At 39.5% G+C, this 121,896-nt stretch overlaps 2 protein-coding genes and 1 long non-coding RNA gene across 6 annotated transcripts; 1 reads left to right on the top strand and 2 right to left on the bottom strand.

Moving 5' to 3' along the window:
* Positions 1 to 676: 676 nt before the first annotated feature.
* On the bottom strand, positions 677 to 4,616 carry LOC121061981. Its single transcript, XR_005815360.1, has 2 exons — positions 4,290 to 4,616; positions 677 to 1,386 (listed from the first exon to the last, which is right to left on the bottom strand). It is a non-coding gene; the product is annotated as an uncharacterized LOC121061981 (long non-coding RNA).
* Positions 4,617 to 5,255: 639 nt separating this feature from the next.
* Positions 5,256 to 30,685, bottom strand: DNAJC15 (DnaJ heat shock protein family (Hsp40) member C15). Of its 2 annotated transcripts, XM_040541479.1 has the most exons (7): positions 30,530 to 30,614; positions 25,426 to 25,522; positions 22,829 to 22,880; positions 20,822 to 20,895; positions 13,870 to 13,946; positions 8,648 to 8,718; positions 5,256 to 5,513 (listed from the first exon to the last, which is right to left on the bottom strand). In XM_040541479.1, the coding sequence occupies exons 3-7, from the start codon at positions 22,869 to 22,871 to the stop codon at positions 5,443 to 5,445; spliced, it is 336 nt and encodes a 111-aa protein (XP_040397413.1). In that variant the 5' UTR covers positions 22,872 to 22,880; positions 25,426 to 25,522; positions 30,530 to 30,614; the 3' UTR covers positions 5,256 to 5,442. The 2 variants fall into 2 exon arrangements, with proteins under 2 accessions (XP_040397413.1, XP_040397405.1); XM_040541471.1 differs by lacking the exon at positions 25,426 to 25,522 and having other exon boundaries at positions 30,530 to 30,685.
* A 9,383-nt stretch (positions 30,686 to 40,068) lies between these two features.
* On the top strand, positions 40,069 to 90,314 carry EPSTI1 (epithelial stromal interaction 1). Of its 3 annotated transcripts, none has more exons than XM_040541447.1 (11): positions 40,069 to 40,342; positions 50,522 to 50,666; positions 52,471 to 52,554; positions 56,384 to 56,457; positions 57,075 to 57,158; positions 62,869 to 62,942; positions 72,983 to 73,076; positions 79,953 to 80,026; positions 81,541 to 81,646; positions 87,292 to 87,332; positions 89,699 to 90,314. In XM_040541447.1, exons 1-10 carry the CDS (start codon positions 40,175 to 40,177, stop codon positions 87,310 to 87,312), a joined length of 924 nt encoding a protein of 307 aa, XP_040397381.1. In that variant the 5' UTR covers positions 40,069 to 40,174; the 3' UTR covers positions 87,313 to 87,332; positions 89,699 to 90,314. The 3 variants fall into 3 exon arrangements, with proteins under 3 accessions (XP_040397381.1, XP_040397389.1, XP_040397394.1); XM_040541455.1 differs by having other exon boundaries at positions 40,071 to 40,362; positions 50,608 to 50,666; XM_040541460.1 differs by having other exon boundaries at positions 40,076 to 40,342; positions 50,608 to 50,666.
* Positions 90,315 to 121,896: the final 31,582 nt, after the last annotated feature.

Raw genomic sequence — 121,896 nt, 5'->3', positions numbered from 1 at the left:
TAATAGCACAGTAGGTGGTTTTTAATGTCATATCAAGCTGTACAGCAATTATTCTGTGTACTATGACTACCTCCTGAAGAATCTTAAGAATGTTAATGTGATGGGGTTACCACTGTCAAAGTGATATTCCTCATTCTAAATATAGTTTGGTTACTTCTTAGTATTAAATGAAGTATGCTTATTGCTATCTTGGCTAATAATTCAGGTTACTCATCAGAGAGGAGTTTCTCACCTCATGGTTCCTGGATCACCAACAGTCAGTAAGACTGATCTAAAATTCCCTCCCTAGTAGTATTCAGTGCCCTGAGCAAGTGAACAAACGTATAAAATGGGAGAAAGTACAAATAATATATTTACATGAAGTTTTAAGTATTTGCAAATTTAATTTTTTATTTGGGCAACAAAGCTCTACTTTTTTTGTTTTGTTTTCCAGAAACTTTGCTATTCTGTTTATTTAAAAGGGTTGGGAACATGCATCTGAAAAGGAAAAAAAAAAAAAAAAAAAAGCTTATAGAATTACAGTATTTGGGGGGAGGCAGAAACAGTGCCATAATTTCTTTGAAAGACTTAACCACATTAAGTATGTGCTCGTATCAGAGCAAAACTGGGTAGAAAGAAACTGAATAAAAAATATAAATTAGATATGTTTTGGGTGGTGACTTTTTTTTAAAAAAAAAAAAAAGGCTTCATCTTTATGCAACAATAATTGAGATTTGCAACTTACAATGCCATTTTTATTTTTATTTTTTGTCTTTAAAAAAAATGAGAGGTGTGGGAGGAATTGCATGTAGCAGGGAAGATGAAAGTTTTTCTCACTCTCAAATAACCTTAACCTGATTTGGAAAATGAATACAGTCAAAAAAAAAAAGAAAAATATTTTTAAAAGTGCACTACACTATTGGTGCACAATTCCTTAGAGGATCTTGAGAAACGGTATATGCATATACACATGTGTGTTTATACATACATGTACATATGCACACATTCTGTCACTTGACAGCAGTTGTTGAAATGACAAAGTTCAAAGTCCCAAGATTGTGCTGGCATCACTGATTCACACATAAGTATGTCTTGGCAACCTCCATGCCAAAAGCTGTGTTGATGACCAAAGGAAAATGTTAATTTTATCACCATTCAACTAAAAACTTCTGGAGGCTACAGATGGAAATTTACTGCCAGTCTACTGTGCTGCTTGTCAAGGATGGAAAGACAGACAAACTCACATGAGTGTGATTTAAATGAAAGATCCTAAAGCCCAATATGTAGAAAGTGATGCTCCTGAAGAAGTTAACAATACTTTTGATTGTGAACATCTTCGGTAAGAAGTGAGGCCTGGAGCTCACTACTCTGTTCCTTGGATCTTGCAGACTTTATGCTTTTTCTGTTCTGCAGAGAGACAACTTCAGTAATAAGTGGGACAAGCACCATCACCTCCCCTGCCCAGCCTAATCACCAGCTTCATCTGAGTACCAGGCCAGACACGAGGATTATCACACCAAGGCTGAAGGCACATTGCCTTTTGTAATGCCCTAACCACAGCTACTGGACCAGGTTTTTCAGGGAACTTAGACAACAGACACCACATCTGTGGATTAAGTGTGAGAAGAGCATTAAGATAAGCAAAGACCTGGCAAGATGGAAGCAGTCTGATATCTGTGCAGAAGCAAAAATTTAAGCATACAAGAGCACAAATTTTTACTTCTAAAATTCCAAAGAGATCAAACAAAGGTTCTGTGAATTGTACCCTTGTGCTTGTATGTCTCGATTCTACCCAAGTCCCATTTTAGGCCAGTAAAGGTTTGCAAATTGCACTCTTGCGGTCAGATGACCAGATTTCACCAAGTCTTTCTGTGAATTTATGTCTCCTGTGGCAAGGGCAAAGGAAAGAATGATATTTCAGATTAAACTCGCATGGATTAAGAGCAAAAACCAGGCAGATGAGCAATCTGTTCTTCATTAAGTAAAATGGGAATCACCTGCAACAATGACAAACGAATGCACTCAGTCCTGTCTCGCTTCTGAAGTGATTATCATGTGAGGAGAAAACTACCTGGGAATTCCCAAGCTAAGAATTTATAGATACATACTTCCTGAGCATTAAAACACACATTAAAGTTATTTTACTTGTTGCTGGAGTTACAGATGAAGAGAAATTTCCTCAGAATAAGTCAAATTCTATGCAGTTTTCTTACACAGATAACTTTTGCATCTGACAAAATAGTCTCAAGAGGCTGAATATTTTTAAGGTTAAATTCATGTAAGGCTATGCTACTAAAGAAGTAGTGTCTTGTTCTTCCTAGTCCAGCTGAGGATGAAAATACCAAGCACAGGTGCTGTTCTGCATGGCAGTCTGTGTGAGCATCCTCCGAGGACATTCCTTAGCCTGCACAATTTACAGTCAGCGACAAGAAATTGAACAGTATTTACATGATTTGCTTGACTACATCTTTCCTTTCACTGTCCTGTCTTCATCCTCCCAAACATCATTTGTTTGGTAAAACATAAGCTTTGCCAGTGACCCGACAAGGAAAAAATTAGTTGCTTCCATGGATATTTATGCTATTGCATGTGTGACGTTACAGTACGGGACATACAACTATTATGCTTTTACCACCACCATTCATTAGCTTCACTCATTGTATGGCATCTTCCAGAGACACTACCGGCCAAAGTTAATATGTCAAATTTCCTAATTTGTCTTTAATCTGCCTTGAAAAGAGGGAGAAAGCAGAACTAGAACTTGGATCTTTTCTTTTTAAATCAAGGAAGACAACCTCTCTCATAACTGAATACCAGAAAAAAAAAAAAAACCTGCTGCTTCCAAAATAATCAGATATGAATAATGAGATCAGGAAGAAAAGAATCAACACCACCATCTGATAAAAATAAACACTGTACTTCCTACAAAGATATGGGATGTTAATTTTTAAGAACATAACTAGATTAGCCATCTTCAGTGCGTTTGTTTAAATTGATACTTTAGCTATTTATACCTCATTTTACTCAGCAACAAGAAAAGGCAATCACATGAAAACAGCAGCTAGTCAGTTCAAAATCATTAGAAGGAACATTTTTGCTACCTACCATACTCAGCAACTTTGGTCTGGGGGCAATGACTCAGATCACCTATGCTCATTCATAAAATTAGGGACAATCCCACCTCTTTCTTCCCAAAAACCTGCAAAAAACTCCTCCCCCCTCCTCCCCCCCATACATACTGATATACTAGTGAAAGGAATAACTAATCTTAAATAAGCAATAATGAGTGGCTACTCTTTCAAGAAAAATCAGTTAGGGATACTGCATGGGAATAAAGCAGTCTCTTGTACTGGAGCATTAGTTAAATGACACAACTGTAGTACATAGTGTATGCCCATTACCATTCTCCCTGCAGCCTTTTTTGCTTTATCCAGTCAAGATACAATATGCATGTCCACTCCAATTATCAAAAAGTCTCTAAATCACCTCAATTTAGCATTTGCTGTCAGAGTCAACTTAAACTTTTTTTTATCTCTCCTTAATAAAAGAAAGGGAATTGTGATAAAATGGGAGGAACCTGATATATTAAAACCAAACCAAAACAACAACACAAAGTCATCGTATTCTTTCATCCTTTCAAGGAAATATCCAAATAATACAGCTATCCACCACTGGGCGGGTAAGCATTTTTATGTTCTGGTGTATAGTATGTAGCTGTATGCTTTAATTATTTAACTGCTCTTATCCACTTTCCTCTGGCTAAATATCAGAGGGAATGGGAGTATCTAAATTTTATATCTGTAGCACTTCAATGGGTTGTTTGTTGTACCTAAAATAATGAGTATGAATGGATACTAGGAAGTTTTTCAGTTTTATACTGAATCCACTAGACTGCTGTCTCATCTCATCTTTGTCCTCTAAAAGAGCTAATTCATCTGCAGCCAACTTACTGGTAGGAATTTGCAGCAGCCAATAGCATCTCAAATAGCACCTTCTCACAGCTGTCAATTAAAAATTGTTCTCTTTAGTCAGAGATTCATTGGCTTCAGTATTCCCAGAAACCAGCACTAAGTTGCTGCATAAGGAAGTATGTACAATACTTTGGGAAATGGAGCATAATGCAGAGATGTGAGAATTACTGGATACCTAACCCAGAAAGTCTACACAAAACAATAAGCAAAGCAACTGCCATCAGGCATCCAGACATGTTTGTTCCCTGCTGTATCAATCCTGCTCCAGGCTGATATGACTGGACTGACCTACACAACAAAGAGTAAAAATCCATCTGACTCCACACCATGCAGACCTACCTCCTTCGCTTCCACTGCCATGAAAACCCCCACAGTACCCCAGCTTCTACAGACTGAATGCCCCCTGCAAATTCAAATAAAACTATGTTCCAATAATTATTTGACATTTTCAAGCATTCTTTTTTAATATGCAAAAGAACTAACCAAAACATAGAGTCTTCCTTCATATCTAAGCCCCATACATAAAGCTAATGGAAAGTACAGTCTCTACTCCCATTGAATCACAGAATCATTAGGGTTGGACAAGACCTCCAAGATCATCTGGTCCAACCATCACCCTACCTCCGATGTCACCCACTAAACCATGTCCATAAGCACCACGTCCAACCTTTCCTTGAACACCCTCAAGGATGGTGACTCCACCACCTCCCCGGGCAACCCGTTCCAATGCCTGACTGCTCCTTCTGAGAAGAAATGTCTCCTCATTTTCAACCTAAACCTCCCCTGGTGCAACTTGAGGCCATTCCCTCTAGTCCTATCACTGGTTACCTGTGAGAGAAGGCTGACCCCCAGCTCCCCACACCTTCCTTTCAGGTGGCTACAGAGAGCAATGAGGTCTCCCCTGAGCCTCCTCTTCCCCATAGTAAACAACCCCAGTTCCATTACTCATCCCCTCCCCTGAGTTGCACCTCTGAAACTGCACTCATCAATAAACCCTACCATTTCACAGAGGAATGGATTCAGTTGTAAGGTAATGATGAAAACTTGCCGTATGGGGATTGTCACGCTTCCAGTGACCAAACACACTGTCATGGATTTTCTCACAACAGTTGTCTTCAACAATGAAGGAAAAGTCTATATTTAAGACCTTTTTAAATTTTAAGAAGGTCCAAGAGTTTCATATAAGTAACTACTTTGGAAGAAAAACACATTAAGAGAATTTTCAAAGCTTGGAATGTATCATAATTCAGTAAAAAATACACTAAATCTTAAACGTAACTGTAATAGAATTGTTTGCTTTTAAATAGTCTTACACCTTTAATTCTGACAATAAATATAAACATTCAGTGCAGTGTTAAGAAACCATGCAGAACAAGTAGATGTACTTGTAGCTGCGCACAATGAATCTATTGAATCTTCCACAGAAAGACGTGTAAAAGTTGATTTTCTTTTTTTTTTTTTTTGGATCTCCTTTGATGCAAGGCTTAGGATTTCAATTTTTGGCACTGGATTCCAGCAAGTCTTTTGCTTCATTTATTTTTGTTGCTAAGTAAGGTGATCCACCTGAGAAGAAAAAAGGTAAAGGATTACCATTTACACATCAGTATCAACTGCTTTACTTACAGAATCCCCTTATTACTTGCTTTTATTAGCTCCCCTTCCTAAGTAGATCCTTCTCATACAACTGATTAAAAAAATGACACTGATATGAAGAAAACTAATTGATAAGGAACATGAAGAATGTAATCAAAACTGAAGCCACTGAAGAATAAAGCTAAACAATTTCTCAGAAAGAAGTCCAAAATCTAAAATCATTTCACACTGGTGTGATTTAGACTTGCAGTGCAGTTTCGCTGCAAATGTATGCAAGGTCAGCTGTCTCGAACATTCATCTAAAGCTAATAGCTATTATGCCTACCCACCCCAAAAACTAAGAGGCAAAATTTTATAAATAATTTTGACAAAATCATTAAGCATATGCACACACACACACACCAAGCCTCTGCTATTCTAGATGCCCAGAATTACCAGGCAGAAACTGTCACATTAAAACTATTTAAACATGGTATGCCTTCTAACTTCTAGTCCTGAACACTGTCATTGCTTTACGCTCCATCTAACAATTTGATTACAGTTCAGCAATCTTTTTGTGTTTGTTTTTTTACTCTCCCCCTGAGTGCCAACCATCTGCCTACAGTCACTGAAAACAGCATTACAAGGTCTGTATCAGTAACTTACCATTTACTAGAATACACCTATATATTTTTTTTAATGTAAAAATGTGATTCCAGCAGTACTATTCAGCACATTGAACAGCCTTTTCCAAGGCATCTGTTCAATAATAATTTTTTCATTCATCATAAAAGACAGTGATAGAAGAAACAGAGAAGTAGTAGCAGTAAACGAGTAAACAAAAACAAAAAGCCATTCCTGCAGCAATCCAGATCATTATAAAGTCAGTTCATGGTCTAATAAAACAAGTGGAAAAAATAATGGAGTTCAAGTATATTGTTCATGTTTCGGTTTTGTTTGAATGTAGTCCTAATAGCTAAAACACATTTGAGCAAAGTGAGGCAGGGAAGGGTAGAGAATCGAAATATAAAAACTAAAAACTAAAACTAATAATAATAAAAGAATTGTCTTTCTACCCAGGATTTGCTACATTGGTTGAGTATTGCTTCTTTCAAAGAATAGACAAGAAGATAAACAGTAAAGACTATAAACTGCAGTAAACAAGTATCCAAAATATTTTTAACTTTGCCTTTTATCTTTGGTTTACTACATATCTACAGTGCAAGATCTTAAATTCCAATCTGCTAGAAGTGTTTTCACTACATTTACATCCTTGAGTGCCATATTAATTTTGTAGCCCTCCAATGAGAGAAAATTCAATCTCATGATTGCCTAAGTGTTTGTTTATAATTAAGGCAAGTCCAAAAGGCTTATCTCTTCCTCTGTTTCTGTCAGTAAGTATTCTTTCATAAAATTATTAACTGATAAAAAATAACATACAATATATAAACATAAAAACACTTTTAAACTGAACTAAGTAAAGGTTAATAAGCAACCACTTTAGTACTGCTCACTGGGGATGTTATTATGCAAACTTCTATATATTTCTTATTTATTTCTAATCATGTTCTCTTCAACGTTTTGAGTCTCAGATAACATGTAACTTTTAAAATCTGTATTTACTGCTCTTTCTTCAAACAACTCCAGCTGGTAAAACATTATTTTGGAATAACACTCTAATGCTGGATATTATTTTTAAAAGCACATCTGTGCTACCAGAGCCAGAAGAAATCAAGATACATACACGCGCGAACAAATCTCTCTGTGATGCCATACGTTCAAGATCACTCCAGGCCTTAGCTCTGCAGCTGAAGACATTAGCCAATGTTTTTCTTTTTGGCCATGCCAGAAGAGCTGCAGGGGCAGCAAGGAGGCACAAATCCCTTTAACTGGTGTTCCTACTGTGAAAATGCTCCATCCTAATAGCGCACAGGAGGCCTCACTACATCCATCGAAACCTGCATTGTGCCCAGCTGCAGGTGCATTATGCTGTAAGAGCCGTCGGTTAAAATGTATGATCTTTGTAATGGGAACTGCCTCCTTAGGGCTACTCAACACCCACATGGAGATTCATGGTTCTGGCTCAAGTCTCTCAATACTGCTACAATAAAACTTTGAAATTTATTATTAAAATCTTTTGACCTCCTGGGTACTCTAGCAGTTAAGAGGCATTTGACCATCATGATGTATTAAAAATGCAAAAGATAAACTAGAAAAGAAATTATATTTATGCAGCTTGTACATTACAAAAAAAGTGTAAAAAATGAAAGCATGACATCGAATAAGCAGGACAACTTCAGAATTAAATTGAGGGATGAAGACATCAAAGAAAAGCATTGACTAAACACTTCACATGGCCAGTGGTCAGTTATTTTTCCCATTTTCTTAAAATGGGGTGTAGGCAGGGAGCCCTGTAATTCTGTCAAAAAGATGTAAAAAAAAAACCCTCTGATTTCCCCTTTTGACTTCTGAAATACAGTGCAACTCTTCACCATCTGTTATTTTAAAGTCAAAACAGCAATGAACATATGGGCTTTCTTTCTCAACCAGCTGTAGTGTAGTTAAAGTTATAATAATAGCCTTTCTGTAAGATAAATTTACATTAAAAACCTGGCCAGTAAAGCAACAGTGCCCAGCTTTACGTTTTTTCCAAGTGAATTCAAGGAAACCTGAAATTCAAAAATGACATACTTAGTGCCTGCAGAACATTTCCCCACAGAAAGTTACTTTTGTACACGTGACTGGTCCATCCCATTTCAATACAGGAACAGGAGTTTAATATAAAAATGTTGTAGCTCATTTTTCCTTATTTTGCAGAAGGGTTTTTTTCTTTTTTTCTTCTTGTAAACCAGTGTGGAGCACTGTTACACAAGCTTATAGTTTTATCAGAAATAGCACAAGACAAGAAAACCTTAATGAAAGCTGAGCAACTTACTAAAGATGTAGTTCATAAAGTCTGGAAATCAGTCTAGTTTATCTGAGATACAATGCACAGAACCTTAAGTCTATAAATAAACTTCATACAGTGTGGTTGTTTATACAATCAGTAAACTGAAGAGATCTCATTTAAGCCTCTTCCTTTCCAGCTTTGATTAAAAAAAGAAAAAGAAAAAAGAATTACTTACCTTTATCAGGATGATTCAAAATCATGATTCTTCTATGGGCTGTTCTGATTTTGGCCCTGCCAGCAGATGGACTGCAAAAATAAATTGAAGTGCTTACTATAAATGCCACTGCATTCAGGCTATAAATTAACAGTTTATACTAGCTTCAAAAATAATTAAAACTTGAGATTTTCACCATCTTGTGGACGAAACATAAAATTGCATCTTTGAGGAAACTATTAACAAAAGACATGCAAGATACTGGGAAGGACATTTTAAAAAAAGCCTGTGTATTTGACACATACAAACATCCTTCATCCTTTTTCTTTTTTTTTTTTTCAAACTCAATACACCCACAGTGATTTAAAATACATAATTCAGGGGGAAATAAAAAAGCAGCTTTAGGTGTATCTAGTTGGTATTCTTATCATCAGATGCAGAAAAAATATTTTTTCCTCCTAGAAAAGAGGTATTTATATGACCAATGACAAAACAACAAATATTAAATATTATCATATTTTTTCTACTGTAAATATTTTTATAGTTGCTATAAATACTCTCTGTTGGAGCCTGGTGAAAAAATATATTTGTTATTTTTGCAAAGCTGTTCAATACGTTGCATTTAGGGACATGTTGATTTACAAGAGCTATATAATGCTGTTTCCTTCAATGACAGATACATAAAATATGTACTTCAACTAAATTAAATATGTACCTTACCAGACAAATAACCACTTATGGATGCAGTATGCCAGCACAGTAGACTCTGGTATGCAAAAGGACAGTTTAAATGGTTTAGTTTTTCGTAATTTGTTAGCATGCAGAAACGAAGCAATATTTTCCACTTCAGGTAGCTTCTTAATCTGTGATGATTCAATTAATCTTTTTGTAGATACAGTCTGAACGCAAGGTATCAGCCTAACTACGCTCCCGAGGTAAACAACCTCAAATTATTACTCTGTCACAGGGAAATTAGTGTATGTTACAAAAATAGTTCACAGAACTGTGTAAGAAAAGAACATTTCAGTGGAACAAAGTAATCCAGAAAGTAAGAATTAACCAGAGGGTGAAGCGCCTGGAACTACAAAAATGATTTATTATCACATAGCTAAAAATAAGATGCCCATATTTTTATTTGTGCATCTGTTGCTTAATATTGTAATAATAGTTTTATATCATAATAATATAAAGGGAAGTTGATATAGCACATTTAGAAATTCAAATGGCTAACTGGAAAAATTGCTGCTGCATATTATGGAAAATCATGCAGTTTTGTTCTAACAAGCAACTGAAAATGTGGTGTTTGTATCTCATAAACTAATGAAATTTGACATTGTCTTATTTGGCTATAAAGACTTATATGTAAAGGATTAATTGCTATCAGAAAAAAAAAAAAACTAATGTCAAAAATCTCATTTTCATTGAACTGGTACAACCTCACAACCTGAGTTAACCCAACACCACCTCCTAACCTCACAGACTTTCTCTGGCTGGAAAGTCTATCCCCAGGAACACTGGGAACACTTCTAAGGGCAGAGCTGACCTTCAGGGGCCATGGGTGGGCTGCAGGAAGGAGCTACCAGGAGCCCTTCATGCAATTCAGCAAGGACACAGATGCAGAGCCCGGCACCTGGCGGGGATGAGCCCCTCACAGCGCTATGGGCACTGCACAGCCAGGCTGGGGAGCAGCTCTGCTGAAAGGACAACACCTGGAGGACAACAAGGTCATGAGCCAGCAGCAAAGGAGGACAGCAGCCTCACGGCAGTATGGACAAGAGCATGGTCACTTGGTTGCCAGAAGTATCTCTTCCCATCTACTCAGCCAAGCACATGAAGCGTCCAAGAAGGCCAATGGAATCCTGGCTTGTATCAGGAATAGGGTAGCCAGCAGGAGCAGGGAGGTGATAGTCCCCCTGTACTCAGCTTTGGTGAGGCTGCACCTCGAGTACTGTGTTCAGTTTTGGGCCCCTCACTACAAGAAGGACATCGAGGTGCTCGAGAGTGTTCAGAGAAGGGCAACAAAACTGGTGAGGGGTCTGGAGCACAAGTCTTATGAGGAGCAGCTGAGGGAGCTGGGGGTGTTTAGTCTGGAGAAGAGGAGGCTCAGGGCACTCAGGGCACCTCATTGCACTCTACAGCTTCTTGAAAGGAGGTTGTGATGAGGAGGGGGTTGGCCTCTTCTCCCAGGTAATTAATGATAGGACTTGAGGAAACGGCCACAAATTGTGCCTGGAGAGATTTGGATTAGATATCAGGAAAAACTCTCTCTCTCACAGAGTGGTCAGGCACTGGAACAACCTGCCCAGGGACGTGGTGGAGTCACCCACCTCTCACGGTGTTCAAGAAGCATCTGGACAAGCTGCTAGGAGATATGATTTAGTAGCTTAGTGGGTAGTATTGGTGATAGGAGGACATTTGGACTAAATGATCTTTCCAAGATTTCCAAGGTTCTTTCCAACCTTGTGTTTCCATGATTCTGTCACATCCAGATGCTGCACCCCTGCACAGAGCAAATGTACAGCAACCAGAGCAGGTTCAGGAAAGGCCCCACCTTGCTCAGAGGCTAGAGCATTTGCCTTGTGAGAAGGGGCTGAGGGAATGGGGCTTGTTCAGCCTGGAAGAAGCAGCCCCTCAGTGCCTACACAGAGATAGGGAAGAGTATGGGTCCAGGCCCTCCACAGGGACTCAGGGTGGGAGGGTGAGAGAAAATGGGCAAAAAGTGAGATGAGAGGTTTGGACCAGACACGATACTTTCTGCTCAACCAGGACAGCCCAACAGTGACAGAGGTTGCCCAGAGCATCTTTGAAGACCCTCTGGGTAAAGAGCTGAGCAACCTTGTTTTGAGCAACAGAAAGGACTAGAGCCCTCCTGAGGTCTCTCCCAACTTGAGTGGCCTTACAATCATACAGTATACTTGTGTTTACAATGAAAAATAAAACACAAGGAAAAAAAAAAAAGAATCAAAACTACCAAACCTTAAATATTGTTTATTTAGTGCATGTTCTTTTATGTAACCTTAAAAAAAAAAAGCTGTTAAGTCATTCATGTTTTAAAAATCACAACAAACATTTTCAACTAATGCATAATTATTGTAATTCATTTTGTACATTAACAAACACTTTCTTTGGAAAGAAATATTTTGCATCTCGTTCCGTGGAAGAAATGGTATGATATAGATAATTTTATTAATTTTTATCTAGAATTTTAACTTACAATTTTCATCAGACGTTTTCTAACTTCAGAAATTCAGCAGCAGGGATTTGATAGTAGTAAGCCATTATACTTAAGACATCCATAGGCAAAATTATTTTATACTGGCAAATCTAATGCTTCGATAACACTCCTAACATTTTCACTTTCTATCTCATCTCAGACATTTCCCCATCTCTCCCACCAGCAGTTCCTCCTAGAGGGTATATAGCTGTTAAAAATTATTGCCATGTTGTACTGAATTTCAGTAATCTGTTCTGCTTAATAATAAAACTTGAAAATAGTTGGTATTTTTAATACAGTACTCTGTAGCTTTGGATACATTTACATAGTTTAAATATAAACAATGCACATACATGTTTCTGTCAAAAACCTTGCAATCTTAGAAAATGTCTATTGGAGTATAATATCTGGAACGTGTAAAGAGCCAATGTACTTGAAATGTAAAAGCTGCCATTGTATGTTCACCTTTATCATGCCTCTTTATTTACAGAGTGCCCACATACATACTGAGCACTTAAAATAATGAACAAAGTCTCTGCCCCCAAATTTAACATGACTTGGAAGTGAAGACACAGAAGACAAAAGCTACAAAAATAAGATCAATGCCCAGACAAAAATCTAGTTTATTCATAGCTTGGCAGTTTCCATAATACTTTAAAACACACTTCTTTTTTTTTTTTTTTTTAAATGGCACCTTTATACATGTAATACTGAGTTAAAAACTGGTCTACGAAGGTGTTTTCAAACAATGTGAAGGCTTCCTATAAAGGTATTAGCCATGCAGCTACACAATTAAAGGCTCAATTCTTTAAACATTAAGAACATTCCTTATATCTGATTAAGAATGGTATTTGCAAGCCTGAGCCCAAACACATCAAGCAGTGTCACTGTTCCCTGTGCAGACTCAAGCTATTAAAATAAAAAAATTAATAAGGGACTGACTTCAGATGTGAAGAAACTTCAGGCATGTACATGAGCAGTGTTCAGACTAAGCATTACCACTGTAAACAGACTTTAATGAGCTGCAGTGTGCTACTCTGCAACACGACTGAATCTGCCCTTATAAAGTAAGTGAAAATGTAAATACATTATCAAACATAAAGGTCAAAGGAAATATTTCTGAATAGCATTCATATAAATCTCCTGTTCAGTGTTCAAGCACAAAATATTTCAAATGTAGTTTTTTATTTTACAAATTCTTGAAATGAATGCTACATCTCCATGGTTTCCATTATGTTAGAAGTAAACACAAATAGCACACAAACAAGATTTTAAGTCTCAATTTTCACCACCTGAAATAATTTCTTCTGGAGATAATTAAAACCATCCTCTTTATTTTTCCTAATCTTAGAATTCAGAACCAATCTAAACCAGAAATAGGATATCTACTACCTAAGGTCAGATCTGCTCCTCTCATCTGGAGAGCCTTTAAACTCACCATTTGCTTTACAGAACCTGCTAAAACATGTGCTACCACTGGCCATCCATGTTTCTGAAAAAAAATCCACTTGAAAATCCATTGATTCCTCAGCCTGGAAATGACTTGCTATACCCACTCTAAATGACAAGTCTCTCAATGTACTTTTTGTTTGGAGTATGCTGTAACTCTTAATCCATACAAATTGAAGAGTCGGGAGAAGAAAAAAAAATACTGACAAAAAAAAGAGCAAAATTGATTTGTTTTCCTTATTTATCAATATAATCTACAATATTGCTCATATCAGGGTTTTTATTGGAAACCAAGCCATGTGATTGCACTAATTAGCACAGTATGTGCTATTCTGATTATTTTAAGAGCACTAATTCTCCAATGCAGTATGTTGTCATACCTTCAAGCCAAACGTAAGTCGCATGTTCCATCACTATTTATTTTTTGCTTTCTAGCTTAAGCAGAATATTAGAATGGTTTAAGCCATTAGATGTCTTTAAAAAAAAATATATGATTTTGGCCGGAGTATTCCACATTCTTGCAACATGCATTTTCTTCATTCACTCACCAAACAAAAACACATTAATGCAACACACCTACCTTACACCTAAAATAAGACTTGCTTCTCGCCTACTCATTTTCTGTTCAAATCCTCCTTTGTAGTAGGATGAAAGACTCTAAGAAGAAAAAAGACAAAACAAGCAATAATTAGTTTCATATACAAGGTGCCAGGACCTAAATCCTATTTATTTGACCCCGGTCAGAGCATAACATTCATCTATAATTTATTTTGAAGGCATGGAGTGAGTAGAAACCAGATAATATGAAAGGACTTCTCCTGGGTGTTAACACATACAAAAGCCAACTTAAATATAGCTATCTGTGTTTTTACAATCTTCTACTACTAATAGAAGATATTAATAGCTACAACCATTAAAATCCTGCCTTCAGGCAAAACAGTCCAGAATCAAAGTACATGCTAGTATAAAGTGGTACACTGCCTGTGTTTGGGGAGGCAGGTAAGGAAAAGGAGGAAAGTTGTTTAGAATAGCATTGGTTGCACTGAAATGGAAAATGGCAAGAGTCACAACATTCTGGCGTCCAAGGAATTATGGATGATCACTCTGAATTCCACATATTTCTACAAAGAAAGTAGGTATAAGCTATAATAAAACAATAAGAATGATAAATACAATAAACTGATGAAGAGTTAATTTTTTTATATGAATCAATGTTACTTAAAAAAATATATCAAAGAATTATTTGAAGAAACCCTGGAAAAAAAAAAAAACACAACAACAACAAAAAGATAAAAGGTTTAGAAAAGCACAGGAAATCACTGTGCTGGAGAACACTGGAAAGTAGCAGAGTACATGGGGAAACCCTGGCCAGGTTTTGCCTTTATATCCTTCCCTAGACATTGATGACTGATGAAGATTAGAAACAGAATTTGGGGTTAGTTTTTCATAAAAAAACTCACTAGCACATGTGACTTTAGCCACTGTTTTAAGACAAAAGTAAGAAAAAAAAAAAAGGAAAAGAACATTACAGAAGAGATAGAGATGAGAGTAAATCATTGCAACAATTAATTGTCATAGGGAATAGGTTGAAAGTATACTTGTCAACTGTAAATACATTTTTAAATAAATTTTTAAACAATTACTGAACCACAAGGATGGTTAGCAATGACTTCCTCAATGTAAATGTTTCTTACAGAAGAATTAGGGATAGCCCACTGCTATACAAATAACAGTCCCAGAGGCAACAGACATAGCTCCAAGACAGCCTGCCTCTGGGAATTGGCACACAGTGCCAATTGAATCTGCACTCAACAAGACTGAAGTTTTTTTTCCTCAGTGCAAAACCTATCATCTAGGGAAAAATAAGCTTCTTTTGCTGCTGTCAAAGGGAAGTCTGGCCTGAGAGCTGAGATTACTTTTTAAATGTTCCTTTTACCCCCAAGTAAACATGTGCCTAGCCCTTAATAAAACACTTTTCTCACTAGCTACACTAAATATATCCATTCATATCCAGCGAGAATTTTGCCTTACATTTATACATATTCTCTCTCAAGTAATTTCAAATGCATTAAAGCATCTGTCTATGATATCTAAATAAAGCCTTTAATTAAGGTTAGGAACAACATTCACCCAAAAGCATGGTTCAGAAATAATCACCTATTGCTACCGGTACAGAACGTCTCTGAAGGCAGCAATACCCTCGTGTAGCCAGGAAGTGTCACACAGCCACAGAAAAGATATATATATATATATATATATATATATATATATATTATTTTTTTGTCAACTTTTTTTGTGCTGCTATGATCTGTAGCAAATCTTACTTTTCTTCTTCCCACCCCACTCAAAACATACATGAAATTACCACCACTGTAACACTTTGGTTATCAAAACCAAAGCAACTGCAGGCATGCCGTGCCTACAACAAAAATCTGTTGATGAACCACTGCTACAGCTGTAGGGTAACACAAAGCAGGTCTGTCATAGTGCACAGCAACATTAGAGGTTACAGTACATAATACACGGGGAACACAAATGGTTTACATAATACACGGGGAACACAAATGGTTTCTCCAGTTCAAGAGGAAATTATTCTAATGATTTAATGGTCACCAGGTAACATCCTTGAGGAGGTAAAAGTGCCCAGAATTTTGCAAGGACATCGAAGAATTACTACAGCCATGAGAAAAGAAAAAAGCATGCTTTAATGCCCTGTGAAATATTTTCCAGAACTTCTTACAAAGAAACTTAAATACAGATGGATTTCTGAAAAGGTTAATTCTTCAACCCCAGCATAGAGCTCTAACACAATTGGACACTGATTCATGTAAAGAAAAGCAATATTTGAATTCTCTCTAATAAGCTCCTCTCTGTTCTTGGTAGATTTCATCTAAAATAGCTCATTTGAAATCAGGGAATAGAGAGAGAGATGACTATAGGCTTAAATTCAGAAATATTTTTTCAGGTTTTTAACGCACTTTTCCTTGACATTGTTCTAACCTCAGGAAGCCTTGATTTGGTTCACTTCCAAGAGAAATCAAAAAAGAAATTCTGTTGTCTGTGTCCTTTGGCACATAAACAAATAGGAACCTTCAAAAACACTGTGTGCAAGTGGGCATCAAGAAAAAGCATTTTCTTCTCAGAAATGAAGCACAGGGCAAGAATAATCATTTTGTTAAATTAAAGTATTGAACCTAAACAGAATTTAAAGCAAAAGGAAATTAGACATCAAAGCCACTGTTCCTCTTGGTTAGAATATGGGGAAGAAACATTAAGTCTCCATTTTAGGAAACATCTTGGCAAATTTCTAGTTCCCATATAAAACAACTTTTCCATGCTATTCAAATTAAAACTAAGAAAAAATGCTTTCTTTTCTAAGTAATGACTACAGTGAATGAAAAAATACTCAGATATTTTTCTGTTAAGAGAACTTTCTGATGTGTAGACAGTTCCAGACACTTTATTATTTATTAACTCTGGCTATTGCAGAAAAATTTTGTACTGGAAGAATCACTAAAATGAGCTCTCCATTTCTTCATCCTATTGGAGAGGGGCAGGGGAACTTCCATTTAATTTACTCATTTCCTTGCATATTGTTACTGTTTAGCAACTTATATAAGCAAATTCTGCTTACTGAACAAATGCTATTAATAGGTTGAGGGTGAAATAGAAGATGGCTGGACTTGTTCTGCAAACATGCATTCACTCTTGTAATTTTTCACAAAATCCAATTCATTTGGACTGTGACATCTTCAAGATACTTTTCCTGGAATAGCACAGAGAAAGCATAATGACTAGTTCCATGCAAGATAAATGATATTCAAAACTCCGTAACTGAAACCAGACATCACATCAAATTATATGAGGTAGTTGTTTTTTTTTCTGATAACTTTGTGTGTTGGTCCACCACCAACACAGTCCCCCACAGAAAAAGGTAATAAACACAGTGTGTGCGTGTGCTATTTAGAAGCTGTGTTTATAAAGTAACCTAAAATTTGCTGAGATCATCCTAGAGATTAACATAAAATGGGCTGCAAATTGTATTAGTCTCTGGAGGTTTTATTTTCAATCAAGGACAAGATGGATGATTACTACTCTTACTTCTTAATTCAGAACTCTATGCATCTGAGAAGAAATGGATCAAATAAAGGAAATTTCATATGAGGTGCTATAGAAGGGACCATTGTTTTCTGGACCACAATTTTCAGGGTTGGGGAATTTAAGGATTTTAACAAATTTGCCTAGAATTGCTGTTTCTATAGCTGAGTATTAAATATAATTGATTAAAAAAGGAAAAGCAGTGCTCTTGAAATATTTTTTTATTTACTCTTATAAGAAAATATTAACGTTATGATTAATAGCATTAAGGTCTCTCTGAGGAAGAAAAAACAATTGACTACTTAGCACCATGAACCTTCTATTTGCAATAGATTCAAGACGCTACCCAGAGAAACAAAACAGTGTCACTGGCATTAGTGATATGAGTAACAAAATAAGGTTCAAGCTAAAAATAAATAAATTTAAAAACAAAGTGTTTCTCTGGAAACCATCGTGATGGACTTGTTATAGAGGAGAAATAAAAATGTTCCCTCTTATGTCGTCTTCCCCTGAAAAACGATGGTAGGAAATGTCAGTACTAAATCACAGCAGCATTTACTCTTTACACTTAAAAAGTCTATATATTTAATTGCCATAAGTTAAAGCTAAATGAGAGGTAGGAATTCAGAATAAAATGTAACTATTTTTAGTTGCTTTTACTTGCTCCTTTTGGCTAGAAGATGAGTGGAATTGTTGACTCTACACGTTAGTTATTTAGGTAAATAGTGTCAGACACTCAAGATCCAACAAGCAGGCACTTTAAATGATCACTTCGTAACTGCTCAACTTGACCTCACGTAAGTAATTTATTAGCGAGCAGGAAGAAAGCGTAACACTGTGCAACTGCAGCTAACAAGAGCTGCAATTTCTATTGCGAACAGGAAAAAAAAAGTAACTGCAAACGTGGGGAGAAGAAGAGTAGGGGCTTACAGAAAGAACCAGCTAGCATTTCAACAGGCAGCTGCTTCACACACTTCCCCCCAAAACGAAGGCTATGAGGGACAGGGTTTGATTCTAGAAAACGAGAGTAACCACTGAAATATACAGTGACCAAGTTAGGAGCCTCCAAACACTTCAGGAAACCAGCAAAGTAGCACTAAGCCTAGACATGAAATGAATACCAGGTGCTTTTTCCAGTAAACACACAGAAGTACTAACTGCTTGATTTCCATTGTCAGCACAGTTTAGAGAGCAACAAGCTGTAAAGAGACATGATGAAAGTGCTAACCCATAGATTATATTCAGCAGCTTCAAATTCCCCAAAACAAAATCATGTGAAGCAACTAAAGAAGTTTGGACAGCAAACACTTACCTAGAATCTTTGTATATAGTATTTTCTCTTTCTATTGTTTTACAGAAAAATTACAAATAGGAAATGATTGTTAAGGGGAAAAAAAACTCAGAAAATATGCAATCCAATAAAGTTGTGCCTGTAGAGTAATAGAGAACAGATAACCTTGGCTTTGGAATTAGACAAGGGACTTAAATTTGAACTATGATTGTAGAAAAAAAAAAATTGCCATTACCCTCACAAGTATACAGTTAACAAATACATGCAGTTAATGGCAAACCAGAAAAGAGTTTTAGTATATCCAGCAGATCTCATGTTATATTGAAAACTTCTATTTTTATTATCAGCAATAGAAGAGAAGCACCCTACTGGAGATCAACATAAAACTCTGGGCTTTAAGGCAGGATGTGAAGGCAGAAACAGGACTCAACTCCAGAACCACTGAGAATTCAGAAGGTACTCTGGGTTGTTGGTGAATTCTGCAGGACTGTGAAAGTCATTAAGGTAAAAATGAAATAGACCTCTAGTGAGCCAGGCTCAGCCAACATACTGGTTCTGAGGGGTTCAGTTTCCTAGGAACAGGCACCTCTCTGTGCAGTAGCATGTCATATTTCAATGTATTAAAAAGAGTCACCGCCTGCATTCTTGCATGCAAATATCTGAATTTAGATTCACTAGTCCGTAGCTACAAGTGGATAGATGAAGTGCTGGACTAAAACTTCTGGAGAAGGAGAATGAAGACTGAAGCACTCCCTACTCTGAAGCTACATCCTTACTGCTTGCTAGTTCTAGTCACAGTGTATCTGCTTCACATGATAGCAATTTAATTCACAGTGCCTAAAGTCCCCTCTGCTGTTTTGGCAGGCAACATGGGAATCTCTCCAAAAATTACTTTAGAAAGGAAAAATGAAATTGGTGTCGGTCTCACGACAGCAATGCAATAGAGGGACAGAGAGCAAAAATTGATCCAGGCACACCATTTCTGGCTGATACACATCACAATTAAGAACAAGCGTGGAACTGCCCTAAGAGGACAGCCCACGTTTTGAGTGTCTTTCCCTCCCCCAGAAGCTTGCACTGATCGTCCTTGCACCTTCAGCACATCAACACGAAGGAGAGAAGGCAAACAAATCTGGCCTCTAGCTTCTGCCTATTCTTGACATGCAGTATATAGACAAGCTCCACGTTGCAACTGGCCTCACAAATACATGCAACGTTAAGGAACGCTTCAAAAATCCTGCATGTTTTTTTCAGAAAATAATCATCTGCAATAATTATTCACTCACGCTCACACATCAAAAGGTGAACGGTGGAATTATCCACTTCCATCTTGGACAAGTGTTCACAGACTGAACTTTGAAAGAATCAGTTGCTATAAGCAGTCACCTACCTCAGTAGAAATTACTTTAAACAAACTGGAATGGAACATATTTATTTATTTACCAGAGAACAGTGCAGTCATTGAAGCCAAAAAGAAAGCGCTCTGGAATATTTCCTGTATTTCCTCCTCTCACAACAGCCTACCTTTTGATTTGTCTTCTTCATTATTTTATTTTAAAACAAGTGGAGCAATAAAGAAAACAGGATCTTGGTTAAGAGCTCAAACGTTGTAGCTGGGGAACAACAAAAAAAAAAGACAACTCGTGTGCAAAGAGATAGAGCACCTTGTTTTCTTGTTCACACATGAGTTGCAAAGAAAGAAAACAAGCTCCTCCATCTCTTTGGCAACCTTTCCTGGAAGTTTATCTGTAAGAAAAATGACTGAATTTGTTCCTTTTTAGCTTCTTAAAATGAAACTGCAGGTCATTGCTTTGTAATTGCTAGGATTTAGCTATCTTCTCACAGCCCACTTCAACAACTTCTTATAAGACTTACTAGTAAAAAGTTCTGAAACACAGAATGTCACCAGAAAAATCAGAATTGCTTATGAAATCTCACAAACATTTTTTGATACAGTTTCATCTACTGAGACTTAAAATATACCCAATAAAATGCTAGAACATACAGAGTAAGGAGCACCCTCACCCTGGGGAAAAAAAAAAATCTAGCTGGCACTTACCATGTTCAAACATAAAATGGCTCCTTTCTAAATACGTAGAATTTAAAAATGATTTAGCTATTATGAAGTAACCTCTAAACTTACAGAAGTTGAAATCTTCCTTGCTGTCTCTGTAATTGCTTGCTCCAATGGCTTCCAAAGGTGGAATGCATAACGGCCTGGAAAAGATTGAAGTTAGATGAACTTATAATCAACATTCACACATATACACACAAATAGCCTCTGACATCTGCTCCTCAACTTACAGAAGAAAGAATTTTCATTAAAAAAAAAAAAATCAAAATCATTCTTCATTGTTAAGCTTTTCATTTCATTTATTTGTTGTACAGCACTGTTGCACTTTACTGCTTTTCAAGATATTCCCTCAACAGCTGGTTTTGGATCTTGCCCAGCAGAAGTCCTGTGATAAACCTGCAATGGTTTACATTTTTCAGTCTTTATATTGGGACTGGGGGCAGGAGAATGCTGATACACTGAATATAAAAACCCAGTCACAGAGCGCAAAGATCCGTTGTGCTTGCGCACAAAATGAATAGATTTAAATGCATTTCAATATGACAAATGAAGTTATCTGCCTTGTGAACTTTAAGAAAAAGCGAAATATGAAACATTAGCTTTCAATAAACATTATTTATTAAATACTGTTCAAAGGTTATGTCCTCCAAAGAAATCTATATACTACATGTTTCTTGGTATGATGTTGTATGCTTAATCACATATTTTAAGCACTGCATTTTTTATTTTGTTACAAAGAGAAGGCCGTTTGGGATTCATAGCCATTCAACTCCCAAATGGCAGTGAGCATCTATAGCTAAGAAAGACTACATCACACTAAATCAGAATGTATTCTCTGAAGCACAAAGAGGGTCTACCAACTAAAGAATCAAAATTTGTATTGCATTACTGGCAGGTTTTCCCTGTAGGTCCCCTTCCCCCAATTTATGTTTTGATTAATTATTCATTAGCAACATAACTTACTATTATACACAATGGAAAAGCATTGTATCAAATGTGTCTCTGCTTTACTCTTATAACATCTTGCTTTTATTCTTAAAATACAGGATGTCTCCATAGGTTATTTTAGCCATTTAAGTCTGTGCCTACACTAACATACAAGTTAAAACCACTGTTGGAGTATCATTGCTGAAATGCTGACATGTACAAATAACATACTACCTCACCTTCTTCTTAAAGCTTTCTTTTACCACTTCATTGCTAGCTGTCACTACTACTTCAGCTCAACCAGCAAAAGAAATTCTAAAAGCACTCCTCTTCTGCTTCTATACAAGCATATATAACAACAAACTGAACAGGTGTACATCACCAGAAATCCTGACTTTCCTTCCCCTAATTAAAATAAAACAGCTGTACCCACAAAACACCTGCTGAATTTTAGTGCAACTTGTTCATCTATGTGCATCTATTCTTGGTGTACGTATTTGCACATGTCTGAGCATGGCTGATTTTACATCCTGGAAGTAATGGATACCAACTTGTGTATTTCAATACCAGAACAGACCAGTTACGCCATCTGAATCAACCAGCATGTAAATCATGTTAAGCCAATGGCCCACATTCACACTGGAATACATTTTTCAGAAAAAACAAAGTCCAGATACAAGGAGTTCAGGTAACAAACAAGCTATTATAGGTACAGTTTGATCTGATAAAGCACTGTAGCCACTAAAGCCTTTTATTTTTCTCTATTTGAATTTGTCTAGCATCACCTTCACACCAGAAGATCCTGCTACGCACTTCTGTACTAAAGAACCTCTTCCTTGCAATATCCTTGTGTGTGTGCATGTATAATGTCATCATCTTACATTATATTTTGCAGAAAAAGAATATGCAGAACCTTTTCACTGCTGCCCATAAAATATGTTTCTCTAGCAGCGACTTTTTCAAAGAGAATTTGGGAAAATGTATCAGGGAATTTTGAAGGGACAGGAGCTACAACTGGGCACAATTCTCCATAGCACTCTCAGGCAACTTCCACTTCCCAAAATAAATATTCATAAAAACTCCATTAACCTGTTTGGAAACAGCAGCAGACGGGTAGCAGTTCCACAGTCTGCTAGAAATTCAGCTTACCTGCAAATGCAACGGTTGCAATGCCAAGTCCAACTGCTATCATAGATCTGGCCTAAAGCAGAAAAAACAGGAAACAAAATAAACTGCAAATTCAATTTCAAATACAGGCATCTTTAACAGCAAGTATTTCTTATGCCTGCCATATATAATTTATATGAAATATAAAAGAAGGTTCTGTATTCCACAGGCTACATCAGATTTTATACTTCAGCCCCACAAACCCAATGCTTCAGGTTTAACTTGCAACTATCCATTAGCATATCAGTGAATAAACACTAACAGCTTACTATATGCAATAATAAAAACATAAGGCAGACACTGCTCAGGATTACCTGAATTTTTTTTTGCGCAGACTAGTTCAACACAGTCTGAAATAATGTTTGCCATAACAGAAGGTGTTAGTTTATTACAAAAACATGGGGAGCAAAAAAAAAAGTCCCATCCCACAGCTGTAGCCACAAACAGGATTGTCTTCCATCTCTCACTCTGTGACTCATGGAAGCACCAGAGTCAACACATGGAGCCTGGACATTTCATTATTTACTGTCGACCACTGTCTGAACTTATAGTAAAAATATTTGTAAAGAGACTTAAGACAGTTTTCATTTTCAGCTTAAATTTGCTTCAAGTCTAACTGGACTCTTGGAACCAAACTCACCAAAAGACTTAACCATCTGATTCACTAGCAACTCCTACCTTTTGCTAGCTCAAAGGCCCCGGATAAGGTGTGTGTATTTTTTTACACAGTTTTTGAAGAAAGTCAAGCATCTTATGAAGGATATTGAACAAGAAGCTACTACACAATACTTAGTAAACCTGGAAGATGGGACTGACTCCTCAACCTTCTCCAGAACTCAGGAAGGGTAACGAGCATCACAACCACACGTCTGGTGTGTCAGGCTATCTATCCACATCTGAAAAGCCTATGTTTAACACTTGAAAAAAAAAAACTGAAATAATGTTATCTGTGGCATTACCTGTTTTACGATAGGTTAATAATGCCTTGAAGTTTATGCCAGAAATCATGAGAAATCAGATTAAGCCTGTTTAGTTAGAACTCAAAACATAAGTACAGTGAAAATGCTTTTATCACCAGATTGCCTCCTCTGTGTATGGCTTTCTGCTCCTATTACTTCTGCATTTATCCAAAAACTGGCTTATAAGATTTCTACCAACAAAGCTGAGAGCAGGACTGGAGGCCCAATTTTCAACATTAGTGTCCCAGTAACAGGATCTGGAACCATGTAGTCTTCGCTACTAAGACCCCCCAGGGCTAAAATTCTTTGTAGCCAATCCTATTTCTAGACAGAGGAGGGGAAGAGTTGGGAAATACAGGTTTTAAAGCCTTCAAGAATTGGATTATCAGGGGCTAGAACCCATCTAGAGCTCCAAAGTTAAGACTGGGGGAGTTTTATACAGAAGTGCTTAACATCCACCTGTCTATCCCATTTTATTTGTCTAACTCTCCATTTCAGTGTAGCCTTAAGTCTTGATATTAGCAATCATTTCTGAACTATAAGCATGTAAAAATAACGTAGTAGTTTAATGTCTGTTGTTCCTTTCAGTTGCACAAAATTTCCCTTCATCTTCAGACCATGAAAAAAATATAAGTATGCTGCCTTAAATGGTAGATGAAATAAAACGGTGAAGCACACAGTTCATCTCACTAAACTAAAATTCGTTTCATTTCTTCTCACAAATCGGTTTTCCCAGGCTCTCAATATACAAAAACCTTCCACGAAATTCTTCTAATCTCTGTTTAGAGACTAAGCAGCAACTGCCACGTTTCTGGAAATATCAAAACCCTATAGAAATCCTATATTGTTCTGTGGCCTGCGATCATTGATTTATATGCAGTACAGACTTTCCAGAATTCATTCAGAGTGACAGTGAGAATCTTTCACTAAGTGGTTACAGCCAATTAAGAGCCCAACAATGTGTGAAATAGATCATATTAGGAAAAAATATATATTTATTAACCTGTGCTTGTCAAAATTAAGTTATACTGGCTTTGCCACCAACAAGGTGGCTTATGTCAGCGATTTACAGCAAGGTACACTGCCACTGGTAAGAGACACCTCCTCGCAGGTAAAGGCAGAGCAGAAACCAGGCTAATAAATAAAACCTGGACCCTGTCAGCTCAGCGCAGACATTGCTTAAGTGTTTTTGCAGAGTGGTTTGGGAACACAGGGCAGAGATCCCTGAGGGCCTTTGATAGAGTCAGTCATGTCCACTGGCGTATATTATTGCAATCTCAGTGGAAAGCACTCACAGTTACTGGAAAGCGAGTGGAAAGCAGATTTAAAAGAAAAAAAAGTAAAAAAAAAAAAAAAAAAAGTGTGCCAGCAGCTCTAGTTTAAAAACTGTAAGGAAGATCAGCAGGAATCTGAAGACCAGCCAGAAAAGTAGCTAAAAGGAATTGGAAGATCAAGCCAGAGAGGCATGAAAGATTGTCCACATTTACAGGTGAGGTACCCAAAAAGCTGAGGAACGTTGGTTTAAAAACTGAATTTAAATCAATGGAAGAAAGATTGCATGGTTCATCTTTTACCGTCACAGCCTCTCTCATAAAATCAGAGGTAACTTCAAGTACTAACCAGTAAATCCTTTAAGTCCAGTCTGCTTCAGATTCCTTTTCCATGCTCACTTAACTCAGATCATTATTTAGAAGAGTAAATCAAGGCTACCCTGGTGCTTTGAAATAAAGAACACAAAATTTTATTCTTATAGTGAGTGCAAAGCTTTAATTAAATGCACCCTTTTCTCATCAATATTAAAGAAAACAATTCATTCTCAATGTGAAAGGGATCAGCTTATTTATGGCATGCTAAGACAACAAGCACCATGACTATTTTGGATCACATTGCTTGAAAATGCCTGCTATTTCAGACTCAAAGGCTCAAAAAAACCTACCACCAACAAAAAGCAACAACTCTGACTTTCAACTATGACAGAATTAGCTTTTTTTTCTTAAACTTGTTTATTTTTTGGGGAAATTTAAAATATGTGGGTTTTTATATGAAAGCATTCTTTTAAGATCCAAGAGGGAAAAATAAAGAAATAAAAGATTAAAAAGTAAAATCTGTCCCTTTCTTGATTCAATGAATCAGCTCCCAAAGGTAAGTCATCAACCCTGTGCTATTCTGCTGATCTCAGTATTTTAATTTTACTATGTAGTTCAGTTTTCAGTAACAAACCCTCTTCGATACAGATAATAAAACAAAGTTTTGCTAAATCTGCAAAACCTGGATTTTTTTTTTTTATTATTCTTTTGAGAATTATGTATTAGGAAATAGACACATTAGAAAGGCAACTGCAATACCTGACTTATCAGAGCATTGGCAAACAAAAATGGATAAAAGCATATTAACTAACATACAGTATATATGCAGAGGTATACATTATATGCTGTTAGCATAGAGATCTATGGCCTAGTTTTTTAGTACGCAATTTTCCAGAAACCTTAATTTTTAAGAAGAAACTGGGAAGAGTAAAACTGGGAAGAATAAGTTATTCTTTCTGCAAATTCCTAATCCACAGTGCCCTGCTAACTTAACTGTGCTCAAAAAGGTTACTTCTGTAACTCGTAGCATTACAACTTTTTCTTCTATGTAGTAGAAAAAAAAGTTAATTTAACAAACAAAGAGAATTTCAAATACATGCTTCTAAAATTTCAGCACAATACATCTGACTACAGGCTACCCAAACCAACTTCACAAATGTCAAAATATACCTGCTTAACAGGGTTTGGATTTTATACTCTGCTTCTTCTACTACTATCAGTGAAAACACCTTTCTTGGTTAAATGAAAAATATTTTGCTTTTCCTGCAATTAGCTTTCAGATACACAGCAAGAGCTCAATTCTTTTTTGGGCCACAGAAAGCTACAGTCTAATGGAATAAAAAGCACAGAGAAAATAATAATTTGTTCTGATGGGCTGGGCAGCAATTTATTAGTCTTTTTTCTCTTTAAACAGCTGTATGCTGCTAAGAAATAGGATTCACATGTATATTAACCAAGCATACAAAAATATTTCTGAATATTGTTTAATATTCAGAATAAATAAAAATGCCTGAAATAAATGATTGTATTTGGCATCGAAGGCAGAAGGTTTCTTCTACTCCTCAGAAGAGTAGCTACAGCTTATTAGAAGCCTGTTTCAGAGCAAACCACCTAATCAGCTCTATATGGAGCCGGATACATTGGGATTATATCATAAACTATCTGCAACAGATTTGATTTCATAACCTAATGCCTTGCATCCACTCTTACCTTCCTATGAAATTTAATTTCTTTTCCAATAGTAAATTAAAAGTAATTTCAGCTGGATACTCCTCTCCATACTCACCCAATTTTCATGTAATTTTTTTATCATCTATTTTACAGCATTTTTTTCTCTTTTCAGTTTAAAAAGAAAACGCTTGCATGCTCTCAGCTGATGGGGGACTTCAACCACCTGGCTGTGAGCTGGGGAAGTCCCACAGCAGGCTCTGAGCAATCCAGGAGACTCCTGGAGTGCGTTGAGGACAACTGCCTGCTCCAGGTATGAGACAAGCCAACTGGAGGAGAAGCATTACCGGACCTGGTGCTCACCAGTGGGGATGAACTCGTTGAAAAGGTTAAGACTGGAGGCAGTCTGAGCTGCAGTGACCATGCCCTGGCTGAGTTTGTGATTTCAAGAAATACAGTCCTGGCAAAGAGCAAAGTCAGGACCCTGAACTTCCAAAGACCAAAATTCCAGCTGTTTACAGACCTGGTGGATGGGATCCCCTGGAACACTGTCCTTAGAAACAAAGGAGCTGACAGCTCTTTAAGGATGTTTTCCTTAGAGTGCAAGAACTCTCCATCTCCTGTGTAAGAAAGCGGGCAGGGAGGGCAGGCAGCCGGGATGGCTGAGCAAGGACCTGCTGGTCAGACTGAGGCGCAAGAAGGAAACGCACAGGCAGGGGAAGCAGGGACATGTGGCCTGGGAAGAGCACAGGGATGCTGTCCGGGTGTGCAGGGATGGGGGCAGGAAAGCCAAGGCACGGATGGAACTGAGCTGGGAAAGCGATGCAAAGAATGACAGGAAGGGATTCTCTCAGTACGTTGGCCAGAAAAGAAAGGCCATGGAGAGCGTGTCCCCTCTGATAAACAAGAGAGAAGAACTGGTAAGGAAATACATGGAGAAGGCTGAGGTACTCAGCAACTTCTTGGCCTCAGTCTTCGCTGCCACTCAGGCTTCCCATGTCTCTCGAGTCCCTGAACCTCTGGGCAAGGTTTGGCTGGGGGAGCAAAGTACCTCCCACTGCAAACAAAGAGCAGGTTCGAGACCACCTGATGGAACTGAACAGGTACAAGTCTGTGGGGCCCGACGCTGTACATCCCAGGGTCCTGAGGGAACGGGCTGATGGAGTTGCCAAGCCTCTCTCCATCCTACTTGAAAAGTCCTGGCAGTCAGGTGAAGTCCCTGGTGAATGGAGAAAGGGAAACATCACTCCCATTTTTAAAAAGGGTAGAAAGGAAGACCTGGGCAACTACAGACCTGTGAGCCTCACCTCGGCGCCTGGGAAGATCATGGAACATTTCCTCCTGGAAGCAATGTCAAGGCACATGCAGGAGGACAAGGAGGGGATCCGAGACAGCCAGCATGGCTTCACTAAGGGCAAATCATGCCTGACCAACCTGGTTTCTTCTATGATGGAATGGGTGTATCAGTTGACAAGGGAAGACTAACCAGGGTCATTTACCTAGACTTCTGTAAGGCCTTTGACACAGTCCCACATGACATCCTGATCTCCACATTGGAGAGAGATGATTTGAAGGGCAGACCATTCAGTGCAGAAGGAATCGGCTTGAAGGCCGCACCCAGAGAGTGGTGGCCAACGGTTCCATGTCCAGGTGGAGACCAGTGACAACCAGTGTCCCTCAGGGGTCTGTCCTGGGAATGGTCCTGTTTAATATCTTAATCAATGTCGAGTTAGGAGAGGGTGCATGGGGCGGGGAAGGTGTTTTTAGTTTGCTTTTAGTTTCTCACTGTTCTAATCTGTTAGTAATAGGGAATAAATTATATTAATCTCTCTATGCTGAATCTATTTTGCCTGTGATGGTAATTGGCGAGTGATCCGCTTGCTGTTATCTCAAACCTTAAGCTCTTTTTCATCATATTTTCTCCCCCTGTTCGTTTGAGGAGGAGGAGTGAGCGCGCAGTGTGACGGAGTTTACGTAGCCATTAGTGTGAAACTGCCAAAAGACACTCTTAACCCTGGATGCAGTAATGAATAGACACACAATGCTATAGCTGATCTTGCTACACCTTTGAATTTAGTAAAAAAATTAAAAAAAATAAAAAAAAATTGCTTTGTCCTGCAACACCTTTGCATTTAATTATATACAACTTCACCTCCTTCTGAATTCCAGAATTCCGTAACTGGGAATCTAATAAGCATGTACCCTCTCTTCTTCCACTGCTTACATGAGGCCATGAAATAGGTTCCAGTCAAACTACAAATTAGCTCCCATTGCCAACCATTTGCTAACAGTTTACAACAAATATGGCTGAAAATGCATTTTATAATACATAGACAAGTTAAAGATGAGCTTCATGAAGAAGCACTTCAGGATAAATCTAGTCAAGACTGAAAGCATATGAGTTAGAGATGAAGCCATTTTAATTAATTTATATTCCCATCTTTTACCGAACAGTAGTCTCTAACTATCACAGAAACGGCATGTCTTTACCAATGTTATTCCTCAAAAAGTATGGATTATCAATTATAGTTAAATGTAAAAACGTATCTTAGCACCTGGAAGCTCAAGGGCGAGCTTTCTTCCCTTTTTTCTTCAAGGCTCTGACCATGGTACCGCATGGATTTTCATTTAGACTTTCTATAGTTCGTAGCCTTTGAACCTCAATGTGTGAACACCGCGGCTGGTCCCTATGGTACCAAGCTGGCTGACATGTTTTAGACTACACAAATCATAGAATATCCCAAGTTGGAAGGGACCCACAAGGATCATTGAGTCCAACTCCTGGCACCACACAGGTCTACCCAAAAATTTGGACCATATAACTATGAGCACAGTCCAAATGCTTCTTAAACTCTGACAGGCTTGGTGCTGTGACTGCATCCCTGGGGAGCCTGTTCCAGTGCGCAACAAAAGCCCACTCTGAAATATTTTGCACTTCTTCTGTAATGTCAGTTTAAGGTCCTTACCTTCAAAGCAGTTACAGGATCACTCTCCAGCTCCCACTAAAACCTAAGTGCTAATCCTACAAATCCCTGTGACAGAAGCCCAAAGACCACAACCCCAGCAGAAACCCATAAATGCTGAGGACACTGCATTCTCCACCAAAAGGCCTGTCTAAAGAATAAAATTCAAGGAGAAAATCCCAAAAGTCCAGAACCTGGTAATATAAAACCCTTCCACATAACCCGGAACACACCAAGAACACGACAAAACAACTCCCGCTGTAGACACTGTACTCCTAGACTGCTGTAACAAGGAACAGATAGTTTATAGAACCCATATATCATATATAGAGAACTATAATGTGAAAAATGGCATTAAAAAGTAAACTCGTAGAAGCAGACGCATGGACACAAGCATGTATTTACAGGCATTTAATAAGCGTGAAACCCAAGCCCCCCGGTGCGGGCAGAGCCCGTCCTTGTCCCCCCCACCCAGTGCCCGCCCCGCCCGCCCCGCAGCGCGCTCACCAGCCCCCGGCCCGGCTCAGTTTGGCCCTTGCCGGCACCCGTAGCGGCCCCGGTGTACTCGGCATAGCGCAGGGCCTCAGAGGAGGCCCCGGCTCCCTCCATGATGGCGTCGGTGACGGCACGCTACGGGCTGCCCGGAGGGACAAACCAGTTGAAACGCGAAGCTCCGCCCCGTGTCACTCTGCCCTGACAGAGGCAGGGGCCCCCCTGGCGGGGAGCGGGGCGGGCGGTACCACAGCGACTTGGCGGGGGTGTGTGGGATGGAGACTCGTCCTTCACCTCCTCGTCCCCGCTTCGTGGTCGCCCTCGCGTAGACTGCCGATTCTGCTAAAAGAGGCTGAGGGCTCGGCTTTACCGCTGAGGTTACCGTGAGGGCGCTCATCTCTCAGGTGGAAGTTGAGCCCCCCCCGCCTCACCGCAGGTGGTACGCACCGCACTGAGGAAGGGCGGTTGGGCGGGGCGCGGTGCTTTACCCCCTGAGGGGGCCTGGGGGGGGGGAGGGGTATTGTATGCGTCCCGATCTTCTTCTGTTGTCCTTCGGCCACTCTGAGGAGCTGGGGGGCTGTCAGACGGGTGGCTTCTTGTTCAAAATCCAGAGAAAGAACGGGAGAAGGGGGGGTGAGAAAGGGATGAGGGAAAACGTATGCATTAAAACTTAGGGTAAGAAGTGCAAGAAGGAAAACACTTGAAAGGAGGAAAGGCCAGGCAGAAATTATTCATGTCGCTCTTCAGAGAGTAAAGGATTTTATAAAGGGGAAGACGTCTACAAAGGAAAGGATAAAGGAAGTCAGATCTGGGGGAAAAAAAATAATGATAATAAAAAATTCTTCTTTAATATTTATATTTTTGCATCTTGGCTGATGTCTGTATCTGTCAATGTATTTTGATGTCCTGAAAATCCTGGCAGCTGGGGGTCATAGTTCACCCCGCTGAAAATCTTCAAGTGATACTTCAAATGCAGCAGTTGCTGGTCACTGTTAGTCCTGTATCACCAACTAGAACGTTCCATCTCTTCTCAGTAATGCAGCATAACTGATCTTCTTTTGCCCTTACCTTACTTCAACCTTAATCTTACCTTAACCTTACCTTACCTTTGTAGTACTGGCACTGGAATTGTCTGGGCACCATGGAACTCAAGAACAAAAAAAAAAATAATAAAAGTATCTCCTGTTTTGAAGTGATTTTTCTTCAGATACATCATTCTGAGCCTGTATTGTGATTTTGTATATCTGATTGATACTTATCAATCTTCTCTACCACTGACAGGCAACTACTTTAATTCATCTTTAAGTATCTTCATAAAGTACAGCTACTATTAGCTGTAAAGGTGAGAATAGCATTTCATTAATCTCAGACAGATATATAAATTTAACTTGCTGCAGCACAGAAGTCGTTGGAAGTTGTCTGATGATTCATCTGGGAAGAAATATATACCTTTTTACATCTTCGTTCAACACATAACATATGATCATGTATGATTAATATTTAAATTTTCAGTGGAATTGAATTTCTTGTAATCTTGAAACCTATTTCAAAATCAATAAAGATGTCCCCAATTGATCATTTTTTGTTCATTGATTTGTATAGCAGTAATGCAGAGTAGCATGTCACTTGCTACCTTTTTGATTAGCAAACTCCGTTTAAAAGTAATAAATTTAAAATAGTGGAATTGAGTAGGCTTTTTTTCCCCTTAATTCTCCTCTCCTGCATTTTATTGCAACGTGTTTAAAAAATCTGTGTCTCACCTGGTGAGAAAGTACTCTTTGACAAAAGATAATCAGCTATAAGAGGAGAAACATTGTATTTGTTTTGGGGAGAAAACTGAAATGGTAGGAAATAAAAGAAAGCCAAACAAATTAGAGCAGGGGAAAGTAAGAGGCAAATCTGTGAAGTGAAAGACTGCAGGAAATATTTTTTCCTCATTCTGCTATGTATAGTTTTCTTTGGTAATAGCACCAGTATTTTCAAATTGAGAAATCCTAAGAAAGTAATGAAACTACCTACTTTACTTTTTGTCCTCTCCAACTTTTTATAGAGAAAAATGATGAATGTATTACCAACGAAAGTTAATAACATCAAAAATCAAAAGCAAGGGAGTAAGTTTGGGAAGGGAAGCCAAGCAACAACACATCTTACCTGTAACTTCAGAAATATGTTATTAGTTTTCTGGTTGCTGGTAGCACATCAAGGACCAGCAGCGCTGGGAAATAGCTGTCGACAAAGACATTTGGTCAACATCTGACCACAATACAAGGATGTTGTACTTAATATGTAATAATCTGAGCTGCCTAGTGAAACATCTACTTGTGTAAAATTTAACATTATACTTGGAGTGATATACTGTAGTAGTGCAGTATATTAAACAATGTATTTCTGCTAGGTTGTTTTGTTTTTTTTCTCTTAGTATTTAGTGCACCTATGATAATTTAGGGAAGAGGCTACTACAGCTAGTCGTGGTGGTGCAGATCTTTGGCTGAAGATAGCAGAGCAAAGAAGATATTTACCATGTAAAAAACTGCTACATCAAATATTTAGTGTAAATGGCAAGTGGAAAATTCTTGGAACAGCCCTACAGATGTGGTGACCCAAGGCACTGTCATAGAATCACAGAATTGTTTTGGTTGCAAAGGACCTCTTGTCTGTTTGGGCATTGGTTCTGTATTCCTCATGGGTTGCCTATCACTGCTTCCACCTCTTGCACACTTTTTTATACTTGAGTTGAGTCTGGAGCAGGTTGTTCATCCATGCAGGCCTCCTGCTGCTCTGGCCTGACTTCTGCATGTTGGCATGGACTGCTCTTAAGCTTGTAGAAGGTGTTCCTTACGAATCAAACAGCTCTCTTGGACTCCTCTTCAGTACTATATCCCATGGGATCCTTCCAAGCAGATCTCTAAGATCCCTGAACAGTCTAAAGTCTGCTTTCTTCAAGTCCAGGGTTGTGATCCTGCTATTCGCCCTAATTAATGTCTCAGTATCACTGCAGCCAACGCTGCCCTCAACCTCCATACCCCTGGCCAGTTCGTCCTTTTTTTTCAAGTGTTAGATCCAGCAGAACATCTCCCCTTGTCAGCTCCTTGATCACCTCTGCAGCGATATTATCATCAGTGAACTCCAGTAACATCTTATGCCATTGAAAGGGTAGCAGAACTTGGCCTTTAAAGACATGGAGACACGTTATAGTCCATCCAAATACGGCTGGTCAAGCTCTGAGATGGAAAATGTTGCTCTGAATGCCTTCCTCATATCACCAGCTATGCTACTATTAGCACATTCTGAAGAGTTAGACTCCGGAAGAATGTAGATTAAGCAGAGCTAACTAGTCAATCAACACAAGGAAAATCGATCCTTTCCTGGGAGTGAAAGACACTAGGTCATTTCCCTTGGAAGCAAAGAGGGGAGGAATGAAAGCTGCTGGCTCTTTGGTTATGGTTGTCTCCCTGCGCTCCTCACAGCATGGCACAGCTGCGTGCTGTGCTGTGCGCAGGATGGTACTGGTAGAGACAATCTGTCCATTACTATTTTAATGTAATCCTAAGCACTGATAACGCTCCAGCATTTTTTCACTATTAATGTGTAGCAATGTTGTCCATATTTGTTATGCCATTTAAGTTAATTGTCTGCATATTTTTCCTGTAAATGACTTTCCTAAACAGTCTGTGTTACAGCATTCCGCGTTGCAGTCAGGATCAATGTTGGCAAGAATCTCTGTCGGGAAGGAAGGAGAAACAGAAACCAGATTAAAGCTTGTGAAATTGATAACAAGGACTTTGGATTTACTCTTTACTACTGAGAGTTGACAAAGTGCCTGCAAATGTAGCAGCTGACCAGTGACATGAGAATGGCAGGGACTCAAGCTTCACGCTGAAGATTAAAGTTTCTGAGGTCATGCAGAGAAGGGAGTATAATTACGAGTTATCAAGAAAATCATAAGGCGTATCATATAAAATTCGTAGAGTCAGTACTTGAGCCTTGCTGAACTGTCATGTGCATACTAATGAATAAAGAAAGAATCTTTCCAGGCACTGCACCAGGATTAGAGGTTGGAAGGGTTCCTTGCTCCTAAAAGCATTTGTATGTTTCTTTAATTACCACAATATACGATAAAAGCAAAACGAGGCATGGGCTGTGGGCTTCTCCTAATTTCTTTAAGTAACATATTCTGAAACATTAAACAATAAAGAATGTAATGTTCTTTCTAGATACCATAATAATTGTATGATGCCTTTGGTTGACTAGATACCGCAGGGAAATATATTATATGAAATCCTAAGCTGGAACTAATCATGGCCTTCAGGAATTACAAGAGTATAATTATTCCTTGAAGACATGGTGGAGAAGATGGTATGTATATACAGCAGGAGGCTCAGGTACCTTTTGCAAGTAAGAGTGTTAAAATAGTTTATGCAGAAATCAGTCTCTACTTTAAAAAACTGTTAAGAAAAAGATATATTCATGAATTTTAAAAATATTATGTTAATGTTGCCAGACCTCACAAGGACTTTTCCTTCTGGACGCAATGCTGGAGCACTAGCCGTAAGAGTCCTTTGTTTCTAATAGCATTTTTTTGTGTAGTTTAACAGTTGATTTTGTAATTGTCTTTCCCAACAGATTTGTTACAGACAGGTATTTTTAATGGCATAAAGCACTCATTTGTAGTCCTGATGCTTTTTATAACATCAGACGTTTTAAATAACCCTGCTTTATTATTTGCTATTGTTTATATAGTCATATAGATATGCATAGCACTCTCCGGGCATAAGAATACCCTACACCTATTGTGTAGCAATAATTTTCAGGCACTACTTCAGGACCTCAATATAGCAAGTTCTGGACATCAGCTCAATTATATTTTCAATCTCCTCTTCCTTTTACTAAAGTGGTATTAGATAAAGGAGAGGTGGACCTGCTCTAGTGCTGGAGGATAGTGCAGAGAAAGCAAGGGTCAATTTTCTTTCAGAGAGTGGAAGATGATAGTTTTTGACAGGTACTGTCAATTTCAGCTTTTTGCAATAAAATGGGAAGTGTGTGCAGCATTTTACATCTCCTAAATAGATTACCCAGCACAGACACACACACACACAATTGTCAAAGCTAATGACATTCTTTCTGCTGAGCCTGACAAATTCCAGTCCTAAATCTAAACAAGAATAAATCTTGGCCAAATGTAACATTTTGCCCACCTTCTTGGGCTACCTCTCCAGGGATCAGTGAAATTTCTCTTCTTCAGCATCCTGAGCTGTAACAATTAGTGCTATAAACCTTGCAGAACACACTGTCGGCACCACATAACAGTCTCGCTCCTAACAGAACGTGTTAAGTGAAGTGCACAAAGCTGACAGCATCCCAAAACCAAAGTCTTACTACAGCATTCATTCATATTAATGTTTTGTGGTTTTGGTCTACAAGTGAGCTCAGACATTTTGCTTACTGTAAGCAGGTTTCAGATCAAGTATTTTAAAAGCAGAACTGAATGGTACTGTGTTTTCTGGTTTTAAGGTTTTCCATTCATGACTAATTGGACAACAAGCTAGAGTAGTCAGCCAGAAGAAACCTTGGTAAAGTAAAACAAATGCATCTTTAAAAATTCAATTTCCGATTTGCCATCACAGTATATAAAGACTCTATATGCAATGCTAATTATAGGTATATTTCTGTGTATATTTGGCATTCCCCTAAAATATAGAGAGATGTTCCCAATGATCAATTACATGTAGTAGTAGTGTAGCGTCTTAGCTAATTAGCCAAAACATACAAGGAAAAAACTACGTATGTGAACCTTTGAGCATCGCAAACAGATGTAGGGCTAAGTACTTTAGCTGACAGCAACAGAAAAGCAGCTCTCCAGCAGTTCAGGTCTTCTGATACCATTTGCTGACTCCTGAGAAAAAATGAGAGAGTGGGATTGTAGGAAACCTAGCCTGTCCTGTCTATCTTTCTCAAAAGTCATCTGTTTTTCTTCAGTTTTAGGCTTGTAGTCTTCGGATTAAATGTAGATCTTAGCTTTTAATGAAAAGTGTATGTGGTTGTAGAAAAAAAATAAATAAATAAAAGTGTGAAAATTTTAAATCCAGATACCAACAATGAAATAATGAAGAATAGGTAGGTGTTTTCAGGGGAGGAGAAGTAGGGGCCCTGACATTGTTTTAAATACTTATTTTGTTTTTCCTTTTTAATACTATTTCTTTTATAGAAGAGAGTTTTATCCTCTCTGACATTCCCCAGAAAAGGGCTGATGAGGATTGAAAGTATCCTTTACAGAGAGCAGGGATCTCTGATGTCTTTCACTTTTGGAAGAGTTCATGGTGCTGCTGAGATGGAAATAAAAGTTCAATATAGAATGTTCCTCTCCAGAAATTATTTAGCTATATTATTGCAATTTCATGGTAAAAACAGCTGAGGGAAGGAATGTGGTGATTCTTAATGTTTTACATCTCCACCGAAGGAATTTCTCAATTTAAAAAAAAGATCATTTTCTACTGAGGACTTTTCTCCTGCAAAATAGAGAAAAAAATGTTAATAGCTGGAGGAAACAGAGCTTTACATTTACAGCCATAAAAACAACAGCAACAACAACAACAACAACAAAACCACACAAGATGTTTTTTAAGCATGGTAACTGTTAGGAAGCTTAAATAGAGTTATTCTCTATTCTCCTCCTGCCTACCAGGTTCTCATTTTGGTAATCCTTTTTTTATTTTATTTTTTTCTTTTTTTTTTTTGAAGCTAAGAGTCAAATCTCTGGGAAGTCTAATAGCACGGTTTACTCCTATTTACCAGCAAGACACATCTATGTTATATGTTTAGCAGTTCATGTTAAAAGCTAAAAGGAAAAACAAGAAAAAAATGCTCCTTTTGCCCTTCTTTGTTAATTAAGTGTAATCAGGCCAAGTGTGCTTGGCTCTGGTATAAGCCATATGCTGTCAAGCTTTATGAGACTGGCTAAAGTGGTGGGGAATGAGAGGACTATGAAGTGAAATTGAGCCTGGACAAGTTGGAGGAAAACTGTTTTCCCAAAGTCCTTAAATGTTTGTCTTTTTTTGATTTCCCAGTACTCAAATCAGTAATGAAATATTTATGCTAATTGGCAACAAATTAGGTTAAATTCCCCAAGTCAAGTCTGTTTTGCCTGCAACAATAGCTGGCAAGTGGTTTCCCTGTCTTTATTTTAACAGATGAGTTTTCTCACCCTTTTTCCTGTTTTCTCCCCTGTTCGACTGTCAGGGAGGAAGTGGGGCCAGCTGTGTGGGTGCTTGTCTGCTAGAAAGGGCCAATACACCACAGCAGCTGACACAGTTAGGGATGTAAGACAACTATAAATACAAACAGTAGCCAATATTTGATGGGTCTAGAAAAATTTAAGTACGGTGTTAAAATTCTTATAGAGTATTTGGGAAGGGTTGAGATTTGGCAGGAGATTATGTTTTAGGAGGCTGAATGCATCGGTATTGTGAAATTTAGGAAGCACAGACTGTTTAGCAGTTATTTAGCATCTATAATGCTGAATAAAATAGGTCCAGAAACTGATACCTCATCTTAAATCCAGATATCACAGACTTGATCATATCTAGGCTACCTAAGACTAACCTCCACTAGGCTAGAAGGAATTAGAAGGAGCCTAGTGGAGGCAGTACATGTCCAAACTATATAGTACTTAGATACAAGTGTCCTGAGAGCCCCAGGTGATACTGCTGTGACCCCAAAACATTATTATATGGGGGGATATTTCATCTAAATGTGTCTGAAAAAGTTTGAGGGAAGTGTTGTAGCCCATTAAGTGCTGTGTTTTAGTAGCATGGAGGGGTGAATGACATACTGTGGAGTACAACAAAGAGGCTGGATGCATTTGATATGCAGAGATGGTGTTAGTGGGGAGGAAGAAACTAAACCTGGTGCAGTCATATCTATACTGACTTTCTGGGAGTTGTGTTGGTATGAGCCATCCTCCAAGCTAAGCCTGGACATGTCCTGAAGAGAGATAGTTTGGATTGTCCAAAGCAGAACGAAGAAATAAACTACTGTTGAAGCAACATGAATGATTGAGTTTCTAGTGCTTGGGTTCATTTTACATCCCTCTCTTTTTGAGCAATATAGATGCAACCTGTATAGGTTCTACAGTTACTGTTTGCAGCCAAAACTTTACAAGTTTCAGCGGGAAACAGTTATTAGATCTGAATTTTACATAACAATGTGAGATAGAAGATACAGCAGCAGTAGGCGCATTCATTATAATCGATTTTGGTAATTAAATTTGGGTTGTTAAGACATAAATGTGCATGGGTTAAGAAGAATGCAGATGTTGGAGCTGGATTTTTACCAAGTAGAATGCCTGTAGGCACAGCTGGGCCACAAATCTTTGCTGTCCTCAGACATGACTTTCCAAACACTTGCTCTGCGCTTCACGTAGGACTCAGCGGTCCTACATAATGGACTAAACCTGATGCTTACTTTCATTTGCCAGCACCTTGTACATAAAGAAATCAATGTGAAGATGAAGGGGAACCTGTGTTAAGAGATTTTCCCCGCTGTAACTGGCAGCCCATATGAAGCAGGACAGCAAGGCTCAAGCCTCCTGACCTACCTGAACCCCTTTCTGGACTACTAGGGGATGACTCAAGTTTTCAAGTGCCTGACATCAGATTTCTGAGGCGAGATCGATCACTATCCAGGCCAAAATATCTGTGTTCTCTGGAGAGACCAGAAAAGAGTAAGCCCACACAACTACTCCAAGGCCCCTTGTGAGGCCTCTTGCTCTTTTAGCAGCTCCTGAAGACGTGGCAGAGGAGACACTCTTTCCCAGAGTGGAGCTGGATTTCCTTAGCTCTGTTGCATTATTAGTATGCTTTCCTTGGGTTAGGAACTGCACAACATCTTTATTGTACTATGGATATTAAGTTGGTTCCTAGTTTTCACCAGCCCTCCGGATTTCACAGTACCTCATCTGATTGATACAGTACCACTGGTCAGGTGTGTTCACTGAGAGGATCTGTTTTTGCTTAAAAGGATCATGTATTTGTTCTTTTTTCACAAGCTAGAATTAGGAAGATTAAAGTAAAAAAAAATAAAAAATAAAAAAATCTGACTGAGCAGAACTGAAAGTCAGAGCTGGAATTTTGTATGACCATCACCTTAGGATTAGCTATTATTAGGATTAGCTAACTATTATTAGTTAGCTATTAGTTTCACTTTCATCTTTCTATGTACACTCCTGAAAAAAATTAAACCAATAAATAATAATAATAATAATAATAATAATAAAACAGCATCGTTCCCCTCCCTCATTGGGACATTTGAAGTACTGGGGTAAAAAATCGTCAGAAATATGTCTTTCAGCCAGACCTCCCCTTGCTTATCAGTCTATTCAAAGATTGCACAAAGTGTTACTTGTATGTTTTATTAGCAAAAATCAGCATTGCTGCCAGCTGATGACTCCACCTCTGGTCTTACTCAATGCTGTGGTTCAGAAGATCGAGCTTCAACTGGAGGATGAAACAGAAAGGAGTTTGTGGATTTGCATGTCCTATGGCTGCGAGTCCAGCTGGGGGTGGGTCTTACAGGGAATTGAAACTTAATTGAAAGTCAGTGTTGGGCTTTTCCCTAGCCTTAGCTGCAATCCTCCTTCCTGACAAGGATGTCTGGGGTTGGAGGATGGAGGGGAGACAGCAGGTACAGGACGGCTGCTGCCTCCAGTACCCCATTTTCCTCTCAGGGTTACAACAATCAACCAGAGGCGGCTGGAAAACCCCAGCAGCTGATGACATCTGGAGAGGAGCAAAGGTACCAAGCATCAGCCTACCATCAGCAGCAAGAGCAGCAGTAAGTAGAAAGGAGCCTAGGTGAGATTTACTAGGTGAGATCACTTTACTCAAGGTACGGACCTGTAAATGTAGAAATACTTTACAGAGATCCCGTGAAAGGGATCGGGCACAGAAGCAGCATGGCCTCCTGCACTCAGAGAAGCCTACCCACCCGCAATGCTTCCTAAATGGCACGTGAGGTGTGCTGACAGGTTTTGTGACAGTGTGGCTCACACCTGGGGCTGCTTGTATGCGATGTGTGTGGACAGCATCAGTGCTACGTGTGATAGCAGCAGCCAGTTCTGTGCATTTGGTATTGCTGTACATGGCATCTGCTTCTTGGCATCGTTTTCTAACCAGAATTTCAAATCCGGTCCTACCTCCCTGTTTTCTCTCTCCTAATATTTCATCCTGGAAAGTCTAAAAATACTTCTTTTGGCTGCAGAGACGGATGTCGGCTGCGTTCCAGCACTGATCTGAATGCAATCCAGGACGTGGAACAGCTTCTAACAACTTCATACTGACAGAAGTAAAACCAAAGCTTCAGCCCCAAATTTCATTTTAAGTTTTACTGGGATCTATGCCCTGTCCGCCTGTGGTTTTCTAGTGACAAGCTTAGATACCTTATAAGCTCTAACATGCAAAAATAGTGCAAAATATAAATTGTCAGTAGCATGTGTGTATTTTGTACACATGTGCTTAGCTGACCAAAACTAATTGTTAACAGTTTTTTTCCCCAAATCTTTTTTTTTTTTTTTTTTTTTTTTTTATGAGCTGTTAGTGCATGTAATTTTGTTATTATTGTGCACTGAGTTTGCTTGGCTTGCTTTTTCTCCCCCATCTTTCATAGTGCAGCTGATGGAAACTGGTTTCACTATCTAAAGGCTGTTTCAGTTTCCTTTCCTTGAAGAAGGAGGAGCCAGGTTCTGCAAGAGGTGGCAGACTGCTGGTCATGAGCAGCAATCAGCAGCTTGCCACTGTAACCCATGAATGACTATCTACTAGGTAGTAATAATACATGGACTATTAAGAGCTGGGCTGCTTGGAAATCCTCGAGCACTTTAACAACTCCCCTTCAGGAAAGCAAACAGCCATTCTCAAGTTATTCTATGTTTATTTCATGCCACTTCCAAACATGAAGGACCCTCTGCCTTGCCTTCCTGCACACTGGCATATATCCACAGTATAGTGAAGGCAGCCCAGGTACTTGTCATATGTGGAATTTTATTTTTTTCTTGGGGATGGGCAGTAGACTTTTCCCATGGATGTAGCTGTCTTTGCCCAAGGCTTGGTCTGGGGTACAACCCCCTGGTTAAAGTTAAGTAAATACTTAATCAGTTGGTTCGCCTGAGTTCCCTGCAAAATTTACAGCAAGAGTAAATATATCTACATAGATTTTGGCCAGATGATGGAATCCCTATAAAACCAGGTAAACTTTTGGGGAAGAGTAATTAAAAGTCCTGTTTCATGTTTATATGATGCTTGCAGAGGGAAAACTGGTACACATCTACTACAAGGGCTGCACACAATATTTTTCACTATGTGATATGAAAGATTCTCTCTGCACATCTTCATAAAGCTGTAACAGTGAATTCATTCCTAAACCAGGAGTATACAAATTAAAGTCTACAGTATTATGAAGTTAATGAGAAAGAGGAATGAACGAGGGGCTGGGTCAAAGAGGAACCATGTAATATGAGTGGGAAACAAACACTCAAAGAAGTGAACGAGATTGGGGTTTCCTCACTGCCCTTGGGGAGAAGAGAACCAAAGCTGGTGAAGAGACTAGAAACACGAGTTATGAGGAGCAGCTGAGGAAACTGGGGCTCTTTACTCTGGAAAAAAAAAAAAAAAAGAGTCTGAAGGAAGACATTATCACTCTCTACATCTACCTGAAAAGTGGTTGCAGCAAGGAGAATGTTGGTCTCTTTGCTCAGGTCTCAGGTGACAAGTGATAGGACATAAGGAAATGGTCTCAATTTGTGCCAGTGGAAGTTTAAACTGGGCATCCGGAAGAATTTCTTCATGGAGAGGGTGATCAAGCATTGGAATAGGCTGCCCAGGGAAGTGGTGAAGTCTCCATCCTTGGAGGTATTTAAGAGTTGCATGGATATAGCGCTAAGGGACATATTGAGTGATAGGAGTTGGTGGGTCAGGCATATGGTTGGACTTGAGGATCTTGACGGTCCTTTCCAACCTGGATTATTCAATGACTCTATGAGTTGAAGCCACTTAAATGGGGATTTCTTTAACTAAACCAAGTGAAAGTGGTAGAAAGTATCTGAAATGCTGAAGCAGACAAGAGGAGTCTTCTATTCTTAAACCAAAAACTATAACATTTGTTGATAAATATTTGTTCTGTTATTTCAAGTTATGTTTCAAGCCAGCTCTCATATTAAAATATCCTTTCAGTAGTGGCAAAGCTAACTCAGCCTTTTGGCTCTCGGTCCCTTTGAACATGATGCTTCAAACTAAAATGCTAGCACACCCTCAGAATAGTCCAGGTTTTCAGGCTCAGGGTTGACAAAGGCTTGAACAGAGAAGTTTGTCAGGTAATGTCGAAGGGTGTCTGCAGAATTAAAAAAATCCACAGACAAGCATTAGTTAGGAGGGCTTTCTGGTGTATGTGTAGCAGAGGAAACATGAGGGGCTCAAGAAGGATGCCTGTGTGCCAAGAAGTGGCTCTATTCCAGTCAGTGTACTGCTCGCCATTTTCCAGAAACAGCCAAGATCTGGTCTTGATGCCAACAGAGCAGGAGTCTGAGCCTCTGATGAAGCCTGTGTGTGAGTGGGGTGTGTGTATGTTGTTTCCATGCAAAGTCTCAGCCTGTGCTTTGGAGCAATTAGAAGTGGGAAAGCACCTTAGCAGCATCTTAGTGTGGGATCAGGTGATGGTTCATGTAGACAGGACACGTGAAATACATGTGAGATGTGATATGTTAAAGCCTCACCCACCAGCCAAATCAAAGTTTACTCTTTCCCAGAAAAGTGCAAGTTGGGCAACTGGTATTAGATGGTAATTTGTCTCTTGCTTTGGAAAAGCTCTTATATGATATGTTGAGGCTGTGAAGTGATTATAAAGTGGTTCTAATTAAGTTACAAAAAATACTTGTTCAAATGCAAAATTGAAATGAAACTTCACACATCGCCCCCCTCCAGTTCTGTACAAGATGTGGTTTCAGGCTACGGAGAAAAAACACCAGGATGACAAGTGCTTGAAACTGCTTATAATAATAAGCTTGCAGTTAAGTTACTTCACTTTGTCTGCTAAGTGCCATGAAATTAACTTGTAGAAAGTGAATTCCCAAATTGCCCCTGTTCATATCTATTCAGAAACAAAAGTCTGTACAGAAGAAAAGGTGGAGGAAAGTGGGGAAATTAGAAGCTGAACTATTGCTAGTGTCTGAAAAAGAAAAAAGTTGTGATAGTCCCTGCCCCCGTTCAGCAACGGCAGCCTGTCCATGGTGTCTTTAAACCACGCAAGAATAATATTGGTTCTGGTAAAATACATTAAAAAAGAAATCAAATTCAAAGTAATAAAATGTGAAGATATATTGTCACACAGCTGGTAATAGTCCTTTATTGTCCAGTGTGAAAGGAGAGCAGTTACTAGAATGCTTGACTTGAGAAATGTTATTCTTTGACTGCAGGAGCCAAATCCATCAGGGCTTTCTTTCCTTCCTTTTCCAATCTTCATCCTGAATTAAAAAGAAAATCTATAGTGTTGTAGCATCTCTTAATATTTTGCTGATAGAGTGTCCTTAGCAGTTCTTAGGAAAATTATTTTGTTTCACAATCTGAAATTTCTTCTTTTTAATAACTCCAAAATGGTCTATTAAACTGGAGGAGGCTTCTTCTCTAAATGCTTCTTTTGTCCACTGGTGGTACTGGTGTATGTGTAATCTGAATTACAGACAATTTGTTTAGAGTTGACCGCTCTATTTGCTGCACAGGACAAAATCTCCCAGCTCTGTATCTTTCAGGGTGTTGTACTAATCTTTGCAGCACGGTGGGGCGCTTCAGAGATGCCTGGCTTTGGTGTTATCAGTAGCCAACCTTATCTCCAGTTAAGCGTTCAGTGACTGAGTCTAAGTAGGAGGATAGCTGTGCAGTAAGATTTGGGGACTGCTGTGTTCGTCATAAGGTGTATGTGTGTCCTAACTCTGCATTAGAAGACTTCCTAGGAAGATCTTGATTTCCGTGAGGTTAGACTTGTTCTCTTGATGCATAACTTGATGAGGAGCTAAGGTTAAGAAAAATAGCACAGTGGCAGGGAATGAAAGGACACCAGAACTATGGTAGAGGGGGAGTGGAGGAGGAAGCATATTGTTGGAAAGAAAGTGGTAGAAGCGGAGGTGAAAACATGCCACTAGTTTAGGTCTTAGTCTTCATGTGGTCGTCTGACCTGCTCAGCTCTCCAGGTGTGCTGGCAAGCACAACTCATGGCACACAGATGCCTCTGTGGGGCTTAGCTCAGCTCAGCACTGATGCTGCCAAGCCCAGTGCCTGGTCTGTCTCAATATAGCTGCTCTGTGCTGCTGATTTCCAGGTGCTCCAGCTGACTCTGGCACACTCGCCACATCCCTGGCACTGTGCTGCGCTAAGGCAAATGAACTATTTGGGGACAGCATAAAGACAAATGTGTCTGACAGCAGGGACTTCATGGACTTTGTTGGGTCTAGTGTTCGATTTTCTGTTTATTTGGGTTGGAAAAGACCTTCAAGATCCCCAAGTCCAATCATCAACCTACTGAATCCCATCACTAAATCACGTCCCTTAGTGCCATGTCCATACATCTCTTAAATACCCCCAGGGATTGGCACTCCACCACTTCCCTGAGCAGCCTGTTCCAATGCTTGACCACCCTCTCCATGAAGAAATTCTTCATAATGTCCAATTTAAATCTCCCATTGTGGACCTGCCATTCTTCCTGCGGTGCTATCACACACCAAGCCCAAAGCAAGCTGCTGAGTCTTAGCTGGGAAATTCAGTTCTGAGTTTTGGTTTTACTCTTTGGACCTGATTTTAACTTCAGGAAGTTCTCTAGCAGCTTCTGAGAGTTGAGATTTGAGTGCAGGGCTGTTGCTTTACTGCTTGTTTCTCAGTCAAACCTTCTCCCAGGCCCTTCTTTGCTGCTGTTTTCCTTCTCACTCATTCCCAGTGCAAGTTCACATCTCCAGGATTTAAGTCTTTGTTTTATCCTTAGGCCTCGACTATAGCAAAAAAATGTTGTTTTAATGAAAGCTTTAGCTAAACAGAGGGACCAGATACAGAAGTGAGTTATCCTAGTTTAATAAGCTTCCAGACATCAGCTGAACTGTGGTAATTAAGTGCACTCCTAGCCTGTGACAAGTACAGGACAAAACCCATGAACATAGATTTTCGGTGGTAAACATTTTCTGCTAAAAGCAGTTTATTTTTGGTCTGTCATGTTAAGAAAGCTAGGATGACTCAGGCAGTGTATAACGTTAAGCCCTGGTAATTCACTTTTGTGTCTGAGCTGCAAACTGGTAAGATACTGCTGCTCATAAAGATAGAAAGCCAGAACCCCAAACCTGCAAGCAAGATTCGTACATATGGGTGCAAAGCATATCGAATGACGGAGTCCTAACGCTGGGGCTGTTGATTATCATTAGCCTGTGCACTGCGCAGTACAGGTACTAGGACAGTTGTCTCCTTGCTGGGGTTTGGAGTCTCATAGCCCTCTGATTTGGCAGCTTTCATGCTGTTTAGCATCATATGGGCTGCTCCATCAGGCATGGGAGCCTCGGTGAAAATAATATTTTGTGGTGGTGTTGACTTGACTGTTGTCAAGCAATTCCTGGTAACTGGATGCAAAGTTCAGTGTAGTGTGTCTTTGAAGAAGGCTTTATGATTGTCCTTGGCAGTTTGCTCCTTTTCTTTTTCTCTTAAAGTCAGCCAGTCTTAACATATTCTCTAATGCAGTATTTCATCTGTTTCTTCTGCCTTAAGCATATACATTAAGCACATGTACTATAAAAAGAGGAAAAAGTATGCATGCATATACCCACAGTCATGCACATAAACATGTGCAAGTACGTGTCTACATACCTATGTATTTTTTCTTTGTGCTTCTCTTTTCATTGATTACTGAATATAAATGAACCTTTTCTTTTCAGTGGTTCATATGCAGATGCATATAGAGCCCCACAAGGGTTCCCTTCAGTCCTTCCTCTAGACTAAACCTTTTTTTTTTTTTTCACCAAGCTCTAGTCATTTGTGTTGCTCTCCCCTGCACGCTCCTTGGTTTCTGGCTCTTATTGAATGCAGACAGCACATTGCCTAGCAGAGCAAAATATTTAGCTTTCAGCTTTGTGGCATTCATGTACTGATGCACCAGCAATATAAAACACAGTGGAACTGGAAATAGTTTATAACAGCCATTACTTTTGTAACTCTTTAAACTATTTCACACTTCATTTGGAAGGCTCCCCAGTGGTAGCTGGCTGGAGTGGGCTCGAGGAAAAACTGAAGGGCACAGCTCTGCAAAAAACATTATTGGTGAACAGCAGTTCTCATGTGTTTATTCAACTTCAGAAATAATCTATTTTATACAAACCTAGAAGAAAGTAGCGCAAAGGCTGTGCCCTGAAAACACTGAAGACTACTCCTTGAGTAGTCTGAGTTAAATATGTCAAGTCGCCCACAGACTTACAAATTTAAGATTGCAGACATGGTGTTCTCAGTGTTGGTGATAATTCAAACTGTAAGCTATCTTGCAGATTTTTTTGTGAGGCTATTGTATGTTTCTCCTGATTGAAAGATTTTTCTGTCTATTTGTATATATTGCTATATAGATATTAATCTTCTTATTATTGAGATATTTGATGTCTATGTGTTTGAAAACTCATATAAGGTTGCTTTTTGAATTTTATCCCAATACAGATGCATTCTCTTATTGGGTTATAACTTTTTCACAATTGTTGATATTTGCTCAGTCTGAGTAATTAGGCAATACATTCCCCTTTTCTGTGGGAAAAAAAATAGACCAAAAAAGTCTTATCAAGATTAATGTGACTTACAAAGGCAGAATAGGGTTTGTTTCTCTTTTATGAAGAGCTATAACCTGGGTAAGATATTCTTCCCACTCCCAGTGACTTCCATATTTGTATTTATAAATCAGCCATACGTCAAAGATAGATTTAAGCCATAGAACAATAAGAATCATTATTAGGGAACCTGAAAAGTAAAATTCTCTGTAAACTTTTCAACTTCACTTCATGTATTGGTATAAAGTAGAAAAGGTCTGCACACTGCTGGTAGCTTAAAATCTTTGCATTTCCTTAATTGCTATCCAGGTAAGTAGGATAATTTACTCCAGACTTAAAGCTGCAGTGGCAACTCAGAAACTGCCTGAAATATTAAATTCACAGGCTGTAGCATATTCTATTGGCTTTACTGGATCAGAGGTTCTGTCTGGACAAAGTACTAACTTGCAATATCCTCCAAACTGGCTAAAACATGAGGTGAAAGCTGCTGGTGGATTTTTTACTTTCTTTCCTTAAAAAAAATAAAAAATAAAAATAAAGAAAATGAGGGACAGTCAGTGTGGATTTGAATTTTAGCTTTAGAACTAGTAGGCAGGTGGAATCTCTTGGGCAGCAGCTCATCTGGCTCCTCCTGTGGCTGCAGATTTGAAAAGCAAGGATGGGTTCAATCCCTGGCTTTCACCCATCCCATGGGAATCTTACTATATGCTTGCTCTTCCTTCTCCCAGTCCAAATACCCAATGTTACACTTTGACATGTTTATCTTTCCAGAGAGACCGAGGTGAGCACTATCAAAATAGATAAGCTCACTAATGCTTATATATATATATATTTAAAATTATTTTTTTTTTTAACTTGGACTAATGTAGAGCATGTGGTATAAATACTAGGTAAAAGAAAAACAAAGGTATCCTGTTCTCCTTTTTCTTCCTGAACCTGAGACTTGAAATCCTCATTTTATTTTAACTTTGCTTTTATTTCAATAACATGAAAACCAAACTGGGCTTTAAACAAGCACTTTTTTAACCACAGTGACTCTTACTCTTTGGAAAACAAAGCTGAGCTGTCTCTAGCAGTAAGTGTAGTTCCCTGTCACTGGTCTCACTTCTATCCCTTTAATGAACTGATTGATCTTTGTTATATTTCATGTGCCGTCCTTCTGAACTCCTGGATAATGGCCATGGACAGATATCAGAAGAGTGGCCCCACCTTGGCCTCCTCCAGCCAAAAAGCAAAAGCAGATAAAGGAAATAATTCATGGCACAAAGGCTATCGTGTCATAAAGCCTAGAGTTGATATCATGATTCTTAAATATGTGCAGACACACAGAGCTCCTTGTTGTCTTTTTAATTGGATTCCTAATTTAGAAAAAAAAAACAAAAAAAAACCAGAATGTCATCAAAGTACATCTAATGATATAAAAACTCTTCTGACCCTTATGCTATGAATCAGTAGGATGTCTTAGATGCACTAATGTTTTTTTTGAGGGGGAGAAGTGTGTAGTCTTGTAACTTAACAATTCCAGCCATTTTTTTTTTCACTGACAAAGGGATGGCAGTGTAAAAAGTATGCAATGTTTTTTGTGTATGAATTTGAGAGAAATATGATATTAATACCTGAAAAAGTCAAGAAAAAAATAATACTTATTGAAACTGACCAGCTGTACAGCAGCTTGTTGGGGCACTAATGGAGAACATTATGCTGTAGCATGCAAAGGTTGTCAAAACTTACTTTAAGTAATGGCTGAAATTGTGCAATGATGCTGGAAGGGCAATGCTGCTACCTTGCTCCTGCCTCTGAGGGCCTGGGGTTTGGTGGAGAGGCAAGGAACAATCTCACTGGGCACCAGAGGAAGCTGGCAGGCAGGGAAAGTTCCACATTAAAATGACACCATTAAAGCTCGCAGCTCTGTCTTTGCTAGTTTAATCGCACAAATTAATCCACATCCTCCTAGAACAAGTCTTCAAAGAGAAAGAGGTAATTGGATATAAATGCTTTCCTTCCCAGATGCCGAATTACAGTGATATGGCAGCAGGCGGCTTTTTGCACTTTGATCTCTTTGCGTGATTTTCATTCCTCTTTTTAGCCTTTGTCTCAGACCTCCTTCTCTCATTACTTTTCCACAGCCAACTGAGCTCTCCTTCCTAGCTTGTCCTCTAGCCCTTTCTTCTTTCAAGGGGTGCAGTTTTCATCTCTCATTAGTCTTTGTTTTCTGCTCTTCTCCTTCTGCCTTCCCAAAGATAACATCAAATAAAATACCAGTGCCCACGTGCGCAGATAAAGCTGTGCCAAACGCTGCAGAGATGTGAGCACACTCTGATATGTGGAGCCAACCTCTGCTCAGTGCATGGCTGGTGAACCTGCACCCCTGTGGCTTTGCTTTCGCTGAGGTGGAGTGCAGGCAGTGCAAACTCCTACCCACACAGTATACCTTGTAGATTAAAAACCTTTGTTTCCTCCGAGTGAAACTGACATGTCTTCATCACTCATTTGATCACCTCCAGTCTCTAATACACTCCGAGCCCTGTCCTGTTTCTTTGCTGTCATGCTAGATTGATAGCTCTTTGAGACAGCAACTGTGTTTTGAATTCAGCCTAACAAAACAGGGCCTCAGCCCTTATTCAGTGTGTTGGACCTGAGGCGTGACAGCAAAATAAATATGCCCGAGGAATTCCTGGTACTGGACAAACACGAATCTGACAGAAACTGAGGCTTGGTCAGGCAGCAAGTCACCTAAGCCCATGACAAACAACATGCCTTCATGCACTCTTTGGACAACTCTTGGGCAGACTGCCTGAATTTGTGAGGAGTTCAGTGCCATTGAGGCATGGGGTGGGACTACCAACACGAGTGCTCTTCCCCATCGACAGTGATCTGTGATGTGTGCTTGAGCAAGCTGTGCTGGAAAGCACCAATAGCCCTGCTGGGGAAGTAGTCCTCTACCAAGAGGAACTTCGTGATGTGATGAAGTGATTTGATTTGAAACAGCTGAGATTTGAGGTCTGCAGTCTAGAGTGAGACTTAATAAGAAACATGGAGACTGTGCCAAAAGTTTCTGAAAATATTATCCTTGGTATTCACTGTCTACTACAAATATAACTGTATTTCTAACATATTAACCAAAAATTCCTGAAGAGCTGAATCAAAGTAAAAACTGGTTTTGATATAATTTTTTGTTGTTACAACAGCAGAACACCGACCTCACTGATGAAGAAAACCCCTTCCAGTCTAATTGTTTTTCTATAAACAGAAAAAATGTTTTCTTTCATTCTAGTGTCAGCTCGTACGTCTTGATAACTCCAAATGAAACCAGAAGAAACCAGTTGCAACAAAGTAAGTTGAGATGTCTAATGCATTATTTCTACTTGAATAAGTTTATTTTTGTGTGTGTTTTATCACCCTTGCAACTTTTATCTGCATCTTTTCAATACTTTTTATGTCTGCAGCTGTTAAGTATAAAGTCAGGGCTATGAGCCTTCGCCATCACCCTGTAGGCTTTTCTCAAGATCAACTTCTCATCTGGCTAAACTGCACGCATAGTAAGGCTTCTTTGGGAACAGGTTTTTGGTAATAGCAGTGCTGTAGCTCCTCGAGCTGACTTGTACAAGACTCATCTGGAGTTAACTCAACCCTGTATTTGCAGGATTGAATTTAGATTGGAGAACCCAGCTTTGAACACTCTTTAGGTTATGGGGAGGAAGAAGAAAAATACAAGTAAGAAATATTTTTGAAAGTGCTCTCATGTGGAAGCTAACGTAACTCAAACCACATCATCTGTTGGTTCCTGAATCCCTGTTTAAAGATTGTATATGGATCTTTTAATGAAGGTGGGAAAGATTTTAGATGGCAAAACGCCTGCAGTTATATAAGATCACTTTCGCTTGGCTTCAAGTCTTGCTGGTGAAAGTAGGTAAGCAGGAACATCCTGAAGCTGTACCAGAAAGAATAGGCACGTGTTAAAAGTCTTTCATTGACCAAAGTTACTACAAAAGAGCCATGAAAAAAAATCTGTGTACAGACATGACCAAACACTGCAGTCCTGCACTCCTGGCTGTTTATTTGTGCAGAATATGACAGCTGAGGGAGTGTCAGTCAGCACTCCTCAAGTTTTGAGCCCTCGAGTAAATAATGCAATTAAAACAATTCTTCTCAAACATCGTGAGTTTGGCTGAAATGCTCTATCAGCAGCCTAGCGTGGGGTGGGATTTCCTTTTCTTGCAAGAAAGGTAATGGACTTTCACTGAACCAAACCATAATCCTCTGGAAGGAGGAATAAAAGCAGGTCATCTTAGAGGTGACTGACTCTAAGAGGATAGGTTCTGCTGCTTTAGTAAAGGTCTGTTTTGACTTTGTGCCACCAGCATGCAAAGTCTCAAGCATGCAGATTGCTTCCACCTTCAGTATTGGCAGAAAGGGGGCCTCACTGAATCCAATCCCAAACTAAGGGCTTGTTTTAAAGGTGAAATAAGAAGCTGGTGTTAGTCTTGGGGCTCTTTAGAGACCTGCCCATGGACTAGCAGGTTATGCTGTTAGAGGAGAACTGGTGCTAGCATCTGTTAGCTGTAGCCTGGCATTAGAAAATACAGTTCGTGTGTTTAGTACAAGTGAGTAACTGAGGTACTACTTTAAAACACAGCTCCTTTTCTCATGCACTTTATGGACTTTGATAGGAAATGAATTGCCTTTTTCTCCGTCAGCTAAATCTGGGGAACAATTTAATTAACCAGCCATCCTAGAGCATAGGGCTGGCTCCACAAGTCTCCCAGTGCCTCTAGCTGCACTGACTGGATTTCCAATGAATACACTGGAAGCTTGGCACCCAGCTCATCTGTGGGCATCTATGCTGAGGTGTCTTAATTTGAAGCTGAATTGTGCATGCCTCTTGCTTTTATTTAAGAAACAGGGTCAGGAGGGAAAAAGTACTTACCATATGGTTTTAAGTTAACAAAAATATTTGCCTCTCCATCTGATTGTTCCAGTGACTGTGTAACCTCTTGCAGGGGTGTCTGCATCCCTTGAGAACAAGTGGGTCTGTTCCTGGATGAGTCTTCAGTGTTATATACAGCTAAAGACACTTACCTGCTTTTTAGGATGGCTTATAACTTCCATGTATTTGTTTCATTTTGTACCTGTTCAGTTGCTAAGAAAGAGCTAGATGACCTGGAGCGCTGGAAGGAAGAGCACAGGCCAAGGCCAATTAAGTTGATTCCACAGAGACTGGGTAAGACATTTAAATCAGCTATTATGAATTGGAAAATCAGTACTTTTTGTTTTATGCAATACATACTATATACGCTCACATACCCTTTATGACATAAAGACATCTTTCACTGTTTTTCTCTCATGCTACTTATTAAGGAGATTTGGTGTCAATAAGTGCTGACATGAGCCTGCTGTATGCGCTCCATGCTTTTTGATGGTCATGACAATGAAGATGTTTCTGAAGCAAAACAGCACAGAATGTCACTCAAGAAATTTGTCAACATCAGTGTAGAAAATCTATAGTTACATTTGGGAAGAAAGAGGTTGATGAGTCCTTCTGCTGGTAACATTGATAGGTTGATGTGTCAGAGGGGTTGCACATATGGCATTAGCATGCAGGTGGACAGCATGTTTTGGAGACCCTCTGGTTATCCATAAAAAAACTCCTCTGGTTTAGGGGACAGTACACATGCTTTCCTGATTTCTGGCTCCTGAAGAGGTAAAAGTGATCCCTGCAGCTTCAGGCATTTGCAGGCTACATGCACATGAGGCTCTGTATTACCAATTTTATAAAAAGTAACTACAAGGGTGGGTAAATGAAAAGCAGGATAAAAAGCTGCATAAACTTAGGTCACGCTGAATTGAGCTGATGTGCTTGATAAGATAACCAACCTTTTTTTTTTTTTTTCTAGACAAGTGAGAGGAACTGTAGTAGATCTCTTCAATTGTAACCACTATAAAGCATTTAATGTACTGCTTTGGGACAGTTAGTGGTTTTTTTTTTGTGTTTTTTTTTTTTTTGTGTGTGTGTGTGTGTGTGTGTGTGTTTTAATTAGAAATAGAAAGAAAAAAGCCAACAACCCACCCTTAGTCTTCTATAGAGAATAGAGTTGCAGGTTGTGCTACAGCAAGGAGAAGGTTATTAGAAATGCTTTCAGGTATCAGTCTTCAGACCTATCTTGTTTTAATATCTTTCTTTAATGTCTTTGGCACAAAAGGTAGGAGAGAGCTGATGAAACTTGCTGACAAGACAAAAGTTGGAAGCATCATTCTTATAGAACATGATGAGGATATTGAGCAGCAAAGTGGGATGACCTTGAGGGCCTGCATTAGCAGAAATGGGGCAAAATTCATTATGACAAAATGAATGATTATAATGATGCCTTTATTAGTTTTATAAATGTAGAGCTCCTCTTCCTTCTTTTGGCTGTTGTAGGGGATTTGGGGGTGTACACTGCAGGTTATTGTCTGCCTTGACCTCCTGGGAATGGAGCTGATAAGCCATGCTACCCAAGATTAGTCTGGGGTGGCTTTGTGCACTTAAAAATTGATACTGGATGGGAGTTGGAGAAATCTGAACTGTCTTTAGCCCAGATTTATTTCTGGAGTCAAGGTGATACTGGTCCCAGTTGCAGCCTGAGTCCCAGTTGTTGGCACTGATGAGATAACCTTTGCAAGTTCGTGTCAGGCCTTGTGTTTCCACTCCCACATGCAGTCTTGTGTCCAGATGTACTCTTTGTGAGCTCGTGTGTACTAGCTGCTTCCTACCTGTGAGCAATTCCTGGAAGAGATGCTTGTGTCCCAAGAGGACCGCAAAGTTTATTGCTGAAGAAAGTGAGATCTGAAAAACAGAAAGTTGGTGTGTGGTGTCTGCTCAGGAAGCGTGCAGGCTGACTGCGTGGCTGGGGATGTGGTGGGAAGCCTGCACTGGATGTGGGGAGCCTTAACGTCCCTCTGATCTCACCGCGTTTAAAAATTTCCCAAGGAAAGAAGTGAATTTAAAAAATAAAGAAAAAAAAAAAAGAAAAAAAAGTTGAAAAAAAAAAAAGCTTCTGAAAGAATTCAAGGTTATATGAACTCTTCAGTCTCCATCTAGCTGCCATTTAGAAAGACCCCTGGAGACTGAGACACATGCACTATGTTCTGTGTCTCTGCAAAGAGGAAAGGTGCAAAGATTATTAGATCTTAGCATTCCCAGAGGAACAAATTTGGAACAGAAGAGAGCTCAAGCAGGGAGAAAAAAAATCTAGCATCTCTAATTTCACAACTGTAGGTACTCATTAAGGTAAAAAAGTATCCTATGTTATTTTCTCAGAATGATTTTAAGAGACTACCCATCTAGTCCAAATCACCGGAGAATTCTTGAAGTTTCTTTACACTCATGCTTTCCATAGGGAAATAAGTATTCTGGATTTCAACTCTGTAGTATTTGACTGGCAAACTTTCAGGTACTGTGGAGGGATGAGAGCAATGAATGATGCAAGTGGCACCCTCCTCCATGAGCAATGAGTGGAGGAAAAAAAAATCATGCCTGTTAAATGCAATGGCCTCTTTTTCCATCATATTGTATAAATTTAGCCAGTCATAACACATCCTGACTTCAGTGAAACATTTGACAGATTAAAGTCTAACCAACTTGAAGGAATTAAACCTGTCTGAAAAGCTATAGGCAATGGCAATTAATGATAAGTAAAATACTTATTTAGATCTGATATCTAGCAATACATGCAGAAACAAACAGTGAACACAAGTGTGTTAAATGTTGACAAGAGAAGGTTAGAAAGAAAGAAATACCAAGCATCTGGAAGGTTTCAGAACTTGTTTAGTAACAATTTTATTTCCCACACTTCACAATGCCAGCTGTATGCTTGTTGCTACTGTAAGCTTGTTGCTTGTATCCTGCACGGCCAGTCATTCTTGAGTGCTCAATCCTACGAAGTTTTTTGTGTGCATAAGAATGTTTTTGTGCTTAGGGAATTATCTCCCATTTGCTGAATCTCACAAAGTCATGTAAAGATTGGTTGTCTTCCATTAGTAAGGGGAGAACACTACTTTTAGTCAAGGGTGATCCATCCTGAAGGATCTAGCATGATTGTCTTATATTTCAGGCACCCCAGGTAGCACAGATTGGTCCAGCTGATTGTATTAAACTAACGGTCATATAGTGGGGAATTTTGCAGAAAATCAATAGGTGTAAATATAGCCCTCATCCTCAGAATCGAGTGGGGACTGCTGTTGTTTTTTCTGTTTGTTTGTTTGCTTGTTTCCAACAACCAAGGGAGTAAATTATTGGCTTTCCTAAAGCAAGAAAATACTTTGGAATATAATAGAGCAGAATAATTGAATCAAAAGCACTCCTTCACATCCCTTGGGAGCTACTAGCACTTTCTATTTGTTCTGCTTTCTTTTTTTTTTTTTATTGGAAGCCTGAACATCATGGGCAGAGGTCTAGGTGGTCTCAGTAGGGAGCCTTTGCCTTTGGAAAGGACACCTTCTGCTAGCTGGATATGAATATGAGGTCTGTGGAAAAGGTTTTGATTTCCATTTCAGAAAGCAGATTCTTCCTCAAGCCCCAAGACATTGCTAAGAAGATACTCAAATGATAGTATCCCATTACAGCTGGCAGAAACTCCAGGCTCCTAAACTTGATAAAAGAGAAACCCTTGGTCAGTAAAGTTTTTGACTCAGTATGTGTGCATGACAAACTGAGCAAAGGTGGGGTGAGCTAGATCTGGAAATCAAGACTCATCTGCAAAGCATGACTGATCTTCTGAAAATGGAATGGTTCCCCACTAAACTGATCATATACAGTAGGATATATTTGCTGCTAGAGTGGATGATACAGTGGATGCTCTGCAAATAATAACCTAGTGCTTTTGATGGATGGATAAAATGATCAAAAAGATCTCCTGCCCATTCTCTTTAATGTCAGACAGCTACTGTAATTATGAAAAATTTTCTGTATATGCGTACATTCAATTTGTTATATTGCTCTGTTCAGAAATGACTGGCATTTTAACTTTAAATGCTCATGCAAAATGCAATTTATACTTTTTTTTTTTTTTAAGGTGGAAAGGACTCAGAGGCTGAAGCAAGACAAAAACAGCAAATGATGCTCGTGCAATCTAAATACCAACAAAAGGTCAGGAAGAATAAATTTGTTTGTTTATTTCAGGAATTCAAAAAGGGCTTTTCATGAAGTGTTTCATATGGCTATCAAATGAACTCACAGCTGCTCAACAAAAGAAAGTCATGAAACCTGAAGGAAGCAGCAGAAAACTAGAAACAAATGATCTTCACCAAAGAAAATGAGAAATCTGCCCATGAATATGTATCAAACAGTATCACAGATCATATCTAAAATGATAACCAGTACAGACACTTATAAGCCTCACTGTATCTTCCAGCATGCTGCCTACAGTTTCACTAATTGATCAATGTACCACCCCCATCCAGTGCTATGTAGTAGATGTGTTGGTCCTTTTATAAAAGGTATAAATGCTTGTAAGTTATCAATCATCTGTGTGATTCCTTGTATGGATGCCCATTCATCAGTCACAGATTTCTCAGCCTTCCTAAAGCCAATATTGGAGCAGTGGTTACACAGCCTGCTTTATTCAGTGTCTCTAAGAAAAAATTCTGGAAACTTTCATCAAATGCACTCCAGTTTTGCAAGACATGTGGTACAAGAGTCATGTTACCTTATGTGTTCTTTTTATATACATATGTAAAATATTTTTTAATTTTAATTTCATACAGCACAAGAGAGAAGAATACATGAAAGCAAAAAAAGCAGCTGAAGAAGCTGAAATCCTGAAAAAGAAAGCAATTCAGAGAGAAAAGGTAAAACGTGATTACTGCAGATTCGGAACCAAACAGCAAAGTTTATTTCTTGATGCTTGATTTTGCTGAACTACGTGAAACAGGCTCATTAAATGAAATGGTAGTCCTGGATAACATCAGGGAAATGGGAAATCCAGCCCTCCTCATAGTAGCTCACTGAAGAATATCTGGCCTGGTTTTCTTTGGGGTTTGTGCCTTCCTTTGGTTCTTCAGAAACTCTAGCTTTGTGTTTGCTTGCAACCTGGAGAGTTAGTAGAGAGAAAGGGAGAACACTAGGATCAGGGCAAATATTGTGACTAGTGATATAGCTTATACAGTTCACTTTGGCACGAGCTTTCTCTGTAAGATCTGATTGTGGCAAGTGGCACAAAGGCTATAGAAATCCATAGCTGCTTGCTGTACACACAGGAAGAACACAAGAAAATCCAGCCTGTCATGGTGGAAAAGGCATCCAAACATGAAAAGGTCATTATGGCCTAACTGCATTGTGCTGAGTGCCCCCGGAATTCCTGATGCTTCTCCAGCCCCTCTATGGCCTGCACACTCAGGTGCATAGCTAAAATGTTAAGATCTCTTTTCCTCCTAGTTTTGACTGTATATCCTTATGTTGACACCAGCAACAGCTCACTTCCAAATCATCAGTTTTATTTTGCAAGTGTTTGTCTTGTTGAGTTAGTTATTCCCACAAAGCGTTTTCTCATCATGTGTGCTCTATAAACCTTTGTAAAAATTCATTCATTTCTCCTTGGTGGACACCAAGTAGCACTTGGTTGAGAATGTAACATTTTTAAACAACAACAAAAAAAAAAAAGAGGAGGGGGAACATGACACTGATGTGTACAATAGTAATGAGGGAAAGGGAGATTTCAGGTTTGCAAGTTTTGTCTCCATAACAATAAAAATGATCTTCTGTGCAGAAGCTGAAAGCTGAGAGTTAATTCCCAAATCATTGCTACTGGATTGCATACAAGGAGATGCATAAACAAAAATAGCCTTAATTGCCTCTAGATGAAGCTTAGTCTGTTCCCAGTCTTTTAGTGGTTAGCATTAATCTTTGTGAAAAAGCCCATACACAATAACTCGCAGAGGCAATAAATAGTACCATCTGAAATGTTTTTAACAGTTACCAGCTCATGTGTAGCTCCAGAAGCAGTGATGATAGCAATGGTAGAAAGGGGATTAATTATATTTTATTCAGCTATTAAATATATGTTTTTTGCCCATGGGCATTGGACAAGTTGTTGCAAGACTGCAATAACTTATAGTTACACCTAGAAAATATATTGATATATCGGTTTTGTTTTCATGCTCTTTAATTTCCTTACCTCCACACCGACAGATTATAAAATCTTTATAGGTGTTGTAGATAGTAAAACTGTAACTATCAGTTTCTTCTAAAGAAGAGTGCAACACCATGGCAAACATCTTTGCCAAACAAACTGTTTAATTTGAATAAATAAACTTACACCCACAAAGCAAGCAAACAAAACTGAGAAGCATGAAGGGGAACTCTTAATCTGAATTTGTTTATTCGTGTTGTCTCCCACAATAGTAATTGAGCTGATGAAGATTTCTGCTTGGAAGACATTAGTATATTAAAAAGGCAACTCTGTGGTTAAGAAAAGCATGCTAGAAAGCCACTAAAAGATGCTTATTTGCATATCTCACCCAGATGTCTCTCACCCAGAGAGCTAGACATGACAGAAAGGGGATCCTAAAGAACTAGTGCTTTAGGTACTGGTACTATAGGCTACCACAGGAGATAAACTTTTTTTTTTAATTTTTTTAAGTCATAGATTTGTAGACCACTGAGCCAAAGGGTATTGGCTGAGAGAAAGTCTTTCTGCAAATTCACAAGCCACCTTCTTCCTGGCCAGCCCTTCTTTTGCTCAAGGTTATAATTCATTCAACAACAACAAAATTGATGGTCTGAAAGGCTATCTGCCTTTATTGTCAGGGACCCTGAAACTTTCACAGTTGGAGAGCTACTCTGCCAACAAACTCGAATGGTGAAGCCCTACAGACTAATGTGTCATGATAAGAACAGATGCTGGTGCTCAGCTCAGTTCTCCCTTGACTCTCAGGATGATGTGCTATAACCCAACGCTGCTCATGAACATAGGATCTGTTTATGTTAATACTTAAATAGTTGTTTTTCACAGAAAATCAACATCTACTCTTCCTTTATCTTTGTGACCAAGAGAAAAATGGGTGTTTGCCTAAGCTGTAACCAAATATGGAAGGTCTGTGTGACCACATGTACAAGTCCACCTGCCTGTCTCTGTTGTTCTTTAATTAACCATGAGGGTAGATGCTGGAATAGCAACACTCTTGGCATCAACCTTGTCTCTCTCCAACTCCCAAAGAAAAGAAGGGGGTTCCTTTCCCCACCATTCTATATTCCACAAGACCAGTCTCTGTGTGTAGGATTGAGCAGGGATTTGGGATCACTTTTGCTCAATGTCAGCCAGCTCGTCCTGGGACTGCTTTGATTTGTTCATGGGGTAACCCGAGGTTGCATGAGTTCGTCTTTTCCTTTCCCTTAAGCTAGTGAGCTCTGAGTGCTCACAGAAATAATTTTGGAGAGATTTTGTAATGTTAGCAAGGAAATTCCTATTTCTGTATTTCTCCCTAGTGCTGAGATATGTGTCTGATCTGCAGACGGTGTGGGAGTACGGGAAAAGCAGTGTTGTTATTTGCTCATTAGTAGCAGGCATCTGCAGCTTGGTGTCTTTTGTACAGCCTTCACATGACAGATTTTGACCAGACTGAGCCATAACTTACTTTGAGTCTTTTGGATGAAAGGACTGTCAAAATTCCCAAGAAAATAAACAAGTGGCTGATATTTGGCTTCTTGATTTTTAAGCTTTCTGTATACCAAATAGCGTAACTTCAGTGTGCTGCGTGTTTCTGTTTCCTGTCACTCAGTCTCTGTTCCTGTTATCCTGCCTTTAGCCTTTCCTGTGTATATTCTAAATGTTGACTAAATATTAGAAGGTTAGAAGATTTGAAGTAAAAAGGCTGAGTGTAATTCAACTGCATGCCACTTTCTCACTTCTGCTCTTACATTGCATAGTAACAATCCTGCCATCTTTAGAAACTGTCCTGTTTAGAACAAATTGTAATTTCATTTTATTCTTTATCAAACCATGTGCTCTTTAATTTGACTGTGTTAATCATCACAAATGGCCTTTTTCAGGAATTTGTTAAGACCAGGCACTTTACAGACCTTCTGCTAATGCTTTTCAACATGTTTACCTTCAATATCACAGCTGTTCCACGTTTGGCTTTGTTTTTGAAGATGATGCCAAATGTGGAGTGCTTTGGCAATGCCTACTGATAGATTGTCATTAGTTAGAGAATGTCTGAGTCCCGTTTCCCATCATTTGTATGCATCCTAAGCAAGGGTCCCAGGGTAAACCTCCGTAATAGGAAGCAGTTGCACCAGCCACTAGTAAGTAATTTGAATATGCTGGGATTTTCTTCAGGCAGCCTCCTGGTGGGAGAACAGCTGTAGGATATTTCCTTCTTTTTTTATCTAGTGGGAGATGGGGGTGATACTGTGATACTGAAGGATTATATTTATTACTGTGTTGTCCTATCTAGGAGATAGAGCAGGGCAACTCCAGCGAGCTTTGGATTTGAACTTAAAGGAAGCCTGCATGATGGTGGATCCCATTTCAAATGGTCTTTCGGAGGTGAAGGCATCAGCTTTCACTGTTGAGCAGTGATTGTGAAAAGTCTGGGAACTCTCACTGCTGCCATGAGGGTATCAGCATCACCTCTGCCAATAACAGGATGCCATCAGATTCTTTGTCTTTCCTTTCTTCCCTTGTAAGTTAAGTTGCACAGATGGATGGGAAACTTTTGCAATAAACAGTCTCTGGATGGAGGGGATAGGAGCAAACAAGCTATTCTTTAAACAGTCAAAATGTACTCATATTGTGGGGTGATATGCCTTACTTTAATTTGAGTTTTCTTTTATTTATGTCAGTACTTCCTGCATTCTACTTCTGTCTCAACATCCCAACTGCCTGAGCAACAGGACACCTTATTCAGAGATTTGTCTTTGTTCTTTTGTTTAATTTCCCATTGTCTTTTTCCAAATAACAACCTCTAAGTCATTTGTCTTTCAACAGTTTATATCATTGTTACACAACACAGTGGCTCTTTTCCTGTCTGCATACATCTGACAGGATTTTTTTTTTCTTAATCCAACACATGCTGAGAAGGAATTTGCACTTGTTAGGCAAATCTCTTCCAGACAGTCATTCTTTATCCAATTAAAAAATACCCACCCCGAAATCACTGAAGGCAAAGTAATTGAGTGACTGGCAGTAAACAGCATTTTTTCTGAAATGCTATTGATTGTACTACAAAAAGAAAATGATGGGATGGGGGGTTACAGCCATATTCCTAACATCAATTTTCCCCTTTACATCCCCCGACACACACATACACGCTTTTCTACCTGGTCTTGCACAACACCTCCACCCAGGTCCCAGTGTCATCTCCAGTTTGGGGCTCTGCCCAAATGGGCCATTCCCAGCTACAGTCCCTTTCTCATTTCTTTAAGGTATTTTCTGAAATTTCCAGAGCACCTTGTTTAGAGCAAGGTCTGGTTGCTGGGTTACCAAACAATTGCTTTTTTTTCATCTGAAGGTGGGAGGTGAGCAGAGTGACACTTGGAGGTGGCAGTGCCTGCTTGCTCAATGTGGTGGTAGCTGTTCTGAGCTTCAGATAGGTGCTCTCCTTGCAGCATCCCCCCACCAACTGCAGAGTGGGAGCCTTGTGCTCAAAATATAGCAGGGCTGAAATCATGGTTTGGCACTTCTGATTTGTTGCTTTTAATACAACGAACTGCCTTTTGACTGCTCTTCCCACTGGACCTACTTACAGCCTGTGTGTCAAAAAAAAAAAAAAAAAAAAAAATGGCTGGCCTCCTTTTGTCTGGAATTCAGCTCGAGCTACATATTGCTGCTGCAGAAAGTTCTCTATCTTATGCTCTATTTTAACATTTTATTCTGCTTCAGCTTGAGGGATGGGGTAGCTCAGACTATCTTTCCACTGGAAATTGTGCAATTTTATGTTAAAGGACCTGATAGTTTGTGTGGTATCCAGATTTGCCCACGAGTTTTATGTGTTGAGACTTTGGTTGACTCTTGCACTGGACATAGTATCTGAGGTAGAGTTGGATAAGCATAAATGGATAACACTGGATAAGCATAAATGTCTCCCATCCTCATCAGCCTTAACATTTATCCAAACTGACCAGTACCTTATGCTCCTGAAGGCCACAGGTCCATCTTCTTGAATCATTGTCCTTTCAGTGTTACAGTGCTATGACTGGCTTTTGTGCTCTGGTTCTCATCCTCCACCTTCTCACTAGAACCAATGTTGCACCGGTTGTTTGGAGACATGGTCCTAACAGTGGTGTGAGAGTCATGAAGGCTTACAAGGCCCCTTGTGAGGGTACACCTATCATCCAGGAGCATGGTGTTATTTTCAGACTAGTTTCTTGATGAGTTTAGTAGGAGTTGTTTGTCTGGTCGCGCTTGAATACTTTAAAATTTGGGATTAGGTTACTTGTGCACCCACCTATTGTTCTTTTGAGAACCAGAATATAGAAATGCTTGCATTGAAATAATCATATTTTTTTTTCTTGCTGACTAGAAATCTCAAGTATGTTTTTCTGTTTTTAATGCTGTAGGCAGAGAGACTTGAAGTTAAAAAAAGGCAACAAGAAATGCAAAGAAGAGAGATGTTCCTTGAAGAACAATATTAGTAAGTAAGATTTGAAACTTACTATTTAAATTTCCTCATTTGCTTGTCTTTCTGTTTTGGGGGGTTGGGCTTTCTTTTTTGCTTGCTTGGTTGGACGGTTTTCTTTTGGCTGGTCTGGGGATCAGGAAGGGTTTGGCTTCTGTTGTTGTTCGTACTTTTTTTTGACTTGAAATATTCCAAGCCTCCTCCATACCTTATCCTGTGAGCTCTTTGGTTCAGTAGATTTCTCTTAGCTTCTCAAAGCATACATTTTGAAACGAAAACTGTGAGTTATAGACTGACTTTGTGCTTTCTTTCTCTAACTGAATCAATATGTGATCATTCAATCCAAGACTAATTATCAAAGCAGTATCTAAATTACATCTCCACCCATTTATTTTAGTGAATAGTAAAGAAATCTAACCCACGTGGAAAAAAAAATGAGGACTCTATATTCACTACAGTTCTACAGCTTAGATGTAGAGATCTGCTGTGAAGACCTGTTTCCCAATAATCTCTCTTTAATATCAGATTTAGATAGGGCTTAAGTCCTGACATAATTAATTCCTTTGGCAATGAAGTTCCTGCCTTGCTAATTCACTCTACCCTATTTATTTATTTTTAACTGATCCAAACTAATTCTATCACATAATTAACACACGATGCTGTTCAGTCACCTTTACCTTTTTTTATCTTTGACTCCTGAAATTACTCAACTGTGTTTCTAGCATGATTGATTGCTCTTTCTTCCTCTGTGACCTTTGGAGGAGTCAGTTTTGTCCCATGCTAGAAGCTCCAGTTCCTTCATCATTTGCCCAGACTCTGTTCTCTAATCTATAGACATTTTAGAGCTTTCTCACTGATCTCAGCCTTTCTTGACATTTTTCTCTTATTTCTTCCTGTTTAGTTTTAGGTACAGCTCTTTCCTAAAATATATTGCTAATGTTCATCTATATATATTGGCATTTTGCCTGCAGTTTGTCCTCTGCTTTTCCCAGCATGGATTTCCCTTCAGCACACCCTGATTCCTCAGGATTTCTGAAGACCCTGCACAACGTTAATATCTCAGCCTGTTCTTGATAGACACTTTCATGCTCTTTGAGCCTAGCCCAAAACAACCTCATCAAATCTTTTCAGTACAGGATCCTCAGTTATGGGACTTGCTTTTTTCCTGTGGGGATTGTGAGGGTTCATATTTTCCTGTTTAAATCGTTTATTTGTCTTAAGGCTTATTTAGTCATGAATGGAGACATCTTTCCCTTTCCCTCATCTTCTCTATCTGTATTTTTTTTTTTTTCCCCTTAGGGTGAAAGGAATTCTGCTGGTTAGTGCTTTTTCTGTTAAAAGTAAGCTTGGTCATGTCAAAAGCAATCCCAAATGCTCTGAAACACCTTCATGTGGGCAGTCAGTCTGTCCCCAGGTGTAGCAGGGGCTCAGGCTGGCTGGGCACTGAGAGGAGACTGGCTGGCAGCCACTCTGTCCACTGATTTAGGAGAGTCTTGTGAGTGTTCAGCTGGAGTCATCCCAGGAAACCAAACTGACTGACATGACTGAAATTAAAGGTGGACTGTTGAGCTCCATTGCAGCAGAGATGTCTAGCTGTCAAAAGATTATTTGTATATACCGTTTATTAAACATATACCAGGAGAGTCCCGTAGATACTGAAAGATGTGAGCTGAAAGCCTACCTACAACAAATGCAATTTTGGAAAACCTTTCATATTTTACAAAATAACATTACTGCCTTCCCTGGTACAATGAAATCCCCTGATGGGAAGAGGAAGGGAGGTCTTGAGCAGTAATGGATTTACCACCAGATGTTGAAGTCACTGGTAAGATACATTAGTGTTTCGGAGCACACCATCCCATAGTAATGGGAAGATGTTGTGTGACACTTCAGATCTTGCCAAGTAACTCCAATGATGCACTGCTATTTATTAGAAAAGTGCTTGGTATTTAAAGCAGTTGTGTGCTTTTGTGCACTATGCAAAAATGAGTGACTCATTACTTCCATCATCTAAGAGCTTGTGTCTAGTGGCAAAGAGAACAAATATGAGGTTGTGACCCTTTCCTTACTGTCTGTGCTAGAATATTTTGATTTCCTTCCCTGCTTGGGAGAGGTCATGCACTGCATATAAAGCAGTGACCTCTGCAAAGCCATGTCTGCGGAGCCATTTCAAAAAATAAGCTGCCTTGTTAGTCTGTCTTCTGCAAGCATCGCTAGCTGCAACATCAGTATTTTCCTGGGGAGATCAATGCCTACCAATGGTCTCATTAGCTGGGAAACCTTTTAAATTGATCACCACCATCAGCTGTATCTTCTTCCACAGGGTACAGCCCGATATTCATACCTCTCTGGTATGAAATGCTGATTGTATTTGATATGGAAAGGCACATATGGTTCTCGTGTCATTAGCATGCTCTGCAAATAAAGCATAATACTGCCCAGAAGTTCCTTGTTCTGATTAAATTCCCGTCATTATTAAAAACATGAACTTCTCAGTGAAATCCCCTTTCAAACGATGTATACGTGAAGTGAGCAAATGCCAAAAAGAAAAATTGCCTGCTGCCTTGTCCCCTGCCTGCAGACTACAGGTATTTCCTATCTCCTGAAACCCTTGTTAGCGTCTTTGTATGGAGCTGGCCCTTGAAAGTCAACTGTATGTGTTATCACAGTTGTTTGAGTAAGTGTTGTTTTCTTGCAAGAATGAGGTCTAGGCGTGCATGCAGAGTGTTGTGGAGAAGGCTGTGAGTCTTTTGGGGGATCAGCTGGACGCAGGCTCTATCAGGCAACTGAACTGGGTAAAACTCACAAGGTATTTCCTAAAGTAGCTTTTTATACAAAGTCCGAACAACATTCAGGAGCAGACTTTGGGCTGAAGGAATTGCTTCATGACAGGATTGCTGAGGTTGGTGCTAACACCTGAGGGATTTATTGGTGATAGCATTGCTGTGGCTCTGCCTCTGCAGATACCAGATCTAGAAAATACAGAGTACGTGCACATTTACCTACTGAAAGCTACTTATATGTGAAATGGAGTCTTTTCTTCTGAGTAATGGTGTCTTGGATGCATTTTACGTGGATGGCCTGTGGTAGAGACAGTATTTCTGTCAGATTGCATTAAAAGATAATAAATGTATAGTCCATGCTTTGCAATTACCTAATCCTTGTGAGGAAAAGACTGAGTGTAACGTTATAAATGGGAATGAAGAGGTTAGATGGTTGGCTCAGGACTTTTCAGGATGTCCTTCTTTAGTTAGGACACAAAATTTGTCATTTAAACAGCAGTGAGGGATGACTAGCTCGTGACTTTTTTTTCTCTGTGGCTTGCATGACTGCCCTGTCTAAGCTGTGTGAATTTGAGCCTAAACTGTGGGCTATCTTTCCACAAGGTTTTAGCCCAGTTCTCTGATAAGGTGCTTTCATTTAATTTGAATTTGACTTCCCAGAAACTGTAGCGTTGGATGTGGTCCACTGCATTTCTAATAGCCATCTACCAATTTGTGTAATGGAAAAAGCAGTCCACACATAGGGTTTCATTTTAATAGCACACGATAGCAGTTGTACAACCTCACCCTTGCCTTTGTTACACACCCATGTCACTGTTTTTGTGAAGGTTGTACTCCTGTAAAAATTCCTGGCACTGTTGCACTCTGCTACATGTGTGTGCTTGATATATTCAGCTCCGAATTTGGAGCTGGAAACGCAATTTGCCAGAGTGCCTCTGAGTGCATATTCCAAACAGAGTACAGGAGCTTCACCAAACCAAGCTGATATACGTTTGCCTGCCAAAGCAGTTTTCTCAAAAGTCATAAAATGCAAGAAAATAAAACCTGAATCAAACCAGAATTTTTATTTATTTATCTGTTTTTACAGGATAAATACTCGCTTCCTTGCCAGTTTTCAGTCCTCTGTGATGTGTGGTTCAAACAGAAGGCTGGTAACAAATTTTCCCCACAGAAGTGCAAATGTAAACCTGACCAGACTTTCAATGTAGGTTGCTAAAGAGAGTGAGAGGGCTCACACAAAAAGGTTTGCAGCCTTAGGAATCTTTTGTTTGCTTCTTTTCACCACAATGGTCTTCATTTTGTTCGTTTGCTCCTGATTATTTTAAGCGTTGTCAATTATTTAGCTAACAGGCAGAAAACTAGGCTTTTATAGACATCCAAAGGGACTCTCTTGAGTGTAATAATGAAGGCAGTTTATTGAACGCCTGTGAGGTTGCTTTCTAATTGTATGCATTAATCTGCCCATGCAAGCTGGCTGAAAATATAGAAGCAGATTGCACATGCAGATGGAGCACACAGAATGGAAGATCTATGCAATAGACTTATACAAAACTGCATTTTCCTTAAAACTGGATTTATGCTTATTGCTTCAGATAATAAATGAAACTTGATGTCTAAAATAACTTCCAAGAATATTGGATGAGTCGGTAGGAGGAAAAAATAGCTCAGTAGCATTATTTCATTCTGTCAGGAAAACAAAAAAAAGGAAGTGGGTTGACACAAAAAGATAGTTTTGGGTGTGAGTGGGAAGTGATGAAAATAATTCTGCTGAGAAAGTTCCTATTTTTTATTACTATTTTTATACTTTCTTCAAGCCTTATACCTAAAATGAACAATTGCCACATTTTTTGTTCTTATTCCCTAGACCTTGTGCTCAAAGACTTGCAGGCAAGAATGGCTACCAGCCAAAGATAGCACCATTTTGATCACTATTATTAGATTTGTGCAAGTCCTCCTTGGCATGCTTGTGCATTACTCCCAGTGAAGTCTGTGAATACCGCATGAAGCAAGTAAACTACATAACCAGAGGATAGCTTTTCTTCCCAGGAAAGTGCATTGGGGAAGAGCCATCTACATCCCACAGGAACTTAATGGGTTAGTTATTCAACTCTGTAGTCTTACATCTTATAAATTCCAGCAAAAGATGAATCTCCACACACGTACTCACCAAAAAAATGCGTATCAGTTCATGCTGACAACTTTGCATACTATTAATGTTTGTTATTTTCTTCTTACCCCGAAGTCCTCTGTGTGTGGGTTAGAGTTGAGGTAAAGGAAAAGAATGAGAATCCATGTAGAGCTGAGGGCATGCTTATTGGCAACAGATGGAGGTGTTTTTCTTAAAAATAACTTTCTTAATGGCTTAATTTTGAAGTATGTGCATTTGGTGGAATTGTTTTCACAGATCTTGGTTTCGGCCTCTAGCTTCATTCACACTTAAGCAAATTATTTTAATCTGCAAAAATCCCAACTACAGCTTTGCTTGGAGTCTCTTTCGCCATCTCCTGACATGGAAGCAATGGGAAAGCTGCATAAATGGGCAGTCATCTCATCTACCTTTGGGCCAGCTTCTGGAATTTCTCCTATTTTAACATTTGATTTTGATGGCCCTTGTAAGGCCATGAGACAGAGGAGCAGCAATCACCCTAGTTCCAGCCAGCCTGGTTTGTTGGTCATAGCAGATGTGTAGCTGAGATGTAGTGCACAAGGCAAAGCTGTAGCTGAGGAAGGAGCAAGAGCAGGGTTTAGATCTCAAAGCTTTCTTCTGTTCAGTCTGTTGGTTGTCTGGGCCTGGCCTAACCTAGCCTAATTTTAGGCCTGTAGTAAGAATGCACCTACCGTGGACTTTACTGCAATGAACAGCAGCTTTTCTTGCAAATAGACTTATGTAGCGTTAAGCAACAGATCTTAATTTCTGCAAAAGTAGATGAAGTTGTTATGCTTAGCCAATTAAATATTCTGAGGTGTGGAGAAGTACAGATATGCTTGTTGGTGCTGCAAAAAAAATGCATCTTGAATGAAATTAAGTTTGGGATTTTGTTTTTGAGAAGGGGAGTCCTTTTACTATTTAAAAAACATCATGAATGGTGATGTATGAAACTAACACTGTGTATGCATTATGCATGGTTCTTAATTTTTCAGTAGAATTGGAGGGAAAGGGTGAAAAATCACTTCAGCATTGCTCACTGGCCATGAATTGGAACCTGGTGTGTCTGTGTCATTCAACATGAGATGCTCCTTTTGTTGTCTTAGCCACTCAGGTTGTCTCCTCTCTGAAATGAATATAATGATTTATCTGGCTTAGGCTTGTTTATTTTTATTTTTTACTACATTTTTTTTTTTTTTATGGCTCTTAGCATACTTATAGACATTTGTTAGAGTAGAATTGTAATGCCAGAGATCCTGCAGCTTGAGAAACCAAAGAGATCAGGAACTGTCTTGTTTTCAGCAGTAGTAAGTGTCCATTATCTTTCTAAAATTGTCAAGAGAAATAAATAGATCTATGATATATACAACAATATTGTGCTTTGTTTTTTTAAAGCACTGGCATTAAAGCTGGTATATTTTTCTACATTCTGGCATTTCAATATCCATCAATTAAAGCAAAAGAATTAACTGCCACTGGTTTCATTGGGAAGCGGTAATGAAATTATGAGAGGCCTTTTTAATTGATGCATTTTTAATGTTAGTCTGTAAAAAGGACCTAAAGCCAAGAACTATATTTGTAGGAAGAAAAATTATGTTCATCTTCTAGGCCAAAGGAACCTAGGCTCATTCAGGCTTTTATATCCACCCCCTTGTCTTACCTCAGTGGGAATGTGGAGAGCACATGCCTTTAGTCCCCCAAAATTTGAAACGCATGTAGATTCCCTGATGTAGATGTAGCTCGTGAGGGTGCAGGGTATACTACTGTAAGTCCCTAAATTACACCTTTCTCAGTGGAACACCTAACAGATTCACGTTTCTACACTCTACATGTACTTGTTGCCCTTCAAGTTTTTAAGTAACAGCTTGTAAGAGGTACACAAGAAAAGACTCTGCTTAAAGAAGAGTTGTGAAATGTAAGGTGTTATATCTAAGGACCCACAGAAAGAGCAGCAACATGGACTGACTTCGACGGTCACACACTGTCCCCATGTTACTCAACATGTTACTGGCAACAAAGTCAGGATTTTCCCATGACAGCTCTTAAGAGTTTTTCAACCCCAAGCTTGACAGTGCTTCACTCCACCACAGCTGCATCAGTACTAATAAATTTAACACTGTCAATCACTGTCACTTTTGAGGCCAACAGGCTTGAGGCTGCCTGTTTCTGTTGCTAGCAAAGTTTTTTTACCTCCCAAAATGGGGCAATTGCATCCATAGAGCCTTATGGGAGGTATTTGTGGTTAATATTAGTTCCCGGACAGCAGCCAACAGTTATTTGGGAAAGTACTATTTGGAACAGGTCAAAACTATGCCAGGAACTGTTACCACAATGCAGATGGCTGAGTTCCCATTGCTACGGGTATTGCCTGGTGCTATTAAACCAGTATGGGAGTAGCCTATTTTAATTAGTGCAGCAAAAGGCTTGTTCTCAATTGTGTGACGGGAAACAGAACTACAGAATACAACACAAAACACAAAATATTTTTGTAAGAATGCCTCAGCTTAACCAGTGCTTCTAAACACTGCTCTCTTCCCTGCAGCCTGATGTTTCGGGGAAGTAAGAGCTCAGGTTAACAGCCTGTTAGGAGGGTGCCATCTTATTGCTTTGTCTAAATTTTGTATTTCTTTCTGCCTAACTATTTTCAAAGAACATCAGGAGGCTGTTGTATGCAGAATAATGCTTGGCGCAATTCTTCAGCTCATCTTCTTCTTTCCTTCATATTAATTATTTTAGAGGACCATATTTTATCAGCATTTTTGATTAGCCCCTGAAGTTTTAGCAAATGAGAGTGAGATGTTGCTCCGACTGTCTGTATGTGAAATACCTATGGACACTTTGATATGCTGATTTCCTTCTGGAGATAATGCTTTCCTCTCTGGAACGTTAATTGGACTGTCATCTCTCTGACTTCCCCCATTCTCTGCAGCATGGCTTGTGTTATGCTCTACATTATTATGACTTTAGGATTAATATTATGAAAAGTACCATTCAGACAACATTTTGACAGTCTGGCATCTCAAGATGCTCTGCTGGGTTTTCATAGAAACAATACACAATGAATTAACATAGATGACTGACTTGACACAGTTTGTCTTCAGTCATATTCAGAAACCTGAGTCCCTTTCTTGTGACAGGAAAACATTATTACTGTATCACTTAATGCAGTGTAGTGGGATGTTTTCTGTACACAAAAGCAGTACACATTCTTGCTGAGAAACTTTATTTGCTTCCGCTCTTGTAAGCATCTTTTCTAATACCAAAACTGAGTATCAGTGTGGTGATCTGGGGAGAGTAATGTCTTAGCCATCCACCTCCTTTTTATGCAAGTACTGAGAACTTGTGCATATCCCAAGTCCTTCTTGTACCATCTGTAAGGAATTAAGGCATCCAGATATACCTCCAAGAGGCCAGATATTTCTTTACAGAGCTACAACCTTCTCAGATATAGTCCAGACTTTCTGTAGGAGTTCTTAGTCTTTCTGGTATAGAAATAAATAGTTATTTTAGCATAGGTAGAGAAACACAATCTGCAATTTAAAACTTCAAGTTCCCAAAATTATTCTGTGCAATCTCACCACTCTACCACTGTACCACTCATCTTTCCTGAAAAGAAAAAAAAAAAAAAAAAGTGTGTGCTTAAAGCTTGGATAAGAAGATACTATTAATTCATTTAACCCTGACTTTGTAGGTGCTTTGTAGATCAGGGAATCTTGTGTTCTTGTGTTTCACTTGGTTCTTTCTATATTGTGCCTTGGCTGAGGTTATCATAACTTCCCAGGTAATGAAGGAAAGGGAGTGAACTGGGAATGCCGAGACTCTAAAGGTATGGTTTGCTACAGTGTGAGCAAGTCCTCTGTACTTAAATAGCTAACGTGTTTTTATATTCTGTAGAGTAGCACAGAAGAACTTGTAGGTAGGTTTCTTTTCGTTTTCTGCACTTCTCCTCAATACACCCACTGACCAGCAGAACATTTTGCATCTACTCTCTGTTTCAGGACATGGAGTGAAAGATAAAACCACTTTTGACAGTCTGTTTCTGCAGTTAGTCATCATCACTATTTGGCAGACAAGGCTTTTTCTGCAAGGTTAAGTAGCTTTCTTTGCTGTTGGCATCTTCTCCCCCACAGAGTTAGATGGCTGCCCTGTCAGGAAAGTAAATCTTTGTATTGAAGCCCTCTTGAAGTACTTTCATGCTTTGCAAAGCTGTATACAGAAATAAAATTGCCTCTAACTCTACGCTTTTGAGAGAGCAAGGACTTGAATATATATGGCTGGGCATGCAGGTTAAGAAACTAATTCCTGATCACGGCATTGAAAGTCCTGCTTTTAGTATTCATGTTATTCTTTGTGACTTTGCTTATCTGTACTTGGGCTTTAAGCAATCTGGTCTGGTTGGGGGTGTCCCTGCCCATGGCAGGGGGGTTGGAATTAGATGGTCTTTAGAGTCCCTTCCAACCCAAGCTATTCTGTGATTCTACGAAACTGTGAGAGACCTGATGCTACTTTGAAAATATGGTTTATAAGGGATGTGATTGGAAAAATAAAATTGTCCTTGCCAGAATACGAAATGACAATGTTGTGCAACTATTTTCAGGTAAAGACAAGTTTTTTGTTTTTTTTTTGCCTTTTTTTTTTTTTTAATGCTACAAAATGGTACCTGATTAAGTAATATGTTGTAAGGGTGCATTGTATTAACAATGAAGGAAAATGCCTTAAAATAATCTTTTAAATTATTTATCTGAGATTTATGGATCTGGTAAAAGGATTTGCAACAATTCAGTGAAGCACTTGCATTCTGATGAAGTCCAACGGTATGTGAGTTTGTATTTTAGGAGCTTTTACCATGCAGAAAGAAAGCATAGCCCCTATAGACTGCAAATATGCAAATGACAATAACTATTTGCCTAAAAAATTCTCCCAGCAAATGTCTTATCCATAATACAGGTTCTGTTTCCTCAGTCCCCTTTCATTCTGTCTGTTCCCATAACCTTTTGTTCCACCTGTGATGTTTTCCAGCAGTCACATGATAAAATGTCTAGTCTAGATTCCAAGGGTGGAATAAAAATCTGTATTTATTTTTATGGAACCACTAACAATTCTATTTGGATTGGATTTCTTTGTAGCAAAACCAATGAATTATTGAACAGATTGGATTTAGGCTTGCCAAAGAGTGATTCCTGTCAGATTGCTAATCGTGGCCCAGAATCAACAGCATGGGTAAGCAAAACTGTGGAATGTGCAATATTTTTCTGTCAACTTTCCAGGTGCTGTCAATAGTGTGATATTAGAATATTCTAATTGACTTTAATTGCCTATACATAACTCAGAGAGAACCAAGGAGTCTTTCTGGGTGAATTGCCTACATTGTCTGTGATAAATTGGCAGAGTATCCTACATAGTAGGGGACTGCCTTTATTACTCGCCGTTCTCTCTCTGATAAATATGAGCCAGATTTATATTCTATGTTCAGATCAGAATCTTAAATGTGCTCTGTACCCATCAGTCGGTGGCAAGCTTTTATGAAATCTCAACTAGTTCATGTCAGCAGATGCTCTGCTGCATTGAAAATCTAGTCGGAAGAGCAGCTTATTTCTCACTGCATCCTAAAAGTGATTCCGTAGAGTGCTTGGGGACTTTATCCCAGTTTGAATGAGCCTGGTAAGTATCAATGTAATTAGGGAATAGATAAAGTATTGCTAAAGTTTCATTATTCTAATTGCCTCAAGAAGCCTTTTGCACATCTGATTAGTCTCTCCACATATAAACCAAGCATTCCTACTGATGTAAAAACCTGCAGTGAGGAATATTAACCCCGAAGACAGAAATCTTCCCCTTTAGGGGGGTTTGAAACTGGGAGATGACAAAGCAGGCAGTCAAGTAGACAGAAATTATTGTTACAATGGTCCCAAGTCAGCAAAACTTGGAAATATCTAATCTGGGTAATCCTCTGTTGTATACAACCTTGAACACCAACAGCTGTGTAAGGGATGTAAAAATTTGCCTGCATGTTACCTCAGAAGCCTTGGAAATGTGCAAAACCCTCTCACTAGAGAAATTGCTCCAAACAATATACAACAGCTCTGTCTTGCTTCTAGTATCTCTTCCTGATTTTCAGTTTGCTTGAAGAGGGAAGGTGTTACTGAAAGTAGGTTCCTTTCCCCTTTGATTCCCCAGGTCATTTGATGTCTCTGAAAAACAAGGAGAAATCTTAGCACATGTGAGCAGATTTATAGCTTGAAGGAGCCAACTTCTGCTCAGCAGTGCTGGTCCTCTGGATTTAATTGTAACAGAGTGGCTTTCTGACTGTCTTTGTAGTCCTGAGTAGACAAGCAAGATAAAGGACTATGGGAAGGGAGAAAAGACGTTTTGAAACTCCTTCTACCTCCCTCTGAAGCATCCCATGCTCTGAATGGTGAGGAGCTTGTTCTTTAATAGGGAAAACCCAGCTCCACAGCCTTTCATACGGTGTGAACATGGAACTGTGAACATAAGTGAGCTCATGGCCCTGAGACTGACTTGGATTTCAGCATTTTAGTGTGGTGTCTGCATGTCTGTGGAGAAGTGGGTGGATGCCTAAAGTAACACTTAATTGTTTCAGACATACCAGTGTACCTGTAGCTTTTGCCTTCTACTTGACCTACATACACCTGCCTTTCTAGTTGCAGGTTTTGAGGAATTTCTTAGTAAGTTATGCTGAATTACATACCACAGTTCATCTTTTGCTTAACCAGTATCAAAGCAGATAAAATTCATAATTTTTCTGTACTGTTCTTTACTAATACCATCTGATACCTGTCTTTTGTGTGGCAGCATTTCTATACCTTTGTGAATCAATTTATCACTCGCTTATAATGCAGCAATACAGTTAGCAAGACCTCAACCAACTTGGATGAGGTACGGTCTATAGGCATACACACACCCTCTGTGCTCTGCGTAAGGAATCTGAAGCACCTAACCAATGAGTTGTTATCTAAATAAACTTGGCATAGTACCAAAAGGCTAAACCACTGGCGAACCTTACACTCTAATTTTGATGTTATCTCGGATCTGTCTCCTTTGTCTGGAGTAACTAAAACATTCAGAAGCAATGTATTTGAATCTGGGATGTGTGATAAAACTACGAAGTGCCTGATATGCATGTTAAAAGAGGGGAAAAAAATATATATATATACATGTATTTTTTATTTAAAGTTATTGCTCTAAAACAAATCTGGGACAATTCCATGTTGACTGATTTTCTTCCCTTGCAGCATTTCTTTGATAGTGATACTAATTCAGTACATCTAGTTCAAATTTCAGTGTCAGATATTACTTGATGCATGTGAACAAATTTGCCTTCTTTGGAGTGATTCTGTCATCGGTGACTTTTTTGGCCTACTTATTTAATCAAGCTCATAAGTAATTTTAATCCTGTCTTTCAAAGTGTTACCAATCCTGTGTAGATTTTTATTGTCTTCCAACTTGATTAACATACACTCCACACAATTCTCCAAGCCATTACGGAGAGTAATGAATAATACTGGACCCAGAATGAGTCTCCCAGGACAGATGTAACAACTCCTCCCAGCTCAAAATTGAGCTATTAATAATTGCTTTCTCTATTCAGTCTTTTTAGCAAATTATGTGCCTGTCGTTTTAATGGTGTCATTCTGCACACATATATCAAGTTTCGAGAACATTGTGTAGACCTGCAACAAATTCCTCACTAAAGTCAAACCTGCACACTTCTTGTATTATATTATACTGGCTCATTATTTAGTGTGCTACGCTCTGTCCCTGCTCAAAGACTTTACAGTATAAGTTCCTAAGGATCCTATAAGATCCTAATGCTATGCTGGCCCTTTGCAGACAGCTACAGTTTATGAAAGACCAGGGCTAATCACTGTAATGGAAATTTACACAGTTGAATACTTTATTCACGATGTCTGGTTCAGATTTTCAGTTCTCTTGGCTGCCACCCAACTAATATAGTAAGCTTGATCTCTCAGCTTATGTTGCCCTACGACCACACATCCCTTTCTGATATTCCTATGGAAATAATCCGGGTTTCCCCTCTGCTACCAGTCCTCCCTTCTGCTTTGTTATCTTGGTAACACTTCCGGTGTTTTTCTGTCTTCCCACAACACCCCACCTCACTGTCGTATATCCTGATTGTGTTTTCTGATTGCTCAAGGTAACTTCATGCTTGCCACTGGGACAAGGAATAGAACGTGCTGTGGCTGCTTTGTTGTGATGTGCAGCTGAACATTCAGCCAAACTGAATGCCTGAAAGGTTTTAGACCACTCCTTGGTTAAATTCTAGTCTTCAGTTTGATCAGTTTTTTAAGTCACTTGAATCCTTCAAATAGTTTTCTTTTGTTAATAACCTGTAAAAAGATTTGGGAATGAGGTCTGGGATGTTGATCCTCCCTCTCCCCACACCAATATGTGTATATTCTCAGCTGAACAATAGGCTAGAAGCCATTCTTATAAGCAAGCTCTTCAAGAGAATGAAAACATAAGATTAGAGGAAATGAAGCAAGAACAACAGAGGAAGATAATTATACATTATCAGTTTGCATATTGTATCATTTTTGCATGCTGTGAAACCAATTAAATGCATTGATTACTTGTAGCCTACGCACACAACTTCTCTATAAGGAAAGTGTTTTTAGTCACTGTTTTCAAATATTGTGAGAGAGATGAGCGAAGTTGTAAAATTTGGACAGAGTTATCTTCTGGGTTTGTGGCTACCTGTGTCTGGATGACTAGCTCCTGTTTGCCTCTCCATTTGAACAACTGTGCAGAGCATTTTTTGGATTGTGGTGCACAATTTCATAGTCTAAGGAAACCAATTTCCTCTCTTTCAGGCAGAAGTAATCTTACTGAGATATTTATGATCTCAGATTCTCAATAGTCTCTTTCTAGAGAATAGAGGCCTGTGCACCCTGCCATCCCAAATGAGTATGTGGAAGCACTCAGATTTGCTATCAAGTCTACACTTGCTAACCACCTAAATGAAGTTTTGAATTGCCTAAAAAGAGGGCATGCCATAACTACAGGTTTGAACTCCTTCTTCTACATGTACAGCATGCATTGCCTGAAATGCATCTGAACCACTGCAATCCCTCTGGCATGGTTTTGGGTACTAGATCCACTTAAAGCTCATCTATGCCAGGCAATAGCACTGTAGTAAGTTGTCTTTCTTGGCTCCAGGTCTAACTGTGCAAGTGTGCGGAAGGCAGCATTGACTGCAAAAAGATATTAGCAAATAGAATCACAGAATGGTTTGGGTTAGAACAGGCCTTAAAGACTATCTAGTTCCAACCCCTCTGCCATGGGCAGGGACACCTCCCACCAGATCAGGTTGCCCAAAGCCCCATCCAGCCTGGCCTTGAGCACCTCCAGGGGTGGGGCAGCCACAACTTATCTGGGCCACCTGTGTCAGTGCCTCACAACCCTCTGAGTGAAAAATTTATTCCTAACATCTAATCTAAATCTCCCCTCTTTTAGTTTAAAGCCATTCCCCCTTGTCCTATCACTACACTCCCTGGTAAAGAGTGTCTCCCCAGCTTTCTTGTAGTCTCTCTTTAGGTACTGGAAGGCCACTATACGGTCTTCCCAAAGCCTTCTTTTCTCTAACTGAGGCTCTACTTATGCATCTGCTGTTACTAACACTCAAATTAATGTTAAACTATTTCCCCAGTAGTAGACTCGTTGGTAGCACAACCAGTTCCATATGGTGAGTTTCTGATAGAGCTGGACAAGTGACTGAGCCCTCCTCATGGCTTTCTTTCTCTAAATGTTGAGCATAATCGTGCTCCTTTCATAGCAACCTGGATGCTGGAAACAAAAGGTTGGGGTAGGGAAGGAGACTCTTAATTGCTTTCTCACAGGTACATCCTTATTCCTAGAAACTATACGGAGGAAAAATCTTTGAATGCTAGTCCTGTTCGGCATAAAGCCTGTAGCTGTTGTATTCTTTATGTTTATCCTTCCATGGAGAAAATAAATAAAACTGTGGATTAGCATGCCCCTTCTTTATTTGCCTTGGTTTAAGGGACTTGTGTAGAGCTTTAGACTCCACACTGATTTCCATAGATTAGGAAGAAGCTGTGGACTGCCTCTAAGTCTGCTGTTTCTTAGTACACACTTCCAGTGCTCCTTGCCTTCAACATTGCTATTACCTACTGCGCAGAGTAATGCACTACGTATAAACCTACTGTAAATAATATGCATTTTAAAGGCTCCAATAATTGTCCCTCAGATTTATGTTGGCTCATTTCTACTTCAAACCAATATTTATTAAAGTAATTGTGAATTCTGTCCTGTGTGCACCTCCTAGCACAGTGTAACTATAAAACCAATAGGTATTGTCAGTTGCATTTTTTTTTTCAGAACAGGTTTTAGTATGTATTGCTTGACTTAAAAATATTCAGTACACTTTGAACACCGCATCATATACATGCAATATATTTCAGAACATTACTCCAAGAGAGGACTCAGCATATTGGAAAGTCAGATACCGGGTTTTAATTTTCAGGTTGAATAGTTATTTAAAACAGTGAAAATTAAGGTTGGCTTTTTTATTTCTTAATTCTGTTTCTTCTTTTAAGGCTAGACAAATATTGATACACAACACATTCACAGTTATTGATTTTGTTCACACATTTATTGCATAGTTTTTATTTAATGTTCCACTTAAATTGATTTTTTTTTTAACTTTTGTAGTTCCATTCAGTTATTGAAGCTTTTATCTAACCGCATCATTTTATTTTACTTCCTATGCCTACTGCTACTCAGTTGCTATGGAAAATATGAAGGATGGGTCCGTTCCCATCCATTCCCCCTGACCCTGCAAGCCAAATTCTTTGCAGGAAAATCTGCATCTTCAGTCCTTGGGTGCACTGCAGGGAGCAACAGATAGACAAACAAGCACATGTGCAAAGCACAGTCATACAAGCTGTGTTTCCTTAGCAGTCCCAGCTACAATTGTATAAGCAAACTTTCCTCTCCAGAGAAGTCCCTTTGACACTGTTTATATAACTCAATACTGTGCGATGTAAGGATTGTAGGCTGTTGCAACACTGGGAGCTTGCACATGCTTTCACCACACCAGTAGGCACCATTTGCCCTTCCCTCATGCTAGGGGGAGTCCCAGGGAGATGGAGGTGATCACCGTGGCACATGCTCTTGTTGGCTTCTCACGCTCCACAGAGGCAGGAGGCAAGGGGCACGTCTCGGTCATACCCAACAGGCTGAGTCTGCTCCTGCTAGATGACTCCAGTTTTCTTCCCCTTGGACCTGCTGGGAAATTCAAACCTGGGGGTTGGGGAAGAGGAAGCTGAAGGTCTGCTCCTTACTGCATTAGGAAAGCTTCCTTAGAGTATTTTGGAGGGCAGAGGAGCAGCAGGCACTTGGGTAGGAGCACAGGCAGGGTTGTGTGCCTCTGCCTCATACTGTATGGCCAACTGGAGCTAATGGGGGCTCGCTATGCTTAGGAACGGTGTTTGTCTGGAAGAAAAGGACTAGGTTAGAGAGGCAAATCAGAGAATCACAGAATGGTTCAGGTTGGAAGGGACCTTAAAGACCACCCAGTTCCAAGCCCCCCGCCATAGGCAGCGACACCTTCCACCAGAGCAGGTTGCCCAAAGCCCCATCCAACCTGGCCTGGACACCTCCAAGGATGGGGCATCCACAGCTTCTCTGGGCAACCTGTGCCAGGGCCTCACCACCCTCACAGTGAAGAATTTCCTCCTAACATCTAATCTAAATCTCCCCTCTTTTAGTTTAAAACCATTCCCCCTTGTCCTGTCATTATCTGCCCATGTAAAAAGCTTGTGTTCAGGCTGGTGTCTTCAAATATAGGACTGTAGCTGTCTGAATTCACTTATATCCAGTCCAGTGCAATGCTGAACAGAAAAAGGAGCTCAGTTTTGCGCCCCGTGCTGTCATGTAAATAAAATGCTGCTGAGTGAAATTGCAGGAATGACACATAGCTCTAGGTGAAGTTAATGCCACATGGAATTCATTGGGTTTTCAACATAGGCACGTTAACTAGAAGTAAGTTAATTTTTTGTTTTTGTTTTAGTTTTTCACTTTTATCATTCCCAGGCTCAATTAAAGGAATCAAAACAAAAGCAGGAGGAGGAAGCCAGGACAAGAGCACTTCAAAATGAACAAAGGAGGTATGATGCAAAAACTCATAGTATACTTTAATTTATTTTATATCTGGAAAGGGTCTCAAAATTGCAGGCATTCATGCTTAAGAAAATTATTACAGTGAGGAATCGTGACCTAGCCTCTGGTTTAACATCACCTTCAGATAAACCACTGATATCCATCATTACAGCTACTCACAGTAATGCAGTACAACCCAGCGTGTCTTGTTCACTTTATTTTATCAGCACAGGATATAGCGTGGGACAGAAACTATTAGTAGTTTCATGAAAACTTAAAGCCAGTTGGGGAAAAAAAAATATATATATGTATATATTTGTATATATATACACATATATATGTAATATTATTTTGGAACAGGCTACTTTGTTCACACAACTTTTTTGCAGTTGACTGTCATTGAAGCTAACAGACAGAGCTAAGCATGGGATTAGATACTGATACCTGCAGTGCAGCGAGGCTTTCTGCTGCTGTGGTGCTTCATGTCCCAGGCTGTGCCCACTGCTGCACTGTGTTCTGATCTTGCAGTTCTGTCACTTAAATGACTTTTCATTATCTTGAAGCTCAGCTTTTTTCTTAGCTTTATTTTTATTTTTCTGCAGGTATAAAGAAATAGCCCTCAGAACTGTTTTTTTTTTTTTTTTAAAGCAACCTTTTTTTTATAGTTAGGTAAATTTTAAAAAATTATTTCTGTAGGAAACCACTTTCTGTACAGTTTTCATTGCTTTTTATTTCTCCAGCAAAGATATTGGGATAATTACCCATAGAAGTTAATGAAGGATTTTCAGTTGAGTCTATCTCGTGTCCCCAGATAGAAATAATCCAGTACCTTGCATTTTGCATCCTTTGTGCAACGAGCATTGTAAAACACTGAAACAACAGTCATGTCTAAGCATGTGTGTCAGTCTTAAGCATTAATAAGGATAAAAAGAAATAGTTTTCAGATGGTTTGAAAATATTTGGAACAGATGGAGGGAAACTGCATCTGTCTGTATGCATGCATTGCAGATTGATAAAGCAGTACAAGAAAATGCTAGAGTTGCTTTCAGAGCTGGATGGCTGGGAAAGTTGTCAGGTATACAACTGGTCTCCGTTAGGAAGAAGCCTAAGTGTTTTGTTGTTTTTTTTTTTTCATTAGGAAATCAGAACTTGTAGAAACTAGTATAATGAAAGCTGAAAGACTACCTAAGGTGAATTGTTGAAATAGCTAACCTCGCTGATCAAGTGAGTGGTATGCAGGATGACTTTCTAGAGAGAATTTTGGGCCATTTCTCACAAAAGCCAAGGTATGCCTTTTAATCATGATGGATTGATCACAGGATAAGAATGCACCTCGTGAATTGAAAATGAAAACTACCCTATCTCATGCCAGGCTGTGGTTATTCAACACAGGCTTGAAAAGCATAGAATGATGTGCATTTAACTGGGAATAGGGAAAGATGCTCACAGAATGTTAAATTTCAAGAGTTTGTGAACTCCTCAGCTATCTTCAATCAGTATTCATTTTTAATTATATTTTAAGGGTAAATAATGCTTTCCTGGACCGACTCCAGAACAAAGCACAGACTAATAGCATCTGCCAGCCTGGATATTCTGGGAGTCTGGACTACCTCAGTAATGGTGCCTGGGTAAGTTTTTGGGTACAGAATATGAAAGCAACGGGATTGTTTAAAAATTGACTTTTTCCCATACACTATTATGTGTCTGTGTGTGATTAGCCTGCCTGGCTGTCTTGGCTGGCTGCCTACAGTAGCTTTTTAAGAAGAAAACCTGTCTATAATATAAGCTGTTCAAATGGGAGGAGGGAGTAACAGCTGCTCTTGCAGCAGAACTCTGTTTCTTTGCATGGAAGGTAGTGCAAGGAACCGAATCCAATGTACTTCCTGAAGTTCAGAACAAGGGTAGTGAAATTGTATGGGGTTTTTGGAAAGTCTTTAAATGAAAGATGTTTGGAAAGGCTGTAAACGCTTTAATATGTTATTGAAAGTGGAGGAGGGAAATCTCATTTCTGTTCATCTCTTCCTGTATAAAATTATGGTAAGGAAGAACCAACTGCATCTAATTGAAAATATATAGTATTTGTCAGTTTTTTTCTGAAGAAAAGGTATCTTGACTGGAGCCTATTAAATAGCCAGTACTAAGTACTGTGTTTTTTTTTCAGCTGTCCTAATGAGGCATTAATATGACTTATTTAGAATTGCTTCAGTGATCAAAAAAACTAACAAACCAAAAAAACTGCAGTATTCTCACCATGAAAATTTCCATTAGGGTGAAATTCCATTGCTGAGAGGACTACAGTGTAGAAATGGAAGATTTTCAAAGACTGAGCAGCAAAATGATATGAGTCTAAGAGAACTGAGTGTATGTGCCAGCGTAGGGAAAACTGTCTAGAAGATAATCAGAAGAAAAGCTTGAGGTGGATTGCTTGGACTGTTTGGTGTGGATTTAGATCTTGGCAGATGAATGCCAGGAAAACCTGGGCATCTATAAAATCTGGGAATGATAGAGAAGAAGATAGTGTTGCCGCTGGAGTTTACCAGATACTGAAAATGGAAAAGGAGTCTCAATCCCTTCAAGCTTTAGGCAAGCCCCAAGCTATGGCAGAAGGCTCAGGAACCACAGGCTGAAGCCACCTCTGTGCACAGCAGTTCCCTTGGACTTGCTGAGGCAAACTCTACATGGCAGGCCTGAATGATTTTTTTGTAAGTAGCAGTGTTAGACTTCAGGTAGGACAGAGGTAACTAATACCTAGTAAGATGCAAAAGGTAAAATCTGCTGGAGGGGGCCTGGTTAACCAAGGCAACAAAGGTAGAAATAATTCTTTTTATTTCACTTTGTGTCCTTTATCCCAATGTGTAAACTGTTTCCTGACAAAAGAAGGTCTACAACAACCAACAGTCTCAATATCTGAACTCCAGCATCTCCACCAGAGCATCTGCTGTCACCACCTAAAACTTCTGCACTGTCTGCAGAAGGAGCAGGGTTTTGCCTTTCGTTAGTTGCCATACGTCCTCTTCCCTACGGCAGGTGTTAGTGCCACCGCATGCAGCCCAGGCAGAGTTTTAACAGCAGACAGCTCTGTAATGTCCACAGCCAATTTATGTTTTTCTTTTTTTTTTAACAAATATATATATTCAAAGAATACATCAACATAATTAACAACAAAACCCTGTGTGCAGAAGTGATAAATTTCCTACTCTGGATGTTTACTTAATGGTTCCCAAGGAGCCTGCCTTCTGTTGCATAATGCTAGATTATCCATTTTTCCTGTATGCCACAATATGAAATGTTCAGAAGACTGAGCAAAGCAGGGAAAGAATAAAGTATGAAAGAGTATGTCATCAAGGAGAGAAATTAAAATGAATTTTGGTAACAAGAGCAAGAAAGAAAAATCTCTCTCAAACGGTAGGCTGGAGGCTGCAGCCTTGGTGTCTTTGATTATATTGAGGCTCTTCTCCGTTCCCTTGGGATTTTAAGCAAAAAGAGATGAACTCCAAGAGTGGCTTACAAGTCATGTCGTCTGCAACATGGTGTTTTGCATTACAAGGGAGCTAACTGAAGGAGGTCAGAGCATATACTAAGATTAAGAGAAAAGAAAAAGGTTCCCAAAGTTGAGACCTGCAGGTAATTTTTGAGCGTACTCCTTCTTTGTAGTTGCACTGAAGAGGAAATATTTGTTCTTCCCTGGTTCTTTTTTTTTTTCTTTTTTTTTTCTGATTGAACTCTTCACAGTCACAAATGCTTCACGCTTACAGAAACTGATCATTGCACCGTTATCAATATACCTGCTGTATTTTTCGTTATTACTTCTATTAGCCTGGTTTCCTACGGAAATGAAGTTTGTATGATCATGCTGTCTGTCTGCATGTAATTAGGTTTTCAACCTGCTGGCTGGTCTTAGATGAATTTGAAAGGGAGTATAAGTCTCAAAGATAATTAAGTTTCCATTTGTTCCATGAAAAGCAGTGGCTAGGCAGATAGCAGAAGCTGGGCAGTGGCTGGGTATCATGAGGGACATAAAAAGGAAGGGGAAGGTAAATTTGTTCCGTGTGTTTGGCCAGGGGAGAAGAGAGCAGTTGCACCGCCCAATAGTCCACCAACTGATAATAAACCAGTTCTTCTGCCTTCCAGACATCTTGCGTTTTATTAGGAATATTTATATCCTGTTATTTCAAGAAGTATCTTCATGAAAGTAGTCTTTTCTCCCTTTTTGGTTATAAATGCCAGAGCGCTCTCTGGGTGGTTGTGTGGTTTGCCTTTTTAATGGGAAGACAAATTAATGAATTTCTACTTCTCTCTGTTGAGGTACTGCACCCTTGAGAGAGAAATGAGTCTTCTTGTATGCTACCAAGAAAATGTTGATGTCCTTTGTGCTGCCATTGTCTCTAACATAAGTACAAACATTCTAGGATAGGAGGGAAAAAATAATGGTTGTCATATCAACATCAAAGTTTAATCAATAAGATTTAATCTTTACTCAGCTGGGGCCTATAAGTGAGACAATATCTGTTCACTATAGTGGCACAAATGATCAGTTTTATTTAAATACAAAAACACTTCTATTTTTACAAAAGAATAACTTTAAAATAATGGCACATTTTTATATTCACTCCCCTGTGAGATTTGCCCATGCTCAGGCACTAAGGGATTTGCACAGACCACGTGCTAATGCAAGGGAAGACTGTAACAGAGCCCTTGTTTATTTTTTGGGTCTCTGTCAAGGACCCTATTGTCTATTCTATTTATGGGGAGAGGTCACATAGTGAATAGGTGAAATTTATATGTCTACTCTTCTTTAGTGAAGTACTGGATGTCTTGTTGCAACTCTCTGAGCTACAGTAAACCCAGAATCTAGAAGGCAATGTGACATATTGCACCTTCATGTTTCATGCCTCCATTACACCCTGTGTCATGCATATGAATGAGAAATGCTCTTTCAGATGCTGACTCTGCTCTTTCAGTTGATGCATAATTCTAGATATTTAGAGGGGGAAACAACTATGCACTGAATACACAGGTGCAATGCGACAGGAAACCACATTGTGTTTCTTTCCCCTGCACGGGACAGGAACTAAGAGGATGCAGGACAAAACTAACATGGTTTGGGGATAAAACTATATTAAATGAGCATGGTTTGTGGATTAGCACTTGGTTTAGATCTTGCAGCATGCTCCATGGAAATGTTACTTTGGAGTCTTAACCAGATTTACACTATTCGCTAGGAAACTGAGAGGGAGCATATCATCATGGAGGTTTCACACCAATGGGAAGCTAACCTCCACAATGCCACTTCCTCACTCGCCCTCCTCAAAACAGGAGGGGGAGAAAGAAAGCTCATGGACTGAGATAAGGACAGGGAGATCACTTACCAATTACCATCATGGGCAAAACAAATTCAATGTAGTGCGATTAAGGTAATTTATTGCCTACGGCTAATAACTGACTAGAGCAGTAAGAAACTAAAAGCAAACTAAAAACACCTTCCCCCCCATCCACCCTCTTCTATGTCCCCCCTGGGCAGTGCAGGGGAACAGAGAATGGGGGCTGCGGTCAGACCCTGATGCTTCGTCTCCACCGCTCCTTCATGGTCACTCTCTGCCCCTGCTCAACGTGGGGTCCCTCCCACGGGATGCCGTCCTTCCCGAACTGAGCCTGCGGGGGCTGCCCACAGGCAGCAGCTCTTCAAGATCTGCTCCAACATGGGTCTGTACCACGGGGTCCGTCCGTCAGGAGCAAACTGCTCCAGCACGGGTCCCCCACAGGCAGCAGCTGCCCCCAGGCGCCCTGCTCCTCTCCACAGGCTGCAGCTCCGGCCCGGGGCCTGCTCCTGCGGGGGCTCTCCATGAGCCGCAGCCTCCTCCAGGCCACATCCACCTGCTCCACCGGGGGCTCCTCCACGGGCTGCAGCGTGGAGATCTGCTCCGTGTGGGACCCATGGGCTGCAGGGGGACAGCCTGCTCCACCAGGGGCCTCTCCACAGGCCCCAGGGGAACTGCTGCTGCATGCCTGGAGCACCTCCTGCCCTCCTGCTGCACTGACCTTGGGGGCTGCAGGGCTGCTTCTCACTCCTTGCTCTCCCAGCTGCTGTTGCGCAGCAGTTTTCTGTTTCCCTTTCTTCAATCTGCTCTCCCAGATGCCCACCCAGCATCACTCCCTAGCTCAGCTCTGGCCACTGGCAGGTCCCTTTTGGAGCTGGCTGGATCTGGCTCTGAGCTACTCACAGAGGCCACCCCTGCAGCCCCCCCCAGCTGCTACAAAAATCCTTGTCACGTAAACCCAATACAGTCATGTAGTTTTACTGTTGCACAGCAAAGAAGAATCATAGCTCTAAAGTCAATGAAGTTACAAGGCTGGCATGCATGCCATTGTTTTCCATACACAATCAGTCTTTAATACAGACTTTATTGAGCTTTTACGTGTGTAGAGTTACGCTGAAAATGCTGGTTTCCCAGGAGAAAGAAAAATATTTTATTTAACATGGGAATATTTGGAACAGAGTATTTATATGAGAAGGCTCCAGAGTGCCATCCACAATGGCTAAATTTGTTTTAGCAAACAAAGACTGTTGTTTAGACTGTTGTTTAGACTGTTGTTTTCTATCTTAGCTTTAGCCTGGTTAGTCTAAAGGTTTGTTGTTTTTTTTTTAAACTGTTTTGTTGCAGTTGTTTAGAGTAATGGGCTAGTCTTTCCTGGCAGAATGATGAAGGAAAAAAAAAAAAAAAACACTCAGCAGAAGTACTGGTACTGATATAGGGACCTAAGATGAGTAGATCCAGGCATGCTGTAGCTGAGTTTAATGATTTCTCTGATGAGGCAGTCAAACAGCATATGCAGATGTGTTCTGCCTGGCTTGACTGAGCTCAATCATACTTTCTTTTGAAAATCTCATCCTCAAAGAGAATAGTGGTAGTCTGGGGAGGAGCAGAAGAAACCTCTCACTCTTACAAACTCTGTATGACCAAGACAGGATCAAGACATCTAAAGATATTTGGAACACTTCTAGATTGACTTTTTTTCAGCAAAATCAAAATATGTTTATCTCCTGAGTCAATACATCCCACTATTCATATGCAGTTCAAATCAAATAAATATTTATTACTGGAACTGGAATCTTGCAGAAGGGCTTATTATTTTAAATGGAGCTTCAAAAGACAGGAAAGGGCACCAAGTAACCAGGAAAGACACACGTAGCTGGATAACCATAATTCCTGGCATAAATGTCTCATTGTACTGTACTGCATATTGAACTATACTAATGCATTTTTTTTTCTAGGGGTCAAACTACTTGGAATAAAGGATCAGCGTTACTAAAAGGTAAGAATAACGAATTTGTTAGTTCTTGTTAGTGTGGTGGTTTTACTCAGCTGGGTAGCTGAGCTCCACCACAACTGCTCTCTCACTCCCTCTCCTCAAAGGGCAAGGGGGAGAAAATACAATGGAAAGGGCTAAAGGATTGAGATAGGGACAGAGAGATCACTCAACAATTACTCACAGGCAAAACAGACTCAGAGTGAGGAGTTTAATATAATTTATTGCTTATCACTAACAAGCTAGAGCAGTGAGAAACTAAAAGCAAACAAAAAACACTTTCCCCCCATCCACACTCTTCCACCTCCTTTCCCCGAGCAGTGCAGGGGAACGGGGAATGAAGGCTGCGGTCAGTCCCTGACGCTTTGTGTCTGCTGCTCCCTCACCATTGGTCTCTGCCCCTGCTCCACGTGGGGTCTCTCCCATGAGATTCTGGCACCCCCAGATCCCCTGCTCCTGCGTGGGCTCCTCTCCACGGGCTGCAGCTCCAGCCCGGGGCCTGCTCCTGCGGGGGCTCTCCATGGGCCGCAGCCTCCTCCAGGCCACATCCACCTGCTCCACCAGGGGCTCGTCCACAGGCCCCAGGGGAACTGCTGCTGTGTGCCTGGAGCACCTTCTGCCCTCCTGCTGCACCTTCTGCCCTCCTGCTGCACTGACCTTGGGGGCTGCAGGGCTGCTTCTCACTCCTTGTTCTCCCAGCTGCTGTTGCGCAGCAGGTTTTTTGTTTCTCCTTTTCTTCAATCTGCTCTCCCAGATGCCCAGTGTTGCTCATGGCTTGGTTCTGGCCAGCAGGAGGTCCCTTTTGGAGCTGGCTGGAGCTGGCTCTGATCTGACATGGGGCAGCTGCTGGGCTCTGCTTCCAGAGGCCACACCTGAAGCCCCCTGCTACCAAAACCTTGCCATGTAAACCCAACACAGTTAGTACCAAAGCTGGTATTCATTTTGTTTCATCTTGACATTTCAGTATGACAGCTTGTGTGGTTTGATTCTGTAGTATTATGAAAGGACATCTTAAAAACTTTCCAACTGTGTGCATGGGGCTATGCGAAGCACATACCAAATCTTAAACTCCTTCTCTCTTAAAGAACTGCAGAATGTTTATATCAAGTCAGAGGAAACTCTGATGCCGCTGAAAGTGTTCACTCAGGGTGTGGTGATATTTGGTGCTAAAACCTCAATAAAGTCACATTCTCTATGTTGTGGACTGTGAGTGGATACCTCTGGGCAGCTGAGAAGTGTGGCTGTAAATGCAGAAAGTAATTCTGCAAACTTTCAGTGGTTGTAAGTGAAAGACTACAACTTTGTTGTGGGCTGCAGTCTTCCTGCTGTTTCCCATGTTCAAAAAGGGAGACTATTTGTATCAGTAGAGGCTGTGAAAAAAAAAAAAATTGACAGTATTGCATCAGAAAAATGAGGTCCTCTGTTTTCACATGACCTTTTCATAAGCCTCACTGAACCCATGTTCTTTTCTGAAAGGGGTTCCCTGCCCTAATTCCCAGTTCTGATTTAAAGATTTGTCCAGAACCTTTACTTTTAGGCTTGGGGACTTTTGATGCAGGTTCAGGTTGTGACACGCATTACTCTTGCCTTAGGAAATGACTGATAACTCCTTTTTGGAAACCTAGGATTTTTAAAGAGAAATTAAAAAAATAACAATTTAAAAGCCCTTCTCTTTTAGACATGAATTGACATATTCTTAATTTCTTATACAACTTTATTCCTCATTTTCTGCTCCAACAGTAGTTTTAGTTAATATTTTCATAGCAGGGTTGTATCCTAAAGGTAGTATCTAAATAATACAGTTGGCCTCCCGTGAGTCATCTTTTCAGTTTTATGAGGAGTAGAATTGTTATTAAAAATTAACTCAAATTCACCAAAGAAATTGCAATAAGTGGATAAAGGCAATTCCCCACAGGGGTAGAAATGACCATCTTTTGCAGCCCAAAATACTATTAAGATTTGTAAACTTTGGGCTGCTGAAGGAGTTCAACATATTGGGTTCTTTGTTGTTTTACTCAGTATCTACATTACCACTGATATATTTACATATGAACCGTATAAGAATTATGGATGGATATACTTTTTAAATCCTTGTATTACTGTTGTTTTTAAAACCCATTTCAGCTTGCTACATTAATATATTGCTCAAAGACTTATTAATATGTCTGCAGATAATTAGAATGTTTTGTGAATTAAATTTACAAAAAGATAGAAATCCCTTCATGAGTGCTTTACATAATTAAAAGCTAAAACCTGTCACAAAAAGGGAGACTTTATTTTCCAGTGGACTTAATCCTAGGGTAGTATGACTTTGATTTTTGTTTTTGCTGCAAAAGATAATTTTTAATTCTGTTTTCTCCCTCTTGTTACAGGGTACTGGAGAAATATTCACTTTTATCTGGTCTTGGCCAAATGACCTTGTAAAAACTCCAAGAAAAAGCTCTTTTATCATTGTGATTTTTTTTTTTCCTACCCTGACTTCAACTTCGCACCCACTTCATGAGCGATCTGCATAGACTGGTTTCTAGCTGTCATAATTCATGCATATTTGAAGCAGTTGATTGTGAAAGTCCTATTTAATTTTTAATAAGTGAATGCATCTTTTTTTTTTTTTTTCCTCCCTTAAATTGTTTTGCCTTTTGCAGAATGCAATTATCCCAGTCTTTGGGATCTCAGAAAAAGAAGACATTAGTGGTTGCAAAAGCTGCAGGAATATCTATGTTTACTTCCTGCTGTATCCAGCAAAAAAACTTCTAGAGACTTAAACTGGAAAAACAGTGCTTTCTTTTGGGGACAGGGGATAGGAGAGCTGCTGCTTTGGGTTTTTTGTTTTTGGGGGGTTTGGAGGGACTTTTTCCATTGTATTAAGTAGAGACTCAAGGAGAAACAAGTGTGTGTATTGTTGTGTATTGTAGATGAATTCTTCTAAACACATTTTTAGGAAAATACGACACATGAAAGAAATAAAACTTTAACACTGAAAACTTCGTCACAGTATTTGATCTCTCACATCTTTTGTGATATATCAGCTTTTCACTTTACCTGTTTTACCTTGATAACTTTCTGTTACATGAATGGGGAAAAGTACTACAAGGTTAGTTTTTTACTTTTTCTCTGTAGTCTAAAGGAATTGAATTTATATATCCCTCTTTCTACAAACAACATTTTAATACTTTCCAAAAGGCAGTTGCACAACCTAGATATTTCTAATGAAAAAAGAAGTGTCCACAGTATGTTAGATAAACCATGCAGACAAGAAGTATCCACTGCATTTGCAAGTACATCTTATGCAAAGTTAAAAGTTTCTCGAACAAATATTTTTTTTGGAGTGTACAGGCATGCCATGATATTTTCCCACCATCCTTGTAATATGGTAATTTCATAATGGATCACCTGATGTTTTCTTCTGAACCTGGCATGTTGCCGTGTTTTCTTTCTCCTCTGGGATTCTCTGCAGTTGCTCTTGGTTATCTCTGCCTCAGAGAATTACTCTAGCTTCTCATATTACTAGCTAGCTGATGTTAATTCAGAGTGCCAGAGGTCTTGATAATGCTCTATGGTTTAACCTTTCTTCAAGCACCTGACATTGGGAAACTTCCTTAGGAAGACTTCTGCATTCCTACAGAATGACACTTGATTTCAAATGGTACTTCACTCTGCTATTGGACTGCTGCTTTAAAAATTAAATGCACATCTCCTTCCAAGAATGCCATCACCCAACCTGCTTTGGTAGATATCAGGTCTGGGGCTAGATGTCTGCAGAGTGGCATATATGTACATGCATGCACATATATTTTAAAGGAAATGTCTTGATCCTTGTACTGTATTCTGATCATACCAAATCTTGCAGGTAGTCTTTTTGAAGTTGTGAACCTGCAGCTTTCCATGCTTGGAGTACCATACCTCTAGACCACACTGAGAAAGGCTGAGTGGAAGTGGCTGTGGTCACTGAGAAGTTAAAATTCAGTGTGGTCATGTTGCTGTGTTTCTATTTCCAAAGAAAAATAAGAACTTTTTATTAACCTGCTACTTTCACATTCAGGAACAGTGATGGCAAGTCACCTTGAATAACCTCTTCCATTAAGCTTGTCTACTTTCCTTTGGCTGTCTTCAAAGATGAAACTGGATCACAATCTTCAAAGTGCTTCCCCTTATCCAGCATTTCAATCTCTTATTTGAAATGCTCTCTACAAAGTTTAACTATTATTTCAGACATTAACTATTCCAGCCCTTTTATTGTCAAAGTATCTGAATTTTCCCTCTTCTATCTTTCTGAGCAGAACAAACAAATCTATGTGAACAGTGAAATGTCTTTGAGAACCATGGCCTGCAATGGAAATGATAAGAAGTCACATTTATCCACAAATTGATGTTAACAAGATGTCTGGAAACTGCTGTTCTTATCCTGTTGGAAGGCTTCCAGTATCTCAGAATTACCACTTCCCCACACATACATCCTGGCAAAACTTAAGCTTTAAAGTAAAGGGATGGTATGACATCTTTTTAAAGGGGTTATAATGAAATGAAAGGCTCTGGACTGGGAAAATGGCTTCATGTCAGTCAAGAGTTAGGAAGTAATAGTTGGGTGTGTTTGCTATCAATCTGTTAGAGTAAACCTTTGCTAAAGGTTTTCAAATAAAAACAGTAGGTTCCTCTAGTTACAAAATGCACCAACAGAATTAAATATCTATTATGCAGTGACATAAAAATAAATTTTATTAGTATATAGCATAGTATACTATAGTATTATAGTATATAATGGAAGTTAGGTTTTTTAAATTATTATTTTATTTATTTATTTTGAAATTGTTGTTGACTGAATATAATCTGGAGTGATGATCTCAGTGTTATTTCAGAAGCCACCCTTCTAACAGGGAATTGTATGGGGTTGGAAGTTACAACAGGACATGCTGAGACAAATTCAACCAAACAGAATGACTAAGCCATTACAATCAGCTGTTCTGAAATCCAATATAAGCCAACAGTAAGATTCCTATGTTTAGATTTTACAGTCTGTCTAAATCAGAAACTACCTTCCTGTGAAGAAATGCAATGTTCATTTAAGGACTTACAAGACTGATTCTCCATTATGTTCCTAAAAGTTTTTCCAATGGTTTAACTGTCCCTACTGTTAAAAATAGCTACCTGACTCCTAATTGAAACTTGCCAAGTTTCAAATTTTCATTACTGAATTTTCTTATACAATTGCCTAGCATATTAAAAAGTTTTGTTATTGGGACTTTTGTTTTTTCAATGTGCATGCTTTAGGAAAATTTAATTCAACTTTTATTCTAGGGTTTACTGTATCTTCTCTTCTACTCTGGAACTGAGGCACAATATTATTATCTATTAGAAAGGGAACTAATCTGAAGCTTACATCTTATGGTACTCATCCATCTTCAATTCACACCTTTGCTTGAAATTGAGATCCCCTCTTGGAGAACATCTCAACCATCAGGCTCTTTAGGGTAGTTTTTATCACCTGTGCTGTGGTGGTTATTCTACTTTGCACAAAAGAATAGAAAATTATGGGAAGTGAGAAGACACTAAGCCCATAAATTGAATGTTTCCTGCCCTGCCCATGTGATGACCCTGCTCTCCGTTGGGGAGTCTTCCCTGAGGGCTCCTTCCCATAGTTCACTCAGTATTTTACACTTCCAAATATTTGTTTTATCTAGTCCAGCTCCCAGAGAACAGGCTGTCTGGCAGTAATTTCTTTCACTCTTATTTATTCCTCCTCCTTTCCCTTCATTCATGTCATCTTTCTTGTTAAGTCTCTCTACTTCACCAGCTGATTAAATCAGGTGCCTGTAATTCATAGATTCTTCTTTGGCACTCTTGACTCTGGTCATCAGCAGACTCTCTCTCCACTACATCTTGTTCAAGAACAAATGGACAAAATATGATTGCCAATTTCTGTTTTGATTTAACTCTGCTCTACTCAGCGCTTGGTGAGACCCAGCTGGAGTGCAGGGCTCATCAGTACAAGAGATATGGACCTTAAGAGCTTCACATTACCTGGAATAAATTATTTTTCTTATCCTGTTCTTAAATGATTCACCTCAGCAATGATGGGCAGGCACTCAGCAGATTCTGGCAATGTTGGTGCAGGTGGAATTTCAGTGTGGTTGGGGCTGTGTAGTAATGTAAGCATGAAGATGAGAGAAAATTCACTTGAGCTTCTTCAGTTACTTTTTAAAGGCTTTCCAAATTTTACATCATTCTAGAGATCTCATCTGAACTCTTTCCAGTCTGCTCCTCATTAAAAAAGAGACATTTTTTTTCTTGTAAACACTAATTCACTTTTTATTTCACTTACCACCCACATTCCCCATTCCTAGCCCTGTGATCTTTACACCTAGTTCTTTAATTAAAAGAAGGTAAGCCCAGATTTTCCTGCAGTCTGGACCTTTCTCTAGAAGCTATCTTTATCTCTCATTCCTTTAGTGCCAACCACAGTCTTTACCACAGATTTCTTTTGCCTTCCCTCTCTATCCATGAACTACCTGAACTACATTTGGATAGAAATCTATACAAGAAACGTTCCTTTTGAAATATCATTTGCATTTAGCATTTTCTTTTCAAATCTCTCTGGTAAATTTTTAATTTGCTTACCTAGACTTTGAAGTTTGAATAGTCCTTTTTTTAATGAGAAAATGATATGTCCTTACATAACTCTGTTATTTTAATAATTGCACATTTCATCAGACTGGTAATCCCACCAAAAATGAATTTTATTTGTGTTTAATATTTTATCTTTCATTAAACCATGTTGTCTGGTATTAATTATGGTTCACACCCTTAATTCTCTACTGAGCACACCCTGGTTTGCCTTCCTGAGATTTTGTCTTGGATAAGCATTAAACTGACAGACCTATAGTTACATTTTCAACACATTATCTTTTTGAAATACTGATAAAATTGTTTCTTGTCTTTTCTGTTCAATCTTTTGGACAGTTACAATATCTCAAAGGACTTACCCAGTATTCTGCTTTGAAAATAGCAGTTTAACAGTCTCATCAGTCAATACTTCTATAGCTGATGGTCCAAGGTTTCTGCTTTGTTGATAATTAGTAACCCGTATTATGTTACTAAAGGAAGGAAGAATTTATTTCCTAACTCTAAATTGGAAATAGCCATCTGTTTCCCAGAAATATATAATAATATATTTTATTACCAGAAATGAGGATTTTGCACTTTTGCCTCCTCTTTGTTGCAGTGTTTATTCTTGAAATAATTTGTGGGGGTTGCAAAATTAATATGCTGGTGCTGTTGTCTTAGATATATCAGTCTCTGCACAAAGTAGGGTGTTTCCCTAGAAAGGAAAGGTAGGCGCCTAGCAGCAGTAGCCCTCAAAATGACCCTGACCCCCTAAACGGGAAAATATATTGGGTGTACATTGCAAGGGCTTGGTAGCAGGAGGACTGCTGGGGTGTTTTCAGTTTGGGAAGGACGGCATCCCGTGGGAGGGACCTCACATGGAGCAGGGGCAGAGAGTGACCATGAAGGAGTGGTGGAGGGGAATGGGGAATGGGGGCTGCAGTTAGTCCCTAACACTTCATCTCCACCACTCCTTCATGCTGTACCAAGGAAAATGTTCGTCTCTGGATTAGAAAGGTAAAACCAAAGTTATAACAGGAAAACATCAAATGTGGTCTTGGTGTATTCCTAACACCAAAACTGTCTTCTAGGTGTCACTACAGAGCTTTGAGTAACACTATGGCCCAGCAGCCAAGAAGAAAACTGTCAACTCTATTCTTCATTACCATCCTCTCCATTACAGCCAAAAGTTTTCTGGTTTGTTCAATTACATTTTTTCAATAGAATCCACCTTGAGAACCTACAATTTCCTCCTTAATGTAGCGTAGCCTATGCTATTTCAGTTTTGCTCAGCTCCTGGGGACAAACTTTATTGCTATTGACTCACTTTTTCTCTCTTTTTTTTTAGAAAATGTTTAAAAAGATTGTTGGATGCTTGTACCTTGATTTATATTTGATTTGTTGATCTGCACAGCAAAGTAGACATTTCAGCCTTCAGTCCTAGGAATTGCACTGCCTCTCTTTATTCACATAATTGACCCAGCCCCATTTAAATAAATCAAAAAGACTTGATACATTGAACTAATCTGTACCTCTTACTGGGGGTTAAGGTAAGAAGATTGCAACTGCAAAGCTGTAATACATGAGGAAATTTCTTAGGTAGATTTCACTTATTCTTCCCATTAATTTTTTTTACCTTGAATAAAATGGAGAAAGGAAAAAAAAAAAAAACAAACCTCTTTTATTATCTGTTTCCTCCAGAGAGAAAGAAAGGTTGAAGTATAACAACTTGATAGGCTGAAAATTTGAGGGTTTAGCCTTTATTTTACATGACTTTTCAGAAGTCCTACAGTACCTTGTCACACTGAATCAATTCTGATGAATTCTCTGTTCTCTTGAACTTTTATGTTTTCTATATGTGAGATCAAAACTCAAAGTAGTGCCAATTACTTTACTCTTTAACTCAATGTCTCTCTTGGCTCTCCTTCAAAAAAAAAAAAAAAAAAAGTCTATGAAGCTGTGATTCATTCTGCTTTCTTTGTTTAATCTGGGAAAATGCATTGCTAGCTCTTTGTACTCTGGCAAGTGTCTCCAGACAGAAGGCAATGGGAAATACTGGAACTGAAGTAGGTTAAACTGATAGGAAAGAAACCCAACCATAAAGATAAAATAATTTAATAAATAATAAATAAATAGATTACAAGTAATTCTTGCCTAATAAGTTGCAGCTCCTATTGACTCCACATAGGGTAGCCAGCACTTGGGTCTTCTGAAAGTTAACCTTCTGGTGTCACAAAATGGACATGCAAAATGGACAGCTTTTAAGAGTGAATATGTGGGCAGAAGAGCAAGTACTAAAAACATGCTACTCTGTAAGCATTTTGCCAAATTGATGATTTTTAGGGGATACCTTTCTTGCTTGTTCTATTTTCAATTTAACATAGGTAACAAGAATCTTTATAGCAATCTTTTAATGTTGTGGGGAAGAATAAACTGAGGAGGCAGGTGGAACAAAACCAAGGAATTGGTACAAGTTGGCCCCATATAAGATTTGTTGTTTACACGTGGAAAGGAAAAGTGAATATAAAATCAGTCCTGCAGAGGCAGCTTATTTTGTGTTCTGAAGGGTGTCTCTGTGTAGGGAAGGATTTGTTTTCCTGAACTTCAGCTGCCTGAGGAGCAATCTGTGGAGCTTTCTGGTAGGGGACTTTTGATACGCAAGGTGAAGGAGCCTCTGAGAATGTCTGTCTTTCTTTGCTGTCTATGGAGAGAACTCAAATGATTGCCATGGATTATGTTCTTAATTTGTAGTTGGTGTGAATCCCAAATATAAGAGACTAAGCACCAAGAAAAGTGATTTACTTGCAGCATGTTCCCATAGTAGCAACTATATGGGCAGTCCTGGGGCCTTTTTTAAAAATTGCTTTCTCAAATGAACACAAGGGTTTTCCATAAAGTAACAGTACCTCCACTGCACACTTCACTCTACCAGCTATCACAAACCAGCCTTCAAGGCAAATACAAGGATCACAGTTAAAAGAGGAGCCCTCAGTGCTCATTGATATCACTTAGCACCACATCCCGCAAACAGCTGAAATTAAATGTTGATATTCATGGTTGTTGAAGGGTCAGCTGAGATTAGAAGCCCATTGTGGCAGCACACAATGCTGTGCATTACTGTTCATTAGGGAGTCCCTGACCCAAGAACGCTTTGTTTAAACAGACAAGGCAAAGGGTAGGGGAAAAAGGGATATAATATATGAACACAGTGATGGCTGGCAAACAAGGAATTAATTCTCAGATGTGTTTTTTTAATTATTTATTTTTTTCAGGAGTTAATTAGAGAGGATTAGATAAACAGATGAAATAAGGGAACATGACGGAGATCCAGGAGTGGAAGGAAGGGTGATTAATGTGGGGCAGAAGAGTGCAGGGGAAAGGCAGGAGTCTGTAACTGAAGTGAAGAGGTTGTGGAGACAGTATGTGAGCAGCCAGCCAGCTCAGAAGCCTTTCTGACCCAGGAAGGTGTCATCTCCCTAGAACTGCCCTCCATGGAGTCCACGTGGCTTGAGTGGTAGAAAGAAATTACTCTGTGGTCCAAATACGTTGAGAGAAACGTTCAGGTCATCATGGTTGTGCTGGAAGTAGAGGGGCACCACCCAACAGATTGCCGGGGGGAGCTCTTACTATGCCAAAGGGGCATCTTTCCATTTCTCCCCTTCCTATGGCCTGTAGAGGTGCCTCTGCCATTGATGGGCTTGCATTCACACCTCAGATAGTAGGCACCTAGGCAGGGTCATGCCTTGAGAAGATGAGGTGCTCTGGCTTTATTGGTGCTAAAAAAGCTTTTTATCCCTGAGCCACCTTTCTTTACTCTAGGCTGCTGTTTGTCAGGCATCCGTTTGAAGGAGACGATGACAGCCATAAATACCCACTACCAGTACTGAGGTTTATGTCACTTGATACTCTATTTCATCCTAAAGGCGATATAGACCACACGGAGCTCTAAGATACAGTGAATCTGACAGCACTTTAAATAAGTATATATGGTCAGATCATCAGGAGGGGTAAATCAGCATAGCCTCAGTGAAATTGGGTCCTTTAAACTGCACATGAATTACATATCTCAGTGTGAGCAATCCTGAGCAGCTGAGTCTCGTGCATTGTGAAGGAACCATGCAGCTGCCTCCAGGTAGGCTGGGGGATTTGCAGCCACCCCCGTGGCAGATTGGGCTGGCAACAGACTTGATCCTGGGAATCCTTTGGGTAAGGTGAAGCCTACTGCTACCACAACTCCTTGCACCTCCTGAAGATGCCAACTGTGCGTCCGCTGTGAGGACGCAGGAGCAGTGAGGTCATGTACATCAGTAAAGGAGCTAACAGAGATGCCTGGCAGGGCCAGTGATATGCCAAGACATTGCCTGATCACAGTTGCAGCCCACAGATGAAGGCAGAACACTCTCACTGTGTTTAATTGCAGAAGGACATTAACTGCAGAGATATGAGGCCAAATATTTGGCTATTATGTTCAACCCTTCAACATGCCAGGGAAAAGGGCCAGTACTGCTGCATGCTAATGGCTCCCAGCAGTGACAAGTTAGTCTTGTCCTTGGACACTTCCTTGCTAATAGACCTATGAAGTGTTTTCCCGCCATAATAAGGTACAGTTTACCTGTCAAAGGTGGTACTTTGTTCCAAAGCCTCCTCAAAGATGTTCTACAAATATTTTATTCAAGGATTTCCCCAAGCTTCCAGCAAATGGTTAATCAATCATTCATTCATCAAAGGTTGCATTCCTCAAAAGTGTTAAAGGGCCAGTAAAAGTCTACCATAAACTTTTATAATGAGCTTATCCATCAGCCTCACTTTCTCTGTTACCTGGCCTTGCATGTGTGCAGATCGGACCCTGTCTGCTGTGGGGTGCCCATGTCTGTCTCTCGGAATAGATCACGTTGGTATTTATTAATCCGCTTTGTTCAGCTCTGCCATTCAGGTCAGCGCTGCAGCATTAGTTGTGTTCGCTCAGTTCTTCCACTTCTTATTGAGTGATGATTACATCTGAGCAGCGGGGACTGGTGAGTCATCAAAGGGTATAAATTCCGGGCTCTGTTTAAATGTTAAAAAGGTGGTAAATGCATGATATATGAACTGCTAAAATCTTCTACAGTTGGGAAAGTGGTATGCTATAAACAGGATTTATTTTCAATATATTAAATTTTGGTTTTTTGGAGTATTCCACTGATAAATATCACAAGGGTCTGCATTCATATTGTGCTGTAATTAAAATGAATGTTTTAACAATACCTGCCCCCAGGCTGACAATAATGACACTGGAAACAGGTGGGGAAAATAAAAGTTAATGAAACTGGACCACAGTTAGGAGATGTCACAAAACACACTTTCTTCCATATGTGCACAAGTTCCTTTTAGAAATATCTAGTAGTAAGAAAATAACTGTCATTATATTCATAAATTAATTTTAGCTGACGGTGAATGGTTCATTACTTGTTACTGAGAGTTTAACATCAAGCGCACAGCTTGCCAAAACCTTTCAGCTCAGAGGCAACAGTTGTTTTCAGAAGATGACAGTGACAAATATCCCACACATTTCATCCAAAAGGTCTTTGGATGCAGCTCTGTTATTTTCTGAGGGGCACCTCAAGACAGCTTTCCTGTGGAAGCACAGACCTGGGTGCCCCATAGGGCTCCCACAAAGCACCAAGGAGGCTGTGCAATCAAGTGTGCCTATGGCTTTGGCATTAAGTCTGTTGCCAGCCCTCTCTGCCACCGGGGTGGCTGGAAGGCATCCGTATGTCTGGGAACTGAGCAAGACAGGGAGCACCGTATGTTTCTGACTCTGTTCCTTAAAAAAAAAAAAAAAAAGAGTGTTGATTGAGCCTTGGAGCAGGGATTAGCTTTTAGCATCAATACTTAGTTTGATCTGCAGCACAAGAAAAGGATGTGGTTGCCTTTGTTGTGGGGCTCTGCAAAAATGAAAGAAGGGCAGCAGCACGCAGAATTCTTACCCTCAGCTGGCACAAGGAACAATTTTGTGTTAAAACTGTGAAAGAGAGGCACTGGACACATGACCAAGGACACCTGTCTCAAAACATCTTTATCTCCGAATAAAACAGCCAGCTGGGAACAATACCAGGAGTGACATTAATAATCATCATCATCATCATCATCATTTGATTAATTATATTACTAAAAGTGTAAAACCACCTAGAATAATGAAATAATAAAATTCTTATGTTTTGTGATTTAAATAAAATACTTATAGGAAAAAAGTGCTCTTGCAACCTAATAATAGCATGAGGAGATCAGGAAGAAGAATATTGGATTTTTCAAGGAAGTCCAGAAAGGAAACAAAGAACTAAAAGTCATAAGATGGTAAAGGAAAGAAAAAGAAGCCAATGTAAACAACTAGATATAGATGGAAATCAAGCACCCATCAAGCCCTTGATAGCAATAGCTAAGAGTAGCATTAAGGTATGATGTACAGTTGGGAGCTTTTGCAAGGCTCTTTGCTCATCCCTGGGAGATAAAACTTCATTCCGAGGCCCATCTTTGGAAGAAGTCTTGTAAAATGTTTGCACTAAAAAGAAGTTGGTCAAAAAGCCCATATACTTTCACAAGGCATTTATTCATCTTGTTTTACTGACCCATAGCATCAACTAGCAGAAGTGCAGTTTTTTACTAAGTTCTGTGTCATGGTTTTAAAGTGCTATAGAAAGCTTTACAAACTCTTCAGACTTCTGTATGACTTACAGGAGGACAAAAGTCAAAGAAGAAAGGAGGACGAGGTATCTGAAAGAGATAGGAACAATGTTTATATTGATGGCAAAGGATTGATACCCAAGTACAATATGAAAAACATATTACTAAACTGGAACAATGCAACAGAGGGATTTTCCTTTCTGAAGGAAACTTAAATGTCCTCATTTGCTTTTACCAGTTTGTCAGTCTATATACCAACCAATATTATCACAGAATAATAGGGAACAAGCTACAGACCTTACTATTTTTAATGAATTATGTTGACATGCACAAATCCCAGTCCCATGACATGAATTATCCTCAGTTCTTCACTCCATTACAGAAATAAATACATATGAAGAAGGAGATGGAACTGCTTTGATACTGCTAAGCAAAGCAGCAGTACAGGCAAAGGCAAGAACTGTAAGGCATGAAATAGATAATATACCACCAGGAAAACAAATGAAAAATGTCTTATCCTTACCATGAAACCGAGAATGGTAAAATAAAAGAACTCACTGTTCTGACATGACTCTTGTAAGGTGAAAGTCAGCGTACGAAAGTTATAGTAAGCGGCAGGCCTTGATATGCTTTTTCTATAATGAGCCCAGGGAACAGAGCTCCTAACTGATAATTGCTTATTACATACATATTATTCCAATTGTACACAATACTTGTATCTCAGCTAAATTCTTTCATGGAAACAACAAATTGCCTGCCTGACCTGTTACTTTAAGAACTTTTCATCATTGCTGGCATTTTTATTTTGTTAGTACTGAGATTTATAGTAATTATTTAAAATTAAATTTAAATTTTCTGCTTCTCCAAAACCTTATTTTTTTATCTCTTTCTACTTAGTGTACAGATAGAATTTGTCTGCTTCTAAAACCAAGACACATAGATCTGATGTAGTCACCTTTGTCTCCTTTCAATGTATTAAAAAAAAAAAAAAAAAAAAAGTATATCTGTTCGGTGATGAATCTTATCCTAAGACAAGTTTCTAATGCAGATCAGTTTAAATGCTTTCTGGAGGCCCATGTCTCTCCACTGGCTGTGGAAAGATCTTTCCGGGATTAGCTCAGCTTTGGATGTCCACTGCTGGACAGTGAAAGCATTCTGACTTGGATCCTTCGAAAATCCTGAGACCTTGATATTTCTCTTCAGGCTACGGGTCAATAGAGGGTGATGAAGCTGCATCAGAAACGTGGGCAGCACTTAGCAGCCCAACTTCTCCTAATCCTCTCAGGTCCTCTGCTTTGCCCTAAGTGAGACCAAGTGGCTGACTCTAAATTGGTACCCGTAAAAGTCCATCTGTAGGGAATCTGTCTTTGTGGAAACCAAGAATCCTGCATGGGGTTGGTAAAGGAATTGCTGGAAAAAAAATCATGCATTTGGTAATAAAAAAGAAGACAAGCAAGGATATTGCTTGAGAATTGTCCGTTCAAATTTGTGCTTTGTTTAGGTTGCTTGGAATACAATGGCAATGTCACATCAGCAAGGAGTTTTGCTCAGTAGGATCATATTTGTAGAGCAAAATAGTTGTTGCCAAGGAACCTGGGTCCACGCTATGCTTATTTCAGGTGGTCAGACTACTGACTATGCAGGCTGAAGTCCTCATTTGGAAAGAACAAGATGCTCCAAAACCTTCTGAATCTGAATCTGAAATGGAAGCCAAAGTGTGGCGAATGGCACGCAGGGATATTTGGTTCAAAAGTATATTTCTGATCTGAATTAATATACCAATGCAGAGCCACCCACAGTTTCAGTTCCATTGAAAATCTCAAGACCTTGAAGAAAATGTTCATGTAGAGTCAGAATGGAGAGCGAAAGCACTTCCTTCCCTTTCCCCTGATTTGCAGTTTGACAGTATTTTATTTCAGAAACACTGGGAACAATTTGTTCATTTTATAATGATGAAATGAGCTCTCTGGATTTACCGGGGCAGAAGAGCAAGGCTTCTCTACTTACAGTGCACTGAGGACTCCTTGGAACTCATAAAACAGCTTGCCTGGGAAAGCCATCAGGATATCAGATAAGTCTCAGCAGTAAGTTTCACTGCACAGAGCACATCCCCATCAAGTCCTTCTGAATTTATTGAATCAACGTTTTTTGATGTGTTGAAAAATCTCAAAATAATTATTTAAATGCTGCTAAATATAAACTTATCTCTTTAGAAATACAGAACAAGACCCAAACAGGTAGGACAATTGCCTTAAAAAGCAAGTTTAAAAAGACCTTGAGGTTTCCTCCTAACTCCTGGGGGCTGGCTTCTTGTGGGGACACTAATCAATGTCTTGCATATAGGTGTGGGAACATGTAACTGCCCCAATGTCTAGCATTGGAAATGATGTCCTGGATATCTTGTTTGATCCTGGAGTCATTGATTTTGAGCAAATGACATTTTAAAAAGTCAAAGCTCAGAGAAAAAAAAAGAAAAAAAAAACAACGCACACAATAGATATGAAGTCTGAAAAAGTGCATTTCAGAATAACAGGCTAGAGGTGTACCATCTTCATTATTTGTTGAGGAGCTGAGGTGGTGGCTAATTCACATTGAACAAGCCCTTTTCTAAGGAGAAAGTACATGAGAGTTATCTAGTAAAGTGTAGAAAAGAACCAAAGACTAAACATTAAGAAAACTGGATAAAAATACACTGCCAGGCTCAAGAAAGGGCTATCCTTGGGGAAAAAAAAAATAAGGAGAGACACCAAATATTGGAAGTCAAGAATTTTTACCCTAGTTCCAAAGTAATATCTCTAAAGGAAGATGTATTCTCACAAATGTGATGTCTCTGCGTACTCTTCCTCCAAGGTGCTGGCAGATTTCAGTTTTTTTGCCTGTAAATCCCTGTCTCAGAGTGATGCCTATTGGAGCAACACAGAAGCAAATGACAGGACAAATCAGTAAGATCTCCATCATTCCAAATCATTAAGCAAAACTAGATGGCTCTCTAAAAAGACGCATTTCTCACTCCACTGAGGAAAGCAAGTTTGGTCTTAAAATTATAAAAGGGGTATCAGGCTAATATTAACAAATTTATGCATTAGAAGTCTTATTCGTGGTAGTGCCAACTAGGAGAATTTGGGCTATGAATGATAACTTGCCAGTTCAAATTGCAACCATCTAGTAGAAATCATAACCCCACAGGTTAGGAAATGTAGCCCTAGTAACACTAAAAATGTTTGTTCTTGATGAGGGAGCACATTGTTCAATGTAATCCTATGGTCTTTGCTGGTATATAAGAATTCACACCATCCCATGACCCTTAAATTAAGGAATTTCACGAAATAGTTTGAAGAATTGGGCTGTGTTTGCCACATTTCTGAAAGACTGTGGATGTGGAAGAAATGGATGTATGATTTCGAAAAGAGCAGATAAACTTAATCATAGCTGCTCTTTGATATGTTCTTCTTGCCTTCCAAATTCCTGCCTCCCTCTAAAATGCCCATGGAAGAGAAATGCTGCGGTGCTACCCCCAATTCAGGTATTTTAATGAATTCCCTAATATTGGTTTATGGAGTGAGGATACCTCTCCTTCTCCATGGAAGTTAACACATCCTTAAGCACCATGAACAATGCACAAGAAATAATAAAAAACATTAATAAACTCTGCAGACAGTCAGACATTCCACTGCTTTCAGCCTAGCTGAAATATACGGCACTCCTGCACTGGTTCTATACAAGTAAGTAACATTAATGTGTGCAATCTGTATCTAAAAATTCATTAGGGATTGAGTTAGAACTATCATATTTTCACATCCTAAAGCAAGGCTTAAATACTTGGTAAGAAAAATTTCTTTCTTCTTTTCTTTCTTCCTTTCTTCCTCCTTTCTTTCCTTTCTTTCTTCCTTCCTTCCTTCCTTTTTCTTTTTCTTTTTCTTTTTCTTTTTCTTCCTTCCTTTCTTTTTCTTTTTCTTTTTCTTTTTCTTTTTCTTTTTCTTTTTCTTTTTCTTTTTCTTTTTCTTTTTCTTTTTCTTTTTTTTTTCTTTTTTTCTTTTTCTTTTTCTTTTTCTTTTTCTTTTTCTTTTTCTTTTTCTTTTTCTTTTTCTTTTTCTTTCTTTTTCTTTCTTTCTTTCTTTCTTTCTTTCTTTCTTTCTTTCTTTCTTTCTTTTTCTTTTTTCTTTCTCTTTCCTTCCTTCCTCCCTTCCTCCCTTCCTCCCTTCCTTCCTCCCTTCCTTCCTCCCTTCCTCCCTTTCTTTCTCTCTTTCCCTTCCTCTCTTCGTTACTTCATAACTGACATCCTTTCTCTTCCTCACTTTTTGTGTGCATAGATGGATCCCACCTGCTCGCTCATGTGAGCAAGTCCATGACACAATGAGACCACTTTTGAGATAACATTGCCTGCCCTGGGACTACTGGTGCAAAGCAAAACATATCTGACATCATTTCAATAATTTTATCACATTACAGTTGCTTTCCTCCCTGCTTATTTTGCATCTCTGCAAACTTGCATCTCCCTCCCTCGATTATCCTTGCCGGAGAGCTGACTGCCATCTAGTGATCGCTTTAACCACCTTATTCCCTATTGTCACTTTACAATATGCTTGTCTTACAGCTCCAATCTTTTAGTTTATAGTCTGCCCTCTTTCTCTTTTTCCCTTGTGTTATGAGCAATATCAATTATAAAGCTTTGAAACACAGCCTACCAATCCCAGCAAAGGACAAACTAAATGTGATATTAAGTCATAATTTTAGTCCACATAATTTTTTTTCTCCTTCTGTATTTTATAGAAGGGATATTGGATTTCTGTGTTTCATTATAACCTTGCTGTCAAATAAAATCCCTCAGCAAGGGAGAAGGTTGTTTAACCCACCAGCAATGAACCATCGACTACAGTTGAATGTATTTAGCACTTTAATATGCCCATCTACCTTGGTACATGCTGTCCATGCTTTTTGGCTGTTTCTCTAAGTGACTTGGTGCAGCTGCTTGTGTGTTGAGGGAGCAAACTGAGCTCAACTGTTTCCAGCACCATGCCAAGAAAACCTGCTTGGAGCAAACCTAATGACTCTGTGCTGCAAAAGGAAATATCCTCGCTGCACAACACCTTAAATGTCAGCCATCCCCCAGCAGGAACTTCCCCCAGCAGTGACAAAATAAGTCACTGTATAAAGAAACATGGTCTTTTTCTGAGCTGTTTAGTCACCTAATCCAAATTAGATGCAAACTGTCCTTAATTCATTAACATCTGAGCAAGGCTCGGAGGAGGTAAAGCACTCTCTAACTGCCGAGAATCATGATAATTAATTTCTGAGTCCAATCCAATTAAAAAAGAACTTCAAAGGGACTTTAAGCAGGGAAGTCTGAGATGAAAGTTATTTGAAATGAGAGGTATTAAACTCCCTCCCCAAACAGTCCTAGATATTTCCACTTAAGCAAGCAAAGGTCTTCCTGTCTCTTTGTGTGTCTGTTTGGAAATGGATGGAGGAGGAGAAGGAGTGTGAGAAATATTTTACAGTGGCAGGCAAACAGGGTACTCTCCAGACTGACAGGTAACCAGTCTGCATAAAAAAAACAACAGTGAGACTAACGTTGAGCTGGCAAATTTTTCTGTGCCTCAGAATAGCAATCATATTAAAGAGACAGGTGCTCAAAAACACTAGAGAAATCACTTTGATTTATTCAGTGCATTCAGGGAATCCCAGACATGTTGGTCCTGGGAGAAGAGCTAAAAGCTTAATTTTTTCAGTGAGTGGAGAAAGAAGGGAGAAATTGTCTGAAGACCATGAGGACTCTAGAAAATGCAAAGACTATCAAGGTGTTATGAATAAATTTGTTACAGGCACAACCGTCACTCACACCCTAGTATTAACCAGCCAAATCTGCAATGCAGTATACCTGGAGCAGCTACGTTGAGCATCCAGGCCAGCTTGATAGGTCTGGGGGCTGATATATATATCAGGGGCTGATATAAACAACATAACCAGCTTTGAAAATGACTCAGGTGAGATCCATCTGTCATTTCTTTTCTCTTAGAACAAATGACTTCCTAGATGAATTGAAGAAACAAGCAAGGGGAGATATTGGGAAATAATGCATCTAGGAGGGATTTTGCAATCCCTCAATTTCAGCCTCTGCCATTGCTCTCCTTGATGATCAAAGGTAATTGCTGTAGTCTCCCTGCCTCAGTTTTCCCATCTGGGCAAGGGAATAATTGGGGCAGCCTTTGTAAAGCACCTTGAGGCTTATCAAGGGAAAATGCTCTTTGAAAACCATTTCCTGCATCAGAGCAGACTCCAAATACATCTATAATGAAGACAGGTGCCAGGGCTGCATGTTGTGGTCATGTCCATAGCTCAATTTAAAACTGCCTTCAAAACTTCTTAAAAGCCAGGCAAATGGGGTAAGCGATACACATCCTGTTTTGGTAGAAGCACCTACTTTGATGACAGGATGTCTACAAACACTGAAGTTATGGGATTATGCTATGAATAAGGCACCCTTTCATGCTGGGCATTTGCATTGCTCACAGAAAGCTTTCACACCTAGCAATTTGCTGCTAAACATAGCACCGAATAGTGGAGATGTTTCAATCCGGCTGTAGCAGCAGGTGGCTTAACAATAATTAGTCACATTCTTCTCTTTTCACAGAAATCAATTCATTTCCACATTATGTCTCTGTGTCAGTCTTATTGATTAGTGAGCAGCACAACCCAGAGAAGCCATTCCTGGTCAAGTGAAACTCTCAGCTAACATGCAGGAAAATATGCTGTGAAAATGGACTTCCCAAGCAAAGTGCCCAAGCAAACCAGAAAGCAAACCACCTGGGAGACAGCCTGATGTGTCCATGATCCTGTCCACTTGTAAAATGGGCTACAGCCAAACTGCAAAGCTCGCTGCTGCAAGGAAAATATTCATAGGGAGTTATGCGCTGAAGAAACCCAAGGGTTATGTTCCCCAGAGCTGGGCTCTCACACTTGTCAAGCTCAGGACCTACCCCATTCAGAGCAGAAGTGAGACTGTGTCACAAGGCAACCTGAGGAAGAGAGCAGTACCAGTGAGATTTTTTTGTCAGAAAACAACAAAAATAAGAGCTGTCCTTGAGAGATGAAACCTGTCTTGGCAGATGTGATGAGTAGCATTGACTTCAGTAGGAGCAGTACTTCACAAAACAGCAGCCAGTGTCACGGAGGACCCTCCAAACTGCAGATTGGACTAATTAACGCACTGCTACTCTGTGCTGTCTCTGCCAGCTGGCCATCCAGTGTCCTTTATCGTATTACGGAAACTAATCATTTGCTGGATAGCTTTAATAAGTACAATAACACTCAAGGCCCTCTGATTAAAAATAAATAAATCTTTGATGCACTCGGAGGCTATTTTCTGTTTTTCTGGAATAACGCAGTATTTGAGAAGCCCTGAAAATGATAGTTTCCTTGTGCTTAAATGAAGGAATTCCCTCCTTCCAAGCAATACCCAATACTCTACTGTGCTGTTAAGAAAGCACCAGTAGCTGAATTGTAACATCAGTTGTTTCATGTTGCTTCCAGTGATGATGAAGCAGCTTTTTCCTATTATAAGTGCACATTTTGTAACTCACTTGTCTTGTTTGGGCTGTAAAAGGTTTGCCTTGAGATGTTTATTATTTACTCAATACTTAATTGCCACGCCAGAATGCATTCACAGGAAAGCACATACCACTTTTTATTATCAATTGGGTGGTTCTGTTTTTCTTTAGGAAGCAAACAGCAAAAAAAATATTTCCTGCTATGTTTCAGTTATCCATCGATCCTTAGGCAAAAATAGAGCAAAAGTTCAGAATAATATGGCTGTTATATAATACACATACAGTTTTATTGTACAATTGCTTTTGCCCATTTATGTTTCTGATTGGCTGGTTGGGCAGAAGGAAATTAAGCCATAAATTATAAGTTGCTGTACATGATATTTCATTTTCTGGAGGAATGGGAATGGAAATGCATAGGCTGGGGGCCCCGTACATTCATCTCCCCTGCTATCCAGAAATGAAATGAAATGTCACATACAGCTGCCCTAGTCCTCCACAGCTTATTTCACTGTAACATTTCAGTAAAATACAGTATTAAAAGGAAACCCAAAACTTTAACCACTGTTGCTTTGAATAGCTTCAGTGTGACCCTGGTTTTTATTACACAGGTGACAGCTCTCTTTCCCTCTTGGGCCATTCCTTTCAAGTCTGTTTGACTATCACATCATCTAACCAGCACCGAATGGTCAGCAGCAAGTACTCTCATGGTTTAGAAACTGGTCTGAAAGATTCTTCCTGAGCCAAGGGCACCTGAATAGTCCTGCTCTTTGCATGTCTTTGAGCAGGTGGCTAACTAACCACAGCATGACTGTGCTGTGAGAAATCAAATCTGTTCTCTGGACAGCATTTCTATTTAATTTTCCTTTTTTTTTTTTTTTTTTTTTTTTGGCACAGGAACAACCAGTTAGCGAGACAGACTAGAAAGAAAATAAGTCATTTAAAATATCCTGTAACTTTAGAAAGTACATATTTAAAATGCAGTTTGATAAGTAGCTCATTTATTCTTTTGCAGCCACCTTTCCTTTTTTTTCTGAAGTGAAAGAGAACATTTTCTTTTCACGACCATTGGGATGTCAGCAGGGGGTTGACTTCAATGAAAGCTACATTTAGCTGTAAATTTAGATGTGGTGCCAAACTGTCATGATTAAAGAATTATACTACTTTGGGTCTTAAGAGGTGAACAGAAATATTATTAAGAAAAAATGGCATTGCACTGCATAGTGAGGCAAAATGTCCTCATATGTATTGTTAGCAGACACTTCAGTCATTTTTTCCTAAGTATAAATTTTTCTCCCTTATTGGGTTCATTGCATTGGTGGTCCATTGCTGGTCTCCTGCATAGACCCCGTATCTTCTCACCATGATGTATTAGACAGGATGGGACACAAACTGTCCTGGTGGTTCCTGTGCAGGGGAATCAGCAATTGTCCTGATGGTGGCTGAGGAGTAGAACCTGCTGATACAAGCAGGGAAAGACAGATTTTTTTTTTTCCCTGGAGTTCATAAAAGAAACTGGAAAGCATTTTTAATCTGAAAAGCAACTTCTTTTTAGATATAGATATATAAACATTAAATTAAAAACTGTGGTGGTTTTTTTGTTTGTTTGTTTGTTTGTTTGTTTAAGAAACTAACAAAAATCCCCAGTCACATTTCAGGAATCTATCGAGCTTTCATCAGTATAGATTAAAACTTCAAAATACTTTGAGTTTTATTGTAGAAGGCTATCGTCTGCCAGAGATTCTGACTGGATGGCTGAGCAGCAGTATGTTAATCCATAAAGAGTATGGCTTAAACTTTTGAGTGGTTATTATGCATTACATTGTGCCTAGTATATATTTAGAGCACATATGGATTAGATTATTCTTATATACACATTTCAAATGGTTATATGGATATTTACATATAATACAGAATAAATATATAATAATATATATAAATATATAAACATATAAAAATACAGAATAAATATATAATAATATATATAAATATATAAACATATAAAGAATATATATATATAAATATATAAATAATAAATATATAAGAATAAATAATACATATACAACAGAAATATTATATATGCAATAAACAATTTAATACATTCATGCATTAAATATTTATAAAATTAATGTATATAAAATAAAAATATGTATACAAAACACATTCACAGAAAGATACTTGTGTTTACTCATGCGCATGAATGATTCTATATATTGTGATATTATATATACAATATATATGATCTATTTTAAATATATTCATATTTGAAATTGAGGAAATCAGATAGTGTTGGTGCTGTCACATGCCCTTCATGTTGTCTTGATTATCCTGAATCCACGGTCTGTTTTAATGTCCACATTATCCTTACTATTATCATTGGTTTATCTTTCAATTCCATTGCTCACCCTGGAGTGAGGTGCAGTAGGACTGTTATCATGGGCAAAAGACCCTCAATTTGGGGAATCTGATCTTAGATAATTTATCACCAGCCAAAACAAACATCCAGTAAATATTCTGGGTGTTGAGAAAAAGAAATAAAAATAAAAATAATAAATAAATATATATATATATACATATATATATGACTTTTAAAAACTTACATAAACATCTATTCAAAATCAATCTTCTCCCTTCCCCAGACTCGTGGTCACCCACAGACTCAGTCCCCAGGGTGTCCCTACTCTAGCATGGGTCACCCATGACTGCAGTCTCTCGAGGATGTCCCTGCCCTGGCCTAACCACAGTTCCTCATGGGTGTCTGTTGCTTTTCTGGCCTCGTTTGTCCACTCACCCCTCAAGAGCATGTCTCCAACCCTAGCCACTGTTGGTTTCTTTCTTAAATGTGTTTGAGCAACAGTTCAGTTTCACTGACTGGATAAGGGTGAAGATTGTCCTTAATTTCTCTACTGTTCTTTTTGTGTGTCTCAGGGAAGATTGCAAGTGACTTCAGCAGGCACACCATGGCCCATGACCTCCCCTAGCACAGGCCCCTTGATAGGACAGCCCGTAGCATGTTCCCCAGCATGAAAGGTATGGTGCTTGCAAACTCCACCCATCACCCCTCTAAAACAGATATTTAAGACTGGATTAGACACGTTACCTTGTAGCAGGCTGAACATGCAGTCATCACACCAGTCAAAGGCTTCCTCCAGCCCAGGCTGTGTGCCAAGCACATAGGCTGAAGAGCTGTGATGTGTATTTGGCCATGAAGAGACCTGTGCATGGTCTTTTTCCTGTGATACACAAGAAGTAGGGCAATGGCTCCAGTTCTCCTATGGGGTCAAAGTATTAAGCTTAAATCTCCAACTAAGCAGAAAATTATGAAGCATTTTCTTTTTCCAGGTTTTCAGTAAAGCACTGAAGTGAACAGAGAGCAGGAATCTGTATCACCAATGCTGGCCCAGCACCAGTGAGAAGTGGGAAGGGTGCTGGAGACATTGGCGAGAGAACAAATGTAGGAAACTTTGCCCATGGGCCGTGGCTTTGCTGCCATGCATGAAGACATGTTCTAGTAGGCCTCACCAGAGACTACTGCAGGCCAGTGCAGCCCCAGGTCTGACTATAAAGCTGAAGGAAATCGGGCAGAGTACTGGGGACTGGATGGAGAGGATGGTTTCATCCACACTTCACATTGCATGGGGATGTCTTGTGTGAAAGAGGAATCATTGCTTTAAGCAGTATACACTCTGTTCTAGCAGATTTTTGTTTCTGGAGGCTAAGCTCCTCCACTGCTCCCCTTGCCATGGTTCCCAAGGCTTCCTGTTAGAAGTTCCAGTGAGTCAGTAAATCTGCCACAATAATATATTCTGTTTCTGAGATGAACTGAGTTTCTTGCCCGCAAATGTCAGACTCCTGAGCTGCTCATGCAGGGTGAGGCAGATGTGTGCAACTCCTTAAGGAATAAAGGGAAAAGGAAAAAATAATGTACTCAGCATTTACGAGGCTTTCTGAGATTTTTGTCAACACAGGATAAGAATCTACACCGTGCTCAAGCCAGCTGCCCAACAGGAATAGAAGGTAATAAAGAACAGGGCTCTTTGGGGCTTTAGCCATTATTTTGTTTTAAAGTTTTCCTGTTGAAAATGCTCGTTTCTGATCAGAGTCCTATGTGAGTACGTACTGGATAATCAAAAACTCAACAGAAAACAGCTGTGATCTCTGTTTCCTGCTTCTCATTTTGGGGATAGGTGTAGGTGATGTAATGAGACTGCAAAGTGCTGATGTTCCTCTCTGTACTACATATAATCCCTTCACAACTCCCTGCACACTGCCAACCAGTAATTCATGCCATATACTTCAGCCTTGCTGAAGTTCTATCAAATCGTCTTCTACCTATCCCATGACAGCAAGAAGAACTACTTGGACACATTATAAAACATCCTTTCTTGCATATACACAACCTATCCTTTACATGATAACACCCTTTACCCTGCATCATGCTTCATTTGACTGCCTGGGTCCTGCCCTCTGATGCATGCAAAGGAGACATTTGCAAGCAACTTACACTTTGAGGTACTTTTTCCCATTTAAGGGAAAAGTCCTGGAAAGTCTTCAGTCCATGGTGTCTTAATGACATGGGTATTAGGGGCACTTGGCACTGGCTTCTTCATGATCTTTCCTAATGGCTGATGATCAGACTGCATTCATCTTGTGCCTGGAAATGTCATACTGGCATCATTCTGTTCCAAGCAGCGGAGGCATCTTTTTTTTTTTTTTTTTTTTTTTTCCCCTCTCTCTCTCTCTGAGAAAATCTTTTGCTCATTCCCCCTGGGCTTCTTTTGGCAAATGTGTTGTTCAACGGCTTGCATCACCAATGTTCTCTGCTGGAGTCCCAGACTTCAGCTGTAGCTGCTCCACAGAGCTGCAGCACTGCAGAAGTGGTGTTGACTTGGAACTTCAATCTTACAGATGCGCTTCCCTCAGTCTTTCCCCACTCATTACGTGGTTGCTGTATTAATAGCTCTTGGCCTTCTGACATGATGTGCTCATTCATGGATGGCAAACCTTTTAGATATTGGCAGCAAATTTAGCTTAAAAAGCACCCCAACTCTCTCATTACTGATGGTGCCAAGACTAATCTCTGTCAGTGTCAAATTTGGCAACAGGGCTAAGGACTTATCATTGCTTCACTAATTTGAATTTTAGATCTATTCTCTTCCTTTCAATCCAATCTTGTCTGTTTAGTCTTTTTCCCCTGGTACTTAACTGTACGCTGAGGAATCCCATTCTATTTATGGCTCTGAATCAAGACAGGGAGACCTATCCTCTCTTTAAATCCTGACCTCAGGGGGGGTTAAATGTCTTCTTTTCAAGCTGAACCTGACAATGTGGACTTCTCTGCTCTCTGCTGCCGGCTGAGGGAGAACAGACACTTTGCATTAGTTTACCTGCTGTCAGGATGAGTAGCTTCAGTGACTGTATTGTGGGTCCACATGCATGTGCAGGAAACTATAGACTTTCAGTAGGATGAGCCTATGGACACCACATGCCCAAGAATTCCCTTTATTGCAGTAACTGACTTTCCTTTCTTCTTTTTCCCTCTACGCTGCAGAGTTTCTCACTGTTATTTCCTGCCTACATTGGAATAATTGTGTGAAAATTAATCGGTAAATGTTTGCAAAATACTCCAGACATAAAACTGCTAGATAAGTACTAAATATTATTTTAATTAGAATTAATAACAATAATAGAACTGGATTGAGAGCCGTTCCATGACCGTAATACTTGTTTTCAGATAGAGACCTTAAACTAACCTGCATATTTAGCAAGTTACAGCTACACAGTGTAGATAATTAAAAATAAATTACTATCAGGGTTCTAAAAGTAATTGAAAATCATGTTAATAAATTTAGAAGGGGAAGAAAAAAAGAGACCAGTGCAAAAAAATAAACCAGCTCAGCCAGCCATCCCAGGAATTTCTTAACAAATGCAAAGCATTGAAGTCTACAGGATATAGAACAAACCTGTATATTTCCAAACACCTCCAGCAACTCTTACTGCTTGCCTAAAGACCTGACCTCTTAAGAAATGGAGCAGAATCAAACGTGGCCAGGTGCGTCTAGCAGGAAGCAAGATGTAGCCACCCCTTGAGACAAAATCGAGAGCAAAATATGATGACAGCAGTCAGCAGGTAGATCGTGTCATGCTCTATTTGGGTTAAGTGCTATTGGAAGCCAGAAAGGGCCTTAACTGTGTTCTGTACCACAGAATCAAAAGCACTGAGACGGTTGATTGTAACAACTCCCACATGCTATAGAAGAAGCCAATGGTTTAAATCCACCCCCTTGCTAGCTCAGGCTAGGACCCTCCATCCTGCAAGTCCAACGTTTACCACCTGAACTTAAAATAGATGTAGCTGATGAAGTATGGATTAGGTAAGTGGAGAGTGAGGTGGACTGAAAACTGAATGGCCAGAGCCAGAGGGTTGCAATCAGTGGCATGAAGTCCTGCTGAAGGTCAGTCTGTAGTGGTGTGTCCAAGGGGTTGACACAGTGGCCACCAGTGTTCAACGTCTTCATTAATGGCCTGGATGATGGGACAAAATGCACCCTCAGCAAGTTTGCAGGTAATACAAAACTGAGGAGGAGTGGTTGGTACACCAGAACGTCCTGCTGCCATCCAGGGGGACCTCACAAGGCTGGAGAAATGGGCTGGCAGGAACCTCATGAAGTTCAACAAAAGAAAATGCCAGGTCCTGCCTCTGGAGAGGAACAACCCCAGGCACCAGCACAGACTGAAGCATTTTAGATATGAGGAGAGGCTGAGAGAGCTAGGACTGTTCTGCCAGGAGAAGAGAAGGCTCAGGGGGATCTTATCCATGTGCATAAATACCTGATGGTGGGTACAAAGAAGATGGAGCCAGCCATCTTTTTTTTTTTTTGGTCAGGCAATGGGCATAGAGGCTGTAACACTGCAGCTTCCCTCCCATGGTGTGCTCTATGCTCTGTTAAAGGTAGGTGCTCAGCTACAGTGACAGGGTAGAGGTTCTGCCTCTGAAGATTCAGACTACAATTTCAAAGTAAGAGGACAACAATTTTTCAGGATTAGCATGACATAATATTCTCTAGTTCAAAATCCTATTGGCGCTACCAAATGCCCTTAGGCATTCCCCTTAGGGGAATCTCTCAATGTCAGCAGGAGCCATATCAATCAGATGCAGGAAGAAGGAACAAGGAAGAACAAGAATTAAAATCTTACACATTGTCTTTGGATATTTGATAGCTTACTTGGGTCAGTCTTCCCAGTTCGTAATATAGGGAGTAGGAAAACCGAGCAGTAACTTCATTAATAGCCTAGCCACTATTTGCCTTGCAAAAACAGCCTTGCAAAAACAGGTCATCAGTATATTGTCACCGGGTTAAGACCTTGTGAGAAGTGTCCAGATTTTGGTGGAAGAGAAGCTTGAAGAAAGAGAACCCTGTACAGGAAGAAAAGGTTGCATATCATAATCAAGAGAGGGCTGTGGCCAAAACGAAGGCATTAAATTGGAGGCAAAACTTAGAAAATAAATAAATAAATAAATAAAAACTGTGTCAAGAAAAAGAGGCCAACGTGGTAGGAAAGAAAATCTGGTACTTTGGACTATGTGCTAAAGGAGAGAAAGAAAATCAAACCACCACTCTCTGGTGAGGCAGAGCTACCAGTACTTCTGCAGATGCACATGAGCTACTATGGGGATGAGAACAGGGTGAGAAAGTCTCAGTAGGAAGGACTGAAAGGAGGTGTTTGGTGGCAGATAGCAGTGCTAAGGATTGGTCACTCAGTAACAAGAAATGTGTGCCAGCCCCACACTTGTGCAGCTGTGCTGCTACCAGTATGGCTAAAAAAAATAAAAATAAAAATATTCTTTTCTCATTTCTGATTTTAATAGCTGTTCAAATGGCGTCAACATTGCATGAATTATTGTTAATAACAATGGTATGATTGCTTGTCATCTGCATAGACTCTGTTATCCAACTCTCTTCTAATTCCTACTAGGTTGCTCACTCCCTAAGCTTAGCAGCCAAGAACTGCTGCATTAAATGTCAGTAAAATGAGAGTCTTGACTGTTCATGGTTTAATCAATAATAGATTTAGGAGATGGAATCGCCTGTGCTCTTCATTTTTGAATCTCAAGCCCCATCTGCTGCTCACTCACTGATTTGGTCTCTCTCCTGTGAATGCCTCTCTGATGATCTTCTGTTGTTTACTCCTAGTAAAATACTTGCCACTCAAGAGTTCAGTCAAGTACATACTTTTGCAGTCTTACCAATTATAGAAAGCATTGGCGTTGCCAAAATACACTCCCTTTTGCATCATAAATGCTGCATGATACTGCATGAATGTTTATGTTTGAGCATTTTTCACCTAGAAAAATCTTTAGGGAGGCTACAAAATCAGACAGAGGTGATCTAGATAAGGAAATCCTCCCTCTCCATCTAGTATTTAACTTTCTGCTGATAAGGTATAAGATAATCTGAACTTCTAGAAAGTACATTTGCATAAGACAGTTACTTGCACAGTCCACTGCACATGAGGTCTGCAGAACTGGTCCAGAAATGAGGGCGAAGTCCCACATACATTTCCTTTGCTGTCTTTTCCTACTCCAGTGTCGGAGCTGCACGTAGAGAGTATGCATGAGTATGTGAGGCAACTCGCATGGCTTTCCTTAGGAACAGTTGGCAGCAAATTATTAATATAGGTACTCCAGTGCTGCAAATTAGGAATAGGCAAGGATGCACGCGGGTTGCTGACTGCACTAAGCACCCCATCAGCAAAGCATCTGACTCTGTAGTGGGCTAAAACCGCTCCAGCTGCACCAATTGCTCTCTGCTGAGTGCTGCATCAAGACGGCTGCAACTGTAAACAAGCCTCAAGCCTTATTCGTGCAATGTATTTCCACTCATAAAAACCAATAATGTAGTAACAGTGCCAGAAAATGTCTGGGCACTCTGTTCTTAGGCATCACTTTGTGATGTCTGCTGAACTGTGGTGTCTGCTGAACCGTGGTGTCTGCTCGAGTGATGCCACCCCTGACAAGTCGAGGCAGATCCCAGCAATAACATTAGGCTGCTAAGGGCAAGGCAGGAAGATCTGAGCAGTTTGGTCCGAGGAGTTTTACAAGAACCAATACTGTTTCAATGTTGTTATCACTAGGACATAGTGGAAAGAATCTGCAAAATCTATCGTGTTGCTGAATCAGCAAACTCTATCCCTAAAACCCAAACCAATAAACAAAGAGTTAATGTTGAAACACTGAAAGTATTAATGGAAAGCAGAGGTGGGGGACCTGTGGTCTATGGATTGAGCAGACACCGTTACTGCATTTCATGCCAGCTGTGGGTGCATTATTTGTTTTAATGGCATTCATGTGAGATAAGGTGCACATTGGGTTTTGGCTCGCTAGCACTGATAGAAGAGCATGCTTTTTTCCAAACATCTGAGGAAGACCCTTGTCCAGACACAGTTCCCTGTGTAACTGTAGAGGTTGTACCTAAAGAGTAACTACAGAGTGCCATTTCTAAAGCAATGATACTGATTTAGCTTCTAATGCACAGGGTGGCAATTCATTGCCTCCAAAGCAGCTCAGTGCAGCTGTGTTCATCCTGGAGAAGGTTTGTATTGCTTCTACAATATTGGTCCTGTTAAGGGAAAACAGCTTCTGCGCGTAGACTTGAAGATTGAACTTGGTGTCCTAAGTGAAATTGATGCACCCACTAGAAGGCCTTTTTGTTGCACTTGTGAAGAAAAGATTTTTCCAGCCGCCTTTAGCTTTTCCTCTCTCACATACTGTGCTATTGCTACTTAGTCATTTCTAATTGTAGCATATTGGCATGAATATTGCATGATGATCTGGAGATGCTTAGCACCTCAGGAAATATAATTGCAGTATGACCTCAGGTTTAAACCATCACCTTATTCGTATGCATGACAGCAACTTTACTCTGTATCTCTTAATAAGGCTAACACCTTATTTCCTCCAACTCATTTACTGGAGACTGCTGTGTGAATGAGATCCAGACATTTTCTTCCTAAGCCCAACAGATTGCTGGTCCATCTCTTCAATGTGCATGCCCTCATTTTGTGGCATTTAAAATTCTACCAAACTTGATTATGTGGGAAAAGCGAAAAGAAGCCCTGCTCCTGTTGACAGCTTTAGTTGCCCATGACAAGAACGAAAATGACTTAGCTCTCCCATTTTATTACCTCTGAATTTTCGGTGGCTGCTGGTGTAACAGAAGAGCTGCAATTAGGCCCCTCAGTTTATGTTTCCCACTCACCTTTTTCCCCCTACAGACTCATAGATACAGCAGCTGCTGTGTATGTGCAGAATTACACACCATCATGCTTCTGTGTTGTATTATATCTGCTCTATTGTATCACATCCCCACAACATGGCATATATTAAAACAACAACAACAAAAAACCAGCTGCAACAGAGCACAGTGATGCTAAAACAACAAACAAATACAGAGAATGAAGAACAGGTAATTGCTGTTTGCTGCATGTGCCCACACTGAACACAGGTGAAGCAGAGGTATTTGTAATATAAAATTATTCTATTGAGTGTAATATAATAAACTTCTAATAACATTTTCTGTGAGAGGTCTGCCTCCATGCCTTTTATGTTTTCAGATACATTGCTAATTAAAAGCAAACACATTTTTTTCCCCCAACACATACCTGAATTGAAAGATGCGACTAGAGTCAGATGCATTTTTACATATTCATCACTTATTCACTAAAGAAAAATATGATTTGGACTGCCAACATTTAAATTCTTGCCGAAATCCATGAATTTTTTAATGGGTGAAATCAAACTTTTTTTTTTTTCTTTTGGTGGGGGATATAATTCGAATAATTTCTTTTTCAATACTGTAAAAATAAAAATGTTTCAAATTTTTGACATGCATACAGTGTAGTATATGTATACAGCATATGTAGTAGCATTCTTTTAAATGTTTTTCAAGACTAATTTCATCTAAATTTTATTTTTTATAGTATGAGAAAAATCCACAAAACAAAGATGAATGAAAAGGATTTCTGTCACTTCAATCCTTGAAATGCATTTTCTTAATTATATTTTTGTTTTAACCAACAAGCTAGAGAGGGGTAGAGAGAGAGAGAAAGAGAGAGAGAGAGAAATTGGACATTAGCAAGGCCATAGACTGATGTATGTTCAACCCATAGTATCGTTGGAAAGGGCTGTGAGATGGAGTACAGGGTGCTCTATAATATTCTTTGTCAAAGACAAGTGAGACAATGCAGAGAGGACAGCTGCTTTAGCACAGCCATGTTGCTGAGAACAAGAACTTTGTATCACTCTTGAAAGCTCCTCTTCACTACTGGGAAACAATATGTGCATGCATGCTATGTAATTCAGCCTTCTGGAGACAACTATAAGCCACTATAATCAGCTGAGTTGGAGAGGAGTATACAGAGGAGTCTAATAACGGTACCTGTGCTAGCAAGCAAGGGAAAGACAGATTCAGTTCATAATGGGTCCCAGGACCACTGAGATGCCTACCAGTAATTTCACACAAAGTAAGAAGGGTCCCCAGTCACCTACACTCCAGCTCTGGGAGCTAGGAAATAAGATGGAGGCTGCAGAAGGTGACAGCGGTGACAACATGGATATCTTGCAGACAGAGACTACTGGCTAAAGGGAGGAGACCATTCAGCTTGCCCATCCTCTTGTTGGATGGCCAGTGGCATCCAGCTTGGCCTTGGCATCCTACTTAGCCACCCATGGCACTGGCAGGAGCCCATTACAGAATATTGTCCTGCTTCCGTCCGCAAGTCCTTACTGCCGCTTTCCTAGGAAAGCGTTAGGATATCCTAATGATTTTTTCTAAGGGTGGATATTATTTTGTGTCAAACTACGGGGGCGCAAGGGACTTCTTCTGAGCAAGTACTGCAATTGCTGCTGCTGCTTTTATGAGGGAGAAGAAGTGGAGGAAACCCATCTAAGACTTTATTGACAGATTAGGCCTGGGTACAAGCCAAAGTATTTACACTGCAGAAAGATGTAGTTTTTTTTTTTTTTCACGATGCATCCTGTACTGGACACTTTATTTGTACTCTGTCCTTTCAGCATTTTCTAGCTGACGGATGGCCTATGGAGATCACCTGAAGGCTGTACAGCACCACAGGAGGGTACCACCAGGTGGACGTGCGATTTCCAGACAAATCAGTTCGCCTTTTTATATGGTTAGCTTCATTCTTGTTTACTGATGCTTTGGCCAGTCAAGGTAATACACAGACTTTACAGTTAACTGAAGATGAGTGATATATCATTTAAAGTATCCCTCTGCTAGATTAGAACTACACACAGTTTCTGTGCTGTCAGCCTCTAAATCTTCAAGACCCACAGAGATGGTCCCCTTGGATCTAGATGATGGCATACATATCTGTTTGAATGTTCTTCCCTAAATCATGAAGATCACACGCTGTAGATTTGTAGTCACTGGAGAAATCGGTACTACTTATCTAACATTACAGTAGACAAGGCCCAGTGCTGTGAGCTAATGCCCATATTCCAGTTCTATAAAACCACATCGTGTTTTTTTCTTCTCTCTCTTTTTTTTTTTTCCTTTTTTTCACAGCTGTTGATTTCATTGGCCTTAAAGAGCTTTTTGAATGAAGCCATAAATTTGCTAAAGAAAAACAGACAGACGTTCATGAGTACCACTCCTGATTATCTTCTCCATTTGCAACTCATCATTTCTGGGAGAACCAATTCTCACCAGTGCCAGAATGTTAGTTATTACTTCTTTCTCCCTCTTTAACTTCATGCCTGACCTAACATGACATCTGTTTGTCCAAAAGGTGGCACTGCATCTTTGAGCATTTCATGGACTGAAATTGCTCCCGTTGCAGAAGAGGCCTTCTGTAAAAATAAGTAGAGCTGTTTTGCAGATCTGCTAAACATTTCTGCTGGGTTTTCCACCATGGACCCTTTCTAAAGTAAAGATTTTAAAAATTTAAAGCTTTGATAGAAACAAAAGCTTGACCTTGAGTTTTCTGACATCCAATTTTAATGTTGTGGCTAAAAGCAGCCTCTCCAGCCAACCACATCCAGGTAAGAGATAGCTCTTGTTTTGGGAAGCTCTTTAATAAGATATATAATTCTGAGCTTCCAGAAAACCCAACACTTTCCACAGTGACAGGAAAACTGTAGCTCCTTCTGATTGCTTTCTCACGTAAAAGGTAAAAACTCTTACTTAAGACATAATTTTCTTCTCAAGCCACAAGGCACAAGCTGCAGCCACTGTTTTTCAGGACCTAAGTAGCCTTAGGAATCTACAGTTTGGTCTCAGGAACTGTCCTTTCCACAACACTCCCCACAAAGCAATTGTACTTGACATCAGACCTCAGTGGAGTGTCCAAACTGGGCTACAGTCTCTTTTTCACAGCTGCCTGATGCCATGTGGATGGCAGAACCACCACTATCACATATCCCAAGCATTTGCCATCTTTCCCACAGAGACTTTTTTGATCCTTCCTTCATCTCCTTGCTTTCCCAGGTCTTTCTAAGACCTGGCTCAAGGCACTTGTCCTCTGACTCCCCCAAACCACTGCAGAGATGCTAGACTCACACTCTTACTACCTTCTGTTCACCCTATCTCTACTCTGCTTTTCTCATACTTCTCTTTGGAAATCTAGCTATTTGTCACTTTTCTATCTTCCAGAGAGTTCAGCTTCATTTTCCCCTGATTTTTTTTCTCTATTTTAAATTCTCCCTTCCCTAGGAGACCAGACTTCAGTTTTCACATTGACAGTCAGCC

Source organism: Cygnus olor, chromosome 1 (assembly GCF_009769625.2).
Source record: "Cygnus olor isolate bCygOlo1 chromosome 1, bCygOlo1.pri.v2, whole genome shotgun sequence".
Taxonomy (NCBI): Eukaryota; Metazoa; Chordata; class Aves; order Anseriformes; family Anatidae; genus Cygnus; species Cygnus olor.
Note: the sequence above shows the minus strand (reverse complement) of the source record. Positions and strands in the feature narration are given on the sequence as shown.

Bases quoted from the DNA above. Each gene is read 5' to 3' on its own strand.
- EPSTI1 (XM_040541447.1), top strand. From the start codon at position 40,175: ATGGAGGGGAGACAGCAGGTACAGGACGGCTGCTGCCTCCAGTACCCC. The intron at 56,458-57,074 runs GTCAGGAAGAAT...AATTTCATACAG, and splicing joins AATCTAAATACCAACAAAAG to CACAAGAGAGAAGAATACAT. The intron at 80,027-81,540 runs GTATGATGCAAA...TTATATTTTAAG, and splicing joins CTTCAAAATGAACAAAGGAG to GGTAAATAATGCTTTCCTGG.
- DNAJC15 (XM_040541471.1), bottom strand. From the start codon at position 30,631: ATGGAGGGAGCCGGGGCCTCCTCTGAGGCCCTGCGCTATGCCGAGTAC. The intron at 20,896-22,828 runs GTAAGCTGAATT...AATCTTTTCCAG, and splicing joins TGCAACCGTTGCATTTGCAG to GCCGTTATGCATTCCACCTT. The intron at 8,719-13,869 runs GTAGGTGTGTTG...TTATTTTTGCAG, and splicing joins AGTCTTATTTTAGGTGTAAG to TCCATCTGCTGGCAGGGCCA.